Below are 143371 nucleotides of genomic sequence, written 5' to 3' on the forward strand. Positions count from 1 at the left end.
CCCCAGAGCAGCTCATGATGGAAGGGGCGTAATTCCAAAAATATCAGTTCCTGCTCCTACAGCAGAATCCTCTGCACTTGGTGATGAAGTTTCCATGAACTTCAGCAGTGATGAGGTGTCAGTCCTGGGACTGCAGGATCCAAATGGACCACCCAAATAAAATAGTTTCAGATCCTTCCTTCCATCAGTCAGGCCAGGCACATTCAGTCAGAGTCTCTGTATCACCCTGAGCTCCATCTTGAGCCAATTTTTGGGGGGAGGAGAAATATCCTGTGACTAGAAGGGCTCAAGGCATGCTATCTCTGGATGAGCTGGACATTTTTAGATTCACCTAACTCACCCCAGATAGTTCTTCTTTTACCCTGAGATAATGGAAGTATCAATTAGCAAACTGTTTTTCCAGAAGGAAAAAAAATTCAGAAGGAGAGACACCATGGAAACCATCTCCCAGTCTGTACTTAAACCATGTGGCTTGGCCACAGCCAAAGGGAAGATTTTGTAGGTGCACTTTGCAGCCACCCAAACCTGGGTCCTATTACCAGTCCCAATCACTTCCTCCAGCCATGGTTGGAAGGCCAAGAGAGGATGGAGCACACTCTGATGGGATTCCAGATCCACCTAAAGCCCCTCTGGGTATGAGAGACTCCTGTTCAGCTGCTGTCCCCATTGCAACCATTGTGTGGCCTTGCAGCATCGTCTCAGCTCTGGGGCCAAGCTCAGCCCCCATCACTGAATCTACTGCCATGAGAGAAAAGAGATTAACCCTGGCCAGGGGCATCTCTCAGACCCTGAAGAGCCAGAGCAGGAGGCAGGAACAGACTTGGCCTTTGCAGCTTTTTCCTCCTGCAGACCCAGAGCCCTTTTTCTAGGCAGGTGCTTCTGCTGCCCAGAGATCCGGGTAGCTCCTCGACACCTGAGCAGCAGAAATCTGCGCTGCTGCACATCCCCCTGGGGACATTCTGGGCAAGGCTGGCACAGGCAGTCCCCCTGTCTGAGCCAGACCTTCTGCTGTGGGTGATGGAGCTGTGGGTGACATGGCTGCAAGCCCCATCTCAGCCAAAAACTGCTGAGCTCTGAGCTCTGACCACTTTACCAAGGTGGACAAAGAGCAGACATCAGCTCCTGCAAACATAGCTCAGGGCAAGAATGTCAAACCACAGCAAGGGCAGAATGTCCCCATCAGCCCAGCACCATCACACTGCTGTCCCATCCTGCGCAGACCCTGCCCCACGGGTGGCAGGAGCAATGGGGACACTTGTGAGCCCGGGTGGCACCAGGGGACAGACAGAGGGACAGCCCAGATCTCCCTGGGAGCTCTTCAGTTGCACCCTGACTTCCAGCTGCAGCTGAGTTCAGAAGCTGGGGCAGACACAGAGTCCTTTATCTGGGGTTGAATTTCAGCGTCCCAAAGTCTGGAGCCCTTGAAGTGCAGGTTTGGTGCTCCTGCCTCTCTGCTTTTACTCCTCTGTTCTGCTGGAGCCAGATTTTCCTTCCCCTGCCCTGCAATCTCACAAGAACATTGTTGCAAAAGAAGCACAGGTCTCGGAGCTATGAACAGTTCTTTATTTGTTGAGGTTTCTTTTTTTCTTTTCTTTTCTTTTCTTTTTTTTCTTTTCTTTTCTTTTCTTTTCTTTTCTTTTCTTTTCTTTCTTTTCTTTTCTTTTCTTTTCTTTTCTTTTCTTTTCTTTTCTTTTCTTTTCTTTTCTTTTCTTTTTTCTTTTCTTTTCTTTTTTTCTTTTCTTTTCTTTTCTTTCCCCTTCCTTTCCTTTTCCTTCTCCCTTTTCTTCTCTTCTCTTCCCTTTTCCCTTTTCCCTTTTCCCTTTTCCCTTTTCCCTTTTCCCTTCCCTTTTCCCTTTCCTTTCCTTTCCTTTCCTTTCCTTTCCTTTCCTTTCCTTTCCTTTCCTTTCCTTTCCTTTCCTTCTTTTTTATTTTTTTTCCCTTCTTCCCCCTTCTTTCTTTCGTTTGAATGAAATTCCTACCAGCCCAAAGAGAGCGAGAGGGAAAGACTCGGCAGTTTAACTCCTCCCATTGAGTGTCTCACGCCCCTGCCCAGCCCTTGAAACCCAATAACCCAGATCATTCAACAATGCCTCCCCTTCCCTGCCTGCATCCTCCCCACACTCCGACCTGGGAGTTCTCTCCCCTCCATCCACCTCAGCCCCGGGGTCCCAACGAGCCGCGGGCAGCTCGGACCCTGCCAGAGGCTGCGGCCAAAGCGAGGATGGACAAATTCTTCTTCTGGGGTGTTCTCCTGGCTTCTTCTGCCCGCATCCAGGCTGCAGAGCCTGGCACTGCTCCCTCCTGCCCACCTCAGTGCCACTGCGAGGAGGATGGCATCGTGCTCTCGGTGGATTGCTCCGAGCTGGGGCTTTCCGAGGTCCCCACCAACCTCAGCCCCCTGACAGCTTACCTGTAAGTACAGCAGCTCCTCGGGGCTTCCTTTGGCCACGCTTTTTCTCTTCAGCCCCTCCGGCAGCTGGAGTTTTCCTCCGGATTGGAAGTTGGTGCCTCGTTTTCCCGAAATTAAATTTTCCGCTGGAAAGGAGAAGCAAACCAAATTAACTACAACAACCAAAAAAAAAAAAAAAAAAAAAAAAAAAAAAAAAAAAAAAAAAAAAAGCTGTTACTGCAGGACCTGCCAAGCTCTGCCAGCTCCCCCTCCTCCCCACACCCCTCTGCAAACGCTGTTTATATTGCCATGTTATGCATGCTTTGCTTCTTGATTACAGTGGATCAGAGGAGCTGATTTGCTGGGTAGATTCTGATTGTCTGAGAACATAATGGAGTATTTATACTGGGCAATTAGTGCAAACTGCTCTGGGATCCTTCTTTCAAACATTTCAATAGCTGTGATAACTCATGGCTTCGGGGGATTTGCATTTGGAGGATTGAGCTGGCCACCAGCAGTGTCCAAGCTGCCTCTTGAAAATTAGTATTAGAGTCTTAGAAGACTTCTGGGGGCTTTGGTAGGGTTTGTTTTGGTTTGGTTTTAATTTAAAAATTCTTAATTAGCTGAATGGTTCCCATCCTTTCTGCTATTAATACTCCAAACAGTTGAACTACCACAGAGACTGATGAGTTCATTTCTAGATCCAGTTATGGTCTCAGTAATTCTGTTTGAGTGGTGATGACAGAGGATGTCCCCAGGGTGAGCAGGGGACTCTGTGGAAGGATCTCAGGGTTTGACCAGGAGAGGAAACATCTCTCTCAGGGAGAGAAGTTGGCCCTGGCATCTGGCATGCTCTGGGGAAGATGCTTGGTCTGTTTATTTGAAGAAAATGCTGCAGCCACCACCTTCAGCTGTGCAGCAGATGGGCTGAGATGGACCTCGGTGTTGGAAGTGAGGGATGCAGCAAAGGTGCTGTGGGCAACTGGTAGCCCCCAGGGTGTGCTGGGGGTGTTGGGGTTGTGCTCATCATGCTGAGAAGGGGTTTGTGTCCAGGAGTGGCACACAGATGGTGCTGCTGGTTTTCTGATGTTCCTGGAAGGTCCTGAAATGCAGTTACTTTGCTGTTGAAGCTGGGCATCCCCAAGCCCTTCAGGAAGGGCTTTGCAAAGCCAGGTTGAAGATGAGCTCTGCTCATCCTGCTTCCCTGCAGAGCACGTTGCTTTGTCTTATGCCAGTGATTGAATGGCCAGAGATATATTGGGTCAGCTGAAAAAAAATAATGTGGCAGGAAAGGACATTTTTCACTGGAGAGCATGAGAGATGAGACAAGTGTGCAGTGCAAGCTGTGTTTCCCTGGGAGAGGGAACCACAGAACCCTTGTTCCCTGAGGTGTGCCCTGTACAGAGCTCTCCCCTCTGCACACCCTGAGGCTACAGCTGCCTCTGAGTGAAAAATCACTCCAGCTCTTGACCATGGGAGGTGGTGAAAACCCTGTGGGCTGCAAGCAAGGGACCCTGCAGAGCTGATGCAACCGCCCTGTCTGCGATCCACTCTACCTCTGCCATCATCTAAAGTGGCTCCAGCTTAAGTGCCTGCCCTTTCCACAGAGCTGTCCCTTGGGCTGAGAGCCAGAGAGCTCCCTGCACGATCCAAGAGACATCTCCGTGGTAAATGATTCTTATTGCCACATCTACCCCAGCCATGGTGACACAGAGCCATGGGCTGTGGACCCCTTGTGCATGGACACGAGCAGGTAGGTGCTAAAGGATGCTAAAGGAACAGCCTCGGGTTGCAGCAGGGGAGACTAAAGTGGAGATTAGGAACAATTTCTCCTGGGAAAGTTTGGCAGGGGTGGAGTCCCCATCCCTGGAGGGGTTTCAAATCCAAGTAGATGTGGTGCTGAGGGACATGGTTCAGTGGTGGCCTGGGTTAACTGATGGACTGGATGGTCTGAAAGGTCTTTTCCAACTCTGAACGATTCCCTGACGTGATGATGTTGTGATTCCATTGATTGGATCGTTCCGTGCTGCCCGCCCGGTGCTGTGGGTGCCTCCTGGTGCTGCCGGCAGAAGTCCAGATTTCTTTGGGGCTCTGGTGGACATATCCCACCCTGGGCACCTGCCTAGGGTCCGTGTCCACCCTGGAGCCAGAGTCGTGCTGTCCCGGCTGTCACACGGTGGCGCCAGTGACAGCTACGGTGCCGGCAGCCCCCGACGGGGCAGGCAGGGGGAACCTCCGGAGTCCGTGGCTCTGGAGTTTTCCTTCTGGACCAATTTGGGGAAAACCAGCACATGTGCTGCCTACCTGTTAAAAGACTACTGGAGAATTCACGAATAGGATGTAGCAGTCCTGGGGAGGCAGGATGAACTGGGAGTTACTGGAGGAGGACTGGGCAACTGGGTTTTCTTCCTACTTCTGTCTTCTTGGGCTACCGTCATCAAGTCTATAAGGTTAGTTAGGTGATAGTAATAAGGTGTGCAGTCAGGGCCATTTTTTCCAAGCAAATCAGCATGAATTTTGTAGAAATATTCGGGAGAAATGGAAGTTCTTCATGGAAATTCATGCTTTCGATCCACATTCAGATACATAAAGAAATGGCTAGATTTTGGTGATGGGTTTTTTGTGATTTTTTTGTTTTTTTGGTTTGGTTTGGTTTTTTTGAGAGCTGCAAGTGCTGATGAGCAAGCCCTGTGATGGGAATGAGGAGAGCGGAGCTGAAAAGCTCCCAGAACTTTCCAGCCCCTTTGCTCCATGTCTTCTAAGCAAACTCCTGGTCCTCCTTTCAGGAAAGAGCAAGATTCCCTTGCGTGTAAAATAAAAGATCCTTGTAATAACCTCTGGTTAGGCACTGCCTCACCACTAATGAGCTCATCTTCATGCCCCATCCTGATGATGCTGTGCCTCTGCCATGCCTGTCTCTCTCCAAAATTCCCTGTCCTTCTTCACACTCACACCTCCTTGAACTTGAACCTGATCACACCCATCCAGACCCAAGTTTTTCCAATGGAGGCATCACTGGGGATGAGGCCAGGGAGATGGGAGAGAAGCAAATCACCTCTCCCGTCAGCACTTCTCCATCAGGCTTGCTGCTGTCCCATGGGCAGCCACTTTGCCTGGAGTTGTCCACATCAAGGGAAAAGATCCCTGATCCCTGCAGTGCTCCAGGGGGCAGCCTGGACTCAGTCAGGGCTCATGCTGGCCCAGCAGCCCCCATCTCTGGAGCAGCACAGATTATCCCTCCTGGCTCATCAAATAATAATTTGATTACAGGACATAATTTTGAACTGCTTCTTAACCTGGTCTTAGAGTCCAGCCATGAAACACCACAAGACAGCACACCGTCTCCTGTTCAGCTACATCCAGAGACCCCGTGACCTGTATCATTCTAAAGCTCTGAGCTGTCCCAAGAGCAGATTTCTCCTTTAGCTGATGTCTCTCCTGACACCCAAACCCCAGGGCTTGCTTGTTCCTGGGCAGCACCATGTGTAGGGTTGTTGCCTTTGGGGCTGGAGCTGACAAGGGCTCTTTGGAGAGGGTAGCAGCATGATGAGAGTGCAAAGGGGAAGGTTCCTGTTCAGCAGGGGAGAGACTGCACCAAGGGGCACAAAGAAAGTTGGGAAAATGGGAAAATGGGCCAGGAGAATTCAGTCCCTGCTGTCCCCATGCCCATCACCCACCACCTGAGAGCCCACATCTTGCTACCAGCCCACATTAAGTGGGACTGTTGGCAGTGCTGGGAAGTTAAGTGATGCTCTCAGTTTTCTCAAACTGCTCCTGTTTCACAAAAAATTATGTTGCCAGGTCCCTCTTAGGGACATGCTGGCATGGCCATCCATGGCTGGTAGGAAATAGGGGGCTCAAAGAAATGGGGAAGCTGTGCTCAGCAGAGAAGATACTCAGTGGTACCCACAGATGGAAGGGTGTCTGCAGTGGTGCTACAGTCATCATTCGGGTCATCTGCCCAGACAGCAAACACAAGCCCTGCACACAGACTGGTTGGAAACTTCACCTCTTGCAGTGCCTTATCCCCAGCCTGGACTAAGAAGATACAGGGAGGAACTGGAAGAGTTGCCCTGAATCATAAAATATACAGGAAGATTCCTCTGGAGATCTCTGATCCACACTCCTGCCCAAAGCAGGTCCAGCATGTGAGGTTGCTCAGGACCTTGCCCAGTATCTTTAGGATTCCCTTTTCCCCATTTTTAACTATCCTAATGTAAAACCTTTTTCTCACTATATAATCGCCATTTCCCATGTTTCAGCTTGTGCCTGTTGCCTCTCATTCCTCCTCTGCACAACTCCAGGATGAGTTTGGCTCCATCTTCTCTGCACCCTCCCAACTTAACGACAGCAGTAGCATTCCTCCATTTCTTCTTCTCTTGTGAAGAATATTTCAGACCTGCTTGTATGAGCAGTCTGGGGGACACAGATGGAGCAGGGAGTCTGGTGATATGGGAGAGGGAAGCATGGAGGTTAAGAGAGGCATGGCAGCAGAAGTGGTCAGGATGATGGACACAAACCGGTAGGACACCAGACATTTGTGGCACCATGGCTCAAAGCTCATCTGGAGGCACCATCTGCTCCTTGCCCAGGGTCCCAGGTCCCACAGCACCATGGGGTGGTCAGGCTCCAGCCCTGCTTTGTGCCACATTCCCAGAAGCATTCGTGATGGCTTTGTCCCTGTCCCAGCCCCTGCAGTGGAGCTCACTGCTGTTGCTCTGTTCTGGAAAGCCATCAAAGACTTGGAGCACAAGACAGGTGCTGAGGTTGCTGAGCTGTTGCTGTCACAGCAGGATTTGGGGGAGTCTGGATGCTCCCAGATATCAGGGGGTACCTCAGGAGCCTGCCCAGATACAAAGCTGCTTGGTCCCCACTGTTTCCATTGAAGTTGAAATGGGATCAGGAACATTCAGGTCTGTTCTCACCTTGCAGAGACACTTTTGAGCCATAGTGAGGAATTTAGCATCCTTGGGGGACTCACATCAGCCATGCTCTTCATGCTCTTCTCTGAGGTCTCCGTTGGGATCAGGTGCCACGTGGGCCCGTGATGGGGTCCTGCAGGGGTGCTGTGACACACAGCAAAGCAGCCACTTCCCTGATATCACATACTGCTGTCACCAGAGCAGGGAAGGAGCCAGTGGAAGATGCCTCTTCCTTGTTATTTGCATTTTCTAAGTACCCACAAAACCCCAGGCGGCTGAGGCAGGAGAGGTTGAAGGTTCTGCCACCTGCAGTGATGCTGAAGGCAACTCTCTCCAGCCCCAAACCCCCTCTGTCTGCCCAAAGCCTGCCCCACCCCAGCCCTCAGATGCTGAGGTAGGAACACTCTCTCCACAGGAATATTCCCAGGAATAGTGAGGTCAGTTGTAGAGCTGACTTGAAGAGCACATTTGGTGGGATGATTTTCCAAACAATAACTCATTTCGTTGAAAAGGAGAAGCTTCATGAAAATGGGTTGGTGTTCATTGGACTGTGAATGTGAGAAATGTAGTAAGTAAGCCACTAGTAAGAGCCACTTCATGGTGGCTTTAAAGTTTTTTTTTTCATTTACATATTTTTGCCTGCTGCTGTTACCTTTACCCATAGGCAATTTAATATTTACATTGCAGGACTCCAAAGCTATCAGAGTAAAGCAACTCAATGTTTCTAAAGCATCATGTATTGATTTTTTTTGTTCTATACTAAACATTGATGTGTTGGCTCTTTGTTCTCAGTTCAAGAAAAAGGAAATGTTGAGGCCTCTGGATTTCCAGTGAGGTGAAATGTTCAGGTTCATGACAGCTCATCAGCTTTCCTCCAGCTTCATCACCTCTCAGCCACAAGCTCTGCTCCCTTTTGCCTCTTGGTAACAAGAGCTGTAAATGCTTTGGGTCCAGCAGCATTTTGCTTTACTCAGTTGCTGCCACCCCAATGTGGGCATGGGTGGGACCCACGGGGTGTTCACAGCCCCCAGCTGCTTCCATTTGCTACAGGTGATGCTGCAGGTGACAAGGTGGAGAGCTGTGGCTTTAGTTACACAGGTCATGTCTGACACTTTCCAAGATTCCTATTCCAAAGGAAGGAGGCATCCTTTGCAGGGCTGTTTGGGACAGCCTGGTGTCTGGGTGGGAGCAGTTGTCCACTTGGTGGACAGGGCTGCAGGAGATGATACAGGACCTGCCCCATCCCAAAGCCAGAGATTCCCAGATCCCTGCAGGAGCGAGACAAGCCATACATGCCCTGCACTTGCTTCCCATACATCCCCGAGCCCGATGCTCCCTGGCAGGGGGGGAGCAGGGCGGGAGCAGGTGTGGGATGAGGAGCGTGGTGGGGAAAGCAGCGCAGTGGAGCTGTTAGAGGAAAGGTGCGCAGGGATGATGAGGCTCTGGGGTTCCGTAGGGTGTAAAGCTGCCAGCAAGCCTTCCCCCCTCCTCCTTCCGCACTCTGCAACCAGGACAGCTAGGACGGGACTGGAGGAGGGGGCTGCAGGCTGAGGGATGGATGCCCCTCTCCTGGTGGCATCTGTGGGGCTGGGCAGCAGCGAGCAGGTGGGCTCGTGTGCTGCTTCCAGCAGGGTGGGATGGGACTGCTGCCCTTCCCCCACGGGCTGCCCCTCACTCCCATCCATCCCACTCGGCCTCGGCAGAGCCCGGCGTTCTGCACCGTCCTGCACTTCCACTCAAACACCTCCCTCCATCCTCCCCCCTCTCCTCCCTGCCCTCCCCCCGGGCTAAACAATATGCCACAGCCTCCCCTTTCTCCCGCCCTTCCTTGAAGAATAAGCTCATAAATCTGCCCGGAGCAATGAAAACACTGAGCTCATGGCCCTTAGATCTGTGCGGGAGGAGCTCGAGCTGGCGATTAAAGGAGTTTAGGGTTTTCTTTGAAAAGTTCTTTGATTCTGGCAGTCTCTGGTGCCAAAAGGCAGCTAGGGAGCTGCAGAAGCCTCTCCCCCTGCTGCACCTGCCTGGGTCAGGGAGCAGCAGAGTGGTGGAGAAGGGAAAGGGCAGCACAGAGCTTCCCAGCTCCCAGTGGGGCTGAAGGATTTCCCCCCCCTCCCCAAGTCCCCCTCAGGGCTGGGGGTGCTGCTGCCTTTGAGCCAGGACACTTGAGCTGGGTGATAAAAAGGTTCACTGCTGGTGAACAAGCTGCTTCCTCAGGTCCTTCAGTGTGGAGCTGGGCTGGGTGTCCACAAACTTGGGCTCCTTGGGCACTCTGAAACGGGTGACCCCTCTCCAGTACCACAGCTTTTGGGAGCCAGGAGAGGCTGTGGGGAGCCAGAGAGGTGCTGGGGACAAGTCTGAGATCAGCACAGTGGTGGTAAGGGCTAGGGAGCAGCTTGAGGTCTTAGAGAAGGACTTGAGTTTGGTAGGAGCTGAAGAGAGCTCACCAAGAGCCATCATGAAGAGGAGAAAGACCAAGGGTGAGCAGACAACTCAAAATAGAGTCAAGCTGCAGCACGGGGAGGCAGGAGCTGTGCCTGTGGTGGGGACCAAGGGGAGGACACAGCAAAGTCCGAGTGGTGCCTCCAGCCTTGAAGGTATCCATCAAGGATCCAGGAAAGGGCAATGCTCACTTCTGAGCTCCATCAGCACAGGCTTTGCTGACAGAGATGCAGCTACAGGTGATGTGTAGAAGGAGAGCAGCTCTCCAGCCTCCTTCCTGCAGGTCCTGCAGCTCTCTGTCTCCATTTGCCTTGTTTGCAGTCCCTCCAGTATCTGTTTAAACCACTGAAGGGTTCAGAAAGGAAAAGCAGTCCCCATGAGAGTGGAGGGAGTCAGACCCACCAGGAAGGGTAGGATCTGCTCAAGGGACCTGCTGTGTCCTCTTGTGAGGAGCCACAGGTTCCACTCCAAAAAGACCCAGGTGAGAAAGGGTATTTGCCAACACTGAATGTCCCTGTGGGGCACTGATTCATAATATTCCCCTTTATTCAAAGGGAAGGTGAAGCCCCAGCACTTACATGTCACCCCTGGGAGCTGTATGTGCCATGGTGGGAGAGGAAAAAAAATGTGATGTTCTCTACCAAGAAAAGTGTGGGAGAGCTGGGGATGCACACAGAAGGACAGGGCTGCTGGGAGGTTGCCCCACACATGTGTTGAAAAGTTTTGTGACGTGGCACTGAGCTGTGCAGACCACTGGCCCCTGGGACATTCCCCACAATTGGTGTCACCTCCCGGTGGGGGCAGTGGGATGGGGAGTCCAGCATCAGGGATCTCAAGGACCTGCACTATCTGAAGTCACAAGTCACCTTCCCAAGGAGGAGATCTGGTGTAGGCAGTGACTCGGGGCTTTAATTGCATCCTGCAACACCCAAGAGGTTTCCAATTAAGGATACTTCTAAACTGCAGTAAAGCAAATTTTCATCTTTGTGTGTGTGAATCCAGCAGGAAAGACATTTGCAATTTTAGACAGAAATGGAACTTGTATCCCAGAGAACATGAGAGGAAATTCTGTTTGCTGGGAATGATTCCGCACCTCTGTTCTGTAGCCAGGCTGAGTTGGGGCTGTTGAGCTGAGAAAAGAGAAGGCTGAGTCCTTAGAGCATCTTCTGATGCCTGGAGGGTCTCCAGTCCTTGTGGAAGGACTTTGGTCAAGGGCATGGATGGATGGGATGAGGGGAAATGGCTTTAAACTGGAAGAGGGGAGATTGAGATGACATTTTAGGAAGAAATTCTTGACTGTGAGGGTGCTGAGCCCCTGGCCCAGGTTTTCCCCAGAAGCTGTGGCTGCCCCGGCCCTGGAGGTGTTGAAGGTTGGATGGGGCTTGGAGCACCCTGGTCTGGGGGAGGTGTCCCTGGCCATGCAGGAGTATTGGAACTGGATGATCTTGCAGGTCCCTTCCCATCCAACCCATTCCATGATTCTATGAATTTTGCTGGACCTCTGCAGTTGCAGAGTCCCCACCAACTTCTCAGTACCTGGGAGCTGGGAAAACCAAAAGCAATGCGAGATTTGGTGACCTCCCAGGCATTTTGAGTCAATCTGATTGGACATGAACACAAAACTTCTGCTGCTGCTGCTTAGCATCTCCCAAAGGAAGAAAGAGTTGTGCTGTAAGGTCCTCTTCTCCCCATGCTTAGGGGCTTGGGATTTGTCAGATACAATCCCAAGGCTCTGTCCCAAGACTGGAAAGCCTCCTGTCCAAGCAGCACATGCCCAGGTGCCAAAGGGCCGAGACAAAACTTTAGGGTCAAGTGTGTTGTATTTGCAGAAAGAATCACAACCAAGGGCCTTGATTATAGGTGTAGGTAAGATTTTTATTGTTGCATTAATTTCCTGTGCCAGAATGTTCCATGGGTTAATGAAGATCCTGTCGCAGGGAATAGATTTACATGTGCTCTGGTGGGTTTTCTTGCTGAGGGCAGGGCCAGCCTTGCTACCCCTGCTGCCTTTCACCGCTCCAACTTGGGACAGGTTCTCCTGCAGGTTGTGTTTGCAGCTGCAGTCCTTGGAAGTGCCTGTTGGTTATGGTATTGTTGTCCTTTCATGTGGTGTAAGACAGCTCCAGATTTATTAGTGACAAAAGCACGAATGCTGGAAGCCCTGATTTATTGAAGAAGGGGAGAGGAAACGTGTTGCAGCCCATGCTGGTTACTGTGGTGGTGCTGAGCTGCTCCTCATTTGGGTGCTCTGGCTTGGGCAGTAATTCCAGGATCATGCTTTTCCATGATTTTCCACCTTGCAGATGCTTTAAGGAAAGATATCCTAGATGAAGGGACATGAAGACTCAGCCCTTTGGGGAACAGGAAGGTGCCTTGTGGAGCTGGAAGATACAGGGAACTAGAGAGCAGCACAAGGAATTTGGGCTGTTTTCTAGCTCTGCCCCAGCCTTATGGTTTTCCACAAGCAAGTCCACTGCTTTTCTTGTGCCTCAGTCTTTCTTACTAATAAACCCTTCTCTCATGTGCTTTGAGATCCACTGATTAAAACTCTGCTAGGTAATATCTGGAGACTCTCAGCACTTTTCTTCCACATGTCTGAACCTCTCAAGCTTAAAAAAAAAAAAACCCTTTTAAAAGTTTATTAAAAAATTCTTGAGCTTTTCATTTGTTCAGCCACAACATGAAGGAACAATACTAAACTTTGGGATTTGCAGCCTGCCTTTCATGTCCACTGACCTCACCCCTCCCTGCTCACGGACGCAGCCACAAGCCAGAGCATCTCCTGAGATTCTCCTCTGGAGCCACATCCAGCACCTGGTTAAAAGCTCATGGGCAGCACTGGCAAACTCTGGGGAGGAAATAAACCCAGCTGGTGAGATGCAGCTTGGCCAGAGCTCCTGTAAACCCCAGCTCTATAGTCTGATCTATTTCCTCCAGGAAGCTACGTTGCTTTTAACATCCTTCTTTCTGGGTGTATGGGGGTAAATAAAAGCTATTCCAGCTCTTTGGCTAAGCCAAAATAGGGGCGAAAGATTGGCTTGTGTTAAACAGATTTTTTTTTCAGGTTTCCCATGCAATTAAAACTAAACCAAACCAAACCAGATTGTGTTTGCTCTGGATATCCCTGAAACGTTTCACTTTGACCTCCCAAAAATTACTTTTAATTTTTGAGTGACTTGAAAATCTTTCAACACTTTTGAAAAAAAAAAGAGATTACAATTAAATATTCCACCATTTTGCCCTCCCCTCCCCCCTTATTTTTTTTCAGGGGAGCATAATTTTTCCCTGGATTTAATTTTGTCTGAAGTACTGTGGGTTCTGAGCTGCTCCTGTCACTTGGTTTTCCTTTTAACCCCGTGTCCACCTTTTCATCTCCCTCTGCATAGACTCATGGGTCTCCTGGGATCATTGTCCTCATCCCAGGGCTGCACTGGCTTTCCAGGGTTACCACAGAGTGGCTGGGAGAGGGGAGGAAAGAATCCACAAAGGCTCCTTTTGGCTTCAGAGAGCTCCTCTGGCTCTTTCTGACGAACTCCAGCTACTGCCAAGGCACCTTGGAAACACCTTTGAAACGTCTCCAGCATGTTGGGCACCGTGACTGGGCTGGAGGGGAAATCCACATTCCCTTTGAAGTCTGGATACTTGAGCAGTCTTGGAATTATAGGGCTGTAATATACAGGAATGTGTGGGGCTGTAATTGTGACTTAGATCCTTGGATGAAAGGTGCTATGTACATACAAAAGGTATTATTATTATTGCTATTATTATTACTATTATTATTACTATTATTATTATAGGACTGCAATATGTGGATTGGAGATGAAAGTAGCACCAAAAGATCCTGAAATACAAGATGTGTCCTAAGGAAATTTCAGCTTGGAATTAGGTCTTGTCTACATGGGGGAAGCAGAGCCCTGCACTGACAGCTTTTCTGGGAGCAGTCCTGTATGCAGGAATTATTCCCAAATACAAGTCCCTCAGACTCTCAGAAGGGTATCTCAAGGAGGAGCTATTCCAGAGTAGTTTTTGCAGTAAAAAAAAAAAAAAATAATTCCATCAGATATGTTATTCTTTCTGAGGCACCCTGACTTCTTCCAGGCAGGCTGGAGCCATCACAGAAGCAGCTTCTGGTGCTGGAGCCATCTGGTGTTCACAGGGGCTGTGGCTCTGTGCAGCCTCTGCCATCAGCTTGCAGATTTTCCTTGCCCTTTTCTGCCCTCATTTCCCAGGAACCAGGGACTGCTCTGAAGCCAGGTGCTGTCCCAGGCTCTGCAAAACATCAGGTTGAAGCCCAGCATGCAGCTCCAGCTGCCTCTCCTGGGGAAGGTGGGTGGATGATTTCATCTCCTCTGATATCCATCAGCTGTGAAAGCCCCAAAATCAGCTCGAGTTTTTCCACTGACTTCAAAGATTTTGGTAAAAGGTTTTGGCTCCCCTGCTTCAGGGGCTGTCACCCATGGGAGGGTAGAGCCAGGTCTGCACTCAGCTGGACTTGCTGAAGAGCTGAACCAAAAGCAGGGGGACATGGAAAGGGAAAGGAATGTTTTGCTAGGACTGGACCCCTAACTTGAAAGAGGATTTCTCCTTTCCTGAGCAGCAATTTTGGCTCTGCCTGACACAGGCAAAATCTGCTGTGGCCCTGGGGGTGAACTGAGGAGCTCCCTGTTGGACCTGGTCCATTGAGCAGATTGAGCTGATGGTACCAAACACCCTGAGACTCTTTCCAAGCATCCAGGCTTCCATTCTCCTGCAATGCTGCATGAACCAGCAGGCAGTTTCAAGTCTGAAAGAGCTTTCATTTCAGCTCTGAGCTGGAAGTGGGATGGTTGAATAATTCTGCCCACAAGGAGAGTGCACACACAGGATTTTCAGTCACCTCACGCCTCTCCTGCCAGTTCTGTGGCATCTTCTCCTGGACAGACTCTTCCCATAAAGGTGTGGGATGTTCAGGATATAGGTGCATGCTTGTAGCCAAATAGCTGCATTCTGAAAGCTCTCCAGGGTACCACGAGAGACTTTGGCAAAGGAGCTTCCTGCTCACCTGCTGCTGTTTCTGGCAGAGGCTGAAAGGGGGAATTCAAAATTCCTGCAAGGAAAGGCCCACAGATTCTTAGTGGTCTTGGAAGGAGCAGAGGAAGGTGCCACACAGAGACACTTCAACTCCAGAATTGGATTGAGAGCTTTAGAAAAAAATCTTTTTGAGGAGTTGTCCAGAAGATCATGCTGGCTGCTGCATTCACATCAAACCAGACCTCACCAGCAGAGCAGAGGCTGGCTGGGGAGTTGAGCTTTGACACTGGGACTGGGGCACAGCCATGCAGCTGAGCACTGTCAAGGAAAACTCTTTCCTAAGTAAAGATGGGCAGATTTTCAACAGCCCTGAACTACCAAAACTGCCCCCGGAGCAGGGGATCATCCCAGACATCTTGAATATCCAGACAGAAAAACAATTCCCCTGATAAGATGGGTGCCAAAAACCTGTAAACCACAGACACATGCCTAGTGAGGGGTCTGCACCAGTTGCCGTGCCCCAGTTTGACAGTTTGAGGAACTCTGAGCATCCCTGGCTGCTCAGGTCCCTCCTTGGCTCTGGAGCTCAGGTTTCCCCATGCTCTTGGCTGTCACCCTCCTTCTTCATCCACTTCTTTTCTTGTCAGTTTGTCCTGTGGCCAAAATCCGATGACCAAGACATCCCATGAATGCTGGCTTCCTGGGAATTTTTCTATCCTTGTGGTCAAGTAGAGCCCCTGCCTTGTTACTTCCTGTACCTTGTGAACTCAGGAGTAGGAGCAGAAAATCTCCCTGGACCACAGGGAGCACAGACCAAAGCTGCATCCCATTGGGGGAGGTGGCTTGGGTCTGTCCACAGCACTTTATCAATTGCTGAACTCCTAGGAGTTGGGTCTGGTTCCTTGGCAGGATGCTCCATCTCCCCAGCTCTGGCCCATGTTTCCCCAGTCCCTCTGGTGAGTGGAACATCTTTGCCAGTGGGGATTTCACCACCACCTCAGGAGGACTCAGTGTGAGCCAGGGCCAGGCAGCCCAGCAGCACTATGTGCTGGAGACAGGAAGGCTCTGGTTACTCACTTGACAACAAAAGAAAGGCTTTTCTTGGTGCACAGGGACCACTCGCCCCAGAATGAGACCAGGCAAGAGCTGGGACAGTTTTGTGGCTTCCTGGTGACACCACTGAGACTGCTGCAGCCTGTGAAAAGCTGCCAGCTATTCAGGCTAGCAGATATGCCTCTGCCACCATCCAACCCTTGGCATCTCTGAACTGCAGCCGGTCCCCCCCTGAGGAGCTCCCAGCCCCTGCCAGGCCATGGCCCAAATTCCTGCAGGCAACTTGTAGCCCTTCGAAGGCAGGGAGCTTGGCAAGGGATGTGGCTGGGGTTCATCTCTTACCTTGGGCTGTGGACTTCAGCCAAGAAGCCAAGCTGCTACAAACACAGGCAGAAGTTCTCCTCCTCTGCTGTCATAAATGCTCAGAGATTCTTCCTTCATAAATCACACACTCTCTGGGGAGGCATGGTTCCAATGCTTACAAGCCACAGAGACCCAAGATTTTCTGGTTTATGGTAGGGAGGATGCTGGCAGGATCAGTAGTTCCCTGGGAAAGGGTTCAGAAAGGAGTGGGTTGTATCCCTTATCCCAGTGCTGGTACCACGAGAAAAGTCTGTCCACATCAGGAGGATCTTCTCCTGTATCCCCATAACCAAGTTGATCCCTTGGACTGGACCCTCAGTTTCTGCTGGCTGAGAATTTCATGGCTGCTGTCTCTGAAACTTCTTCATTAAAAGGCCAGAAGTCCAAAAGGCACTTTTCAAAGCTTTCAGCCATAATCTTTCATTTTTGGTAGTTGTTGGGCTGAGCAGAGATAATTTTCAGCCAAAAATGTCTGAAAAACACCAGCAACTTTCAATTCTGATAAAAATGCTGTTCTCCATTTGACCCTCACAGCAACAGGACTGACTGCATTGTTGTAACTGGTATAGACACACAATAAACCCTATGGGCTGCTATGAAGAAAATTAACTCCAACCCAGCCAGAAATACTTCACACCTCCATCAATTTGGCCAACTCCAGCATCCTCCTGTTTGCATCCCTCTCTGGCAGGTTTTGGGAGGCTGGTGTGGAGGTCAAGGCTCTGTTCCAACTCCTGTTGCCACTGCATGGATTCATAACCACAGGCAGATTAGGATCATACTTTGTTTAATCTCACTGTTGGTCTTGATCTGCTAGACCGTCGTGGAGATCGTTGAAGCTGTTGTGGGCAGGATTCTGCTAAATCTTGATAAATCACTCCAGTCTTGATAAACCAACCCAATTTACTGCCTTGTATCCAGTTATTTCTGTAATGTTGTTCATCAGATGTGTGACCTACTGCCTGACCATGTTACTCAGTGTTTTTTGGAGGCAGGAAGGCAACAGTTCTACCCTGTAACTCCAGTCCCACGATCTTGCCCACAGTCCCACACAACTGGTTACAGCCCAAGCCTTCCAGGGCAGGGCTCATCCAACACCATGATTTTTCTACAGATCCAGATACCAATCAGTAGTTCTTATCACAGTCTTTTGCCTGGCAGGTGTGAGGGAACGTCTGGGAAGTTTTGGGTCTGAGGTCAGAGTTGGTGACATCAGGAGATTTCAAAGCTGCCTTGGGCTCTCCCATCTGCTCTTGTTCTCTGCTGGAGTTTAAGTTGCACCAGACCCACTACGTTCATTGGATCCAGAAAGCTTTTTGTTAACCCATGACTGGAGCTAGCTACAGACTCCAATCCCTTTTAGCACATGAAGAAGTCCTGTGTCTGTACTGGAGCTTTGTTGCCCTCTTACAACCCTGCTTTTTTCAAAGTTGATAATTTCTTCTTGGTCAGGTTCCAAGCCCAGGTCTTGGACAAACCATGAACCTCCAGGGCTGGGAGCATAGACCTGCAGCAAACTCCACATTGCTTTGTTGTGAGATGAAAACCTTCAGGAGAGAGACCACCAGCAGTTATGTTGCATACACCCAAGCCACATCATCACATAGACCTAAGAGGAGACCTGTCTTTGCCCTGGAGTAGGCTGATATTCCTTTGTTAGAAGCTTCAGGTGCTCCGAAGCTCAATGAAAAGCACACTGAACGTTTTCAGAACAGCTGAGATCAGCTTTGTCATAGCTAGGGCTGATGGAGGATCAGACCACACTTGGCAGGTCTCATTGAGAGCCACAAGATATCTGTCAGAAAGCTTTTCCCAGAGAAGAATCAGATTTTGGCAAAGGTCCTGTAAAGCCATGCCAGGTGCTTCCACTGCCTGCCCAGGGAACAGAGATCAGGGAAGCCAACTGCTTAGCATGCTCCTCAAATACAGATCCCAATCCCTTGGGAAAGGGATCTCCATGGAGGTCAGGGCTGGGTGGTGGCTACAGAATTCTTCACAGTGGCCAGGGCAGAAGGAGCTCATGGGGAGACAAGCTCCAGGGAAGAGCAGAGAGCTCTCCTTTAGCTCATCCAGCTGCGTAGTTCCTGGTACATCCACCTTCCCTTGGAAAGCTGCTCCCAGGGGTTCCCAGCCCTGCACACAGGAGGTGGGAACACAGCTCCCCTTGTCCCGTGGTTCCAGAAGGGTGGCCTTGAGATCCTCCTCAATCTGGATCCTGCCATGCTCCCTGCACTTCCTGGGCTTTCATCATTCCAGGGAGGGGCTTTCCCTGTGCACAATGAATTCCTTAAATGGTGCCCACCCTGAGTTCCCTGAGGAAGGGGCTTTTTCCTGCAGGTGGATCCCAGCAGCACGGGGCTCTCAGGTGCTGTCATCTGGGGATAGTGCTGACTCTGAGCTCTTGCTCATGCTGGTGCAACTTGTCTGGGCAGGACAGATGCTGCTTTGGTGCCTGAGCAGAGGGAGTGCCCCTGAGTCACCAATGGGGCATCTCATCTCCAGACATGGCTCATGCACTTCGTTGCCTTTCTTCCAGGAAAACAGGCCACCAGTTGTGGTGGTGCTGGGGTCACCCCTTCACCAATCCATACCTGAACGGGGCCAGAGCTGGGCTGTCACTCAGGGATTCCCACTGGAGCAGCTTGCAGAGCCAGCAGGGAAAGGTCCCCACATCCTGCAGATCCCAGGGAACAGAAGTGGCTGGTGGGGAATCCTCTCTCCTTTCTGTGGAGCCACATCTGGGTCAGTTCCCTGCCTGGAGCCATGGGGAGGAAAAAGTGACCAGCAGGAGCAGCCTGCTCTTGCAGCAGGGAGGGTCCTTGATGCCTCTCTCCAGCTGAGAACCCCTGCAGATCCTCCCTTGCTGGCAGTGCCAATATCCCATGCACTGGATGGGTGATGGTCAGGAGACCCAGACCATATGTATGTGGCTTTATACATGTGAGGACACATTGCCACAGTCCCAGTAAGGAGGTCCCAGTCCCTTCTCTGGATCAGGATATGGATTAGGCCATTAGGACCAGGGTCCTGCTTCCCAGCCCTCTCCCACATCTTGCCCTCCAGCAGGACCAGGGAAGGGCAGGGTGGGATCCATGTCTGCTGCTGGAGCCACCAGCACTGAGAAGATCTGAGTACAGCCAGCACTGAGCCTCAGGGATGTGGCAGCAGAGGTGGGAGATTTCAACAAGCTCTGGATTTCCCAGTCTGTGAGAGCACCAGGGACCGTGGGACCTGCCCATGGCACCTGACCATCACCAGGATAACCCCCCCCCCTGTTTGAAAACACCTGGAAATTAATGAGCCTTTCCATTAAGTGTCACAATGAAACAATTAATTATTACCAACCTGTGTGTTCTCTGCATTCCTCTGGCTCTGCTGCGTTTTACAAGAATGTGGGGACTGATCTGAACGAATGAACCCATCTCACCAGCATTGTCTGTGGTGATTTACTAATCCCAGGTGCTGTTCTCCAACTCTGGCATTTACCTGCTTTCTAATCCTCCACATCCACCAACTTCCAGGTACTGCAGCCAAGTGGATTTGCACTGGATCACATTTGTCAAAAAAAGGGAATTAAAAAAACTCTGCTGGAGGGTCACAGCACAGCATGGGATGTCAAAACCTGAGCTTGCAAGCTTCCACCAAGTGTGAGCAGTCAAACTGATTTCTCCTCTCAAAAGCTTCTGTTTTCCTCCAAAACTTTTAGTAACTCAGTGCTATCTGTGAGTCTCCTCAATTGTCTCTCTTCCATCCCTCTGGGAATAAGTTCCCAGAGTGGCACCATTGTGGATGCAGTGGGATGGACACAGGTGCTATGCCAGTGTCAGCACTTGCAGACAGAGAGGGGCAGACCTGGATTAGCTCGTGAATGCCACAGTCCTGCTGGTCTGGAGAAGAATTTACTGTAGGGAAGGTGGATCAACCACCTGGCCAGGGCAGAGGGCTGTGTCCCTTGAACAGCTTTGGTTCCTCTTCCTGGAGGGCACCATGCCCAGGACAGAGCCAGGTCACCTATTAACAATGTGCAATCCAGTGGAAACAGAATGCACAGAATGGTTTGGGTGGGAAGGGACCTTAAAACTCATCCAGTCCCAACCCCCTGCCATGGTCAGGGACACCTCCCCCAGCCCAGGGTGCCCCATCCAACCTTCAACACTGCCAGGGATGGGGCAGCCACAGCTTCTGGGGGCAACCTGGGCAACCAGGGGCTCAGCATCCTCACACCAATTTCTTCTCTCATTCCACTCTGCACCCATCCTACAGAGCTGGGACCTGCCTGCCTGGCATGCTCCACAGTAAGGGCAGTGGGAGCCCTGGAAACACGGATGTGGGGGGTGTCCCAGGTCAGGGATGTCAGGGATGCAGAGCTGTACCACAGGGGCTTCAGGACACTGGGAGCCTCCAGACTGGGTGGATCTGCTTCAACATTTCCATCTCATTCCCTGCCTCATCCCCATCTATGATGTCATGGCCTAGATTTCTTGATCTCTGCTGGATGAAGGATTTCCATGAGATTTTCAGTGGCTCTCCAGGAGTTACCTAACGTGGGTAGCTCCCAAACCAAAGAAATGCTGTTTGTGAGTTTCCTTGGAATCCAGAATTTCTTGGATTTGACACCAGGAGGGTCAACAACCTAGATTAGAGGAAGAGGAATATTTTATCAAACGTCTCTTCATGTGGATTCATGAGACAGTGAAATAACTCAAAGCATCAAGGATGTAGTTTATTGTGGTGATCTGAGCAGAAATTGTGAAAGGCTCCCCACAAAATCAACAGTTACATTTTTAGATGGGAGTGAAGTTTGTAGGTGTTTTGTCTAGACTGTCTCTCCTTTTGATGGAGTTGGAGACTCCCAACAATGAAAATCTGGCTGGGCTTTAAAGACTTCCTTTGATTTTTCCAGAAGGGACGGTAATCCCAGCGCAGTCTGGTTCTTTGTAATTTACTGCAACTGAGAGTGAAATCATTGATAGACCTCAACATGTCTGTCCAGACAGCTGTACGGATAAATTAAAGAAGAATGTTATGGAAATTGTGCAACCAGGATAAAATATACCCAGTCATTCAGACAGGAGAAGCCTAACCATCATCTATGAGTTTAGTTTATTTTCTCTACTTACCCATTACCTTAAAGTGAAGAGGCAACAATGAATAACTCTTTTGTTTCCAACAGGATAAGAAGTTCTTTCCAAAACATGGATAAAATCTGAGGCTTTCAGTCAGAAATCACAGTAGTCAACAAGTCTAAAGTCTACAAGTCAAGAAAAGCTGAGTTGCTTGGTTTATGGCAGGAGGGTAGGTGAAGGGTAGAGGGAGCGTTGTTTTAACTAAGGTCATTAGTAAGAGGGAAAAAAAAAAGCAAAGAAAAAAAAAAAAAAGCTGTTCTGATTCCCTGAAGGTAGGAAATGTAAACTTACACCAAAAATGGAAGCTAAAGAAAGAGCTTGTGCAATTAAAGATGCGGGGGCATCACTAGTTCTACAACCTTGATATTTTGCAGAATTCAGCATATATAATACTTTCCCGGATGTCCCCAGGCATCACAGGCCAGCCAAAAAGAATATGGTGAGAAGCTTTTAATCCCTGGATGACCTACTGTGTCAGAAATGTGGCTTGCTCAGACCTTGAGCCAAACAGCACCTCATGGGCTCACAGCTGCCTCCCAGCCAAAGTAAGCAATCCTATGGCTGCACATCCAGCTCTGGGTTCCCTGACACAAGAAGGACATGGAGCTGTTGGGGAGAGTCCAGAGGAGGCCACAGAAGATGATCTGAGGGCCCAGAGCACTTCTGCTATGAAGTCAGGATGAGTTGGGGTTCAGCCTGGAGAAGAGAAGGTCATGGGGAGACCTTAGAGCACCTTCCAGGGCCTGAAGGGGCTCCAGGAAAGATGGGGAGGGACTTGGGACAAGGGCCTGGAGGGCTGGGACAAGTTTTACCCTGAAAGAGAGGAGATTTAGATTTAATATTAAGAAGAAATTCTTGGCTGTGAGGGTGCTGAGCCCCTGGCCCAGGTTGCCCAGAGAAGCTGTGGCTGCCCCATCCCTGGCAGTGTTGAAAGCTCCAGGTTGGATGGGGCTGGGAGCAACCTGGTCTAGGACCTTGAAGGTCCCTTCCCACCCAAGCCGTTCCATGGAATCTGTGTTGTTTGGGTACTTTGATTTTGTTGTGGGCTATGAGCTATGAGCAGGCAAAATCATCTTTAGGGTGCCTGAGGAACCTAAGCAGATTATGTTGACAGATCCCAGGACTTGCTTGTGCTGTAAATACAAAACCTGATTTCCCCATCTTCCCAAAAGGATAAAATGCAAGATGGTGAAATGAAAGAGAACAATCAGAAAATACAGTGGGTTAATGGTGGCTGAATCTTGCAGCCAGGATGCTGTAACCTCCTCAGTGTTTCCATCCAGGATGGGCAAGAGTGGCTCTGCTGCAGGTAGCTCATCACCAGCAGCTGATTCTCTTGAATTCAACCACTGTCTGCTACTAAAAATAGCTCTTGCATGGAGGAAGCTGAGGTTCCAAGATCTTTGACTGAGCTGCCACTATTCCTCCAGCAGAATGAGAAACATCTGCTTCAACAATGAGCTGCTGGGAAGGGTCTGGATGTGTTATGAATGGGACAATTATAAAAACTTGTTTAAAACTATCAAGTATTTCCTCAGCAACTGGGGTGTGATTTATCTCCACCTACAATGCATACCTAAAAAAGGCTGCATGAATCATACACTGAAAACCACTCTGAGTGGAACTATAAAGGGAATCCAAAGTCTAGCAGAGATGCAGACATGGGCATTGCAGGCATCTATACTGAGGTGGTGAGACTCAAACATCCCCCCCTTTAATAAATCTGGGAATGAGGAGATCATTTTGTGAAGTCTTTAATTAATTGGTAATAAAAACTAATGAAGCTAAGGAAGCACTGAAGCCTGGTAGCTGTCTTTGGCGTGGCCAAGTCTGTCATTTCTCTAAATTCATTTCCATTGCCTATGGGGAGTCAACGTAGCCCAGGAATTCAATGGAAGACTTTTCAGAATTTCACCTCTCTAATTTGGTATATGAGTTTGTGACAACTCATATATTCTGGGACTGATTTTATAAGCTGCTCAGGTCGGTTCATGCCCTGTGAAAAAAATAATGCTGTTGTCCAAGAGTATTATTATAAAGGAATCCAGTAAATCTCTAAAAAAACATAATTAAAAATTTTGAGAGGTAATTGCAGCATTAGATAGGCCAAAGGGCATGACCAAATACTCAAAGTGTCTGCCTCTGGTCCAAAAGATCATCTTTGTTTTATTTTCTGAGGATCCTCTTGCCAAACTTCAGATGTCTCTGAGTTCTCTGCAATGTAATTTCCTAGATCAAGAGTGATGAACTTCTTACAACTCTCTTACCTGATTTCCCAAACACTGATGTTTGATGGAAATGAGCCACCCTGTTGCACACAAAAAACAAAATGTGAGGGTATCTGTGGTGAAGCTGAGGGCTGTACAAACCCTCTGGCTGGCTTTCAGAGATGTTCTCCAAGTGTTTTCATGCTGGCTCTGACAATGGATAAAGGAAACCAAATCTGGATCTCAGGGCTGGCACAGTCACCTGCCCAAAGGGAGGGCAGAGGGGAGCAGCTTTGTGTCCAATTGTGCCCACAGAGCCAAGTATTGTATTAGAGTGAAAAATCCTTGTTTTCTAACTCAGACAAGGCTGGTGTAATGCCAGCAACCTTTCCTCCTGAGATCATGCCTGGGATGACACTAGTTCTGATGACACGTTGATGGACACGAAAATCAGAAATTAATCAAATTACCCCCTCATTCCAAAATGTTTGAAGGTTCTGCAAGGAGAGCCAGTGCTTTGTCCCCCTTCACATAACTGGGAAAGGAGATGAGTGAGCCAGACAAAATTCAACAGCTAATTCCTTTCGCAATGTAACAGCAGCCACTAATAATAATGGGAGCTATTTCAGAAGAAGCAGGCAATGTGGCAGGACAAAAGATGGCAGAGCTATGCAAACACTAGGACTTCACCATAAATTGAAATCATTGTATTTGTTGTTCTCTGAGAAGAAGCTGTGTGTGCTTCCCTGAAAGCCATTTTTAATGTTGACAAATCTGGGAACAAAAGGATAAGACAAATTACAAAAATTGACAGAACCAGATGATACACACTTTCTGATGATATCCAAAATGGAGATTTCTGACCGACAAACAATTTTGCTTCACTCATTTCTTAAACCAGTTCTGCTGTCTGGTAAGGGGAAAAATGTAACACCAACCTTTGAAAAACCTTCAAGGGCAGTCCAGGAAATTACAGACCCATAAGCTCATCAGGTGGAATGAAGCTAGAAGTAAGGAACAGAATTAGTAGATAAAGTGGTAGAGAGGAGATGATGTAGGAGATAAAAAGAGCAGGGTCTGAGAAGAGGACGATCCAGTGACGAGGAATTCATTGAAGATATCAGGAGTCATCTGCTCCAAGAGAAATTATTTCTTGAGTTTCCAGAAAGTCCCTAAGATAAGCCCCATCAAACTCTTTTAAAGAAATTCAGAAATGGACCAATGACTGCTTAGGAGAAGGAAAATGAAAGAAGACTCTGTTGGCTTTTTCAGAGGAGAAGTTGTGGGGGGCTGAGGACCAGGGCAATGTCACAGAAACCTGGGCCTCTGCCAGAGGACAGAACTTTGCCAGGAAAACACAACAGGTAGGATTTGGTTTTGAGAAACCCAGGGACAAGCTCCTGCTTGTGTGCACACACACCAGTGGGCTGCATGGATGTTGTGACTGGATGAGAAAGAGTTGATGGAGTGCAGGCAGATTGATGGAAGTGTCATCTTTTTCCTCAGGGCAATAAAAAAGAAGTGTTTTGTCTTCAAAAAGGGGATGGAAGCTGCACCACATCTAATCTGTCAAGCTACATGGTAGGTCCATTGAAGGGACAACCAGAGGTCAGGGCTACCTCATTTCCAAACTTCAATGCTTTCATTGTTGGTGCTGGTCTCAGAGGCTCAGGATCCAGAGAAAGAGGAAGCACAGATGTGATGCCCACGAATTAGTTCTTTGCCTTGAATCCCTGCTTCTTTTGATTACTCCAGCAGGTCCTGCTTTTCTGCCCCAGCCAGTTTCACGTGCATTTGACTTGGGAGCTTAGGAAAATGCTCCTTTTGCCAGGCTTTTCCTTCTGCCTCTGCCCAGAACAGTTCCCACGCTATGAACCGTGTCTGTGGAAAAATTCCACCTTGGGAAGGGTTTTATGCCTGTTGTGGGTGCAATGTGCTCTCACTAGTTAGGAACTGCTGCTGAAATGATTTTAAAACCATGGCCACTGAACCTGACACAGAGGAGGTGATATGTCAACTGCTGATAACACTTCCCTTCCCTTGCATTGCCAAAATATCAGTAACTTTACAGGGACCGTGTCACCTGCTTACTTCTTCACATCCTGGGTCAGAGAGAGCCAGGTCCCTCTGAAAGAGTTTAGTCAAGGTCAGTTTGAAGTGCTCAGTATATTTCATGCTGGGATGCTCAAAACCTGAGCCAGTGCACTAACGGGTATTGTTGCTTTCTTATGAAATTCTTATGAAAATGGATTGAGATGCCTACAAGGAAGTCAAAGTGCCAAAACTCTGGCTCCAAAACCTGCAGCTTCTGGCAGGGGTTTCCCAGGCAAGTGTTGCGTGCTGGCTTCTGCACAAGGAGCTGCTCAGTGGGAGGCATAAGATTCTGGTTCAGGGTTGTGTTTTTTTTAATAGAAAAATGGTTTTTGTCCTCAAATTGAACATTTCCTTCAGAACATAGTGATGTGTGCCAGAAAATCTTAAGTTTGCACTGGGAAAGCTGTATGGTGATGAATTGAATGGCCTCTTCCAATCCTCAGTCAAAGCAAACTGGCTGGGGCAAACAAAACTTTATTTGACTTCCCAGGGACAGGGAAATGCCAGATGGGAGGCACCTGCTTGGACATTTAGCTCAGATAATCCTGCTAACACTTTTCCCAGTGGGAGTCCCAGGGTGACTCTGGTGTGATAAAGACATTCATGCTGGAAATTTGGTTTTCATGTGGAAAACGGAAATTTAAGGAAAAAAAATATATTGTCTATCAAACTTTGCTTTTGTTCTGCAAAATATATTGGGAATATTTCAGGCAGCCTTTATCAGTCTTTCACCAAGTCCTTTCTGATTCCTGGCTGGTGGTCTGTGTAGGCAGAGATGAACAAACTGTAGGGAACAAGAAAAAAAATCCCAGAAGAAAATACTCCAGGCTGTTCTCAAAAGTTGAAAACCAGGAGCATTTGTTCTCAGCTAAAGGCAATGTTTTGTCTGAACTGATTTCCAGCTATTCCATCTATTTAACTGCATATGAATAATGTATTCCAATAGACTCTGTGGAAACACAGAATTGTAATATAATTTTTTTTGTAGCCTTTGACTCCACAAATAACTGGAAAACCTGACGCTGATTTGCCAGGCCTTGTGTTGTCACTCCCTGAGTGCACTCTGCAAAGTAAACCCCCAGGTCTTTGCAAGAGGTGAAGTTCAGTTTCCTTGTTTTCTGGGGCTCTCAAGGGACCAGTGAAGAGATCATTTGAGTGTCCTATGGAGAGAAAGTGGCACAGATGGACTCAGCATGGTCATTCAAAGCTCCCTCCCCAACTCACCAGCTTGTGCACTACAGACCACAGTAGCTGTGGGCACACATTCCATGTGGTAGGACCCAGACATTTTGCTCCACATGCATCATCTCTAAACCCTGATCAATGTTTCCCTGTGACCATAGAATCATAGAAAGGAAGGGACCTCAAAAGATCACCTGGTCCAACCCCCCTGCCAGAGAAGGGTCACGTGCAGGACATCACACAGGGACACATCTGGGTGGGCTTTGAATGTCTCCAGAGAAGGAGACTCCAGAACCTCCCTGGGCAGCCTGGGCCAGGTCTCTGTCACCCTCACAGTGAAAAAATTCTTCCTAATATTTATATGGAACTGGCATATTATATGGCAGTTATATATATGGTTATAAACTGCCAGTTTGTAACCATTACCCCTTGTCCTGTTGTTGGTCACCCCTGGGAAAAGCTTGACTCCATCCTCTTGGCAATTACCCCTTACATATTTAAAAACATTGATGAGCTCACCCCTCATTCTCCTCTTCTTCAAACTGAAGAGCCCCAGGTCCTTCAGCCTTTCCTTACCAGGAGGTGTTCCACTCCCTCAATCATCTTGGTCACTCTGCCCTGGACTCTCTCCAGCAGTTCCCCATCCTTCTGGAACTGAGTGGCCCAGAACTGGACACAATATTCCATATGTGGCCTCAATAGTGCAGATTAGAGAAGAAGGATTTGGACAACATTGTAGGCTGCAGTTTGCTTCCAGGCCAGCTGCACTCCCTCCCTGAAAAGCTCCACACAGGGATCCCCAGTCCTCCCACAGCACTGAGCAGGAAAGGTGATGGGCACCCACTATCAGAACAGTCTCTTGGAGATCTCCTCCCCAGCCAGCTCTCCTTGGCCATTTCCCTGGTTTATTCTTCTGTCTTTTCATGCCTCAGATGTTACTCAAGCCCACTCATTGTTCTCCCTTTTGTGCCTGGGCAGACAGAGAGGCTCCCCAGACAATAGACCAAGGCCTGGGAAACAGAGGTGGAAGATTTGCTGCCATTAGGTAATTGGCTGGAGGATTTTGAACATTTCTTTGCTTCTGCCTCCATTGTCAGGCTCTGTCTGCAAAGAGAAGTAGGGAGAGTGTGTTGTGCTTTCCAGAGGAAAAGATTTGCCTTCCGAGCACCAGCTCCACTCCCAGACCCCAGCCAGGACATGGACCTTTGGGCTCTGACTGTTTGCTCCCTTTGGGTGCAGCCTTGCATCACCTTCTGAGACATTTCTGCCAAATTTCTCAACCAAGTCTGGCTGGTGATGTGCACACACACACACCCCCTATTCAGTGCATAAGAATGTCCCAACCCTTTTTCATGCATTCCAACATAATATAAAAACATTCTCCGTAGAATAAAAATGTCTCCATGATGCCTTGGACAGTGCATTAGAACCTGGACAGGCACCATCACGTGCCAGGTCACAGAAACACATGGGTTACACCAGGGGAAAGTCAATGCATAAGGTGAAGACTTCAGAGGTGTGTGGGGGTGAGAAGGGATCCATTTTCAGCTGGAAGAAGCACTTTAAAGCTTGCAACTGCCCGCCTGAGGTTTATGCAATCCCTTCTTGATGTGGGTGTAGCAGATCCAGACTAGGAACTGCTGGACTGGCTCTGCTGACACTTCATAGAGTCATCAAATCCTAGGATGGTTTTGGTTGGAAAAGACCTTTCAGACCATCCAGTCCAACCCTTCCCTCATCCCTGTCCAGGCCACCCCAAACCCATGTCCCTCATCCCAACATCCCCAGGGCTCTGAAACCCCTCCAGGGATGATGGGGACTCCAGCCCTGCCCTGGGCAGCCCTGGGCCAGGCCCTGACAACCCTTTCCAGGGAGAAATTCTTCCCCAGCTCCAGCCTAAACCTTCCCTGGCACAACTTGAGTTGTGCCAAAAGTTCCTCTTGTCCCATCCCTTGTTCCCTGGGAGCAGAGCCCGACCCCCCCTGGCTCCAACCTCCTCTCAGGGGGTTGCAGAGAGCCACAAGGTCTCCCCTCAGCCTCCTCTGCTCCAGGATCAATGCCACCAGGGCCCTCAGCTGCTCCTGGGCAGAGTTGAGCTCCAGACCCTTCCCCAGCTCCATTGCCCTTCTCTGGACACACTCCAGACCCTCAATGTCCTTCCTGGGGAGTGGAGGTCCCAAAAGTGACCTCAGGGTTCAAGGTGCAGCCTCAGCGGTGCTGACCTCAGGGGGATGATCCTTGCCCTGCTTCTGCTGCCCACACTGCTGCTGACACAAGCCAGGGCATTGGTGGCCTTCTTGGCCACCAGGGCACACACAGGATCCCCTTCATCCACTGTTAACCAGCACCCACAGCTCCTTTCCCTCTGGGCACTTTTCATCCTGGCTCCTGGACAGGACGTGTCCCATCTCACCCAAGTGGCATCATCATCTGTTCTGCTGGGAAAGGTCATCTTGTCAGGATCCACAATAAGTTAAGGTTTCCATGTTGCTGAGAGTCTTGACTGCTTCAGGCAGCTGCTACATCTTTAGTAAATGGTTGTTTTCAGCCAGTATGGGTCCACTGCACATCCAAATCACCTTAGGATAACAGAGGGCGTCAGCAAAACAAAAACATAACACAAATCCAAGAACAAATAAATCCCGTTGCCTCAGCAGCTGCACATCCTGCTCTTGTTGTCTCTCCATGTCTCTGGGTTGCTGAGTTTTTCAGTTATCTGAGGTGATGTCCTTAAACACAGCTAGGTCATGGTGTAACTGAGCTGGTTAGAAAACTAAACAAAAGTGTGGATTACCCAAAAAAAGGATGACAGGAACATTTGCCAGTTTGGTTTGAACGTCCTTCCTGGCCTGATTTTTTTACTGGCAAAACTAGAGGGTGGAAAAAAAAAAATTGTAATCAATGCAAAGCAATTCTTTCCAGACTTCTGCTTCATGAGAATCAACAAAACCTGAATTTGTAGAATGGTGTCAGAAATGGAAAATATGACCCTTGCCCAACACCCAGCTCAGAGCTGGGTGCTGCCCCAGAGCTTCTGTCTAGGAGCTGCAAGCAGAGGTGCTGGGGGGGGGCTCTGTAGGCTACCCCTGGGTTGCTGGATGGGACTCCTACTCCAGTGAAAGCAATGAGCACTGGGAATACCAGGACACATCCAGAATCATGGAATTGCTTTAAGATGGAGTCCAACCATTAGCCTGGGTCCAAGTGCTAAACCATGCCAGTTGCCATCATGTTTGTAAGAGCTGTATCCAGCAGGACAAGACAGCTTCTCCCTGCCTTGTCACAAGTGATTCCCCTGTTTATGGTGAAGGTTGATGTTAATAGAGCAGATCAGTTTTTTCCTGAGGCAACGGGATTTATTTGTTCTTGGATTTGTGTTATGTTTTTGTTTTGCTGACGCCCTCTGTTATCCTAAGGTGATTTGTATCAATATGCAGAGTCACTTCATGCATGTTTTTGCTGTCTTACAGATTCAGCAAAGTTTATAGGTGAGTGGGCCTGGAAGGGGAAGAGCAATGCAAGATTTCCTGGCCTGACAGGGGGGTTTAAACTCAATGATTTTTCCAGGTCCCTTCCAACCCCAGCATCCTCTGATTCTATGACTGCCTGCAGACTTTCCTCTGGCAAGTAGACCTGTTGCATCCAGGAGATGGAGCACAGGCAGGAAGATTGACATTTTGCCTTTTTAGAAAAGTTGCCCTCATTTTCTGATCCAAGTTTCATCTCTTCCCCATGGCCTGGTGACTTCTGAAGCCAGCTCCTTGTGCTTCTCAGCTGTGCCTTCTCCACGTGGCTCTATACTATCCCTCTATCTGCCCTTTCCCCTGTCGTTGGTGCATCCCACAATTTCCCTTTCCCTTTGCTTTAGAAGGACAGACCTGCCCCTGGCAAACCCTCTGGGCCCTGGGGTGATGTGCAGGGACAGCCCTGACCTGGCAGATGTTTTCTGAAAGGCAAACTGGCCTTGTCTGAGTCTTTATTATTGAAACACTGTGGAGATCTTGGGTAGGGCCTTCACATGAGGGATGAGCTAAGATCTATTTTCAGGCATGGAGAGGTGGGAGTAGAAACACATTCTGCTCTTGTCTATTGCCGTGATATGGGATTGAAGCAGAGCTGGTGCCTCCGATATGGTGTAATGCAAATGAGCTTCTTGCTGCTTTGATCTCTTTATCTTCCCTTCTCCTTTTCTTTATGCAGACTATCTTTAGCCTAGTTTTCAACCTGCAGGCTTTTAAGAAGAATTTCAGCTGGCTCTATGGCTCCAAGTACCATTCTATCATCAGCCCCGATTTTACCTCGAGCGGTTCAGGCTTTTTATGGTGACCCCAGAGATTTCCAGATAAAGAGGAAAAGAGATAATGAGAACCTCTATGAATCACTCTAGTATAATCTGAAGAATTTCTAAACCCATCATTTATTGCCTTTGGGCTTCTTTCCTAAAGGTGGTATAGTTGTGCATGTTACACTGGGTGCTAATAAGAGTTGCCACAAGATAAGTAGAGACATGGCTCATCTCCTAGTGACTTCAGAGAGCCATATTTTGTTTAACTCCTTGCAAAAACTGGTCTGGTGTTGGGCCTTTCCGGAATAGGGATGGAAATTTTTTTCTGGTGTGTACATCTCCTCCAGAAATCAGACTGCTGGACTGGGAGGCCTTGATGTTGTAATTGTGCAATGAATTAATCAAGAGGACACCAGGCCATTACCTTCTCCTCACAATCATAAAAATTCCTGCTCAAGTGCATGAGTGTAAAAAAGTCATTTTCACAGTCCATGTGTGCAGCACCAACTGCAGTGGTTGGAATGGGACTAGGTTCAGTCACACTGGAAAGAGAACCTGTGGACATCCTGAACATCTTAAAAACTGCAAAGACTTTTTTGCTGCACACAGTGTAGGAATTTGGGGCTTGAGAAGATGGTCACCACTTGGAATTCTTAGTAGCTTCCTGCAGGCTCCAAACCTGAGGACAGAAGTCAGATTTGCTCTTTTGAGGTGACCTCATGTCCCTTACAAAAGAGAAGCACAATATCCATTTCCCTAAATGCTCCAAATCCTGGCCGGAGGCTTGGGCAAATGTCTGTCTTAACCCCCAAGCTGTCACCACATCCATGGGACCTCACCGAAGGTATGACAGACCGCCAGGAGTCCATAGAGTGCCCCAACTCTGACACCCTGAAGGTCGCCCCTGGAACCATGGTCTGATTTGGCAGGAGCCTTCTAGATGTTGCTTGAAGGCAGCTCCATCCCCCTGCTCTCATGGCACAGGCATCTTGTCATGCTGAGTGACATGGAGGGCACCTCAGTGGACAGGAGCTGTTGACCAGAACCTTCTGACCCTTTGGAGTGAGGGGAGAGTGAGGGCTGGGGAATGTCTTCTCCCAGCCATAGCCAGGAATTGCTCTTTTCTGTAGGAAATCTCTTACCCCTGTGATGGCTCCTAGCACCCACTCACTGCCACTTGGGCACTTTTGCAGATTGGAGCCAGCTGCACCTGGTTCTGGCTAGGGGCTTGGCTTCAGCCAAGACCATAATCAGTGGAGAAATTCACCTTCCAACCCTCCAATGGAGCAGCCACAACCTCCTTGTGTCACCCCAGTGTGGCTTCACCCTGCTCTGCTTTAACATCTGCTGACTTCTGCTGGTGTTCATTGTCTGTAGAGTCCATCTCTGGGGAAACTGCAAATCAGGCGCTCTGGGCGTGACAAGAGAGGTTTTGTGAGAAGCTTTGAGAAATGATGAATTTGTGTGAGACATCCTCAACCCCACTGTCCGAAGAGGTATGTCTTGGGCAATTTTTTAAGCCTGTCTTGGGGAAATATCACAGAGTGCCCTTCATGCAGACCCACATATTGTAGCATAAAAAAAATTTCCCTTTTGACCAAAGAGCCCACACTTCTACAAGGTCCCCACGAGTGCCTTCACCAGAGCTGCCCAGAGTCCCCTGGGCAGTGCTGGGCTCTGCTGCTCTGTTGCCTGCCCAGCCATGGCTCCATGTCTTCAGTGCCCTGCCCAGCCATGGCTCCATGTTTCAGAGCATCAGCACCAAAGCCTGCATCCCCCCTGCCTCAGCAGTGTGTACCAAAGACAAATCCCTTTCATCTTTAGATCTCAGGTCACCCCTGAACTCGGACAACATGGTAACCATCCCATAGCCCTGGTAGAGAGCACAGCAGGACAGTCCTACAGGGCACCCAGAGCATGCTGTGTGTCACATCATTTTTTGGTCAGGAAGATCAGCTATCAGTGGAATAATCAAAGGTTGTTCATATGAAAGAAGGCGACATCAAAGCAAACAATTTAAGGAACCCCTTGAGGGCCAGAGGAGTTGTAAGGTCTGAGGCTGAATCACATGAGCTCAGTTTCCATGACCCTGTGTCTCAGTTTTTCCTGCAGGTACAAGTTAGAAATGCTTATGATTAAATGTTTAGAATTAGTTGGGGAAGGGGGGGGGGCTTGTGCTGTTAAATCACACTAATTATAGCCAGGATGGCTTTGGTGCAGTGCCATTTGAAAGCACAGGTAATTTCAACACCGATGCAAGAAGCCTTAAAAGAAGGAATCTCCATAGGTAAATGGGGGTTATACCAGAGCAGAGTTTCAGTTCTCCAGGTAGGAGATTCCTTCACTTCACTAGCATATTTCAGATCACAGCCATGCCAAAAAATTATTTCACAGCCAAAGGTTTCCTGCTTTTATGTGATGGCTTTGAAAAGACATCACATCAGATGGTCCACAGGCCACAGACATCCTAAGATGCCATCACAGCCCCACCCATGGAAAAGAGGAAGATGGAGCTGTGGGACAGGGAAGGGCAGGTGCTTGTACAGTGCAGAACATGCAGGGTGCCGATGGACCTCAACGGCAAGAATTGGATTCCTCTGCTGGTACCTACACTGCCAGCCTGGGTGAAGCTGCAGTACCCCCATTTCCTCTCTTTCCTTTCTAATTACTTGCAGAGTTTACCAGGCTTTGGGATCTAAATTCTTTTCTTTGTGCTTTTCTATAATGCCTACTGTGGGTACAGTCCCCATCTTTGTGGTGGCATTTCCGAGTGCCAATGACAATAGTCATGCTTAGGTATGAGTGATCCAGCACTTGTTCTATTCCCCTGGATGCAAGTCAGGGGAGAGAGCTGGTTCAGAAAGTCAAAGTCTGACAGAGCTGAGAAAGGTCAGAGGGAGTCTCTAATCCATTTATTCTGTGAATCCCTAATTCCTCTGCCAGATGTTTGGGGCTTTGAGCAACCTGGTCTAGTGGGAGGTGTCCTGGGCATGGCAGGGTGTTTGGAACAAGCCTGATCTTTAATGTCCTTTCCAACCCAAACCAGTCCTGGGATTCTATGATTTTATAGTGTTAGAAAACCAAAACAAAACCAACAAGATGTAAATACCGCTGGGTTCCTTTTAAATGCATCTGGCTGAAGTAACCACCCCCAAACACCTGAAGAGATAAATAATTTCTCTGATTACTCTGAGAGGAAGTGTTTCTCTTGCGAGCATGAGGATGTACACAGCACAATGAAACCTTACTAAATGGAAAAGCACGAGCTTGGGAAAACACAGCAACAAGTCAACAACATCTTTACATGACTAATAAGTCAAAATATTTACTCCTCCAACACTTCAGGCAAGAATCCTATGCCTCATCTTTCACACAAGCATGGACAGCCTGTGGGAGAAACATCTCGTCCTTTTGTGGCCAGCAAAATCCCTGGGTCCAAGGCTGTGCTCAGGAAGTTCATTTTTAAAGCTCTTGGAGGAACTCCTGGTTCCTTCACACCATCTGTCCTTGCCCCATCCCCTCCATGCTCTCCCATACCATAGCAAGTCCAGGAACTCCCCCACACCAACCCTGGTGTGATTGTCCCCTGCTAGAGAGGAGCTGTGGGTTCCTGGGGGATGTCCTGCCAGAGACTTAACAGGAAAGCTGAGCCCCTGCTACCTCATTTGTCTGACTGCTCATTAGCTCAGAGATCACCACCAGGGTTTTGCACTATGGGCCCCCACTTCTTTGTAAAGTGTGCAGAGCTTGCAGCTCTCTGCTGCAAACACGCAGAGCACCCAAACCATCAGTGAGTTGAAATAAAATGACCCAAAGTGTTTCCCATGAAACAGCCTTGGAAATGAGGGCTGGATTTTGATTCACTGCCCCAAGAGATGCTCTGAGAGAGCCCCTTCCCTCTGGCTTCTCCATGGCCAAGGGCTCCAAGAAGGTGAGAGAGAGGGCAGTGGGGCACGTAGAGAAAAATTGTGCAAGATGGAGTGGTAGGAAGATGGGTAACTGTCCCTTGCCTTTGGAAGATTTCTTCAGAAACCAGTGTATTTTGTCTCTCTTCAGTATATGGATCAATGGGACCATCTCATGCCCAGAGGTGGGGGACAAGTGACTGTCCCCTCCATGCCTAGGAAAGGGCCGGGAACCCAAAATGCAGCTCACTGAGGTTTGAAAAGTGTCTCCTGCAGTGAGCTAGGAGTGTTCCTGCTCTGTCAGCAGAAGGCTACTTAGGGAATATTGCCTTGGAGTTTGAAGGATATCTGGATGTTTTCATATCTGAGATTTGTTCAGAGCCTTTCATTTTATGTTATTTTTCGTTATTTTTACATTGTTTCACAACATGTCAAAGCATCAGACTGATTCATTGCAACACAAACAGGAGACACTTTGATGTAGGAAAAAAAAGATATTTTAATGGGTGTTCAGTAGCAACTGCCTTTAGGGATTTAAAAATAAAAATAGAACAGCACAAGATAATATTTAACCCTTCTATTGTATCCTGGGATCATCCAAATATAGAATGCTTCCTTGCACACAGAACAATACCCAATAATACATTTATTTTTTCATTGATTCTGAAAACAGAATTTTGAATTCTCAATTGATCTTTGGGGGATGGTTCCTTTTCTTTGGGAGAGGAGAAATTTATAAAGAGAAAAACAAACTTTTCCAGGAGTATCTTCAAATAGAGTCCATGAAAACTGCACAGTTTTGCCACAAGACATCTCCAGAGAAAGGCAGAACAAAGACCCTGCCAGGTGTCACCTTCCTTCACCAATGCCCAACAGACCTGGTCAGAAAGTGGGTAGGGATTTTTGTGGAAAATGTTGCAAAATGAAGAAGCCCACAGCCTCAAAATCTTTAAGCCTACAACTAACAGCCCTCAGGAATTTTTCTGAGTGAAGAATACAAAGGAATTTAATTCTTTAATTTAAAAAAAAAAAAAACAAAACAAAAAACAAAAACAAAAACAAAACCAAAAACAAACCACCTCCAAGATCATCCAGTCCAACATCAACTCAGGACTGCCCAGGCCATCAGTGCCCCATGTCCCTCATCCCCACATCTCCAGGGCTCTGAAACCCCTCCAGGGATGATGGGGACTCCAGCCCTGCCCTGGCAGCCTGGGCCAGGCCCTGACAACCCTTTCCAGGGAGAAATTCTTCCCCAGCTCCAGCCTAAACCTTCCCTGGCACAACTTGAGTTGTGCCAAAAGTTCCTCTTGTCCCATCCCTTGTTCCCTGGGAGCAGAGCCCGACCCCCCCTGGCTCCAACCTCCTCTCAGGGGGGTTGCAGAGAGCCACAAGGTCTCCCCTCAGCCTTCTCTGCTCCAGGATCAACATCCCAGCTGGAAAAGCTCCCCGTGGTGACTGGCATGACTGGTGGTCACAGAAAGATAGTTTTTGGCTCAAGGCCATACTGTCCTAACCCAGCATCACTGGCTTCCTGTTCACTCTCCAAAAACTGTGAAACACAAGTGCTGTCTGTGTGTTGGGAAATGTCCCAACTTGTTCTAGAACCTGTAGAACTCTGGCAGCCCATCCTGAAGAAGCAAGTGTCTATCCAGTGTCCTAGAGCAGGTCCAAAGGAGGGCAACTAAGCTGGTGAAGGGACTTAAGCACATATTCTATGAATAGAGGCTGAGGGAGCTGGGGCTGTTCAGCCTGGAAAAGAGGAGGCTCCGAGGAGACCTCATCACTCTCTACAACTACCTGAAAGGAGGTTGGAGCCAAGTGGGGGTTGGTCTCTTTTCCCAGGCAACTCTCAGCAAGACAAGAGGACACAGTCTCAAGTTGTGCCAGGGGAGGTTTAGGTTGGATATTAGAAAGAACTTCTTTACCGAGAGGGTGATCAGGGTTTGGAATGGGCTGCCCCGGGAAGTAGTGGATTCTCCATCCCTGGAGATATTTAAAAAGAGACTGGATGTGGCACTGAGTGCCATGGGCTGGGACCACGGGGGGAGTGGATCAAGGGTTGGACTTGATGATCTCTGAGGTCCCTTCCAACCCAGTCGATTCTATGATTCTATGATTCTATCTCTGGTTGCTGCTCTCCATCCCTTTGCAGGCAGAGCCTGGGCAGTGCTAAGATGCTGAAATGTTCTTTGCAGGTGCCTCTCATCTCTGTCACTAACAGAGAGGGGACACAAGCGGTCATTGGGGCTTATCCTGTGCAAACTCCTATGTGGCTGACCCAGAGATTTCTGTCTGTCTTCCCCTCCAGAGATCTGAGCATGAACAACATCAGCCAGCTGCAGCCCAGCACTCTCCACCACCTGCGTTTCCTGGAGGAGCTGTTGAGTATGGTGCAAGGTTGGGGTGGGGACACACACAGAGGGTAACACTGGCAGTGACCCCCAGGGCTGTCACTTGTGTCCAGAGGATGCCATGGGAGAGGAGACTCCCATGGTGGGAGAGGGTGTGTTTGCTACTCTGTCTTAGGGAGCTGACTGAGGACAACTTTAGGCTGAGATGGAGCATGTGCCAAAATCCAAAATAAAAGAGGATTCAGTCCATTATGGATCACTGACCTTGGGAGTGATCTGCACTCTTCTGCATGCAGGGTCCCCTGAAGAGGAGTCACAGGAGTTCCTGGGCACTTTGTATTTCAGTTGGCAATTAGCCCATATGCCTCAAATCTGCCCATCATGCCCCAAAATGTTCTGTGGTCTGAGCTGGCACACTCACACAGCAGCAGTCCCAGTCCCTGGGGACTGACATGTGGCTGTGTTTCAGTGATGGACTGGCCTCAGTTCTGAAAGTATGAAAATTAACCACCAGCATTAGAAACCATGGGAATCCCTTGGGAGCCCCCAAAATGTGAGCTAGGGGTTGGCAGAATGCTGAGCTTGTCCCTTTCTGAATGGACAAATTGCACCTCTATGGTCTTATTCCACCTGACCATGAGAAATACCTCCAGGTGTTATTCTCATGCTGTTGCTCTTTTCAACACAACAATTTCTTCAAAACTCAGTTATAACGTTGCATGAAATACTAATATCCATGTTGCACTTGATGTATGTGTTGGAAAGTCACTGTATATAGAACACCCACCATATCTGTCTTAATGCTCAGTCTAAGTGACACACTTTACTGAGTCAGTTCCTGCATCCATGACATCAGCATTTCAAAATGGCATTTCCCAGAATGTCAGAATTTCCTACAGATCAGGTGTTTGCACTCTTCTGCAGGGAGGCATTGGCATCTCCCAGAAATCTTCACCCCCATGTTCTGCAGGGGAGTGACCCTAAATCATCAGCATCCATCAGCAATGTAATAATGCTGTGCACAAGTTGTGGTGTTGAGCTGACCCAAACCTTACTGCCAGGACCCTCTGCTGTCCTCAGGCATCACTGGCACCAGCAGAATTCCCTCTTTGTGCATTGAGGAAAATGTTTGCAGAGGAGTGTAGATACCTGGACACATGCAAAGGCAAATGTGGCTTTCTGAACATTCAGTCTTGACTGAAGAGACCCGGACAGTGGTGATCATTATTCCATGGCAGGTTAAATCTCATCAGTACCAAATCTTAATATAGATTTTGAAACCCAAATGGTCTTACAACCCCTCTTGTTTGCATCTGTTTGTAGCTTTTATTAATTACACTTGTAAGGACCCCAGCTCCCCAACCCCCCCCCACCTCCTTTGCTACTTACAGATTGAGCTTTTCCTTCTTGAGCTCAGGTTACCCACAGAAGGTGTTTTTTTCCAAGGCATCCATCTTGCAGCCTTTCTGTTTTGCCAGTATCTGTGTTAAGTGTGGAGACCCAAAGCATTCACTGGAGGTACTACAGCTTTTCACACAGACCATACTCTGTGGATACAATTAGTAGTTGTCTTGCTACAAGCAATCCTTTCCTGATTACACATCATGTACAAACACAACAGTCTCAAGCAGTAATGAATAAATATTCATAGCCTCCAAAAGAGTTGGACTTTCCCACAGCCAAAAATGAAAGAGATGAAGAGGAAAAATTTATACAGGAAAATCTGAAAAATAATTGGTAGTTCTTAGAGAAAGCTCCTGGTAGTTCCCCTCTTCTGCTGTGCTGCTGGCCAATCTTCTCGTTAAATCTGATCCCAGTAGCTCAGGGTCGTGGTGGCTTGGAGGTGAGCTGGTGTTTCACACCTTTTACAAATCCTCCTCTTTCTCTACCCCTATTTTAGAGCCACCTCAGGCTCCTCAGGAGGGTAAAGTTTCCTGCTCAGCAGAGCTCAAGGCTCAGGTTGTTCATGAGCTCCAACCAAGGAACAGCAATTATGGGAAGGGGAAAGAAAGTTCCAGAATGTGTAGATGAAGCTTGTGTCCCATGGACACTAACAAATGTGCTTTGTTGGACACCCTGCAGGCTGCTAGATCCACCTGAGCCCTGAGCTGGTTCCTCTGCACCCATCTGTGGGGGGTGCTGGCATGCGAGGAGCAGGGTGGGTCACCCGAGCCCCCCATGGTGTCCAGCCAGTCCCTGTCCCACAAGACATTTCTCCATGGGCTCAGCTGCCCTCTGGAGACCAAATCTGGCCATGTCCCCAGGGATGGGAGGCCATGCTGTCCTTAAGGCACAAATGAGGACACCAGGACCACTCCAACTCAAAGTGCTCACTCACTGTGTGGTCTCAGTGAAGTGATTTTTTCCTGCCACTGCCTCTGTTTACCCATCCATTAGTGACAAGAATGGGGCCTCTGAGGTGTGCTGGGAACTGTTTATCATGGGTTCTGCCTGGGAGCTGCTCAGGAAGGTGTTGCAGATGCAATTAGCACTCCTGCTTGGAGGTTGCCAAGAGAAGAGCTTCTCCAGTTTCAGCCAGCTTTGAAGAAGTGCCCCCACTGAGGACTTGATGGAGAGGCCATCAGCCCCTGCTCTTCTCTGTCACCCTCAGCAGCTCCACCAGCGAAACAGAGACAGGAGAGGCAGCACTGGGAGCAGGCACAGTCCCAGTTTGGGTCAAACCCCCAGTGATAGCAGTGTTCAGACCTGGGCATCACCCAGGCAGCCCCATGTTTAGTGTTCCTCCCCTTTATTTCTTTCTTTTGTCTTGTCTTGGTTTTTGATTTTTGTTTTGTGTGTGTTTGGGGGTTTTTGGGGGTGGTTTTTTTGTGTTTTGGTGGTTTTTTTGTTTTGTTTTGTTGGGGGGCTTGGCTTTTTTGTCTTTCTTTCTTTCTTTCTTTCTTTCTTTCTTTCTTTCTTTCTTTCTTTCTTTCTTTCTTTCTTTCTTTCTTCTTCTTTCTTTCTTTCTTTCTTTTCTTTCTTTCTTTCTTTCTTTCTTTCTTTCTTTCTTTCTTTCTTTCTTTTCTTTCTTTCTTTCTTTCTTTCCTTCCTTCCTTCCTTCCTTCCTTCCTTCCTTCCTTCCTTCCTTCCTTTCTTCCTTTCTTTCCCCCCTCTCTCTTTCTCTCTTTTTGGCAGCAGGAAGATTGTTTAAAGTCGCTAATAAATTCCAGTTAATGAAGCCTGAAAAGCCAGAGCTGGGAGCCAAGAGAAATAAGAGCAATCAGTAGAGAAGGAATAGAAAGAGGATCTTGAAAGCCAGGCCGTGGGAATAATAACATGTTGAAATGTGTTCACCGGCAAGGGCTTTGTTACCACGCTTTGAATCCAAAACACCAAGTGCTTGGTGCCAAGAAGAGAAACTGCAGCCAAAGGCAGGTGTTCATTGCCATTCACCTCTTGCTTCAGGGCACAGCGGCAAAGATCAGACCCCTTCCCAGCCACTGGCTCTTTCACCTGCCTCTCCTCATTCCCAGAGGCAGAGGGACTCACCGGCACGGGGAGTGCTGTGCCCCAGCAAGCTCAGCATCCATCCAGGCTCAGGACCACACCATGGCCTCCCCCCTGCTCTCCTTCCCGGGCCAGCTCAAGGGCCTGGAAGCCAAGAGGCAGCATAAAACCACAGCAAAATCAAATGCAAGTATGTGTGCTGGGAATGTGAGGACAGGAGCCCTCTTCTCCTCTCCGCCAGGGAAGAAATCCCCTTCTCCCTCTTCTCCACTCCAATGTGGGTGCAAAGAGCAGTGGAGCTCTGGTGGGTTATGGACACCCAGCTGTGTGTCCCTGCCTGGTGCGGAACACCCCCTCACCATCCTCATCAGATCTCAGACATCTGAAACAGCGATTCTGGGGAACAATTTTTTTTTTTTTGTCCAGCACATGGTCTCACTCCAAGGCAATCACACTCTTGAAAGGGGCATCACTGCAGCACTGCTGGCTTTCAGGCATGACTCCTCCTGGGTCTGCTGGCATTTCTGGGAAATGTTCAGGTGTGCTTGCACCATGATGAAAAGTTTTTCCTGAAGTATGTCTGGTGTAGGATACTCCCTGAGAGAGCAACTTTGGTGGGTTTCTACAACACAGCAGGCTGTCAAGGTCTCCAGTGGAGAGACAAATTACATGTGGGACCATGACTTTTTTTGCCGTACTGAGATTTGGAGGCAGCATCACTGCTCTCTTGGTAGACACCTTGCCTGATACATTTATAAATAGCTGCAGGGAAGGAGCTGCAGCTTTGACAGTCTGGACACTGTAGCACGCCCAGGATGCTGCTGAGCTCCTGTGTCTGAGAAGCCACCAGGATGCAAAATAACCAGCAACAAGGGGACTAGCCCTAATTCATCCAGATCTTTCTGTCCTGGTTGACATGCGTCCCTTGGCAGAGGAGGGCACTGGTCATCAATAGAGGGAGCAGGCAAAAGCACAGGGGAGAGCTAGAGGTTAATTCCTCTGATGAGGCCTTCCAAAGGTCATCCCTGAGCAAGCTGATGCAGTCAAATGTTGGCATAGGTGCAGGTGGGGACAGCAGGGGAAGGGCCTCACAGGGGTCCCCAGTCATGCACATTGAGAAATTAAGCCAATTTATTTCAGGAGCCCAGTCAAACTCAAAATGTTTTGAAATTTTAGAGCTTTCAGTTCTTTTTCTATTTCTCCAATCCAAAGATGGCATTCAGCAATTGCAAAACCCTTTCAGGTGAGGATAGATAGCTCCAGTTTTCCTGAAAATTGCCTCCCAGATTACTGCATCTGTGCTGGGGTACCCCAAGTGAGGCAACCAAAGCAGAGCAAAAAGTCAAAACTGCTCTGAAGATTTTGGAGGGGGGGGGAACAAATCTCCCCTGAAATCCTTGACAGTTTGTAATATAAGGGGATGGAGGGAAGATTAGTGACCTGTATTGGGTTGTTCATTAAGCAGTTGTGTCTTATTAAATCTTATTGGCAGATGAATCCAAACCAGCTTACAGATGAACATTTGTGTGGGTTGAAAACTGCCTTGAGGACCATAAACAAAAGCAATGAATGCCATCAATCTATCGAGTTGGAACAGGCCACTCGGCGGGGGGTACAGAGCAGGGCTAGAAACAGGGCTGCAAAGCCTCCTCCCCAGGGATGAAGTACAGCACTAAAGGCCACGTTGGAGGCACCTCCAGGTGATACCAGCCTAGGACCAGCTGCAGATTCCTGTGGGGGAAGGGAGAGTCCAAGCTTGTCTCTTTCCTCCAATGTTCCATGTTTTCACATGCACGACTTAATTGGCTTTGCTCCTGGTTTGGCAGCAGCAGGAGAACAAACTCAAGCCTAGCACAGAACCCCTGGTCCCCTGAGCACCCAGGGAGGGCACAGCCCTGGCATGATGACACTGCTCAGGCAGTCATCTGGGCACAAGTTCTGCCTTGTGACAGTGTTAGTGCTTGAGAAACCAAGCAGAGCAGGAAGATCAAAGGGTTAGGCTGACATACTCAAAAAAAAACCCAAAAAAACCAACACCTCACAAGAGGAAAATTCCACTGGTATATGGACACACGTGTCCTGCCAATGGGCAACGTTCCTGCCTCTTAATATGGATGACGATAAGAGCATCACTGTGTTGCCTGAGCACATGGCATGAGCTATCATGCCCAACAAACAGCCTCTGGGTGTGCCAGGGAAATTGTAGCATGACCAAGGAGCCCAAGATCCAGGAGGGGCTGGAAACCTGTGGTAACTGAACTGTAGCAACCATGAGGTGGTAAACCATGAGTTTGTTCCAACTTGGAGTGCATTGGGAATGCAGATCAAAGCCTAGAGGGAATGTTTCAAGAAATCATGGAAGTGGGAAAGGGGGGGGGGGAGCAGAATCTAAAATCCACTGAACACGCAAACTTTCCAAAGTCAGCCAACTTCAGCTCCCACCTTTCCCTTCCATCTGATCCTTCTCTTCCATCAGTCACTTCAAATCCAGAGCTTTCCCTTTCTCCAGACTTATCTCATGGTGACAGCAGGGTATACACCTGGACAGGTCTGCCTGTCCTAAAAAAAGTCATGAGCGGCCTAGAGCATGGATGTGTGCTGTGAGACAGATATTCATCCCTGCAAGAGCAGCTTCTCCTCTTCCTCCATGGCCTTAAACTCAAGGGAATGCCACTTCTCAGGCCTTCTTGAGGGATTATTACTTCAGTCTTTTCAACAGAAGAAGTGAATTAAGAACTGTTTGAGAGGAAGTGAGACTGGAAGCATCACTTCAAATGTTATTACACCCTTTTAAACAGAAGGAAGGGACCATTCCAGTGGATTTCCTGTGGGATCTGGCTTCTGCAGATACATCCAATGGGAGATATCTGGAGAGTTTGAGGGATAGGGGCAGAGGGAAGCAACCACTGGGAAAATTGCCAACAGGGACAGAGGAATGGTCACACACAGGGGTTCTTTTGTGTCTTGAGTCTCTCACATGAACAGGACCTAAAAAGATGGAAGAAGGCATCTCTTCCCAGTGGCCACTCCTCCTGCTGGACAGGACATACCAAAAGATCTGCCCATTCCCAAGCTACTCTGGGAGGGACAGAGCAGCCACTCTGACTTGCCTGGGACACCTGGTACCACTGGTATCACCATGCCCTGACCCACATAGCAGTACTCCACAGCCCAAACCCAGACCCTGGCTGCACCTTCTGGCCATGTAGCCCTCCAGGAAAGCAAAACCTTGGCCTGTGTGCTCAGACACAATGTCCCAGGCTCTGTATGCACACAGGTGAGCAGAGCCCATCTGGGACCTTAACAACCCTGGTAATGGCCCTGGGAGGTGGACTGAGTGCAGTGGTTTTGGCTGGTACCTCCCTTTGTGCCTTCTCTTTCACTTGGTGTGGAGCTCTACACCTTGGGCAGAAGAGCTGAGCTGTCCTGGCAGAAGGGAGGAGGGAAAGGAGAAAGAGGCAGAGGCCAGAGGTGAGCCAGGGACACAGTTTCAGCATGGCAGGGCCAAGGACAGAGCAGCAGCAAGGAGGCATGGCTGCCTCTCCTGAGACTGGAGGATGCTTTCTGCCTCTAAATTCCCCCAGAGATGGTGCCCAGGGAAATCAGGGCATCTCCTGCAGATTTTTTTTTCCCCCTTCATGTTCTGTTTTGCCCATGGTGCTGAGACACCACGAGCTGGATCAGGAACTGTCCCACTAGCACATGGGGCTCCCTGTCACCCTGTGCTGAGATCAGGAGCCCCAGCTTGGGCTCCAGCCAAGCTCCAGGCTTCTCTCCTGCCAATCCTGGAGGTCCCAGATGCATTTAGGGACCTGGCAAACACTCAAACACACCCAGGAAGGTGAAGAGAAAGGTGCAGAGCTGCCAGAAAGCACCTGAAGAGCACATTTAACCCTGAACACCGCTGGCAGTGAAGGCGTGGGGCAGGCAGGGGCTCCAGGAAGGTGAGGACAGGCAGCCCCCCGGTGGGATGATGCTGATTGCCGAGCAGGAACACCCCTCCTCCAGGCAGCACTCCTGTCCCCCGGACAACACTCCCTCCCTCCCATGTGGAAATCAGCAATCAAAAGGAGCAATTACCCCAAATCACAGCCCCCGAGTGACAAATAGCCCAACCTGCCAGGCGGGACCGAAGGGCTGCAGGTTACAACCTGCTCACACACATTAAAGAGACGACCCTGTGCTGTTTATACTGTCAGAAGCCTAATTATGGGAGCAATTTTCTCTAGATTCCCGAGGGGAGAGACATGGAGGGAGAGAGCTCGGGCACCCACACACTGCTGCTCCTCTGCCACCAGTGAGCGTGGGCCCCCAAAACACCTCCAGTCCTCCTCAGGAGTTCTGCAGAGTCCTCACTGCTCCCTGCTTTCTGCCTGGATTACACCTGTCTCCTTCCCAGACAAAACCTCGTAAAAAGAAATGAGCTTTATCAATGCTAAATGAATTCAAGAGCATCTATGCCTGGTTTGGACTTCCTGGGAGAGTGGAGAGGAGCCTGGTCACAAATGATCTTCTCAATAGTCCACTCCAAGTCAAATGGACAACACTTCTTATCCTGTGACCCTGGAGGAGTCCAACTTGGACCACTTGGGTATCAGAAAGTAAAGCACAAATGCAGTAGTGTTTTGAGGTCTTAATCAGGTTCTTAACTTGTCTTCATGATTTCTGGCTGATGGGCACTGCGACTTGGTCCATGTTTGTCCTCATGAGAAACAGGAGGATGAGAAGATTCTCCTTAGGTCAAGCCTAAGTGGGACTCATGAGTCCTGGACTTTACTCCTAGCTCTAGCACAGGATCCCACCATGGTGTCTCAGGACCTCAGTCCTCAGCAGTGAAAGTGATGGTAGCAGTGATGCAGTTTCCAATGTCAGTGAAAAATCCAAACACTTGTTAATTTCCCAGCCTGCTCTGGGCCTTGATGAAATTTGAGCACTCTGGTGCTATACAGTGGTGAATCCCACAATTTTCCTTGGAAAAATTCTTTCAGATAGTTTTGAAGCCTGTCCCCTCCTCTATGCTGTCCATCCCCTTGGTCCCACTTTCTTTTCCAATGCTGCTCTTCCTTTTGTCTTCTTCTCCCATCCCTTCACATTCATCTTCATTCCTGAGCCTTCCCAGGCTGGTTTGTCACTATCCCTTTGGAAAAGGGAAAGACTCCTATGGCTTTCTCCAGCCATAACTCTTCCAAGGACCACTAGAGTGATTTTGGAAATCATACTCAGATAAGCTGGCTCTACTGGGGCACCTTCCTGCTATTCACAGCCTCCAGCCCCTTCCCTGGTCCGCCCTCTTGGCAGAGATTCCAAACTCTGGTGTGTGGAAGGGGCTGTGCTCACACAGCTCAAAGCAGGGAGTAGAAGCAAAGTGGCATCAAGCTTTGTTGGACAGGACAAAAGAGAATCTGCATGAGGCAGAAACAAGCCACATTCAGGCCAAAGGGACAGCTAAGGGTCCCTGATTTTGGGTAGTCCTCCCAGGACCATGTATGCGTAGAAAACAGCTGTCCCCTGCTTCCCCCTGTCTGCCAGGGGCAGGAAGGGTCTGTAGGGTGGGCAGTGCCCTCTGGGGTAATTTCTGTGGCGTGGAGTCCTCCGTCGGCATCCAGGGAATGGCTTGAGACACAAGCTGTCCCTGGGTACTGAAGACACTGGATTTGGGTCTGGCAGAAGTCATAAGCTCTTCTTTTCTTTGCCTGTTCCCCAAGATCCTGTGTGAGGGAGGATGATACATGAGGGCTGCCCAGGCTCATGGTGGTGGCTCAGCTTGCAGGAATTGCTGAGCCCTTGCAGAGCAGGGACTGTCATGACATGGATGCTGACACATCACTGGGTCTTCTTTTCACTGCAGACGCCTCTCTGGAAACAAAATCTCCAGGATCCCAGGGGAAGCTTTCTCTGGCCTCTATAGCCTGAAGATTCTGTAAGTAACTCCCTCCCCTGCATTGCCACCCCACCAACCCCAGCCTCACCACCCAGGCCATGCACAGGGACTGGCAGAGGGACAAATTCCAGGCCATGTGGTGCCATTGTTCAACCCATGCTGGTTAACATCCCCCAGGATGAGTGGGGAGCTGTGTCCCACCCCAAGGACCCTGCACTGCTTCCTCAATTCTGCTACAGGAAACTATGAGCAGGCCACCTGCAGAAGGTTCATGATTTGTATAAAAATGTGGTGTCCTCCTAGATGTGGTGTCCAGACCCCAAACTGACCCCCATCTGCTCTGCTGCAGAGTCTCAAGGTTGGGTTGGATCAATCCAAAGGTCCAGATAGCTGCATGCTGGCAGGCACCATGGAAAGCTCTTGTGGCCATCCTGTCCTTTGCTGCAAACTTCTGCATGGCCCAGGAGGCTGCTGCAGGGAGTGACCTTCCCCTGGGAAGGATGGGATCCTTGGGTAGTCTTGTGGCCATGCTGCCCATGGGGGTGATAGGGACATGCAGTTGGATCCAGGAGCATTACAGCTGCCTGCCAATTGCCAGTCCTGCTCAACAAAGTCCTCCTTGTCACTATGGACAAATCACCCACTAAGTGACAAAGCTTTCCAGCAAATTCCTTCCCACTGTGGGCTGAGGTCACTGTTGGTGCAGTCCCACTGCTCCTTGACTCTGTGATGGTCCCACAGGGTCCGTGAAGGGTGCTGAGGTGGGAGTCCCCTTCTCCCTTTCAGGAACCATCTTAAAAGTTTCCTGCAATAAACATTTCATCCCCAAGGGGATGTTTTGAACTCAGCCACAGTGTGGAATTGTTGTAGCTGGTCCAGTTTCTACAGAGCAAACAGGTACAAACCTGCTCCCAGGATTAGAGAGTATAGGGCTGTTTACTATGTCTTCTGAAGATGTAAAGTATGAATCCTGCCCTAAATCTCAGAGCTTATAGATTTATCCATCCCCTGCATTAGGCAACAAATCAAAGGAACTGAGGAAAAACCACAGCTCTCCCACCCAATTTCAACAAGAGGAACTTTCTACTTCGGCAACGCGGGAGCTTTTAAAGCCTCTTTTGATCAGTTTCTATTTGTGTCAGGCCCAGGTAACTTCTGATGCAGGGTTACAAGAGCTCTGCCTCCCTTTCAGAGCCAGCCTGGTCCCCCATGGGTTGCAGGATGAGGTCTGAGGTCTCCCTGTCCCTGCCGCTCATCCGCGATGGGCACCTTCAGAGCTGCACCAACGGCAGCACCCGGGCAGAAGTTCACAAGCACTGGGGTAAGGAGAGGCTTGAAGGATCAGAGCCTTTCCAGATGGGAAATACTTGCAGAGAGAAGCCTTCCCCAAGCTGGTGTCTTCCTGTCTCAGGAGCTGCCTTGCTTTGGGGGGGGGGGGGGGGTGGCACAGGGTGGGCACTTGGCTTTCACCCCAGCCCCTCTGCCCGCAGCCTTCCCTTCAAATTACTCCAACCCCTTTCCCATGGAGTTGAGCAGAGGACAAGCCAGCTTGAAAGTCAGGGGAGGAAGGGTTGATGTTCACATCCAGGCCATGCCATAGACCTCTTATTTAAAGATGTTCCTGCTTTCAAAAAGCAGGGACACTGCCAGCCCTCAGTTCACTGGGAGCATTTCACTTCCCAAAGGCTCTGATGTTTTCCTGGCTCATTTGAAGGAGTGTGTTGGGCTGTCATGTGGAACATCCTCTCATTGCTTTCTGCAATGACCCTTGGAGCTCCACAGGAACAAGGTCCCTGGCAGATACAGCTGCACCATCATTCACCCTCAGCTATTTCTCTGGCACAGTGACAGTGACACCAGCAGAGAGGGGCATGAAATAGATGGGCTGCTCCCTGGGAGTCTGGGGGGAACAGGACTAGGAATTCTTACAGGACAGATCTTAGGAGCACAGGCTTAGTAACACTGGAGAGGTTCTTGGCAAGGATGGGGACTGTCACTGATTTCCTGTACTGGGAAAAAAATAAGGAAAAGCAAAAGGTACTGAAGGAGGCTGGTGAGGGCCACCATATATTTCCTTCAGGATCTTCAGATCACTGCAGCAGTGGTGTCTCCCCAGGGACCAAGGGACAAGCAGTGTCCTTCCTGGCACTGTCCTGCTGCAGAGCCACCTCCCCTCTGACCACCCCGGAACAGTTGGAGTGCAGGGAGCCTTCCACAGCAGCACCACAACCTCCCTGACCATGCAGTAAAGTCCCCAGAACCTCCTGTCAGGAAGGGTGATAATATTGCCATTTTACTGGCTGGAAAAAACAAGGCAGGAACTGATCTTGGAAGCAGGGTTGCTCCTTCCCAGCAACCATGCATCTTCCCTTGGAATCTGGTTGTGCTCAGGGGTGGAGAACAGAGCCTGAAGAGAGAGAGACCCTGGGGCTCTCATCCTGCTCAATGCTTCCTGGCAGTGACCAAAAATCCTTGTCCTCATCCCAAGCCATGCACCACTTCCCTCTTCCAGCTCTGCTCTTCCTCACCTCCCTGATGAGCTGGCTGCTCTCTGCATGACCTACAGACACTCTGAAACTGAGGAGACGAAATTCTACCCAGAAAACTGTAGGAGGCATATTGGGCTTCTGGGAAACTGCTGGGATTTGTTGGATGCTCTCATTTTGAATACTGCGGGTGCTAAACATATATTGGGTGTGGGTAACCAACATCAGGGAGGCCCCCAGCCTGCACCCAGCCCCCCAGTGTGATCCTGCTGCTCCTCTGGATGCTGGCAGGCTTTGGCCAGGCCACTGTCCCATCTGGGAACTGAGCTGCAGGACATGGAGGAGCAGGAGAGCAGCCAGAGGACAAGAGGCAGAAGGGTGAGGAAATGCCAGATCCTCACCTGTGGGGAGACGTGAAGAGAAATTACAGGGGTGGAAGGAGAAGATAATTGAGATAATTGGGTCTGGAAGAGAAAAGGCTCAGGAGGCAGTGTGGGAAGGTCAGGCAGGGAGATGTGGAAGTGCTCGCACACCACTGCTCACTGCTGGGGCAGGGCTGGGCTGGGCAGGATGGCTCTGAAGTGGCCCCTCTGCCCATGCCCTCCTCCTGCATCTCCTGCCCACAGCTGCTCCCTGGGCAGCACAAGTGGTCCAAGTGTCCTGGTGTCCCCCGGGATGCTCCCAGCCCCAGACACTCTGGCAGCTGCAGATCCCTGCTCCAGCAACTCCTCCTTTTCCTCTGATCGCTCTTTTGTGCTCCACTCCCACCATCCTGCCATTCCCAAAACACTTTCTCTCTTCTCCTTCCTGTCTCATCTCCTCACCCCCTTCTCTGCCTGCACACGGGACAAGTGCAGGACACCAAGAGCTCCCTGAGCTTCCCTCCTGCTGCACCCAGAGAGAGTTCTCCCAGGCTGCATGTTGAAAGGCTGCTGGGACCCCTCTGAGATGAGGAGCACCCATCTCATGGAGGGCCATGGGCTTGGTGTGAACGCTGGGTGCCCTGGCAATCCCTGATCATCAGCCTTGGTTCTGCTTCCATGCTTCTGAAAGGGAAACCTAAGCCCCAGGGATTGATCCCCCGGGGATCTGCAGCCCCCTGGACTGGGAAAGCTCACCCGGGGGGACACTGCCATGCCATGCCCAACACTGGGGGTCCTGCTCCTGCATGTGTCCCCTTCTCGGGAGATATTCAAAGCCCACCCGGGTGCAGTCCTGTGCAATGTGCTCCAAGGGATCTTGTTTTAGGGAGAGAGTTGCACCAGCTGATCCCCTGAAGTCCCTTCCATCTCTGAGGATTCCGTGACTCCATGATTGGGATTTCTTTCTGCAGCCCAGGTGTGATGGAGATACAAGACACTGGGTCCTGCAGCTCAGTGCAGTAGAACGATTCACAGTAGTTAAACATCCAGATGATGTGCAGCTGAACACAGGGTGATAAAGTGCTGCTGGTGTTTTAGTGGGACACCCATTGGATCTGTGCCTCCATGAAATACAAGCTTCGTGTTCAGAATTCATCAGTGGAGGTATCTGCAGTCAATAGTAAAGCAAAACCCACTCTTATATTTCTGCTGGATCGTGATGCTTTCCATCCAGTTAGTAACACAGACTGAGAGACTTTCCAGATCACCACCAGTATGGGCTGGTTCCAGGATGGAGCCATTTTGGCACAGCCAGACAATGTTTTAGGAAGATGCTTCAGAGACCTCTGAAAGCCCTGGGGTGCTGGGCAGTGCTCTGGTTCACAGCAGCAGGACAGCAAGAGAAATTCTCAGATTTCAGATGCTGGGTCTGGGACAAGAAGCAGTGCTTCTTCCCAAGGCGTGTGGTTACTTTAATAACTCCGTTTCAGAGCATAAAGAGTAGCCACAAAATAGCTGCAAATAGAGTTTGATTATTTTCTAGGGACAGGGCCATACTGGTATTAAACAAAAAGTTCTTCATTCAGCCTCAGGCTTAAGAAAGAGCCATCTCTGCTCCCTGGGAGCTCAAGTTTGAGCAGGAAAAAGTCATGCTGCATCTACCACTGGATATCTCAGCATGACTTTTCTTCAGTCTGATATTAAAGACAACACTGCCAGGCCTCTGGTGACTGCAGTCAATGCTTACATGTCATGTTAAACCATTCTTGCACATTATATTTTTTCATTAAAAATCCCCTCAACCACTGCATACTGCAGGATTTTGGCAAGAGGTAGAATAATTGTCCCCAGGCCTGTGTGATGATGTAGCTGATGTATGCACTACAAGGAGCACATCCTCATCTTTGTAGCATCTGCTTCCTGGGGCTCCTCTCTACTGAGGTGCCCAGGAGCTGCTGCCAAAAGAGGATGGTAAAAGGTTTCAGAGGATAGCAGGGCACCTGGAGAGCTGGGACAGGGTCACAGGGCCCTCTGTGTAAGTGGTGGCATTTCTCCTTTTGGGCTGCTGGTCTTGTACAAGATAGAGGAGGATGGTAACTGAGGACAGCACCCACAGCAAGAGTCCTGGGCTCCAGGTCAGCTCCAAGGATGGCTGAAATATTCTGAACTTGTGTGAACAGCATGGCCAAGAGGGATAAACCTTTGCAAAGCAGTCTAGCCTCATGTCCCTGAAAGCCTTGGGCATGCCCCTGTCCCCTCATGTTCCCCCAGAAAAGGAAGCTGTGTGCTTGGAGGATGCTGCAGGGATCTGCATGAGGACCCTTGGTGTGCTGAGGAGAGACTGACCAGGGAGCAGACATGGGCTGTGAAGCTGGACCACAAGATCCCAACAACCCTGAGATCCCAGATCCCACTGACCTCAGCCTTTCTCCAGAAGCAACTCTCTTTTCTCCTGCCTCTCCATCATCTCCTGTCTCCAGTTCAACCAAAATTCCTGGTCTTCGCTGGCTTTCCTACTCCAAGCTGCTGCTTTGCAGTAGCCTGGAGACAACCTTAGAGCTTGTCCTCTTGTGCACAGGGAACACTCTCACCACCCACCCAGCCCTGTGCCCACTCTGCTTCATGAAGTTTCTCTATTTCTAAGTGCAACTTTCTGTCTCCAAGCTGCTGCATTAATGACTTCAGTCCCACTGGGCAGTTGTAGTAAAATGAGGTAACCAGGTGCCACTAATTGCCAGGGAGTGAGCATGAGCTTGTGTCAAGCCCACCTGTGCCTGATTAGGGTTGGCCCCCTGGTCCTGCTCATGCGCAGTGGGGGCCCACCCTAATTAGGCACAGGTGGGCTTGACACAAGCTCATGCTCACTCCCTGGCAATTAGTGGCACCTGGTTGCCTCATTTCACTACAGGCAGTTCTGGGTGATGCAGCACCAGACCTTCTGAGCAAGCTGAGGACATCACTGAACAGTGCAAGCAAAGACCATTCAGGCCAGCAAGTGCTCAAAACCAGGTCTGGATAGAGCACAGTCACCTGGGGCTGGCACTGCTCAGGTGTCCATAGTGGAACTTACAGAGGCAGACAGGGATGAGCAGCAGTCCGACTGGGACCAGCATCAACCACAGCTCTGAAGAGGTCATCTTTTATTTGCAGGAGGGTGAGGATTGTTTGTTGGCAGATGTCATGCCTGAATGGCCAGAAAATTGCTGGGATCCAGTCACATCACATCAGGATCCTTGCACGAGGCAGTCCCAGCTTCCTTACAGCCCTCAGAGGTGCAGGCCTGTGCATGATAAAATGTCCCTATCTTGGGAGGCTGAAGTGACTCAGCCAGTACAGGCAAAGGACTGTTACTGCTTGAGGCAACTGTGCCTGGAGCCTGTGCATGGGGATTAAAGACATTCCAACCCCTGCACGTTCCTCTTCCCTCCCCATGGAAGCGTCTCTTGGATGTGCTACACCATTCCCTTGGTCTCAAAGCACAGGCTCTGAGTTATCAAAGAGTTAGGATCTGTCTGGGGATTCCTGAAATGTCCCAGGCCACCTGCAAACCTGCCATCCTGGGCAACAATGGCTTCTTTTTGGGTGGTGTTTTTTTTGATGTGTGTTCTCCAGCCTGGCTAGTCAGTGCCTGTCCTGGACCACATGAGATGCTGCAATTGCAGCTCAGGAGGGAAGGGAAGGAGCAACCAGGGGAGGGGTGGCCACTGGGGAGGGTGGCATGAGCAGCCAGGAGATGTGGCAGGAGCAAAGCCACCCTTGTCAGCAGAGGTAAGGCCTGGGTAGCCCTGGGGCACCGTGTGGGTGGGAGCAGCTGCTGCAGCACTGGGTCAACAGAGCTGGGGATGGGCAGCACTCAGGCTGCTGCCTGCACAGGCAGGATGTGGGCAACACAGGGGCTGCAGGCTTCACATGAGCTGGTTGAGGCTTGCTGAGGATGGGTGCAGTGGGATGGGTGCTCCAGGGTCAGATGCACCCGAGCACTGCCCCCAGAACTCGGGGGGGATCCAGGCTGGGGCTGTGGTTGTGCTTGAAGGCTTTCTGTGGAGTCTGGTGTAGGATTCCTTCTCTACTGTGAGTGTTGCTGCTGCTGCTGCTGCTGTGGCATCTCCTGCCAAGGAAAGTGAGAGGTCTGCCACTGCTGCTTTGAGCAGAGCATCTGCTGAGGGACACATGTGCCAGGTGGGGATGCAATGTGAAGCTGGGAGGGATGGAGGGATGGATGGGATGCTGGAGCTCCAGTCAGGGCACTTGGAGGTGAGGGGCATCCAGGCAGCTGCACCAAGTCTGGAAGGATGGGGAAGTTTCCAGTTTCCCAGAGACTAATTAAGCAGCATATTCTTCCATTCTGGAAAAGTTCCAAGACAGGGGAAACACGGACTAAGGAGTTGATTTTGCAAGGGAAGGACCTTGGCAGAGTAGACAAGCCAGCTTAAGAAGTTGGTTTCTGATGTTCTGGCAATGCAGCATGGTACTGCTGAGCATCAGCCTCCATGGGCAGGGTGTGGGCTCACAGTGCTGCAGAGCAGAACCCCTGGGAGGGATGCACTTCCAAAGTCTCTTCCCAGAGGGATGTATCCATCAGCTGAGAAGCCTTCAGAGCTCCAGAAACTGCTGCTCTGCATCAGCATGGTCACTCTACACATCCTGGAGGGAATCTGGGGAGGCCACATCTTTCTCTGGCCCATGCTTGGGGGCTTGCTCAAGGCCCAGTGCATGAAGAAATCAATGTATTCCCCTGGGGCACAAGGCTGTGTTGGACAGCCTGGCTCTTCACTTGTTCTCTTCCAAGTCCCTTCACACCTGCTTCCCTGGGTGTAGCCCTGCATGGTTTCTGCACAAGCCTATCTCTATGGCCACTTTCCAGGTGGTTTTTTGGGAGTGAAGCAGCGAGAGGAGGCAGAACCAAGAATCTGGCTCTTCTTCCAGTAACTCTGGGATTCACTCCGAGGGCAGGGACAGGACCATCTGCACAGGCACGTCTGTGGAGGAATTCCCAAGTTGTTCCCCATCCTTTCTAAAACATGAACTTCTCCGAAAAAACTGGGAAAGCACCAGGCCCCCTGACAGCCCAAGATATACATGAAAGTTGTTAACTGTAAGACCCTGGCACTTCAGAAATAAAGCATGAAAGTGGTCACTACCCCCAGCTCCTAACCTGTCTCCCTGGGGACACCCCTGTCACCAGAGGTAAGATCTCTGATCCTGCTGTGATCCTGCATTCCCACAGGATTCAGCTGCGCATGTCTGCGGCAGCTGGTCCCAACTCCATCCATGCCTGTCACCTATCCCTTGTCACAGTGCTGTCAACCTGGGACAGATCATCTGCATCTATAGGCACAATCTGTCCTCAATAGCCCTGGGCCATCTCCTACAGAACCTGCTAGTCCTGCCTTCAGATATAAAGATGTCTTTCCTACCTTACTGCAGCAGCTGCTTGTCCTTAAAGGACACAAGTCCATCCTCATTCACCTCTTCTGATTAAGGAACCTCAGTTGACTCATTGTTCCTTTAGTTCATCACCATACCCTTGATCCCTCTCACTTTTTAAATGAAGCAAGTTGGCTACAGGACCCAGTGTCTTGTATCTCCTTCACACCTGGGCTGCAGAAAGAAATCCCAATCATGGAGTCACGGAATCCTCAGAGATGGAAGGGACTTCAGGGGATCAGCTGGTGCAACTCTCCCCCTAAAACAAGATCCCTTGGAGCACATTGCACAGGACTGCACCCGGGTGGGCTTTGAATATCTCCCGAGAAGGGGACACATGCAGGAGCAGGACCCCCAGTGTTGGGCATGGCATGGCAGTGTCCCCCCGGGTGAGCTTTCCCAGTCCAGGGGGCTGCAGATCCCCGGGGGATCAATCCCTGGGGCTTAGGTTTCCCTTTCAGAAGCATGGAAGCAGAACCAAGGCTGATGATCAGGGATTGCCAGGGCACCCAGCGTTCACACCAAGCCCATGGCCCTCCATGAGATGGGTGCTCCTCATCTCAGAGGGGTCCCAGCAGCCTTTCAACATGCAGCCTGGGAGAACTCTCTCTGGGTGCAGCAGGAGGGAAGCTCAGGGAGCTCTTGGTGTCCCTGCACTTGTCCCGTGTGCAGGCAGAGAAGAGGGTGAGGAGATGAGACAGGAAGGAGAAGAGAGAAAGTGTTTTGGGAATGGCAGGATGGTGGGAGTGGAGCACAAAAGAGCGATCAGAGGAAAAGGAGGAGTTGCTGGAGCAGGGATCTGCAGCTGCCAGAGTGTCTGGGGCTGGGAGCATCCCGGGGGACACCAGGACACTTGGACCACTTGTGCTGCCCAGGGAGCAGCTGTGGGCAGGAGATGCAGGAGGAGGGCATGGGCAGAGGGGCCACTTCAGAGCCATCCTGCCCAGCCCAGCCCTGCCCCAGCAGTGAGCAGTGGTGTGCGAGCACTTCCACATCTCCCTGCCTGACCTTCCCACACTGCCTCCTGAGCCTTTTCTCTTCCAGACCCAATTATCTCAATTATCTTCTCCTTCCACCCCTGTAATTTCTCTTCACGTCTCCCCACAGGTGAGGATCTGGCATTTCCTCACCCTTCTGCCTCTTGTCCTCTGGCTGCTCTCCTGCTCCTCCATGTCCTGCAGCTCAGTTCCCAGATGGACAGTGGCCTGGCCAAAGCCTGCCAGCATCCAGAGGAGCAGCAGGATCACACTGGGGGCTGGGTGCAGGCTGGGGGCCTCCCTGATTTTTTTTTTATATCCCACACATTGCATTTTTTGTCCTGCATTGCATTTTAGAAATGTAAAGCTCAAATCGTGGTAGATGATGTCTGAGCTTTCATCTCTATTCTCATGTTCCTTTATCCTGCAGAGTGCAAATCTGGATTGCTTTGGCACAATTCATTTTTCTCTAGCTACACTGACAGTTGCTTGTTTTCCTGTTTTTCTTCTGTGCTTGTACAAATAATTTAAAAGTGAGTCCCTGTTTTCTTTCAGAAATCTAAGAATTGTGTGGCCTAGAGCTCTCCTTTTCAAACATTGTCTCTATAATTATCCTTTTCTAATTTTTCTTTCGTGACACAACTCTAAGTTCTCTGCAGTAAAGAAGTCACAACAGTGGAAAAGTTTCTTGTTTACATCCTTACTCATTTGGTTGCCTCTCTCTCTTCAAGCCATGCTCTGTCCCTTGGACACTGGCAGGAATTACAGCAGCCCTCTAGGAACCATTTTCCCTTTCGTGTCATTTCCAACCACTCCTTGAAGATTTTGAAAATAAAATCTGAGATGTGTAAAACATCTTTAGAAAAGCTGAGGCTCTGGGATGTGCCTCTTATCCCAGGGAGCAGGTGCCTGTGATGTCCCATTTCTGGGAGGAACGAGTAGGTTGAGGACAGAGGATGCTTCAGAGTGAAACCTCAACCTTTCCAGAGGTGTAGAGATTTTAAAACCAGTAAGTTCACATGCATGGTGGTCCAGGAGGTCAGTGAGGCTCCTCATGGCTAACAGTGCCTTCTCACCCATCGTGTTTGCAACTTTCCCACGGGCTGAATAAGCAAACTGCTCACAGGGATAAATCCAGGACAGCTCAGGTGAAAGGGCTGAGGGGTGCAGGTGTACAGTGGGGGAACCCCTCAGAGATCACATCCACACAATCATCCCCCCCTGCAGCACCAAACCCACCCCTGGATTCTCTGCTGGAGGATCCTTGCCCACAGCTTGCTTGCTGGCATCACCCAAGCTTGCAGAACAGTCCTGGGTGGCCAACATGGTGCTTTCCAACCCCTCTACCCTTCCAACAGGAGTCTAGAACAGCATCAGCAACAAGGAGCAACATCCTCCATTTTGGGTCAGGCACTATTTTCCTTTCATTTTTTTTTTTTCTTTAACAAAGTTTTCTTTTTTTTCTTTTTTTTCTTTTTTTTCTTTTTTTTTTCCTGATTATAGGATGCTGCAGAACAATCAACTGAGTCGCATCCCTGCAGAGGCACTGAGGGATCTTCCAAACCTCCAATCTCTGTGAGTCATTAAAAATCCATGTGGCGAGCTGCACAGTCCTTCAGGGGTTCTGGGCCTCCCAGCATTGGAGTCATTAGTTCCTTTGTCAAAGATGTTCTGCCCCTTCTTTCTTTTCTTTTCCAATTAAAGCAAAGATTGCTGTCACTTGGAGTAGAAGGGAGGGGAGGGCAGTGTACAAGGAAGGAATGCTGTCTTGGAAAAGAGCGTTGGATGTTAAAATTTCAGTTCTCCATGTGTGCACCATGATGAAAAGGCACCAATGCCAAAGCATCTTCCAAAGATTGGGGGAAATACCCACCCAAAAGGGGCTCTGTCCCCTCCCTTGTGGACCACAGCGGGGAAGGGACCTGCCAGGGAGCACAGAGGACGCTCATTCATCAGCATCCAACTTTGGCTGTTTTATCCAGATAGAGGGTAGCTATGTCAGAGTAGATTTAAAACACTTCTAGTGATTCAGTCATGAGAAAAATGCTCAGAGGGCTGGAGCACCTCCCCTGTGAAACCAGGCTGAGGAAGATGGGGTTCAACCTGGAGAGGAGGAGGCTCCCAGGTGACTTTATAGTGACTTTCCAATATGTGAAGGTATTGGAAAGTGGGGAAGGGCTTTTGACATGGGAGTGTAGTGAGAGGACAAGGGGAAATGGTTTAAAACTTGAAGAGGGAAAATTGAGATATTAGGAGGAAATTCTTTACTCTGAGTGTGCTGAGCCCCTGTCCCAGGTTTCCCCCAGAAGCTGTGGCTGCCCCATCCCTGGCAGTGTTGAAGGCTGAACGGGGCTTGGAGCACCCTGGGCTCATGGGAGGTGTCCCTGCCCATGGCAGGGGGTTGGATCTTGAATATCTTCCAAGTCCCTTCCAATCCTAACCATTCTATGGTTCTATGATAAGAAGCTGAGGATGTGATCCTGCTTTTCCTTTAAGGTTACTGTATCCAAAGCAGGTTTGTGCTACTGCATTCCCTAAAAATCACATCACATAAATATTTGCAGTTTTCCTGCATATGGACCCACTTGCAATCAGATCCCGGTAGTGCTGCTGAATTTAGGGAAGGTCTGTTTGGGAATCACCCAGATGGTGTGGACAGCACTCCCGAAATGCTTGTGAGAACATTCTGAATTTGGCTGAACTACTGAAAAACTAACCTTAACCCTAACACTTAACTTCAGCCCTACTCTTACTGTGTCTGTTTATCACAGAAATGTTGGCTAGAAGCAGTTCCTGGGGGTCTCTGGGCCAGCCCCTTTCCTGGAGCAGGACCCTCACCAGTTGGTGGGGCAGTTGCAGCTTTTTCTGACTGTGTCTGGAAACCCTCCCAGCACAGAGCTTACTTCTTGCTGGTGCCCTGACCCGTGGCTGTTCTTCCTGGGGAAAAAGCTTTTCCTCCAGTTCAACCTAAAATTCCTGGAGAGCTATTTTATTCTGGGCATTACTCTTGATCACTTGGAACCACCTAGAATATCTCGGCTCCATCATCTTCATCTGGGGGGCACCTGCAGATCTCTCAGCTTCTTCTCTGCTGGGTGAAACCACCCCAGCTCCTTCCACCTCTCCTTGTGGGGCAAGTGCCCTGGGACTCTGCCTTGTTTGCCAATGAGAATCCATCTGGTTTCTCTTCATCCTTCTTACACTGGGCAGCCCCAAACTGGGCACAGTTCTCCATGTGTGGCCCTCCTAGCACCAAGTAGGAGTTTCTGTAAACAACAATTTAAATATTAATTTGCAATGGGAGTGTTGGCTGTGCAGGATATGAATGTTGTTTCTGCCAGGAGACATTTGAAACATCTGTTGCTGAAACATGGTTGGCACAAGGTAGTGGCTATTATAAGTGTGTTGACATCACCACCAGTGCCAGACTCGAATCCCCCCCTCTCCAGGGATTAAGAGATTAGGTTTTTTCCCAAGTGATTCCCTTTCAAGGGGAATGTGACATGGGAAGTCACTGCAATTGTTCTCTGAGACAGTTATCCTCCAGCATGTGAAGAAAAAGATGGTGATTTGCACTTTCTCCTCTTTATACAGAAACTATACAACAGGGAAACCTTGGGCACCATGAAAGCCAGAACATTTGCCCTGCGCTGGGCAAATGGGGACATTTCTGAAGATGTACAGTGTACCCCAGGGGACTGTCCCACTGCTGTGACAGTGAATTCAGCCTGAGTGTTCATCCTGTGCTGGTCCCCCAAGGGTTGTTTGCAAAGTCTTGTAATTCTCTGTCCAGCTCATGTTGAGATGCTCTTCCACAGACACCTTTTCCTTCTCCCTTCATCCAGACAGGGAAATGCTCCATGGAGAGAAATGAGACCTGACTTGAAAAATAAGAGTGTGGACAGCTCTGCTCTGGAGCCAGTCTGAGAGAAGTGCCTGAAGGGACTCCAGGAAATCTGGGGAGGGACTTTGGACAAGGGCCTGGAGGGATGGGAAAAGGCAGAATGGTTTTGAACTGAAAGAGGGAAGATTTAGATTGGTGATTTAGCAGGTGGGCAGGGGATTTGGACCAGGTGATCTTTTGAGGTCCCTTCCAACCCATAAGTTTCTATGATTCTATGTCACTCTGCTTGGTTTTTACTGGTGCTGCCATCACTTCTCCAAATGCAGTTTCTAACCTCAGGGCAAGACCCTCCACTGCAGAGCTTCATTTTTTTATCTCTTTCAAATATCTAAGTAATTTTCCACAAGTTTATGAGACTCTTGCGCAGTTGTTGCCAGAAAATGATCCATCCTGGAACACCCCTAGCTCACCCAACCAGCATGGTTTCCAAGCATTACTGTTCAGGCTAGCTGAGACCCCATGTACTTGTGCTGCCCAGAGACTGTTTTCCGTTTGGCAGGGAAAGTGGCTTTATGGAACATCCTGACAGTTCATGAGTTACTGGACTCGTGTGACACTTTGTGGAATATTAACTACCTGCTTTGCAAGTTGGAGGCACATGGTAAGCAAGCAGGACAGCTGGAGGAGGGGGTAAAGACAGGAACCAGCATGAGTGTGGTCACAGTACCAGCTAGGAACCTTGCAGCAATTTTAGGAGTCTCTAGCAGCAGGAGCTCACCATGCCCAAAGGAGAAGAAAATCCATGCAGAAAGAAATTCCAATGAATATTGTCACTCACAGAACAGAAAGAGAGTTATTCCTTTTATTTATCGGGGAATAATGTACAGGTAGGCAGGGGTCTCCTGTCCAGAATGATCAGGAAGTCAGTGGCACAGTCAGAGAATGAACCCTGCTCTCTGGAGTACCCCAGGAAGCTTTGTACCCCAGTGGAGCCCTCCTGCATCCCTCCCCATCCCCCCCCCCCGTGTGCCTTCCCACACAGAGGGGTTTGTGGCAGCTGGAACAAAGAATTCCACTTCCAGGGAAGGAAGCAGCAGCTCCAGGGCCTGGGTCCTGCTCTCACATCTGGCTTTAGAAGTCTGGAAACAAGGAAAGAGAAGCACTGGCCCTGTGTCACAGAGAGTGTTGACAAAGCTTTCCTTCTGTGAGCCTCTGCCATCTCTTCCCTTCCCATCTGGGTATCTTGAGGATCTATCTGCAGGCCAGGAGCCTTCTCAGAGCTGCCATCCCACGGGCTTCATGCGTGCAGGGTTCTCATGGCAGATGTGGTGTCACCCACAAAGGACATATTGGGCAGGAACCAGCAACAGGAGGACAAGAGTCTTAACTCACCTAGAAGAGGTTCTCAGGAAGCCTTAGTTACTGAAGCTTCAGTCCTTCCCAGGCCACTCAGCATGCCAAAAAAACTGACTTTAGATTCAGTGTAGGTGAGATGGGAGGGTGCTCCCCTGTGGATGGTCTCCAAGAGGTTGTTCCCATTGCCCAGGCTGCTCTCCCTTTTCTAACCAAAGAAGATGCAGTCCTGAGTTTTGGCAAATATTTCAAATGCACTAACAGGGCCTTCTCCTGCAAATTAACACAGGTTCTGGGAAGCCTGGCAGACCAGCTGGGAGTTTCCAGTCATTCACCCTCACTCTGTGCCAAGGGCACTCGTAGGTCTAGGACACCCATTTCCGTCACTTCATGTCCTGACCCAAAGCTTGGCTGCTCCAGCTTGGCTTACAGTGGATCCCTGGGTGTTCCTCATCAGGGACTTCATGTGGTTGGGGCCACTCCTCTGGAGTGACATCCACCTGGGGTTCCAGAGGTGTCCATGACTCACTCTGGCCCATGGATGCCAACCAGCCCAGGAGGCAAGTGTCAAACCCACCCAAAATGCTCCCCATCCCTGTCAGACAACCCACACCCCTCATCACAGGTCCTGTGAAGCTGCAGCCATGCCAGGGGGCCAGAATCAGACCTGCCCTGCTCCCAGTCAGCTACAGGATGTGGAGGCATCACTGCCTGGAGCCCAAGCTGTCAGGAAGGAGACCTTGGCAGAGCTCTCTGGATGAATAAAAAAAAGGAATTTGGATTTCAAAAGAAGATAATACAAAGCTCTGGAGACTCAGCCTCCTACCAAGTGTGAGGGAGCTGCTTCCCAGAAGGCTTGCTTTATCTGGGAAGCATTTGGGAAGCCCCGTGGGGAGGATTAGAGAGAACACGCACCCCTGATGGCAGCTCTCGGAGTGCCAGGGCTTTACGTAATGCTGGGATCCAGTTGTGATCCCCTGGCAGAGGATCTGCTTACCAGTGGTTTATAGGTGCAGTAACAAAACACCTTAATGTGTATTCTGGAAGAGTCGTGTGTCAGTCTAATTAACGACTTTGTGGTTTGTGAGCACTTAACTGAAGCAGATGGGCACTATGACTGTTCCTCTGCCAGGCAGAAGGAGTCCAAGGTATTTCAAAGTGAGCAGGTGCTATAAATTATAATTACCAGGCTTGCAGAGGTAGAAAAAGCAAAGAGAAACCTGATGGATTAAGAGATCAAGATAAAGTCTTGGGTTTTCTTTTTCAAATACTTATGGAAAGTGATTCGAATGGCTGACTCTTTCTGGAGCTTCTGACAGCTCAGCACTTGGGGAAGGTGCTCAGTGTGTGCCTGGGTGGGTGCTGGTTACAGAGGGGGAAGGAGGGATAAGTGCCAGAAGAGTGTCAGAGCTTTTCCAGCATGGTCAGCCAGATGGTGGCCTCAGGACAGGCATCACAGCTTCTCTACCCTGGCTTTGAGGCTCCAGGAACTTCAGACTTCCGAGCTGCCCAGTGCAGCTTTTCCAAGGTTACCACTGGAGTTCAGGTCCATAGTGCCAGCCTGTGTTCCCAGTGAGGTGATGGGTTTCTGCTCTACATTTCCCTGATGTTTCCTTCTCCACACAGGGGAGGAACTACACTCATAGCTAATTGCTGGGATTTGGGGAGACTTTGGCCAGGACAGGAGCATTAGGGCACAGCAGCATAAGCACAAAGCTCCCAGAGTCACATTTTTCCATGCTGGACCATGGCTGAGAGAGTTCCCTGGGAGGCAGTTCTGGAGGACATAGGAGCCCAGGAAGGATGAGCATACTTTAAGGAGGTAATTTTAGAGGTGCAGGAGCTGACCATCCCAAAGTCATGGAAAGCAAGCTGACAAGGAAGGAGATCAGCCTGGCTGAACAGAGAGCTTTGGCTGAAACTCAGAAACATGAAGAAAGTTTATGTTCTTTGGAAGAGAGGACAGGCAGCTTCTGAGGATTACAGAGATACAGTGAAGATGTGTAGAGAGAAAATTAGAAGGGCCCAACTGGAATGAAACCTGGCCACTGTGGTGAAAAATAACAATAAATGTTTCTATAAATCAACAAGAGGAGGGATAGAGAGAATTTCCATCCTTTTTTAGATGCAGAGGGAAACACAGTGACCAAGGATCAAGAAAAGGCTGAGGCACTTAATACTTTCTTTGCCTCGGCCTTGAATAGCAGGACCAGTTGTCCCCTGGGCACACAGCCTGTCTCCCCATGTGGTTTATGGGGTGTTTCCCAGTAGTCCCAGTCCTTTAAGAGCACTAACATTTTTACTGCAATGATAAAGCAATAATACATTTTCAAAAGCCATTGTCATTTGGAAAAAATGCTTGAAAGAAAACGCATCACCTTTTACAGGAGCAAAAACTCTGATATGTTCCCTGTATCCTTTGTAGGACCCAACAAACAGCTTCACTCATCACTGCCCCTTGTAACTCTCAAAGAGCAGCCATGGGATCAGTTCTGGTGGCATTTGGTATTCCAACAGAGGAACCTGGGCCAGGTTTGGAGCTGGGATGTTGAGTGGCTGGGTCCAAGAGGCTGATGTCTTCGTGCCTCTGCTATGACTGGAGTGCTAGATCCTTCCCTCATGGTGGGTGATCCTCGGATACCACCAGGAAGGAAACCAAATTCTTCTGAATCATCCTCCATGGCCTCACCACACAACCTTCCTTCTCTTCTGCTATGCCAAAGTCTTCCTCAGGCAAACCAGGTGGTTTTGTCTTCTCTGACCATAGCCATCCTGATACCAATCATCTCAGCTACTCAGCAGTGCAAAATGAGCAGCATCTCCAGAGAGTGAATCACCCGCTCTTGTCTCAGAACCCTGCCTGGGGGGATGAATCACTCTCTGGAGGACTCTGGTTTTCTCTTCTAGCTATGAAAGGACTCTGTGGGAATAAGGTTGGGTGAAGTGTGTCTTTTGTACCCCTGAAGAGCAAAGAAATGCCCCTCTTGCCCGCACTTTTAGCTGGCAAAGCCAGATCCCCAAGCTAACACACAACATCAGAGCATGGGCACCAAAGCAGAACTGAACACCATGGTCCCAGCTCACACTTGTGTAGCCCTCAGAGAAAGCTCTCAGAGGACATCATCTTGCCCAAAAATTCAAGTTCAAGGATCAGGTCACCCACTAACCAGAGAGGGATTTCTCTGCACTCTGGAGATGGAGAGATTTCAGTTTATAAGCACTGTTTTGGGGGCAAGTCAGGAATGAGAAAGGCTTCTGACATGGGAACTGGCTATCATCACATATAGGGCTTTTTCCTGTCATAGGGGAACACAGCTGGTCTGATTAGAGCCTTTTCTGCTTAGGAGTAAAAAGGAATGAAATGCAATGTGATATCCCATTACAATGACCTCAATAGCTTTGTTTGAGAGGAAGATTTAGAGACCACACACAAACTGTTGAATTTCAAGGAGCAGTTCTCTTTAGCAGTGCCCCAATAAATCCCTACCTCCATTACTCCCTTGCTTTGATCACAACAATAAGATATTTTGAGCTTTATGTAAAGGAAATGCTGGTATGGCTCATGAGTATCCATGCTGTAAAGAATCCCTGGATTCATCTCCCAGGAAGAGGAGAGTTGTGTTGCTTATCAGGCTAATAGCTAAAAGTTTACTGAACTTCAGTTATGGTAACACTGTGTGGCAGAACTGGAAAATAATACAGAAAAAAAGGTGTCTGCATAGATCTCCCCTCAAGAATGGTCAGCAGGGACAGAAACTCTGCTCCTGACTGCATTGGCTGCCTTGCCTGTGGACAAAGCATGTGAAAAGCAGCTCTGAAATTACAGCTTCTAAAATTCCTTCCTAGAATGTGTAGAGGGGAGACTCTTCAGTGCCCAGTGGCCATCACGCCCATGATGATCCTCTGAGTCAATGCCTTTCTTGAAGGCTTCACTTTCTAATTTTCCCCTTCATTGAGCTTCTGGTTGGCAGCAGCTGGCAGGGGGTGGTGATGAGTGACCCCCTTGTCATGCCCCAGCACCTCCAGGATTCACCAGCTGGGCTCACAAGTGGTCATAGCACAGGTTGGCTTGGGCTGTATTTGCCTGGCAGCAATTGTACCTACTCAGCTTGCTCTGTACTTACCTCCAAACTTTTCTGGTTTGGCTTCTGGCAACCTCATGCAGCAATCAGGAGCTCCATTTGGACAAACATTCAAGAGATCATTCACACCAGGCTGAAACTGGGAGTGACCCTTTCCCTGCCCACCCTACAGTGACGGCAGTGCCCACCTCCCTCTAAGCAAAGGTCCCTAAGAACAGGGTCTGACAAAAAGAGAAACTTCATTCCACCTCTCCTGGGTACTGCCAGCTCCCAGATCAGGCTGGAAAAGCTTTCAGGAAGAGGCCTTCTCTCATGCTGCCCTCCCAGTGCCCAGAACATTATAGACACTGAAGAAACAATAATAAGCTCAGCTCACACTCTCAAGCCACAAACACACTCTTGCATCTGAGTCAAGTAGTGGGTTCCAGTGTGTTTTTGCATTGACCTTTCTCAGGGGGACTCATGAGCCTTAAATCACTTGGTGCTCCCTGGTATGGACCCACTGAGGAAGGTGGGCAACAGGTCCCAGAGGGTACACAGCAGACACAGCACATGGCAGGAAGATAGGTCCCAGATGTTACACACAGTAGATGCGTCAGTGCAAAAGGACCCCAGATGTTACATGCATTGAATGTGTAAGCACTCCTGATGAACCACAGAGCAGCCTCAGGTGAACTGGAGATACAAAGGCAAGCAAGAAATAAATTGTATGTTTAATCTGGCACCCATTTTAGCCAAATGATGTGATAGACATAAGCAAAATTTTAGGAGCAGGAGGAGCGAGCCCTGTGCATGGCAGGAGCTATCAATATCTTCAGGTATCTTCAGCAACAGGAGCTCAGTATCATGATCTGTGTGGTCCCTTCTAGCCCAGGCCATAGATGGTGCAAGCAGTCTTTATCCCAATAGATCCCAGCAGTGCCAGCCACTCTTTGAAGGAGGCAGCTGCATAACATCTGTCCAGCTGTGGGTCACTGGTGTTCACTGAGAAGTGATGCACCACATGCATGACCATCAAGGCTCTCAGCAAAGGCCTTTCCCCAGAAGTCTATGAGCTATAAGAATGAGGATTATTTACTTTGTAAAACAAACCTGGTTACAATGGATGGACATGAGGGGTCCTATGGGTGCTCACCCAGCACAAGGAGGCACCCAAACACACCAGGGCCCATAAACAAGAGGAGGCCTCCACCTGAGTGTCCATCAAAACATAGCCACCACCAATCCAGCAATCACTGAGTCAAACACTGCTGTGTGGACACCTGGAGCCCTATCTTCAGGTCAGCTCATCAGTGGAGAGTGGATGGAGTAAGGCAGACATGAACCCAGATGTGGCAGTCCTGGACAAGGACCTCGGGGCAGATCTGGTCTGGATTTGGTCCTCATGCATTCAAGGTGTGAGCTGAATTTTATGTCCCAGTACATGCTTGGCCCTGGGAACCTCTCAAGGCAACATGGCCTGTTCAGAGCTCCCCTCCCCAAGAGCAGGACGGGAGCTCCATCTGTCCCCAAGAGATTCCCTCCCTGCTCTTTTCCAGCTGCTTTTTTCCAGACATTGTGTTTCCCAGTAAGGATGCAGGACCCAAATTGCATGCTGGACCTTGAGCCTGCTTAGCCTGCTTAGCCTGCTTAGCTTTTTGTGCCTTCTCTACCTCCCTGTGTCTTTCACCCTGGGCCAAAGGGGCAACGCTGGGCAGACAGGGAAGAGGCTGCTGAGGGAATCAGTGCAGCACTGGGGAGCAGCTGCCCAAGAGTCAGCAGTTCCTGTAGCTGCTCAGAGATTTTGGCAATCCTTCTCCTACGGTTCTGACCTTAGGGGTTTTGGAGGTGTCTGCAGCTGTGGATAACAAAGCCCTCTTGTCTGTACCCTAGGCACTTTGTGTAGAGTCTGGGTATGGCTCTGATTTCATTTCCTGAGCATCCCTCATGGAGGCTTCTCAGATGTACGTATCCAAGTCAGGACTGAAGACTCATTGGAGTCCAAATGGAGACCAGCAAACTTTTCCACTAGGTCCTGTTCCACAGCCAAATTGGGAAATGTTTACATCTTGAACTCTCATTCACTGCCTGAGATGGTTTTCATGAGAGTTTTTAGCCTGGAAATGGAGGTAAAGAACTCTTGTGAGTCTTGCTTGAGGGCTTTGAGCTCTTGTGTGGCAGGGGCAAAGATCCCAGGTATTGGAGCAGGGCTCCAGGGCAAGGCTTTATCTGTACAGTAACGTGTCAGACCCACTGGTACGACCCCCAGCAGGGACATCTTCAATCAGACCAGGCTGCTCAGAGCCCCAGCAAGCCTGACCAGGGATGTCTCCAGGAACAGGGAACCTTTCTGGGCAACCTGGCCTCGTGCTTCACTATCCCCACTATAAGAAATTCTTTCTAATGTCTAGCCTGAATCTGCTCTCTTTCCATTTAAAAGCATCACCCCTCGTCCTCTCACTACAGGCCCTACTGAAAATCTGTCCCCATCTTTCTGATTGCCCTCCATTAAGTATTGAAAGACAACAGCAAGGGCTCCCTGGAACCTTCTCTTCCCCAGGCTGAACAACTCCAACTCTCTCAGCCTTTCCTCCTAGGAGAGGTGCTCCAGCCTTTGGATCATTTTCATGGTCTTCTCTGGACCCACCCCAACAGCTCAATTCTCCCATTCTCTCTGCAGTTTGGTATCACCAGAAGGACATGGTTGTCAGAGGAGAAATTTTACCCAGTTCCTCACCTTCCAGGTTAGCACTGCCATCCCCGACTGCCTTCTTCTACCCCACTTGGTATCAGTTGATGGAAGAAGACCTTGCTCCTCACCTGGGTCATTTGGGCAGGATCATGGACCCAGAACCTCCTGCCTCTGTGTATCTGGGCCCCATTGGGTGCTGTGCCTGGCAAGGAGAGCAGCAGTGGTGGAGCTGGCTTGCAGCCTGGTGTGGCAGAGGGGGAGATTTTACCTTCCAGCAGGGTGGATTGCAGGGCACCAGGCTCCCTCCCTGCACCTTCAGCTCCTTGCACACTGAGTGCCCAGGCTGCTTGAGGCCAGGTTCTGACTCAGTGCATCTGGGAGTTTTGCCTGAAAAAAGGAACCCAGGTCTTGGCCCCAGTCGTGAGCAAGTTATCAGAGAAGTTGAGCTGCAGTGACATCATCTCCTTCTTATGTTACTACAAGGAACTTAGATCTATTATGGGATAGGAGGTAACTCAATTGAGCCTTTCAAGATAAACTCAGACAGGAAGAGAGACATGAGTGCCCGGGGGCACCAATTAGACATTTCTGGTGAGATCATCTCTGTTCAGCCAAAACACACAGTGCTGGGGACTTGGAAGACAACAAGCACCTCACTCCTTGAGAGGGGTGGGCAACCAGCTCCTCCTCCCACTGTTGCCAGGTCAGTCCCAATACCTTCCAAGATCACAGCTTTCTCTCCAGACTGTCCTTTCTTTATGCTGTTGGCAGATAATCAAGATGCAGAGGAGCTCCCTGGCTTGAAGAAGGAACAGCCCAGCCCAGTACCACCCAATGCTGCATAAGATACAACATAGAATTGTTTAGATTGGAAAACACCTTTAAGATCAGAGTGTCCAACCCTTCCCTCATGCCTGCCCAGGCCACCCCCACCCCATGTCCCTCATCCCCACATCTCCAGGGCTCTGAAACCCCTCCAGGGATGATGGGGACTCCAGCCCTGCCCTGGGCAGCCTGGGCCAGGCCCTGACAACCCTTTCCAGGGAGAAATTCTTCCCCAGCTCCAGCCTAAACCTTCCCTGGCACAACTTGAGTTGTGCCAAAAGTTCCTCTTGTCCCATCCTTTGTTCCTTGGGAGCAGAGCCCGACCCCCCCTGGCTCCAACCTCCTCTCAGGGGTTGCAGAGAGCCAGAAGGTCTCCCCTCAGCCTCCTCTGCTCCAGGATCAACACCCCAGCTCCCTCAGCTGCTCCTCTTATCTTTGGTGGCAAGTTTTTGTTATCCAGGGATATAGTAGCCCAATATATTGCAAAAAATGCTGGTGTGCTGGTGGATAGGGTGGAGATTGAGGTTCCACTGTCCTGCTGTGATTGGGCAGTGGAGAAAAATCAGGAATTCTGTCCTGCAGAGTGCTTAGTGCAGAGTTTGTCCAAGGCATCCAGACAGACATGACAGACAGTATTGGCTCCACTGTGTGAGGAAGAAAAGCAGTAAAAGCTGAGGTATTTCCTGACAGGATGGCACTGCTCAGGGAATAAAGATGACACAGACAATGCCTCCGACCAAAAGTCAAGGGACTTCTGATGTTCTTCTCAGGCAATTTCTTCTCTCGCCATCCTTGTAGTCCCTAAACAAGAAATTGAGCAAAATCTGAGCTGATTCCAGGCTCTTTCAGATTTTTTAACTAAGTGTCATTCTGGAGTCGTCTAAATGCCTTACATCTATCAGCAGTAGATGCAGATCTAAACCCAGAAGCAGATGATAATTTTCATTTGCTATTGTTCTTGAATGTCCCACTTAACATCAGCTCCTTCTTCCCGCATCTCTCGGGACGATGCTCCGCAGTGCCTTCCTTGAGCCTGTGAAGTCACTTGGAAATCCAGTCCACAGAAACACCAGGAGAGCAACTCTGTGATCTTCTCTCCAGATCTACAACACTGCTTTACAGGAGGCATGAGATGAAGTCCCACTTCTATGCCATCCAGCAGCTCTTAAAAGAAGTATCTTCCCCTGTAAGCAACAAATGGGTTAATGCTTGCAAGGAAAACCAACTGAGTGATTTGGTGAAATAAAGTCTTAAAAATCTCCATGGAAGGTGAGGAGCCAGCCCCAGCCTGCACTGTCCCATTTACCCACTAATCAGCCCAATTATCTCAGGTATAAATCATAACACAAACCACTTGCGGAGCCAGAGTCACACACGGAAGAAAGGAGAGAACTGTTGGGTTGGTTTTTGTTTAGTATAATTGATATAATTACTAACAACTCTGTGCCAAGAACTTCAGCTTTTCTGCTTCCAGAAGAGAGTGGAGAGCTGTCTGAAAGCCATAGCAATTAGCAATCCCCACATGCACAGTTTTTATTAGAAGGAATACACCTCTATTCCAGAAAGACCCAGCAGGTCCCTGAGGAGCAGTTAAACAACCCAGAGATTTTTTGGCCCCAGGAGCACAGCCATCACTCAGTCCCTGCTCCCTCTTCACTTGGTGGCGATGCAGAGGCACATCAGGAATCCTGACCCTTGTGCTGCCTGTGAAATGCCTTCCCCAGGATGTGTTCTTGCTCCGAATGTCAAATTCAGAGGCTCCAGATCCAGGCTTTCGTCCAGTCAGGCTGCTGTAGCTGAGGTTGCTCAGGACCTTGTCCAGCTCGTTGCAACCCGGAGAAATTCTCCCTTTCCCTCCAGTGAGGAATCTGCCTGGGGTCTGGTTTTCACACCCTGGAGCAGATGAAGGCAGCAGTTATGTGGCTGTTCTCCAGGCAGTGTCCCATGGACAATGACCCCGCTCATCCCAACACCCCTCATTGCCATCAGGCAGACCCTGCAAGAGGGGACAGAAGACTTGGGGTTCATTTGAGTCTTGCAGAGCTGATCCCTCAATGCCAGCAGGGTGTGGAGGCATGGAACAGAGCCTGGCTGGGACCTGCAGCGTGTCCACAGCCAGTGGGCACCCCAGAGAGTTAACAAACTCCTTGGATGAAGCTCAATTATTGTCCCTGTGCTAACCAAAGGGATCTGTAAAGGCAGGGAGGTGTCCATGAGTGTAAAAAAATTCACAAAGGACGCATGCTACCTCACTGGCACTTTTCTCATACTCATGAACCCTAGATTTTTTAAAAATGCCTTTCCTGAGCATATGTGGAACAGCCATGGAGCAAACCCATCAGCACTAAAGCACCATCACACCCAGGACAAACTCCATCTCAGCTCACATCTCTGCCTTCACCCAGTGCTTCATGATGATTGTGGGACATAAAATGAAGCAGCATGGGGTCCACCTCACTCCCAGCCCTCTCTTGGTCAGTTCAGTCTGGTGTACCAGTCCTTGGCTCTGCTTTACCATCTCAATTTCTGAAAGTTTAATTTGGTTTTGGAAAATGATAACTATCGTCAGTGGATATTTTCATTGTCTGGTCTTTAATTAATTAAAATTGAAACAGAGCATTCCCATTAAAACAATTTTCATTAAACATATAGGGATTTGGATGAAGAATGTCTCTGAGAAACGCAAACAGTACTTCTGCTTTTTTTAAAACAGACTACAGTGCCAAAAACTAACAGAATTCTTATGCTGAAAAGGGAATGGGAAAATTAAGAAAAGACTAATATTTCCCACACAAGCTTTAATTTTGGTCAAAAAATTCTTGCTTGTCCCAAAACATTCTGATGAAATTTTTCTAATAGAGTCTTTAATCTTGTTCTGAGATGCCGCAGGGTTTGCTTTTCTACTCTTTATTCTTTGGATTTGTCTTCATTTGTCTCTCATTTGATGCTACGCTCTGATTTGTCTGTAGTCCTGGTGACAGAAGGTGAATTGAGGCAGACCTTGCAACATGCCCACTCTCTTCAAGAGGAAAATATGCACTGTCTTGTGCCAGCCCTCTGAGCAAAGGTGGAAAAAACACCATGGGAACTGAGCTGAGTTTTGGGTGTGATGAGCTTTTGTCATCCTCAGCTGAATCAGTAGAGCTGACTGGAAAACTCCCAGCTGAGCAGCCTTGCACTAGAAAATGCCCTTTGCAGCAATGCATGTGTCCTGCAGTTTGGAAAAAACACAACATAGGGATTAAATCCATCATAGGCATCATTTCAGAATTATGCTGTATCAAGAGCTGTCCTCTGTATTTCAGCTGCAGTAGTTGAGGAAGATCCCAGGAAGGTGAACTTGGGAATATTGTCTGAGCTATTTGGACAAGGGTCTGGTGCCAGGGGCAGCAGTGTCTGGGTGTCTGCTTGACTGTGCAACTTTCATATGGTCAAAAATAGTAATTTTTATAGCATATTCCTTGATGGAGGATTGTCTATTTGAGGGCTGGGCCATGACAGTTTCATTAACTTCCTTCTCTCATGATTTAATAAGAGACAAATTGCTTTCTCTAGGTAATTTGCATTCAGAGATCTTTCTTTTAGATAGCTTGGAAAAGTCAAATAAGATATGTTGGCCATGAATGGAAATCAGAACTTGCTTTCTCCCTGGTATAATTGGTTCCTGGTATTTCATCCAAATTTGAAATCTTTTCCTCTTATATTTTGGATTCTAAAATGTACAGATAACACATTGTATTCTGCTCGCCATTGTTGAAATAAGAGATTTTAAGAGAGATGGGTCTCACACATAGTTTTTAAGCTTTTTTTTTTCTTTGCCATAATAAGCTTAATAATTTTTGGCTCCTCATTCTGTTGCGGAACAAAAACAAGTCTTAAAAATCAAAGTTTCTCACCAAATTAAACCTCAGATTCAACTGCCTCAAGGTTTCCATGATGATTTAAAAAAAAAAAAAAAACCAATTGGCAAATCAAGGAGAAAGAAAGGCCTGAACATGTGGGGTACAGAGAGCGCAGGCTTAATTGCTGCCTCATGACATATGGTCTGACTCTCTCATTGTGCTTTTGCAGGTAGATCTGGCAGTTCAGATCAAAGACAGTACCCTGAGCAGGGTTGCCACATATTTCACATTTCCAGACAAATCCTTTTCTTCTGGAATGGAGTTTTGGCCCCACACTTGGCTGTCCTGCACATCCTGCCACAGTGGGTCTGAGCAGTCTGTGGGGTGCCCCAGTTAGGGCTATGCCTCTGCAGATCCATGGCCCCAGGGCCTGCAGCTTTGATGCTCATTTTCAAGAGGGGTGACTGCAAGCCACAGGTGGAGACTGCCCAGCTGGTGGGTTACTGGGAAACAACCTCTTCACTTAAAAAGCTGCCATCAGCTGGAAGCACTAAATGAGCATCAAGCAGGGATCACCCTTGGTGGTGGTCAAACCTCTCCAAGCAGAGGCAGGAGCCTTGCATTGAGACCTCCTTATGCTAATCACTATTTACAGCCTCACCCAATCTCCCTGCCCATCAAGCCATCAGCATCAAAACTCCCTTTGCATGCACTATGGGCAATGTCAGCTCTATCTCTGACTTCTCCCCACCCTTTTTCTTTCCCACTTAGACGCCTGGATGCAAACCTCATCTCTGTGGTGCCTGAGAAGAGCTTTGAGGGGCTGCTCTCCCTGCGTCACCTGTGGCTGGATGATAATGCTCTGACGGAGATCCCTGTCCAAGCTCTCAACCACCTCCCAGCACTTCAAGCCATGACCTTGGCTCTCAACCAGATCTGGCACATCCCTGATTATGCCTTCCAGAACCTCAGCAGCCTCGTGGTGCTGTAAGCTTTCTCTGCTTCTTATTCCCTCTTATTCAGCCTCTTATTCACAGCTGGAACAAGGTGCTGAGTGTGCCTGGCCAGAGATCCTCCTGGGGAAGAACTGGGGGTCACTCCCCAAGAGCAGCTCCTTGCAGACAGAGGTCTTGTTCATCAGAGTCAAGGAATCCCCAATGTTTGATATGAAATGCTAAAATGGCCTCTGTCTGTTTTTATCATGGTTTTCTCACTTTTTACTGCAGAGCCAAAAATCTTCCCAATATAATTAAAAAAGAAAGCTTTCCATCTAAAAAAAAAAAACAAAAAAAGACAAACAAAAAAAAAGTCCTGTATCTGTAAACAGAAAGATTTTTTCCCCTGATGATTTAAGTAACAAAAAAGCTTCTCATTTCTATTGCTACCTCCAATCCTGTACTACAGGAATTTCTACCAACATGGAAAAATAAATGGAACAGCTTGCAGCCAGGTCAAAAAAGCAATTTTATTTTTTGTCTTGGAAAGCATACCAAGAAAACCTTTGGACCAATATGATATATTTTGACCAAAAGGTCTAACTTCAACACTGTGTCCAAGCCTGTGAGTGCTTAGCATGACTGTGCTATAGATGCAGATCCATTCTCCTTTGCTGTGATCACAACTCCCCAGAGCACGTTGTTGTCCTGTGCGCATTACAAACACCTTTCTGACAGCATTCAGAGCAATGCAGAGAACAGTGCTGCTCTCGGGAGATCCATGGGCCAGTAGAGAAACATTTACCCCATGGGCAGTGAGAGACACTGAAGCACTCTGCAGCCTGTGATCAGAAAACAGAGTTATCTTTGGCAATGAGTCCTTTTTGTCAACAGAGGCTGAATAGTATGTAGCTATCAAAAGGAATTCTACCCATGCAAATCAGGTAATCATCACTTTTTTGGTGTTGACAGCAAGTTCAGGTGTGATTGCCAACTACTTTAGAGCTCTTGTATCTCCTTAGAATCACAGAACCCCAGACTGGTTTGGCTTGGAACAACCCTGAAAGCTCATTTAGTTCATCCTCCCTGCCATGGGCAGGGACAGGGACACCTCCCACAGCCCAGGGTGCTCCAAGTTTCAACACTGCCAGGGATGGGGCAGCCACAGCTTCTGGGGGCAACCTGGGCCCAGGGCTCAGCACCTTCACACCAAACAATTTCTTTCCAATATCTCAATTTCACTTCTTTCAGTGTGAAACCATCCCCCCTCACCCCATCCCTTGTCCCAAGTCCCTCCCCAGCTTTCCTGGAGCCCCTTCAGGCACTGGAAGATGCTCTAAGGTCTCCCCATTGCAGGGTCTCCTCTTCTCCAGCCTGAACACCCCCAACTCTCTCCCCCTGGCTCCAGAGCTGCTCCAGCCCTCTGAAAATCTTTATGATCCCCATCTGGATATGAAATGCCACCTTTCAGTTTGGTAATATGAATTGATACCAGGGGATTAAGTAACCTCAGCATGTGGTGCCTTAGTGAAAGTTTAGTGATTATTTTGCTTACAAAATTTCAAGTGTTTACAAAGCCATCTCGCATAGAAAGTGCTTGGGCAAAGCAAAGTCCAGCATTCTATTAATCACCAACTTCAGCTTCTTAGAAAAAGCATAAGTACTTTTTTTAGGAGAAATATTAAAATCAATTTGAGAAATGTCAAATAAGTAGTTTTCACCCACAATACTGCTCATTCTACAAGGCATCCCATGACAATTGCAATGCAACCACTTCATTCAGCTTTAATGGCTAGCACGGCGGGTGAGCTGACATTTGGAGTCTTATTTCAGTCTCAAAAGCATGCTGCTTTCATTCTGGCTTATTCCATACTTTGGGTGAGAAGAAATTCCTTTATTAAACAGGCAAGCTCAAGAAATAAAAGTCATTGACCGTTAGGTCACAAGGGAGAGAATAATATCCCACCACAGACAATTGGAAGGGAACATGTGTGTGATCCTGCCAGGCAGTGTGGGACACGATGCTGAATTTTTGTGGGATCACAAGTGTTTGGCAGAACTGGCCCCATAGATCTCTCCCATGCTTCCATGAACACCCTTGTCAGCAAGCAGCTAGTGGAAAGTATCCCAACACCCTTCCTGTGGCATGGTTTCCTGCTTCAGACTCACCCACCAAACACTTCCAAAATCCACCCTGCCTGGGCAGGGGAAGCTTCGGGGAGATTTTCCTCACCAGGATACAGATGGTCCATATATGCATTCCTCTCCAATTGGCTGCATTTGCATGGAGATGGAGAAGATCTGGCTGCTAACATGAACATTTAGGGAACTTTTAGCCTGAGAGGTATTAAAATGAGCACCTGGCGGAGAAGAGCCAAGTGAAAGTGCAGAGGAGCTCAGGGGAATCTCTCACAGAATCACAGACTCATCAGAGTTTGAAGGGACCTCTGAAGACCATTTAGTCCAACTCCCTGCTAGAGCAGGATTGCCCAGAGCACATTCCCCAGGATGGCATCCAGGCAGGTTTTGAAAATCTCCAGAGGAGACTCCACAACCCCGCTGGGCAGCCTGGGCCAGGGCTTGGTCACCTTCCCAGTAAGGAAGTTTTTCCTCAAGGAACCTCCAGTGTTCCAGCTTGTGCCCATTGTCCTGTCACTGCAGAAGAGCCTGGCTCAATCCTCCTGACACTCACCCTTTAGGTATTTATAGACATTGATAAGATCTCCTCTCAGTCTTCTACTCTCCAGGCTAAACAGTCTTAGGGGTCTTTCAATCCTTCTTCACAAAAGAGATGCTCCAGTCCCCAGTCATTTTTGTTTCCCTTCTCTGGACTCTCTCTTGCAGTTCCCTGTCTCTCTTGAACTGGGAAGCCCAGAACTGGGCACAGTTCTCCAGATGTGGCCTCACTGGTGCAGAACAGAGGGGCAGGATGAGCTCCCTCAACCTGCTGGCCACACTGTCCCTCCTGCATCCCAGGATACCATTGGAGTTCTTGGTCACAAGGGCACATTGCTGGTTAACTTCTACCTACCAGGACTCCAAGATCCTTCTCCTCAGGGCTGCTGTCCCTACCCCAACCTGGTGCACAGGGTTATTCTCTCCTGCACAGCCTGGTTAATACCCATGGCCATGGCTAGCCAGGGCTGAGGACATGGTCTCCCCAGGGGCAGGGATGTGCCTTTCCTTCCTCCACAAACATTGGGCCTTTGGAAAGAAGTGGATGATCATCTGCATTGATCCAAGCATCAACATCAGCATACACAGTCCTCAATCTGGAACGAGTTAAGGGGTTCATTTTGGCTAATAAATTACACCTCTGTCGAGGAATGCCCTGATTGTATTCCCATGTATTGTTGCTTGAGGGCTCTAACCAGGACTGCAGGGTGTCCAGTGAGCAGAACCTCATGGGAATCATCCATTGGGAGATCTGTGACCCTCAGGAATTGGCACCATCTCTTCCTCAGTTTTATAACAAGGGCTCCATATGCTGTGGTGTTGGCACCACGCTGCTGATGGCAGAAGGAAGGTGGCTTGTCTGATCTGTTCCCTGATGGGAACAGGATACTGAAGATGTTACCTATGAGTTTGATCTATTCAGCACAGAATGTCTTAGCATCTACAAGCAGAAATAGTCCAGATTTTTTTTTCACCTAGTGATTTTTATGAAGCACAGGGGGTTTTTTGCAAAAAGCATCTTCTCTCTTGGGCATAAAAGAGTTTTCATCTAGAAATGAGCATCTGAAACCCCCATGCTGCTGATAAAGTGGATGACAGCAGTGCTCATTGGTGTCCCTCATCTCTGCTGGCTGAATTCAGCAAAAAGTCCAAAGATGAATCACAGCACCTCTTCAGCCCCAGACCCCAGAGCGTTTCACTGGTCCTGCAGCAAAATCTCACAGGGACAAATCTGGGAACTGCAGCCAAAAACTTCCCCAGCACCACAGTTGTGACCTTGCTGCCACATCTCTGCAATGAGCTGCAGGTCCCTTCTTTCTTGGTGGCAGAAAAGGGGCTGAAACCAATCTCAGCAGAGATATGTGTGTGGATGGGACACAAAGTCACAGTGACACAGACCAGGCAGTAGAGAGGTTTGCTCTGCAGCCCTGTAATGATAGACCTGGCTGGAGAAATTCTTCAGGTACTTTTACTTTCCTCACACCTCAGCCTTAGCTCCTGGAAACCCCACTGAGTCAGACATTCCTGCAGTGCTGAACCATCCCACTGTCAAAAGAACAGCATTTGCTGCCTCACACTGAGTGAGCTTGGAACCAGTGAGTGAACTTGTCCCCAAAATGTAAAAAAAAAAAATTGATGCTCCACTCCTCTGGCCCTGAGCCTTGTCTACCTGCACGCAGGTCTTTCCAAATCAAGGATTGGTTTTGAACAAGGAAGTTCTTTTCATACCACTGCCACTGGACCTCACAGTGGTTATGCCTCCGGTTTCAGTAACAGACTGTTCTCCAGGATCTTTTAATCTGCTGGAAGAATACATGGAAAAGAGGGTGAAATGAAAATGAGAAAATCTACTAGGAGCACTGCAGGGATGATTTGGAAAATGTCCTTTATGCCAAATTTGTCATTAGAAATTGCTGGCAAGGACAGAATATCTTCCTTCTAGAAACTGTTGTGGATTTTTTCTTAGGCACAAAGGAATTTTGTAAGGTTGGTTTATTTTCTGATGTGCTCTTAAGGTCTCATCATCTGAGACATCAACCAAGACAAAGCATCTCTCTGTAGCCTCTCAGGGGGGTTGTGGCCGTTTGGTATTCTGCAGCCACTGTTTCTTCTGTCTTTTATTAGTTTATTAGTCTTCTATTAGTTTATTCCGCCTTTCAGCAAGGCATGGCCTGGGTTCCTCTGCCCCACCACACGATGTGGCAGCCCTTGTGCTGCTGCAGGAGCACATGGGGTGAATTTTCTGCTCTCCTGCCAGAGGTCAACCCTGAAAATTGCTTTTGTGAAGAGGCCACTGCTTTCTTATGGAGATGCATAAGTGGAAAACAGTCTGCATGCCAGCCCACAAAAAAGCAATGACTGGCTTCTCTTGGGCAAACCTACTTTCATGGATGACTGTCCCAAACCAGCCTCACTCCATAGTACTGACCTGCACAGGCAGATAGATATAAAGTCTTACTCATTGTGCTGAGGACAGCAGTGGGTACCAGCTCCAGTAAAGACTTTTCATAGTTTTGCATCACAGGAGGGTTTTTTATAGCCCAGAGACAAGTATCTTGAGTTGCTGTCACCCCAACTGTAATTTACAGGGCAGAATATAACATCATGTGGGCTGAGCTCAAATTAACAAACACCGGAGATGTTGCAATTCCACTTGTTAAAATTTGTTTACCCAGGGAGGGAAAAAAAAAAGGCAGCATAGAAGAAAGGAATGTCTTTTCAAGTGTTTACCTCCCAGCTCTCTTGTTTCTATTATTGCCATGTGGTTGGGTAACAACTCTAGAGTTCAACTTGAAGAGTAATTTTTTTTTTTTTTTTACAACTCTCTTTTTTGGTTGTTTCTAATTTTCTCACCAACTAAGAACATCCTTTTAATGCTTTTCATTAGTCTGCCTCCAAACAAAGCACTTTAGGACCAAAAATAAACACAGCAGGTGACTTCTTTTATCTTCTGTCTCCTTGCCTGACCTGAGTGACAGTAGTCAGGTCAGACACCTCAGACAAAGTGTCCTGTTGTACCACTCAAAAAAAATCTCCAAGGATTTCTTACCCAGCCTCTAGCATTTCTTTTCCCCCGTGCTGTCCCCTTGCAGGAGACAGAGGTGTGGGGCAAGGAGTTCCTGGGGTACCTCTTGCTGCAATGAGAAACTCCAGATCCCAACCACTGCTCAGAGGGACCCAAATTATTGGCACCAGCTAGCACTGGAAATGACAAGTGAAGGGAAGCATGATCTGAAGCTATCCCACAAAATTTGATGTAGAAAACCACCTGGATGTGAATTTGTTTTCTTGTGATGAAAAGAAATTTATCCTTTAAGATTCTGCTTTTGATCTCCTCTTCTATTCTCTTCTAAGAGCATCTGTGAAACTAAGGTTTCTTGCAGGCAACTTCCTTTCCTTTTTTCTGTTCACACAAAGGAGCAAACATATTTTACCATTCATCTTTCCCCTCCCTTCCCCTTCCAATGAAATGTTGGTACATTCTCATCCCAACAACATCCCTCTTGGGCTGCTTTCTGTTTTGCCCCCACCAAACTGCCCTGGAGCCTGGCTGCTCCTCCCCTCCCAGCTCCCTCCTGTTTTACCCAAGAATATTTGGCAGTGGAAGCTTCCTGTTCTCAGCCAAACAGGTCTCACTTGAACCCAGCTGGAGTGAGAGATTTTTCAAGCCGAGACAGATTTAGATCAAGCAGCGAAACCTGAAAAAGTGATTGATCCACCTGCCAATGTGGAGCCTTCCCCGGGCTCCGGGGAGGAGGACAAAGGCTGCAGAAGGCAGAAGAGAACCCCAGAGGCAAGTGGCGTGACATCAGATTAACCACATGGTGTGCTCTGTGTTAAAGGACTCTGGAACTGAACTGAGGAGGAAACCAACTCTGGTAGAGAGCAAAGAGGCCAAGATTCTGCCCAGAGGACTTTAGCTCCTCAGGGACATTTCTCTCCACAGACCACCAAGCACAGGCTGGTCAAGATGCAGGCTGGCATCTCAGCAGTGGGTTGTGTTCTCCTGTTTTACAGCAGATTGTCCTCAGGCTGCTCCTGAACCTCAGGCTGTCCTTGTGTTATTCCACAGGGAGATGCGCAATGAGCCGTGCAGCTCCCACCAGCTATAAATGAAGTAATTTGGCAAAAACACTAAGACGTGTACACACACACACACGTACACAGGGTTTGGCAACTGGAAAGAAAGAAATCAGGAACTAAGGTCCTGGGTTAGCTAAAAAACCATGACATGGGAGTAAAAGGCCCATGGAAACAGGAAGCCCAGCAGGCAGGACTCCAGGGAACTCACCACCAATGGAGCTTCCAAGAGAAAAATTCCCAAGCAAGCAGTGCCTGTACTGTACTCCAGCATCACTATTAAGACTGGGAGGTCCAGAGGTCCACCAGATCCACATTTGTGACATGTAGCACCAGGATGAAGGGGTATAGTGAAGAAATTGCTGCCTTGGTGTATAGAGTGTTCATCAGCCTGTCCCCTGTGCTTCAGCCAGACACTGAAACACTCACTGCAATCCAAGATAATCCAGGAACTGTCAGAAATATTTTGTTTTTCTTTTTTTTTTTTTTTTTAAGATAATAAACTGTGACTAACAGGATGATTTTTAATTCAAAGCCTTCTAGCTGCTACTATGGCTCTGAGGAGTACAGGTATGGCTGTTCATGGTGCCCATGAACAATTGTTGAAGCAATCTGGGACTCTGTTGGGTTGGGCCGAATGTAAGTTGAGATCTTGGGTGTTTCTTGCTCTTGCCTCTTGCTTAAGCACATTTCTCCAAAGTCCCCTGGGAGCGGTGAAAGTGGAGGTCTTAGGGAAACTCTTATGGCAGCCTGGATTTCCTGGGAAATATGGGAGCTCTGGAGCTACTCTGCAAGCACTGTTGCCCCTGGAGCTTGTCCTATGGGGAAAGAGAAAGGATGTTGTAATACTGTAGTGTAACAAGGCAAACCAGGTGCCACTAACTGCCAGGTAGTGGGCATGAGCTTGTGTTAAGCCCACCTGTGCTCCTTTTATTGGCCCTCTGGTTCTGCTCATGTGCAGTGGGCCCCCCCCCCCCTAACCAAGCACAGGTGGGCTTAACACAAGCTCACGCCCACTACCTGGCAATTAGTGGCACCTGGTTGCCTCGTTACACTACATAATACCCACTCATCATCCAGTTCAGTCTATGTTCAGTTGGTAGGATGGCTCAATGAGTAGGATAAGGTCGGCTTGCCCTTCCCCTGACCATCTCTGTTTGTCCACAGGCACCTGCACAACAAACCGGATCCAGGCCTGGGAGCCAAGGGCTTTGATGGGCTGCACAGCCTGGAAACCCTGTGAGTCCCCTCTTTTCTTTTCTGACCCTAAAGATCTGCTGAGTGCAGCACAGGGAAGGCTGATGGCTCTGGCTCAGCCCACAGCATCTTCACCCCTCACCACGTTTCTGAGGGCAGCAGCAGGGCTGGCCCCAGGCACCAGCTCAGCAAGTAGATGTCCAGGTCCTGGTGGCAGCCCAGACATTCTCCTGCATCTGTGCCCACTGCTCTGTTGTGGCTGCTGCTGGCGGGGGGGGGGGGGGAGGGGAGTGGAGGGGTGTCTGGATGTGTGGGTGGGAGTGGCCATGGAGGAGGCTCTGAGGCTCTGAACACAAATCCTAGTCCTGGTGATACCCAGAGAGCTCCCTGGTATGCAATGCTCAGGGGATGCCCTACACCTTCTCAATCATTATGCACATGGTTCGCCACAAGCCTCCCAAACTCTTGACTCCACTCAATGGAGGATATGGCCCTCTCCTCCTCTTGGCCTGGCCACTTGTCACCTCCAGACCAGCAAGTATTTTGAGGCGCTGATGTCTGAGGGACACACTGCTCCCCAGGTGGAGCCATACACCTCATGTCATTTTCAGCCCCTCATCTGCCCTGTGCCCAAGGCTGCCCAAGCTTTGTGGCAAAAAAAGCAGCCAAGATTTGGCTGCACCAACCCGCTGAGCTGCTAAACATGCATCTCCCTACCACCTCCCCAGCTCCTGTGCATGTGGGAGACTCTGACAGTCTCTGCACAACCCCTTTAACTCAAATTATTATTACATTCTGTTGACAGCATTTAGCAGATTTTCTTGGCTGTGGGAAGCCAAACTGTGGCTTCTCAGTTACCCCGTGGGCATTACCTCCTGGAAGGCAGCAGGATGGGTAAGGATTGGTGAAGACAGGAACTTCTCCGGGGTTCCTTAAAATGAGTATTTGTGGCCAAATGTTTGATTACAAGCCAGGGCACATCTGTTGAAGAACTATAGAATTTGAAAGGAAAAATAAATCATTTTGGGCTTTTCAGAGAAATTTTAGGTGCAGAAACCTCAGTTTCCCTAAGGGAAATATTTGTTCTCATATTCAGCTCGACAGGGAAATTGTTATTTTTATCAAATGCACCCAAAACTTCAAGAGAAGCAGCACCCACTGCTCCATGCAGGTCCCAGCAAATAGGCACAACTACACTGGACACCAGCCCCAAGAATTGTCATTTCTGCAGAAAACAGATCCCAGCGGGAGCATCTCTGGGCTTGGAGAGGACCTGGCCTGTCTACTTTAGGAGGGCAGCAAATCTAGAAAGAGGTGAAGTGAAGCCAGATGAATGACTTCATGTTGTCCTGCTACTGGGCACAAGTCAGCTCTTCCAGGTCCATGGCAATAGCAGCTCTGTGTTTTCCATATGGGTGAGGGTAGATGTACAAACACTCACCAAGTCTCAACCACTCCAACACCAGCATGGAGCTGGAGAAAGTGTTTCAAAGAAATTTTTCTCTCTCAGGGCAAGATCTGGCTCTTCACCAGCCCCCCCAGCCTCCTCTTTCTGGGCAGGCAGGTTGGAAGCAAGTCAGAGCTCGTCTGGCAGATTCCCAATAGGGTTTCAAAAACAGCCTTGAAACTGAGTGCAAGTCCCTCCACAAGTTCCCAGTAGATTGAGAGAGACACAGAGCAAACCTGTAGGGCTGTGGAAAGAAAACCCAAGTGTGGCTGAGCCATGACACCATGGTTAGGTGGTCAAAGTGGGTGATACTTGGAGTTTTTTAGCCTGAGTAGGAGGTGCTGTGGCCCTGACTGCTGAGTGCCACACACATGGGCTTGGAGAAGTCCCCAGGACCCCATGGGCAGCAGTGGCTCTTGCAGGGTCCTGGGTCCATAGCTTGGGAGGGGCTGGTACTGCCCAGAAGCACCTGACCTGGTTAAATGCACATTTTCCCATCACAAAATCTCCAGATACCCCAAACACCTGCTCAGGGATGGATTTATTGCTGCTGAGGCAAAGGGGAAAAATGCAAAACAAAAGCTGTGGCTGTCCCAGAGGTCCTCTCCATGGGCATGGTGACCCTCCTGCATACAGAGAGCACAAGCTGAATGGAAAAGAGGGGCCAGGGCTTCTCCCTGCCCTGACACAGGCAACCAGAAAGACCCTGACATTGGCAGAGAGTGAAACCATCTCCGCAGTGTCCTGGCTCCCAACGACAGCAGTGCTCAGAAGGCTCCTGGAGCCGAGGCAGGGATTGCAAACCCACAGCTGCTCCTGGGACCAGCCCAAAACACTGAAGATCTCCAGGCTACAGCCAAAATAACAGTGATCTGCCCCAACAGTGCAGCTTGTTCTGATTGTTCAGGCATCCCCAGCCTGTCTCTGATGCAGACGGGATGGGGAAGCAGCACCCAGAGCCTCGCAGCCCTCACCCATCCCCTGAGGTGACCCCACTGCTTCCTAACTCTCCAATTTCTCCCTCCCCACCCACATCCCTGCCAGATTCTTGCTCATCAGACAAAGGAGATAAATCACTTGGAAAGAGCAAATCTCTGCTCATTTAAAAACCTTTTAATTTTTTTATTTTTTTTTTTTAATAGCGCTAATAAATTAAATACGTCTCCCAGAAGGGCTAAATCCCAAACCCTCTGGCTTCAGGCATTTTATCTGCTTAATCTCGCCCCACAGGAAGTGCCCTCACCACAGGCTTTCCCAGCATGCTGCCCCATTATCTCAGTAATCAGCCGAGTCTGGAAATGTAAAGGAGAGCTGGAACCTACCGACTCTTCTAGAGAGTTGGATTTTCTAGGGGAGGAAAAAAAAAAAAAATAAAAAAAATAAAGTGCGTGTTGGGCAATGAAAGCAGGAAGAAGGAAATGGGAAATATCTCCACCACAGCTCATATGAGGGTTGTTTAACCCTTTTAGGACCAGGAAGGCTTTACCTTTCTCCTCAAGTGTTATTTGGCTCCATCAGCACGTTGAATGTGAAAGATTTTGTTCAGTCTCGTGATGATAATTCCAACCTGTGCAGTTCCTGAAGCAGCTGATGGTTTGACCTTCCTGCAGAGGAAGCTGTGGGAGCGTTTTCCCTATGGATATGCTGATCTCTCCCGCAGGGAGCCGGGGCCGATCACCAGCAGCTCCTGCACCTTGGGAGGTAGGAAGTGGCTGCAGCTTCCTCCCCGCAGTAGGAAATGCTCTGCTGGAGTTCATCCTTTCCCAGCTTCCCTTTTCCCTTTGCCTGGCAAAGCTCAGCAGCCTTCTCCTTGCCTCCCCTGCCTGCGTCACCAGCTCCGTGGTTTTTTGTCTGCGCATCCTCGGCTCCGCGCTGCTCCGCGCTGTGCTCAGCTCCTTCCGTGCCTTGTAAAGGATCCATGCGTGGCAGCGCCTCTGCTCCCAGGACCCCCATGAGATCCGTTCTCAAGGGCTTATTTCGACCTCGCTAAATAAATTAAATGGAATTGAAAACATATTTAATCTGGTACCTCCGTCAGTTAGAGAACAGACAGAAATCCTGGTTGGAACAGACACATTCCGGGCACTGCTGTGCTTGTAGATGGAGAAACAGAGCTGTGTGAGGCAGAGTTGGCTGCTGGAGGAATGAAAGGACAGACAGGTCCCCACAGCCCAGCAAGAGACTTTCAGTGCCACAGAAACCCTGTAAATGCTGCAGTTCAGTGGAAGTGAGAAGTTTCCGGGCCAGACTGTCAGAACGAATCCTTGCACAGAGGTCTTTGCTTGCTCCTTGCAGAAATCGGGCACCATTAGTACCTGACAGCCATGTGAAGACCCATGACTGATCCTTTGGACACCCACAAATCCTGCTGCATTCTGTAACAGCCTGGCTTCTCCTTATAATTTGCCCAAATGAGACTTTGTGGGAGATCATTAGCTTCCCAAATGAAAATACTGACCCTAGCAGATGATTCCTGTGATAGGGCCGTTTCTCTCTCCTGTGCACACTTGAGCATCCCCCTCTTGCATGTCTTCGTTTAGGGTTGGGTCACCAGCTCCATGCTGGCTGGAGTCAGATGTGTGGTCCAAGTTCTTTCACACCCCCCTCCCCTCCTTTCACCCACTCCAGACACTTGATGCATCTTTTCATCCCTGTGGTGGTGGGGAAGAACACACACTCCCTGCACATGTTAGTGGCTGCCAGAAGAGCAGGGTTTATGCTGGTGCTAAACCACAGAAATGCTGCACCTGATGGTACAGTTGCTTTTCATACTCCAGAGTTATCAGGCAGCTCTTCCCAGCTCAAGCTCAAGCCATGACCTCGATTCAAGGCATCTGAGTGAAGCTGCCTGGTTGGTTCAGGGCAAGAGGTCGAACTAAATGGTCACAAAGCCCTCCTTGGGCTTTCAGACTATGAATTAAATCATTTCCAGTGCATGATTTGGCCATGACTAGCAGCAGCAGTAGTTACATTTACTGGCAGCTCAATTAGATGCACAATTAGGACAGGTGGAAATGCAGGTCCCTCTCAGAGGCTTCACAAAGTCTCCCTCCAGGCCCCCCCAGGAACACCTCAAACTGCCCTGGAACTGAAATAGTAAGGAAATGTCCCATTCCCAGCTTCTAATCTCGTGGCATCTTCAAGTTTATTAGCTGCAAATTTGTGGTGTTTTGTGGCTTATGGAAGAATTTATAGCACTATATAAATTTTTTTGGGCTTCCTGTGTGGAACCACTAATAGTCCCTAACAGGCAGAAAATTGACCTGAGACTCTTTCCCCTCCTTCTCTCCTTTTGGCCCAACTGAAGATATTAATAGTTCCAGGCTGTATGTTGTCAGCTTCAAATCACTCTGGCAGTTAAAGCCCAAAATAACTGAGCCTTTGATGTCAATTTACTTTTTATTGCTAAATAAACAACAGGGTTTGTTAAGATCTTCCAAAAATGAAGCTATAGGCCCACTCTAGAAATAACAGCAATGGAAAGCCAGCCAGTTCATTGTGTTTTGGGCAGACCAAGTGAAATTTAAAAGGTTTTCATTTTAAAAAGAAGAATAGACAAGGCTCCTTTCACCATCCCACTGTGATGCCCGGAGCTGGTAACTTGGACCCCAATTAAGGAAAGTGATTTTTCTTTAATAGTCATTTATCTTGCAAATTATTTCTGAACCGATTGGCTGGTGTGGGTTTTTTTGCTTCCAAAAGCCCTTGAAAACAGGCAAACTGTCTTCTGGATGCCATGCCACTGTTTCTTTTTTGTTATGAGGCTTCATTATTGTTTTGGTGTAGCTATGGCCATGGTGCATTGACATCCTTCCATCAGGTGATGCTGGCATAGGGTCCACTTTCCTAAGTGTGCCCCAAAGGGCAGCACCCCACAGCCAGAAGACCCCAGACACAGCAAACAAAACTAGGGGCAGACCCCAGGGCTGGGGCAACTTAGACCCCAGCAGAGAGAGGCTCAGCTCCCAAGAGGCCCCCCCCAGCCCACGTACCACAACATTGCAGTGGGGAAAGTGTTGCCTGTTGGCAAGTTTGGCTTTTGCAGCTTTCTCCACATTGTCCCAAAGTTAGAAGCAATGGGAAAGTGTTGCAGCATAGAGCTGGGACCACCAAATCATTGCCTGAGTGGCTCAGATGAGTCAGGGAGAGATGGAGACACTTGGGGGCATTTTCTGCAGCATGTCCAGTTTCAGTATCCACCCAGCTCCTGGAAAGGGTTTGGAGGTGATGTACAGTTCACTGACATGCTCAGTGGAGAGATTTTGGTTGCCACTGAAGTCAAAGCACAAAATCCTCCCTAGCCCTCTGAGCCCAGACTCCTTCCCATCTGCCTTGACTCTATGCTGGAAAAGAAGCTCTGGAATCCCACCACTGGGACAAATTCATCATGGGAGGACAGGAGGAGAGGACTGATGTCTGGGATGGATGTAGCTCTGCTGATGTCACCCACTGAAAGACCCGAGGACTAAATAACACTAAATGAGCAAAAAACTTTACCCCTGGGTGAAGGGGCTCTTTCTGGGTCATTGAACCAGAGCCTGACTCAAATTCTGGGAAGAAAGGAGACAGGAGAAGAAAGCCAACCTTGTGTCCTGGTTTGGGTTTGGCTCTGGGGAGAGTTGTCCCACGGCAGGGAAGAGATGACACCTGAGGATCATCTCTGGGTTCTTCCAGCCTCCTCCAAAATCAAGAGTTGCTGCAGTCATTACTCAGAGGAGCTGTTAAGGAGCAGAATTTGTTTTGCAGGAGGGAGGCTCAGGTCCCCCAGACCAGGAGCCAGCTGCCAGGATATCCCAACAGGAACCACGGTGGGCACATTGTCCCTCTGGAACAGACCAGGGCTGCTGGCAGGCAGGCTGGAGCAGCAGCAGAGCTACACCTGGTTGCATTTCCACTTTCCAACAAGCCCAGGATGTGCCAGCATTAGAGATGGGAGCTGCAGAACACAATGGCCTTTGTATCTGTCAAGTACAGGGGGGAGGGGGGCACTGAGGTGCTGCCAGGGCTGGGAAAGGTGTGTGTTCACTCAGGAAAAACTGGTCCTGTAGATACTTGCACATGCATGGAGGTCCAAACAAAATGTTCATGTGCTGATGAAAGACCAGCCTGTCTGGAAGAGACACAGGCTGGAAAGGAAATGCATTTTTAGAGAAAGACAGGAGCAAATATTACAGCACACTGAGTTATTTCTTATAAATACTATTGGTTACAGATCTAATAAGATTGTTTCTTCTGTTAGTGAGCCAAGCCTCCTCTCTTGAGCAATATTTTCCAACTGCCAGCTTCTCACAGACATGTTGAGTATTGCTGGGGAGAATCTCAACCTGGAGCCATGGCAGAGCTGCCCCCAGTGTCAGTGCCACAAAGGCAAGGAGCTGAGTGTCACCTGGGGATGGGGTTCCCAGTGCCTCTCCCCAGGGTGGTCCCTTAGCACCTGCAGGTTCATTCCAGCCCCTCAGCCTGTCCAGAGGGAAGGGGCACACATCCACCCTCCCCTGACCTCTGCCACTTCCTGTGCTGCCCTGAAACCTCAATGTAGGCTTGGAAAATTACATCTGGGCGAGACTCTTAAAGGCATTAAGCACAGGTAGCGATTAAGCACTGTAGGCACAGACAGATGTTTGGGAGCATCACCACTGCCCTCTGATTTTATTCAGTTCATCCATCTGAAGGTTAATGGGATTTGACTGATGCTTTCAGAAGGCCCAGCAGTGTCCTGGCTGCACTTCTAACCACTCATTCTCTCTCTGGAAATCCACTCCAGTTTCTCCTAGAGCTACCCGGCCTCCCTCACATAGCAGAGGCTGTATAATGTGAGGGACTCAGTCCTGAGAGCAATGGACCTCCAAGAGCTGCCACCAGTGGCTAAGTGCATCCAAGCCTCTACTTACACCTTGCAAAGACTGAGACAACACATGAGCAGTTATGTGTTGGGTTATTCATTCTCAAACAGATCATTTTGGGCTCAAGGAGAGAAATCACTGCTATGCTGGAACCCAGGGACTGAGTGTGTCAGGGCAAGCTCTTCAGGAGACACAGAGCTCTTATTTCTAACAAACATGAGCTGGTGTGTGAAGGGGACACATCAGTCCTGTTTCACCTCTGAGCCCTGAGGACACACACAGAAGCTTCACGTGTGCAGCTTGGACACAAAATAGAGGCAAAGCTTGGGGTCTTATCACCAAACTTGTGATCCCTTCATGCTGATCACTGGCAAATGTTGGACCATCATCTGAAACTTTTCCTGACCTTGAGAGGCAGATCCTACAGGAGCAGGATTCATTTGCTCAAATCCATTCACATAGTGCAGGCTCCCTCTGTAACCAGAGAGAGAAAACAGCCCTTGGCATGGGGACATAAACCCACAGCAGGACGTGCCCCATCCTTTGGCTGCAAACGGAATCTGGCTACAGGGTCTGTTATGCACCTTGTCAGAGCTCCACAAGACAAAATCCACCCAAGAGAACCTCATTCTGTATTTTTCTTTGATTTTGTCCCTCATCCTGCAATTCCCTGTGAGGTTTTCTCTAGGATATGAGTCATAGAAGCCTGGAGACTTGTAAGGCTCAAGGGAAGACCAATGTGGAGCCTGTCTGGGTTCCTTTACTGTGTAAATACCTACAGGGCAGAGCCAAGATAGTCTGTAGAGTAATTCCTGAGCAGGGTCCCTGGGAAAGGAGAAGGCTGTGCAAGAGGGGGGAGGCAAGAGAGATCATACTGTAATTACACCATGCCTGGGCCCAGAGGATGAGAATTACAAGGTAATTGGGCAGCAGCTCATTGCTGTGTAAATGCATGGTTATTTCTGTTCCGTAAACCACAATCCGGGTTACATGGTAATTACTTTGAGGTCCATTAAATGTAATTATACAGTAATCTCCAGGAGCCAGTAATTACCCTCATGTTCCAAAGTATCTACCACTTAAAACTCAGTGAGGTTCATGCAGGTAGGAATCAGGCTCATGGTTTGCAGACCTCAGTGTTCGGTAACACCGGGGTCAGGTGTTACCTTTTCAGCTGGAAGTGACACAGGAGAGCCTTGGGAATGGCAGAAGAGGATTGGCACACATCTGGAGCTCAGCCAGTCTGATGGGCACCTTCCCATCAGACAGGACTGGTACCTTTGCAGTTCTGTTCCTCCCAGGAGCCAGCAGTGCCCACAGGATGAATAAATTATTTTCTGGAGATGCCAGCCTATCCTTGGAGAACAAATACAGCTCATGAAGTTTCATTCAGGCTTGGATGTCTCTTCTTATTGCCCAATCGGGACCAATAAACTCTCCACTTGTCATTATGACCAACATATTATATTTTACTTAATGTATTACACTGAAAATTAACCTTAATGCTCATCAGTGTCAATACCTCTTGCACAGAACCTCCACCTCTGGCTCACAGTCTCCAATGTGAAGTTCTCCCCAGCCATCAGAAGACATAGACCTTCCCATAGCCTGATCTTCCCACTGATTCCCATCCCAGCATGTCCCAGTGGAGGGGTGGTCCAGAGCCCCAGGGCAATGGTCCCTGATCGCCACAGGGTGAGCAGCCCAGGGAAGCCCTTTCATGGGGCCCACACAACTGAAGCTGCTCTTGTATTTCTTGTCCTTCATAAAATCTCATTTTGACCTGAAATGGCAGGGAAAAAATGAGTCACAGCCAAAGAAAGTCCCTGGGGGTGCTGGGACACTCTGGAGATGTGCACTATCCAGCTCCTGGCATGGATGGACTAGGGGGGAAGGAGCCCAAGGGGCAGCAGCCATGGCTTGGGCTGGTTCTGGCCTGACAGTGCTCCTAGCCAGGAATATTCCTGCTGCAGGAATGTGCGAGATTTTGTTTCCAGGCAGTGGCTGGATCAGCAGGAAGGAAAACCCTGTCTCCCATGCTTAACAACCAAGTTTCCATGCCTTCAAAGCACAATACACTTGGCTGAGTTTCCTACAGAAACCTTAATGAATGTTTTTCTCTTCTCTGTCTTTCAGGGATCTAAACTACAATGAGCTGCTGGAATTCCCTGGGGCTATCAGGACACTGGGCCGACTGCAGGAGCTGTGAGATTTTCTATTTATTGCTTTTCAAAAAGCATTCTCTTACAGTGTGATCAGTAAAACTGTGTGTGCTCTGACTTCAGGAGAGCCCTCAGTCCAAACCTTTTTTCTGTCTTTCCAAACCCTCACTGCCATGCATGTAAAAGCAGTTTATCCCCTGGATTTCTATCAGCTCCAATCATCAAACTCCATGGCTGGTGGAGGGGAGTGGGATATCCCCAGCAGGCTTGAGGCAGGTTCCTCCTGCAGTTCTTCATTCCCCTCTTACAGCTGAGGGACTTGAATTACATCTGATGTCCAGATATTTCTCATGTCCATTTCTCAGCTTGGATCCACAGCCATGGAGTTATCTGGATTATTGTGAGGCCATGGCTTCTCCATGCCCTGTGCCTCCTATTTGATCTCTCTTAGGACATAACAGGGTATTACAAAGGTTGATGACTGGTTTAGTGACCAGCTTTCCCTCCTCTAACTGGTCAGGCTGAGAAGCACTGAAAATGGGAAATCATTCCACTTAGCTTCTATGAAGCTAGAAGCCCCAAGATAGGGGTCAAATCAAGTTGATGTTCCTATGGACCCTAAAACTCTGTCACACAGGTGACAGGCTGGGGTAGGACAAAAGCAGAGGTTTTGGTGTAAAAACCTGACACGACTTTTTTTTCTCTTACTCGAAGAATTCCCAGACTTCTCTGATCAGACCAGTAATGGATATTACTCTGACTTCCAACATGAGAGTAGAGTAAGGTCATTAATCCACTTTGGGATGGCTTTTGAAATGCCCATCACTAAGGAAGAGGCAAATTTCAAGAAGCTATCCAGCCAATCACTCAGGCAGACTATTCTGCAACTAAACAGCCTGAGCATCACTCAGACTTTGGTCTTGGTCCTGGACACAAGATCCCGTGGCTGCCTTTGAGGGACAGGAGATCACATTGTGGCCACAGAGCTCTCCTCTGCTGCAAAAGTTTGCTGATAGCAAGTTTTTCAAGCTTAAGCAAGACTATCACAGCTAAATCTACAAATACTTTAAGGTCACACAGGCCAATAATTCATGGTAGGCTGCACCCTGAGTAGCAGCTGTGGAGCTATAATGGAGATCATCCATAAAAACTGCAACTCCCTACACGTATGTGATTTTTTTTGTGGTTTTTTTGGTTTGTTCCTATTTTCTGACTGTAAAGAATTAAACCTTAAGCCCTTGTGTCTTTGGTGGGTTAATCAGAGTGACCTATAGAGCACTAACACATACACAGAGTAAATACAGCAGAATTTGGGGCTTGGTCCAAGAACAGACTTGGCTCAATTGCTGGGATGGTGCTACAGCTGGGAAAAGAGCCTCCACCTCCAATTTGTGTGTGTTTTTGAAGTCTCCGTGCCTTTTAAAGTGTGGAGGAAAGGTGTTTCCAAGTCTTTTTCATCCATTGATATCAAGGTATTTGTTTCTCCCAACAGTGGTTTCCATAACAACAACATCAAAGCTATTCCAGAGAATGCATTCGTTGGGAATCCCCTCCTCCAAACAATGTAAGAAAATTAAATGAGTTTTCCTGAATTCTTATATCCCACAGAAAGGGGCATTTCCAAATGTCTTGGGCTGGAATGTCTGACAGTTGTCATCATAATCACAATTTGACTTCTGTTGTCCATGGAGCAGACAGAATAAAAAACAGAATATTCAGATCTCCATCGAATCTGCTCTTTCACAGCTGGTAGGGGGAAAATGCTGCTTGGCGATGATTCAACTCCTAATAAAGCTGCTTGGATAAGAGTTCAGTTCTCCCCACTGACTCTGACAAGTAGGAAAAATGGCAGTGCTGTGGCTATGTAGGTCAGGGTGTCATCAAGTAACCCAGCAAGGTTGCAGGACTGTAGCAAGGCTAAGGGGGGGGGGGGGGTGGGTCTGCATATTTCTACCCTGCCTGGTTCAGCAGGGGCTATTTCAGAGCATCAGAAGATGTCAGGTGGGCCACTGTTCAGCCAAAACAGGCTAGTGGGAGAGCCTAGGGTTTTCTGGAAAACAACAATTACTCATAGAATAGCCAGCACCTCGTACATAGTTTACTACTAGTTGCTCCAAGACCCGTGACCTGTAATAGCATCTTCTCTTCATGCCCAGCAGAGTCTGACTGGTTCATCATTTCCTTTGCAGCCACTTTTATGACAATCCTATCCAGTTCGTTGGACAGTCTGCTTTCCAGTACTTGCCAAAGCTCCACACTCTGTAAGTTCACCACACACGTCCTCAGAGAGGTAACACATCCAAGCTCCCAACACATCCCTGTGGACACCTTGGTGGTCTTCTCCTTTCCTCTTTTCCAGACCCTTGTGCCCATAGAAGACCGTGTTGCCACTCCTCTGGACAGTCCCAAAGGGACTGAGCCAAGGAGTAGATACTGCAGATGTTTTCTACTGGGGAAGAATAATTTTAAGAATGCTATTTCGGAGAGAGCAATTCATTCCTCCTGCCCACTCAGCTGACTGGCACTGGGCTTTTCTAGGGTCTCCACAGCTGCATCAGCACCAGCAAAGACTTTGCTCACAAGTGCCACAACTTTTTCTGCGTGTTGCTCAAACCAACCCTGAACTATTTATTGCCTAGTTGCCCAGACACAAGGACACTGGAGACATATGCTTTTCTCCATGAGATGAAGGAGTGGAGGAACACGTGTTCCATAATGTGCCATTCCACAAATAATCTCAGAGGGCAGCCACTGGTCCCAGTACTTTCTTCACACACATGGCCCTAAGCCTGCTCCAAGGCCACCACCACGTAGTGGGCACCATCTGGACCACAGCAGCTGCTTTCTGGCTTCTCAGCTAATCTGTTGTGGCACTAAAATACTGAGGCAGAGGCAACCTCAAACTATTTATAAGCTTCACCCAGTCTCTCACTGCAGGAACACACGCTCAGGGAAATAAAATAGATCCTGCCAGCACTTATGCATGCTTTAGATCCAAATGCATAGGCTTGGGCAGGCTGGGGTGGGATACCCTGCTTACATTCCCCATGGTAATCACTTGGGTTTTTTTATTTTATTTGCATAGAGATCACACCAAGACTGTTAGTGATTGGGGGAGGGTCCAACCTTGCCAAATCTCCTTGCACCCCTCTCCAGCTCCTGCATCCTCACTCTGTGAGCCACCTGCTCCACCCCCTGGCCAGCAGTGGCCAGAGGGCCACCTTGAAACCTGGGTTCTCTGAGGAACACATCTGAGTGTGAGGAAGCAGCTTTGCCATCATGGCTGATGGGGCTGGGACCTTGGGCCCCTGCACCTCCTTCCAGGTCCCTCTGTCCACCTCACTTCACCCTCATTTCTCTGCAGGTCGCTCAATGGTGCAACGGACATCAGAGAATTCCCGAACCTTAAAGGCACCACCAGCCTAGAAGTTTTGTGAGTGGCAACTCTCTCCTTTTTACCCTTCTGTTTGTGCTCTTCCTCCTTCAAGGTGGTCCAGGCTGTTTCAGACAGGACAGCTTTCACAATGCTGTGCAGTTGGTTGTCTTCAGCTCTGCCTCTCCCTGGTCACTCACCTCTCTTTCGTTTCACCCCTGTGGCTCTGAAAGCAGCTTTCCCTTCTGTGAGTTGCTTTTTTTTTTCTTTTCTTTTCTTTTCTTTTTTTTTTCTTTTTTAAGTGTGCACCGATCTTTTTTTTTTTTTTTTTTTCTCCCTTTTCTTCCTTCCCTTCTGCATCTGTGAAGGAACAAACCTTTGGGTGCAGTGCTCCAGTGCAGGGGTTTGGGCCCACCCTTCTACCAGCACACCCAAGAGAGCAGGAGCTGGGAAAACATGCTGTCACTGGACACCCACTGTTCTCCACTCTAGGGCATGAGTCCACAAGCTGTGCCCAGACTGGGAGCCCAGCTAAGCCTCAGTCCAGGAGTGTGACCTGGCCATTCCTTGCCTCAGGGACACACCATCCATCCCACATCCATGGGTTTCTGAGTCAGTCGTGGCTCTGGACAGATCATCAGCCTGGAAAATGGGGAACTGGAATTGCAGAGCATGCCATAGAGGACACTGCCACCTGCCCTTTACATGGCCAAGGAGAGGAATGAATTCAGTATTCAGCAGTGTCCCAGAATTTCTGATAGGCACAGTCACCTTCACCAGCTCCAGCAGCAGTGCCCATTTCCAAGCCAGATTTTATTTGTCTCCGGGTATTACGTTATCCCATTACTGTCTCTGCTGCCACTACCCGGGGCTGATAACTGGGCTTGTGGGTCACAGAGTCCCTGTGATGGCTCACAAGGTTCCTTCTCTCTCTTCCACCTCTCTAGGACCCTGACCCGAGTGGGCATCCAGTTACTCCCCAGAGGGATGTGCCAGCAGCTGCCCAGTCTCCGAGTCCTGTGAGTAACACATTCCTCTTCTTTCTGAGCTGGTCAAAAGTTCCATCAGACACTGGGCTTTCTTCTTGTCTAGCTCAGGGAGGGGACCAGCTACGCAAGATGACCTTCTTGTGTTCCCGCACTTTCTCAGGAATCACACCCCTCATTCCTGAGATCCCCAACTTCGTCTGCAGCAAAAGACATCCTCAGGAAATGAGTCACGAGCCAGATTTATAGGAGTTTTCAGCCTTAGGGTGAGCAAGAGGCTTGCCTCTCATCAGTCTTTGTACAAGCAAAATGAAAATGAAAACGTTTCTTCCAGGAAAACAACAGGAGTGAATTCTGATTCACAGAAATTGGGAACAAGAGAAAAAAAAAAAAAAGAATGCAGTAACGTAGTTTGTAACTTTGCAGATCACTTTTGGAGCATTTTGGCTCCAGCTGCCCCTGTAGGGAAGATCTCTCATCTTTAGACATCCGGATCAGTTCAGTGGACATCTTGCCACTGAAGTGTAGCCTTTGGAGTGGCCCAGGCTGTAGGGTTCCAAGTGCTCTGTCCATGTTCTCCAGTTATCAGACTTTAAACCTTTGCAGCAGATCCTATTGCTCATGCCTGCCCCTTCCTCAGGGAGAGTTTTATGGGGACACCACACCTTGTTCCTCTTTCCCAGTTAAATTTACTGATATTAACTGAATTACTTTCAGAGTTTGGAGAGAGAGTATGTGGGCTAATGGTGGTGCATGTTTACATCTCTCTTGCCTTTAAAAGTTTTGGCCTCCTGTCCCTGCAGTGCTCATGGCTGCTCTTGCTGCTTTCCCCCTCTTGGCAGGTTGAGGTTACAACTGTGATGCATCTGAGCACAGAGGACACAGTTAACATTGTGTTTCTGACCTTCTCCTGCTCCCACCATGCTGCAGATTTTCTGCTGTGGGAGCCACCCCAGGAGTCTGAGGCTGAGCTCAGGGTGGACTTGCCCAGCCTTACCTTGGCATCAACCTGGTTGCACCCTGCTGCTTTCATCCAGAGCTTCTCCTCAGGGCATAGATTTGTCTTTCCTCACAAGGAGAAACAGATGAAACTTCTCTGAGCAGAGTGAAAGTACTTTGATGCCACCAGTGCCACCCTGCTGTGCCCACAACACAGCAGCAGTGACTGGGGCTGCTCTGCTGGTAGATCTGGTTACCCCTGCTCTGGAGGAACCAGAAATAATTCCTGGGGCTGTGTTCTCCTTCTGTCATTTTCTAGCTAAGTCATCCTGACAGAGGTCCAATAGGAAAAGTGGCACAGGGACCAGGGAAAAGTGGCCAATACCATAGCTCTGACTGATGCCATGGCTCTGTACTGGGTAACAGTTTCCAGAGCCAAGCACAAAACTTTGGCTTGCTTTTCCCTTCCTCTTCCACCACAGAAAACTAGTAGAGAGGAAGTTGGTGAAAAATATGAATCATTGAAATGTTTTAGCATCACCTTATTGACAGCAATATGAAAACTGAGTTAGTGGGGAAGCCACATACAAAACTTTACTCTGGGGCAAATTTCTCTTAAACAACAGCCTCTGCTGTGGAGAGAAAGAGCTGATTTTAAGCATGAATCCTTACCCAGCCCGTTTCAGTTTTAGTAGATTTACATTAAACTGGATCAGGGTATGTTTTCCTCTGCCTACCAAGTCACTCCGCCCTGGGTGCTGGCATGACACTGGGCCATAAAGCAGTAGGAATGGGAGTTTGCCTGGAATTTCTTCAAGTGACAGCACATGAAAGAACGGGGACCAGAGCTGTTTACAGTCTGTAATGTCCTGTACCACATCCCTGCCAGTGCCACCTTCCCCAGCTCTGGAGAGAAGTCAGAAAAGGCTGAATGGAGGTGATGGAGCCCAGCAGTCAAGTTTGCTGTGCTGGAAAGGAGGCAAAGCCAAAACCTTCCTGGCTGGCCAAAACCTTCCCAGGCTCGGCAAGAACATCAGCAGCTTTGGTCAGCTCCCTCATGCCCAAGAGCGGGACAGGAGCTCTGACACAAACACCTCCCTGCTTTGCCCACAGGAAAGCAAAGCTGTGCGTGGCAGCATCTGACACAGAGACATTTCACAGCTGAGTTGGGGCTGGGGAGGAAAAGCTCATCACAGCTGTAGAGACAGCTCTGTCAGTCCACAGATGGTGCTGGAGAGAGCTGGGTTGGGGCTGGATGGGCAGGTAAACCCTAAAGGAATCCTTGTCTTGCACAAAGATGCTCAGAGCAAGCATCAGGAATGGCCGAGAGGAGATCCTCTTGCCAGGGGTTTGGTTTCTGCAGCTGAGCAGGTAGCAGCCAGGTCAATCCCTTTCCAGCAGTATTTGCTTCCCAAGAGAAGGCTCAGGGGCACTCACTTTTGCTCTCCTAACATTTCTGTATTGATCCTTCCCTTGCAGAGAGCTGTCACACAACCAAATCCAAGATCTGCCCAGTTTCCACCGGTGTCAGCGGTTGGAGGAGCTGTGAGTAGAGAGATTCCCCGGCTCTGGGGGGAAAGGGCTCTTTTGGGAAGAGAGGCAATTCCCACACACAAAACTCAATTGTCAGCAAATGCTAGAAAGCTGTCCTGACCCTAGGCTACAAGTGGACCAAAGCTCCACTCTTTGCCTGTGCAAAGACAGAATAAAAATAAATCCCCTGTACACAGGAATTTAACTAACTCAGCGGTTGAAGCCACAGCAAACAGAAGTAGTACATGACCGTGCTGAATTTTACTTCAGTAACTCAAGTCTCAGCACGAGCTAATCAAGAAATGGGTTTATCTACACCATAAATTTCTTCTGTTTCAAGGTGGGATCCCATGCCATGGGCACAAAGCATTTCTTATCCACACTGCTCAGGACTAGTCCCTCCGTAGGGGACTGATGCTTTCTTCAGGTGTTGCACTGGAGCTGGGTCTCCTCTGGGCCCTGGAAGACTCCTCTGGTTCCCTGAGACAGAGTTATTCCCAGTAAATTCCAAGTGTGTGGAGATCTGGCCCTACACTTCAAATCTAGCAGAAGTTCTTGGCCTTTTGGAGAAAAAAATAGAAAGAAAAATAAAACAGATATGTGGGAACAGCATCCCCACAAAAATAAACTGGAGAGATTGTCCCTGGTCTCTGTAACACCCTGACCTAGATGGCCAGACCAGTTCATGCAACCTTAGCAAAACCAGACATGAGGACACTTCAAAATCATGTGAAAATGAGTTACATTGCCCCTGCTGCCTCTTCAGGAGCTCTGAGGACAGAGTCAGAACTGGATGTGTTTTTATCTAAAGTACTCCCAGGAAAAGCTTTTTCCTGTTCATCCTGTTTTCCCCTTGCAATAAGAGTGGGTCTGCCAAGCTCCAGTGACAGCTTCCACGATGACAGTTTGTGTCTGCTGCCATGGGACAGAGATCCCTACACGGTATGAATGCTGTCTCCAGCTCCTTTCTCAAACTAGCTCCTGGTTGGTTTTTTTTTTTTTTTTTTGTTTGTTCATTTTTTTTTTTCAGTGGTCTCCAGCACAACAGCATCCATGAAATCAGAGCAGACACTTTTGTGCAGCTGCTGGCCCTGCGCTCCATGTAAGTCCTGCCTGGCAGAGGGTATGCTGAGGTTATTGCAGATGTGGAGCTTCCCCATCTCACTCCCTCTACTCCCAGGCTTTGCTGTCATGTCCCCGTTCCACTTCCTTTTACAAGGGAACAGGACACAAACTCAGGTCTGTCTAACCAACCTCATCTCCTTTTCTGCTGTGGTGACCCACCTGGTGGGTGAGGGGAAGGCTGTGGATGGAGTCTGCCTGCACTTCAGCAAAGCCTTTGACAGCATCTCCCATAGCATTCTCCTGGATAAGCTGTCAGCCCAAGGCTCAGCCAGCCAGCACTCCGTGCTGGGTTAGGAACTGGATGGAGGGCCACAGAATGGGTGCTGAACGGGGCTGAATCCAATTGGTGTCCCCCAGGGATCAGTGCTGGGCTCAGTTTTGTTTGATATCTTCATTGGTGATTCAGATGAGGGGATTGAGTCCACCATTAGGAAATCTACAGCTTTCCACGAGTCCCAGGGGAGTGTGGATCAGGTGGAAGGCAGGAGGGACCTGGACAGACTGGAGAGTTGGGCTGATCCCAATGGGATGAGGTTCAACATCAGAACCCCATGGGGAGCTCCAGGCTGGGCACAGAGTGGCAGAAAGGGAGCTCGGAGTCTGGATTGCCAGGAAGCTGAACAGGAGCCAGCAGTGTGCCCAGGTGGCCAAGAAGACCAATGGCATCCTGGGCTGGCTCAGGAACAGCGTGGCCAGCAGGTCCAGGGAAGGGATTCTGCCCCTGTACTCAGCTCTGGTGAGGCCACAGCTTGAGTCCTGTGTCCAGTTCTGGGCCCCTCAGCTCAGGAAAGAGATTGAGGTGCTGGAGCAGGTCCAGAGAAGAGCAAGGAGGCTGTGAAGGGACCCAGCACAAGTCCTGTGAGGAAGGGCTGAGGAAGCTGGGGGAGGCTGGAGAAGAGGAGGCTCAGGGGAGACCTCATCACTCTCTCCAACTCCCTGAAAGGAGGTTGGAGCCAGGGGGAGGTTGGTCCCTTTTCCCAGGCAACTCTCAGCAAGACAAGAGGGCCCGGTCTCAAGTTGTGCCAGGGGAGGTTTAGGTTGGAGATTAGAAAGAATTTCTTTATGGAGAGGGTGATCAGACATTGGAACGGGCTGCCCAGGGAAGTAGTGGAGTCTGCATCCCTGGAAATATTTAAAAAGAGCCTGGTTGTTGCACTGAGTGGGAACCATGGGGGGAGTGGATCAAGCGTTGCACTTGAGGATCTCAGAGGCCCTTTCCAAGCTAGATGATTCTGTGATTCTGTGTGATTCTGTATATATAAACCTTCCCCTGGCTTTACCTGCATGCAGACACCCCCTGTAAATAAACTTCTTACCTGCCAGGCAGGTGGACACCCCACACCACAGGTTCTAACACAGCTGTGGCACAGCCGCCATCAGAGATGTGCACCCCCCCAAATGCCCACACAGACAAAAACTAGTGGTGAGGATCTCCAGTGTGCACAAACTCCAGCACCCCTTTTCTCACGCATCCTTGTCCTGCGCCATGCACTTCCACAACGTCCATGCAGAGTATCCCACTTGATTTGGGATGTTTAGAAGCCAGTGTGACATAGACCCAAATGTGTTTCCCTTCAGGGAGCTGGAATGAGACAGAACTTGATACTGACCAAGGGGCTTGCATCAAACCCCTTAAACCAGGCCAGTGTCAGCACCTTCACTGCCTTGTTTTGCACACCTCTTAATGCCATGTCCTTGCCTTGCAGAGACCTGAGCTGGAATTACATCCAGTTTATCCACCCTGAAGCCTTTGTGACGCTCCACTCCCTCACTAAGCTGTAAGTTGCAGTGATTTTTCTTTGACAGTAGGATTTGGGGATTTGGAGGGAGCACTCCAGGCAGGCAGCATTGCTCTCCCAGCCTCTGCTGGGTTGAGATTCCACCAGCAAAACCCTGACAGCAGTCTCCTATCTGCTTTCCCTTCACCAGGGACTTGACTGATAACCAGCTGGTCACGCTGCCTCTGGATGGTTTGGGTGGCCTGACCCATCTGAAGCTCCAAGGCAACCCAGCTCTCTCTGAGCCCTTCACCAAGGAGAGCTTCCCCAAAATGAGGTACTGGTGGTGTTGGTTCTTTCACTCCTGGCCTTCAGCACAGCCTGGATTTGCTCTGAGCAATCAGCCTCCTGCTTTCCTTGTTTATCTCCTGCTTTCCTCCATCCTTTCAGGCCAATAGGTTGAGGAAGCTTCTGCTCCTGCTCACACTCCTCATCTTTTAAAGCCTTCCAAGGAAAGTGGTGATGCACTCCTACCCCAAACATACACACAAAGTGGAAAGCATGGAGTGGACCCAGCTCAGGGCTCTTCTCAATGGAAAACATTCCCAGAAGCCAGTCCTAGCTAGTGACACCCAGCTTTTCTTCTGTAAACTCTAGTTGTGTGGCTGTGTCTTGTCTGCTATGGATTAATGAGGAGCTTGAAGGGGTCAAACTGAACAAGATGAAGCTACAAAGGGCTCTGAGCACAGTGCTGCACCACAGGCTCTGCTTCTCCTGACCCTCCCTTAGTAGTGAGCTTCCAGCATGGGACCTTCCCTCAGGATGAGGGGCTTGTGGTCCAACTGATGTAAATTTATCTAAGGTGAAGCCAACGTTTGCTTGGGCCACCCAAGAGGTTCCCTTGGAGCTAAGTGTGCCTGAGCTGATGCTCGCACTCCTCCTGCCAGGGGTTCCCAGCTTCTCAGATTTGTACCCCCAGTGCTGGGGTCACAGACCACTGCACCAACACTGGGCTCGAAAGCTCAGCTCCAATGAAAGGTTTGGAGCTGACTATCTTCTGCTTTTCTTCGGCAGTGGTGTCTGCAGGGCTTTCTCTTCTGACTGGCAAGACTCCCTGGAGCTGGGATTTGTCGCATGATGGGTTAGCAGGGGATCCTAGAAGATCCTGGAGGGCTTTCTACACCCAATATTGCAATTCCTTGTGCTCTTCCAGGGACATTCCTCCTCTAAACTAATTCTGCTGACATCTGTGGAACTGATTTGGATTTGTACCCCTGAGATTGTTTGCAGGAAGGGTTCATTTAGCCAGGCCAGGTGATTGATCCAATAAAATCTCAAAATTTGGGGGTACTGCCATTAAGTAGTCATATTCTTGGGACGTATGTCTGGAGGAATCCTCTGTTCCAAGCCATCATAGGAGGATCTGTGCGTCCCTACCACCTTTCAATAATAGGATTTAATTTGGAGCTTATAACAGGAAGCAAGCTTGTATACAGAGTTTCCATAGCCTGCTGGGCTAAGCCAGAAATATTTGGGTACTTAAAACAAAAGCATATTTTTAGGATATAGAGTTTAACCATATTTACTGATCTTGTCAGTAGACCTTAATTGTCTGGAAAACCTGAGGTCCCTTTGCCTTCATCAGCAGTCATCCTGACTTCCAGCAAAGAAACCAGAGTTTTCTGTCTTTAAAAAAAATGCAGTTGCTGACTGATAGGCTGGTGTTTCATCCAGATGATGCTCATCTGCTTTTTAATTAACTTTGCAGTGCATGCTGTAAACAACTAACAATACTCCTTTCAAGTAGAAATCAGACAAATTCCAATCACTTGCTAGACTTGAGAGACCTGAGATTTCCCTGCCAGGCCGGAACCACACTCATGGAACTGGAGTCTGGAGATGCCTCTCTCACCTTCAGAAAGAAGCAAAGGAGAACTTGCACTCGCTGAAGCTCTTGGGGACCTTTCCACCTTGAACAAAAGAAAGGATGCCCAGGAAAAAAATGGCCCTGGGGTAAAAAACAAAGATTCCACATATATGTGGCATATTACCAGAGGGTGTGGAAAAGAGGCTCATTCAGCTTTGGGAGAATAAATAAAGGTTGTTAGGAATTACCCTGGTTTGGCCAGAGAGGTAGGAGATGCTCCATCCCTGGAACTCTGAGAAACCTGATCTGGTTTCTCAGCCAACCCCTCACTGCAGGGGGGAAGGACTAGATGAGCTTCAAAGGCCCCTTTCAACCCAAACCATTCTGTGATTCAGGGTCTTCAGTGCAGTTTCCATACCTGGGGTTTGGCACCATCCTCCTGCCAGACAGTCAAGGGTGGGCAGTGCAGGGACATCTTGGGGCAACTTAGGTCCACATTGTGTCGTACACGGAGTCCTTCACCAGAGCCAAGTCCTGTTTTGTTCCAACCATCACCTGATGGATCGGCTCTTGTCACATGTAGAAATGAAGCAAAAAGGTGCAAAGCACCAGAAAGCCAGGTCGTGGAGGTGAAGCCCCTGAAACTTCTGCTTTCCTCCTTTTCAGAGTCCTCGAAGTACCTTATGCCTACCAGTGCTGTGCCTATGGAAGCTGCAGCAGATTCTTCAAGGTGTCCAACCAATGGGAGGCAGAAGATATGAGCCCTGAAGAAGATGATCCTCGCAAGAGAACCATAGAATTTTTTCCAGGTCATGCTGATAATCACTGTAAGTAAACTAGGTGATCAGTCCATGGCAGGGCCATGCTGTGAGCTTCTATATGATCCAGCATTAGCAACACTGGTCCCAGCACCAGTCATGGAGCTGTCCCTGTCTCAGGCACCACTGAAGGCAGCCTGATCCTCCTCCAGCTCTGGTGGCAGGTTGTGTGGATGGGCTGCAATTTGTGTCACTGCATGGGAGACAGAGCTGATCTGGTGCATCCAAACCTTCTCCATCTAACAGAAAGATCTGGCAGTCCTCAGCAGCTTGAAGATATTTTCTGGTTTGGCCTTGCTGACTCTACAAGGAGGATGCTCAAGGTGCCTGAGGTTACATGAAGCAGCTTCTGGGCTTTATCATTGGACTCCTGGGCACTACAGAGCCTTTGGCAAGACATGAGTTAACCCTGGGGTTAACCTTGATAAGAGACTGAATGCAGAGAACTGGCATGTGCAGTAATTTGTGTCAGTTCTCCTTCTGTACTTATGCCTTTGATCCTATAGCAAAGTCCAGTATTAGGTATGAACAGAAGGACACACTGGGGGTTCTGGTTTGCTCAGACAGGGGTGAGTCCCTGCTGGGAGAAGTGGCTCCACACCTCCAGCTGAGCAGCACTTTCTGTTCCACAGGCAATTGATTCTGTGCTCCAAAATGCACTTCTGCAAAGACCTCCATGACATCTGCTGCATGAGGCCAGCAGAGGCATGCGCCAGGAAAAACTACAGCACCCAGTCTCACAGAACAGCAGCACCTCTGGGTGGAAAGCTTGTGTGAGCCCAGCTCAGCACCTCCATCAGCTTGTAGAGCTGACTAATCAACTTTTGCAGCCACCCAGCAAACTGTTGCGGGTCCTCAGAGCTACACTTTTCCTGCTTCTGTCATTCAAGAAGGCAACTTGAGTCCCCCAGAAAGCACCTGGCCCCTTTCAGTCACCCATGCCCTAAGTCCCAGGGAGTCCCCCAGGTGGGGACTGCCCTGCCTAAGGCAGGCAATACAAAAGAAGCAGCATCCAGATCAATGTTTTTTCCTCTGTCCCTTCTCCAGCAAGTCTCTTCCTCCCACATTGGTGTTGGCACAGCCAGCTGGGAACTGTTTTCCATAGAAAGGGCACTACAAGAAAAATCATTTCTTTCCAGAAGGCTTCAGAAAGTGGAGACAATTTAGCAAAATTCAAATAAATAAGGGACACTTTGAAAACAGTGCAGCCTGCCTTGCTAGAACACAACAGATATTTTCTTTTCTCTGCCGTTCCCAGGCTGGAAAAAAAACTGATTTCCAGCAGGGTGAGGTACATTCTCTGCTTTGCATCTGACTGTGCTGGCCAAGGATTGCTTTGCAATTCACAGCTGGCTCAGTAGTGGAGGCAAAACAAAAGGTCACTCATTCTCTTCATGCAGATGGTTAACCTACACTTAAAAGCAGCCTCTGAGCATCCTGTCCTTTTGAAAAGAGAAAGGATGGGGACAAATTTTGCTTCAACATTACTGTGGGCTGGGTGGCAGAAAGTGCAAATCCTTGTGTTGGTTTAGAATCATGACTGCATATCAGAGCCTCTGCATCCTCTGGATGGAAAAGACACTGGAGATTTACAAGACTATAAAATACAAGGAGGAGATATTTTTCCAGCCCACTGTGAGTGTTTTCTTGCCAGGCTCTAAAGCAGCAGTAACATTCCAACTCTTACACAGACAGATTTTAAAAATTGCATTTTTTTCCCAAAGTTTGAAGAAACCAAGAAAACCACAATGCTTGTCAGGAGACACTAAAGATATCACATTGTTTGTCATCACTCTTTAATAATCCCAGTCATATTTGCAAACACAGGCATGGAGTGTATCTCACATGGTGCACCATTTCTCAACAGGTTAGGCAACTAAATCCCTCTTTTCCATACTCTTAGCTGTATCTTCAGCCCCGTGGGAGCTCACATTCCTGGCCAGTGTCTGTGCTGTGCACACCATGCCACCAGCATCAGCCCGTATCACCCCAGGGAGAGTTCATCATAGAGCCGCAGATCCAGCTCCCTGGCTATTGGCCTGGGAGCCCAAAAACATCCTATCCCCCACTCCCAGAAAAACCTCTGGGAGTTTCTACTGGGAGCAAAAGGCTGTGCTGGTGTCATGGATGGGCTGGTGCAAAAGGGACAGGAGCTGTGCCCACTGTGCCCCAGCTCTGGGAATCAGCAGTAGTTTGAGAAGGGTGACAAGGACCAAAGCATGAAATGTGTCTTGGATTTGATTAAGAGGATGTCGTTCTCCTTGGTGAAGGCAGAGAGCTACAGGTCATCAAAAACAGAGCTGAGGTTTCAGCCCCTTTCTCTCTCATCAGCTTCTCCTTCAGCCAGAGGGTCTATTCCTGATCCTCAGAGAGCACAAGCCTGGCTCATGGGGCAGCCACCAGGATGATGGAGATGCTGGCCCAGCAGGCTCTGAGGACACCTCAGTCCTGCCTGGAAGCAAAGCCAAGACTGGAAAACTCCAAGAGCGAGGCACCACAGTCTCAAGAATCACAGGACATAAAATAAAGCACCAAATGTTAGGTTCTCTTGACTTTTTGTTTCTTAGCCTTTTGGTGGTGGTTGCTGACAAAGAATTTGTGCTGTGAGGAGAGGCTCATGGCTCTCTGAACAAAGGTCCAAAGCTGATGAACTAACTTTGGACAAGGTGTGCCCAGAAAGTTTCCATTCAAAAGATGCATTTGGAGGCTTTGTGTCCTGTAACCACACGAGGGAGGCTGTTGCTTTATTTTTAATAACACATGCTGGGAGAAGGGATCTGGAGTCACACAACTCTGGGATCTGGGGCTATATTTTAAATATTGAGGGTAACCTAAAAACAAGTAGTTTGGCTATACTGCAACACAGCTACGTTTATAAAACCTTCTCCCTCTATAGCAGTGACTGCAGGGGACAAAGTGGACAGCAGCAACTACTTTGAACTTGTGGTCTGGGAATTGGCTGGGAAGGTCTGTGTTGAGGGCAGACAGAGTGAGAAAAGCTCCTAGCCCAGCTGGCCTTGCTCCTTCTTCTCTGAGCACCTTTTCTTGTTTTCTCCCCAGATGAACTGGATGCAGATGACCTCCAGCTGGGCCTTGAGGAATCAAAGATGCACCCCACTATTCAGTGCACACCAAGCCCTGGTGAGCTGCCAGGGAAACTCTTGGAACACAGCTGGGACCCTTTGGGCTTCTTTAAGTCTCACAGCTCCCACAACCATTCCTGCAGCACCTCCTGGAAGTGCAAATTAGAAACTTGAATGTTTGGGCTTTGGCCAAACAGGGAACAAGGGAGGAACTTCCTGGTCCTAAGAAGTTTTAGCTGCCCTCCTATAGGGAGAGGACAAGGTCATGGTATCCCTGACCAGGAGTCACAGGTATTATCAATTCCTCCATCCACCAACCTGCACTCAGTCACACTCTGGCTCTCAAGAAATTCCTGTTCCCCTGCAAGACTTAGACCTTGCTTTATCCCAGCCAGACAAGAATATTGCATGACATGACCTTGTCCTTGATCTCCTGATACTTGGAGCTCTGCAAACTGAAGGGCGACTTCAATCTGTTTCCTGAGAAAAGGAGTGAAGGGAAGTGCTGGACTGCACTCAGCCACTTCCCTTTCATCAAAAACATGCCAAGGGGACACTGGAAGATGAAGAAGCTGCCTTCTGATTTTGACCCTGTTCTCATCTCACACAAGCACAGCTGGAGGCTGGAGAGGTCTGGCTTTGTCCAGCCAGCTGCAGAACACTGGCAGGAAAGGAGCTTTTGCCACTTTTCCCATTAAGTTTGCTGCAAAAGAGACAAGAAAGAAACAAGATTTAGTAGAGGGCATGGCCTGGGGACAGACATGTTGGCTCTGAGGAAAGTCAGCCAAAGGCCTCCCCCCCACACTTTGAGCTGAACAAATATTTTTTTTTTCCAGTTTCCTCATTTCCTTTCTATCTACTGACTAAAACTTGGCCTGTCCTATTTCTGTATTTGCTGAGGACTTACCCTGAGCCCCTTACTGTAACTAACAAACCCCTCCCCGCTTATTGTACTCCCTCTCTGCTCTTTCTTCAACAAGCAACATCCACCACCAGTCTCCCTTTCACCCACTGCATGACCTTCCCTCCTTCTGCCCATGCCCATCCTCCACCATTCTTTCTCCTGATATCCTCCCACATTCTCCCAGCCCAGGTCCCTCTGTCCCTCCCTGCCACCCCAGATCCCTCTGCGTCTGCTGTTTCTCTCCCCTGCTCTAACACTGGGTCTCATCTTGGGCTTCTCCTTCATGGAGAGATGATTCCTGCAAAATACTAAGACACAGCTCAGCCAAGGTCTTGAGTGTGGCAGAGCTGGGCAGTGTTAGAGCTGGGTGCAGAATCCTGCAATCTCTCACATCTTCACACCATGAACTCCAAGTTCCCAGGGTGTACCATAAGAAGGAGCAGATAATTGCCCAGATTCCAACTTGTCAGGAGGGTTTGTGGGGTCAGAGTCCTGCAGACATGTTGAGCGTTATGGTCATGAGTTGGACAAAGTTTCACCCTGAACTCGGATTCTGATCCACTGAACAGTGTAGGGCAGGTGGGACATAGCCAAAAGGTTTTACCGTGCATACGGTCATGGGGTGGCAGTGCCAGACCCTGACAATATTTTAGTTTAGACTTTAGGAGCTCTGGTGAGTTTGATATCTCTACCATTTTGAGTATGAGCTCTCCCTGCACCTCACTTCTGCCCTGGACAGGATCTGGGAGAAGGCCCTGGTTAGCATGCCAGAGGCATCCTGGTGTAGAGACAGGAGCCCAGGGGAGCTGAGACAGAGCCAGGAGTGCAGAAAATGTTGAATTCTCCCTTTTGAGCCCTGAGGGTCTGGTGGAGCCAGGAGAGAGCTGGGCACTGCTCCAAGCAGCACCATTAGAGCAGAGAGGGACATTCTTGGTATAACTTTGTGTTTGTTTTCTTCCAGGTCCCTTCAAGCCTTGTGATAACTTGTTTGAGAGCTGGGTCATCCGCCTGGGAGTCTGGGTCATCGTTCTGGTCTCAGTGCTATGCAATGGGCTGGTTATTCTGGCTATCTTTGCCTCTTCCAGCTACCTCTCCCCAGTTAAGTTCATCATTGGCTCCATAGCTGGAGCCAATATGCTGACAGGCACCTACTGCACCATGCTGGCCCTGGCGGATGCCCTGACTTATGGACACTTTGCCAAATACGGTGCCAGGTGGGAGAGGGGCACAGGCTGCAGGGTGACGGGGTTCCTCTCTGTGTTAGCCTCTGAGGCTGCCATCTTCCTGCTGACCCTGGCTGCCCTCCAGTGCAGCCTTTCCTTCTCCTGTGTGCAAAGCTACGGGAAGTCACCCTCCTTAGGCAAGGTCAAGGCTGCTGCCTTCTGCTGCCTGCTGCTGTCTTCTGGGGCTGCCACTCTGCCTCTCTTCTCCATCGGGGAATATGGAGCATCCCCTCTGTGCCTTCCGTATCCTATCCCAGGTGGGAAACCTGCCACTCTGGGCTTCACTGTAGCCTTGGTGATGACAAACATGCTCTGTTTCCTGACTGTCATGAGCACCTACATCCGATTCTACTGCAGCCTGCTGAAGGGGGAGTTCAGTGCTGTCTGGGACTGTGCCATGGTCAAGCATGTGGCCTGGCTGATCTTCACCAACTGCCTCCTCTACTGCCCGGTGGCCTTCCTCACCTTCTCCTCCACACTCAATCTCTTCCTCATCACCCCCGAGGTCATCAAATCTGTCCTCCTTGTGGTCCTGCCCCTGCCTGCCTGCCTCAACCCCTTGCTCTACCTGCTTTTCAACCCCCACTTCAGAGATGACCTCCGCCTGCTGAGGCAGAAGGGGCAGGACAAGGGGAGATACCCCCAGTCCTGTGGGGGTGATGACATGGAGCAAAGCTCCTATGACTCCACCCAGGCTCTGGTGAGCTTCTCTGACATCGACCACATATTTGAGACACCAGAGTCCCTGGGAGTACACCCCATCCTCGACAGCTACAGTTTCCCCTCCATGACACTTGTCCCCTGCCAGCAAAGCGGGGGAACCAGAAGGAAGGAGAGGGGTTTTTCTGAGCATTGTCCCTGCCTGAATGACAGCGAGGTGCTGATCACTTCCAAGACTCAAGATCCAGCTGGCAGCAGCCTCCGGATATCCTTCTTCCCCTCCCCACCCACACCTCCTTACACATCCCACTTATAAACCCCCTCTGAGTAGCTGAACAGCCCCACAGTACACACTGAGGGCAAACTCCAGTGCTGGGTGGCCAGCAAGGTGACAACAGGCTGCTCCATGTAAAGCACCAGTACAACCCATCTACCCTCACCCCCCATCATATCTGCCTGGGCAACCAGCACCTCTCTGCGAGCTGCCACGCACCCGGAAGGGCGCTGACTGAGGCCCAGATACTCAGGGCTGGCCATGGGAGGAGAGAAACCCCCTGTGGGAGTGTTTCCCTGCTTAGGGTCTGCCTGGGAGAGAGCCCCACCAGCTCAGGAGATGGGTCAGGGAGACCCTCATCATCACAAGCTGGCAGGAGCCTGAAACAAAGCCAAGGCAGAGACATCTCAGACAGCCAAAACCATTGCTCTGTGGCAGAAATACAAGGAAATGGGCAGCAGCACACTCTATGGACACCCATAGAGAACTCGGGTCTTGTCCTTTAGGGTCCTCCACAGGTCCCACAGAAATGGAATGGTCCCACTGGAAATGGGCTTGTGTCTGGCCCACACCATTGACTGCAAGAGCAAAGTGGGATAGAAGCAGTGTATCCATGTGTGCACCTGAGGTTTGGGTCACCTCCATTTTGGGAGGCTTCACTCCATCCACTGGGAGCCTCATGGGTTAGAGAGGACCCCCACTTTCAAATTATACCACGAGCTAGAGATGCTCAGCCCCTCCTTCCATCTGGTCCAGCATGACTAACAAAGGGTCTTTGAAGCCCAAGACAGCCAAATCCAAACCCATGCCTGGAGAAAGGTACATGCTTTGCTTTAAGTCACTCTGTAGTGCCTCTTCAGGATGCCCAAGGGAACACCAGGCTCCTTCCACCTTCATGGCTCCCTCCACCTCTGCATGCTGCGCACCCTGGGCGCTCCAGGTACAGCCACTGGGCTTCTGGTCAGGGCACTGGAAATGGGGTCTGGCTCCCTCACTGCCCCCAAAGAAGCTGGGAGTTCTTGAGTACGTGTCCTCCATGCAGAATAGCTGGTTTATGGGCTGCATTTTCCCTTCCCTGTTTTAAGGGCAGCTCGTGTAGAAGGAGGGAATAGAAATCAGCCTTGTGGGATGGTGCCATCAGGAGGACACAGGCTACTGGGAACAGTCTCAAATTTGCTCCTTGCAGCTCAGATATCTCCCAAATCCATCCTCTCCATCACAAATCCTCCCACTGACACCCAACACAGCAGGAAGCCTGCAGACAGAGCTCAGGCCCTGGGCAAAGCTGACATTACTGCAGCTAAGTCATTCAATTCTTGTGAGATAATAAATGAGCCTCATTGCTGATCAGTGGCTGACTTCTGTCCTCTTGCATGTGAAAAGCACCTCGTGGGTTTACTCAGTGCCCGGCAGCATCTCAGCCAAGCCAGGCTGCTGCTGGGATGTGGTCTGCATGGTATGAATATCTCAGCACTTGGAAGTACTCAGACCCAATGATGGCAATGTTCTAATTTACAACCATTCACTTCCTATATAGACGGCACTTCAACATTGGGACAGTGAAAGAAACAGAAAATAGAATGGCTTTTTAAATTACAGCATCCTGGCCTGATTCTCCTCATAGAATTTTGCTCATAGCCCTCATTCTTTTCTTTCTTTGAGACACGGCTGTAAAAAATCTTGCATCCACTGTCCAAAGTCAGATCTGATGAGGAGCACATGACAAGGTCCAGAACATGCAGCGCTTCAGGTAACAGCTAAAAGGTGCCAGTACTGCTACAATAAGACTAAAAGGAATAAAGTCTGTGATAGGAAGTGTCCCCTCTCGGCTCTTGTCTTAGTAGAAAGCAATTAAGACATTTAATCAACATTCTGGAATAATCTTTGGATTTACAACTTCATTATTGATTGCACAGTTGTCAGGGTTTAACACTGGCCAAATGACAGCTGCTCTATATTAATCCCCCTCTACCCCCTGATAAAGAAAGGAGAGAGAATAAGGGAGAGAGATTTATGAGTTGGAAACTAAACTACACAGTTTAATGAAACAGTAATGATAAATAGTCCCTTCCAACCCTCACCGATCTATGATTTTATGAAAATGGGTTACTGAAGAAGAGGTTAACTATGGGACAGAAAGTGGAAATGTGTACCAGTGCCAGCAACTCCAGTACATGCTAAGAGAGCGTGAGGGCTCCTCAGGGAGGGCAAGAGACTTCCTATTGCTGATGCCGGGAAATGGAAACTTGGGGAAGGGGTGAGGGAAAGAGGAGAGTCCCTGCAAACCCTGCAGTGCAGATAAAAGGTGCTGATCCCACAGCCACCTCACCCTGGGGATGGGCGCACTCCTATGCCACACGTACTCCCAGGTACAGACCTCAAACCAGTGAAAAATATCAGATCCAGACTGGATAAAGTGCTGAGAAGACCACATGGGACACAGACATTGCCCCGCCTTGATGGCTGGTGACTGAAGAAGGGGCATCGACCCCTGCTTGGGTGCTGCATAAAAAATTCCAGGGGTCTGAATTGGTCGGCGGGCCCTGGCCAAAAAAATGCAAAGAGTGACCACTAAGGACTTTTGCTGGCCACAACCCTTACATGCCACCCTCCCCACAGCGCAACCAAAATTTGGCCTAAAACTTTTTATTTTAACAAAGAACTCAAATATACCACTCCTCGGCGGCCACTCTCCCACTGTTGCTCAATAGGGCTCTCAAAACTCCGAACAAACGGGACTGGTCAAAGAATAATAATAAATAAATCACTCTACAGATAGAGCATTTACAGTTGGGTTATAGATTCCTAAACAAGCCTAGTTCTGTATGCACAGACATTGCATACAATTTTCCACAGCTTTCTTTTTGAAGAGAACTATTCCCTTAGCCGTTATTTCAAATCTATGGACTGAGAGAGGCTTCTATTTTAAAGCTCTCACACACTCTGAATCTACAATTTTTTGGTAGAAGATAAAATCCAATTATGTAGAGCTTCAACCACAAGTCATAAAAGAGACCTGTGCAATTAGAAAGCATTCTTCTACACAAAGAGCTAAGTGACATCCACAAGTGAACCAAATGTCCTCTACTGAAGGAGACAACATGTGACCTTGAAACAAGACCTTCTGCAAAGGGAAAATGCTGAGGCTTCATTGGGAATACACTCGAACTGCTCTGCTGGGTTGTTTTTTTTTTGCTGGCCCTAACCCTCACAGGCACCACTAACAATCGGGCTACGCATTTACATTTTTCTAAAAACCAGAAATATACCACCACTTTGCAGCCACTCTCCCACTCTTGCTCCAAAGGGCTCCAAAAACTCTGAACAAACGGCCTTGCAAAAAAAAAAAAAATGCAAAACGTGATCAAGAAAACTTTTGCTGGCACAAACCCTCACATGCAGCCTTACCCAGAGCTCCTCCCAGGAGTTGATGGAGTCCACCACTATCCATCATGATCACACAGACCAGCAGGTCAAGCAATTCCAGGCCTCCTCCACAGGAGGTTTCTGCCCCACAGATTTCTTTTCTCAGGTAGGGAGAGGTGGAAGAGCAGGGTGCCTGGAAACAGGTGTTTGCCAGGGCTGTAACCTCTCAAAGGGCATTTACTACAGAGAAACACATCTAAAGCATATGAGCTGCTGAGGCAGATCTCCATGTTCAGGATCATAGAATCATAGAATTGGCTGGGTTGGAAGGGACCTCAGAGATAGTCAAGTCCAACCCTTGATCCACTCCCGCTGCTGTTCCCAGCCCATGGCACGCAGTGCCACATCCAGTCTCTTTTTAAGTATCTCCAGACACGGAGAATCCACTACTTCCCTGGGCAGCCCATTCCAATGCCTGATCACCCTCTCCAGAAAGAAATTCTTTCTCATCTCCAACCTAAACCTCCCCTGGCACAACTTGAGACCCTGCCCTCTTGTCTTGCTGACAGTTGCCTGGGAAAAGAGACCAACCCCCGCCCCCCCCCCCCCCCCCGGCTCCAACCTCCTTTCAGGGAGCTGTAGAGAGCGATGAGGTCTCCCCTGAGCCTCCTCTTCTCCAGCCTGAACACCCCCAGCCTCCCCTCATAGGGCCTGTGCTCGAGAGCACTGGGCAGAATGCAGGTAAGCCTTACAAAGGGGAAAATACATAGAGAAATGAAGGGGTTTTTCCTTAACAAACCATAGTAAAACCAGTAGTGCCCAAGAGCTCCAGGATCACACGTCCTCTGAAAAAGCGTATTCAGACAATTTTTACTTTGTTGCTTTTACTAATAGAAACACCATGCAAAGCACTGTTGGCACCCCTGACAATGCGCATGGCGCCACCTGCCTTTTACACAAGTTAGTTACTCCAGGTAGTGGAATCACTATTACGTTCATGGTAATACTAAGATGCTCCTGTGTTCAGCAGCTAAAGAGGGCTCAGAGACAGTCAAATAATGTAAGGAAATCTTTGACAAGGGAATGAACATTCAGGTCTGGCTTATTGCTGCATAGCATCATCAAGGCAGTGATGACCATATGGTACTTTAATTAATCCAGGACTGTGAACACATTCCTATCACAGGTACTTCAGTTCTACTAAGAACTGGATAAAAAAAAAATTCATAAAAATAAGTAATCCATATAATAGCTCTGTCTTCAAGTACTGATTTTGCTACAAGGCAGAGTTTCACACCATTCCCCAAACTAAAAATTCCAAGGAGCCATTCTTATTTTTAACAGTTTTGTTTAATAAAAAGGGGGGAAAAAATGTGAAAATGCACATTTAAATGCATCTAAAACCGTGTTCGGTAAATACAGAGAAGCCAAAAAGGAGCCACTCTAGAAAATGATAAACAGGAATCTAGCCTTCTCTAGATTTTTGTTTCCAGTGCTTTGGAGCATCCTAAAGCATATTATTATGGCTTCTAATTAGTACTTTCACTGAACATATGTGTATTTATGTGTGCACACAAAATATTTTTATATCTGCACATTTGAAACAACTCAGCTGAAATCACAGATTTTATTTTCATATCCATCTTTAGCTGAACAATTTTATAATTTTATTGCATTTTAACAATATATTAGCTACAGAGCATTTTAGTAACAAAAAATTAAAGAGCTTAATTAAACATTAGATAAGCACAAATACTAAATAAGCTACTTGAAAGAAAATCCAGAATCTGACTTAACATCAAACAAAAAAAAAGAAGTCAGGTCTGATTGGATTTATATTAAAAAAAAAGGAATGCATTTAACTGTTTCTCAGCATTAATACAGTACTGGTTGAAAATGTACCAGTGAACCTTAATCATACAGAGTACTTCCATATTTCTGAAGCTAGCTTTCACCCCCTCCTCCAAAAAAGATACTGACTTATCCAGACATTTCTCCATGATTTACTTAATTTTCTTTCAAATTGCTATTAAGAGAATAATCCCAATCCTAGAAATATAACTACCTTTGCATATTGTTGACCGTTAGATACATTTCCTGGAGTATTTTATTTATTCGTGGAATATTATTGATTTATTCCTGGAGTATTCTATTTCACTTTGTATATTGCTGACTATAAGGTACATTTCCTGGAGTATTTTAATGTATTTTAGAGTATGATACCGTAGAAATAAAATGACTTTTAATTTTCGTAAGGCTGCTTAACTGAATGAACAAAGAAAAGGTAATACTTAAATCTTACATGTACTAATGCAAAATTTTTATTGTTTGGGATCTCTGGCATTATTCTTCCTAGTAGACAAGGTCAGACCAGCTTTGTACTCAAAAATATACATGCACAATATAAAATATACATGCTACACAATATCAAGGACAGAAGTAAAGCAGTATGAACGGCGGTTTATTGACCAGATTTCAAGAGATCTCTATATTAATTCGAAAAACTAAAGATTTAACCACCAGTGCGTACCACTGTTGGTAAAGTTTGGTAATCCACAGTTGTAACCTCTCGAGTAGGCATAATGGAGACTGAACAGAGTAAGGAAACTGATGCTAAAACCCCCTTGGGATGCATTTTAAAACATTGGAAAGAACTTGGTGAAATCCCAGGGGAAAAATAAGAAAAAAGACACTTGTGAAATATTGTCAGGATTGGTGGCCGTCGTATAAATTAAATGAGGGGGAAAGATGGCCACCGGAGGGAAGTTTAAATTATAATACCATCCACCAACTTATGTTTTCTCCATAGAAGAGGAAAGTGGGATGAAGTGATATATGCAGACATGTTTTTCTCTTTAAGAGATAACCCGGACTGGAAAAGGATTGTGTAACAAATGTATCACCCCAAGAGCTCTTGGTTTTAGTCCTAGAAAGGGATCAAAAGAACAGCGAAGTGAAGGAACGCTGTTGTGATGCTTGCAGTACAGGGAAGCGATGCCTTAAGTCGAAAGAAAAAGGCAGTGATGCGGAAAGTACCATTAGCCTCCAAGAATATCAGCCTCTTGTGCTAGGATGTGGAGTACCACTGCCAAGGTTACAACAAGAAAGCAGCAGTAGCTCCGCAGAGTTGGAAAGTGAGAAAAGGAAGGAGTTGGAATGTGTTTCGCAAAAGTTGAAGGGGAGAGACAAAGACGAAGAGAAAGCCCCAAAGGAGACAGGGAAAAAGGTGAAGAAGAAAGAACAGAGCAGACACCGAAAACCTGAGAGATAATCCCGGAGAAGGAACCAGCCATTCATATTATACAAGGGCAACCGAGCGAAAGGAAAAGGAAAGGTAGGCAGAAATAGCGAGAAGAAAGAGCAAAATTGGAATTAGAGAAAGCGAGATTAGAAGCAAAGATAGCTAAGGTAGAAGCGAAAGCTGAGGCGGAGAGAGCAAGACTTGAAGAAGGGAAAGCTAGGATAGAGGCGAAAGCTGAGGCATACAGGGTAAAACTAGAAGCGGAGAAAGCAAGACTTGAGGCAGAAAAAGCTGAAGCAGAAAGGGTAAAAGCTCAGACCGGAGAGAGAGAGCAAGATTAGAAACAGAGAAAGCTAAGGCTGAGGCAGAGAGGGCGAAACTAGAAGCAGAGACAGCTAAAGCAGACAGGGCAAAAATGAAGCTGAAAAAGGCCAAACAAAACTGTTTAGAGACAGAGTTTTCAGTCTTTACACAGCAAAGGTATTTATTTTCCGATCCGGGGAACTCCCAGCTTGGGCCGGACAAAGAGTTCCAAGGGTTAAAGGAAAAGGGCTTAGCGTATTTATAGAGTAAAAGAGGGAGGTTACAACATTACTACATTCTCAGTTCAGTTCTTGCTGACTTCATTATATTGTTACAAGGCGATATCAGACCCAAGCTATAATTTTCTTATCCGTTGATAGTGATATCTTTATGTTCTCCTTGTGCGGATGTTCACATCCTTTGCTGTCCAGCTGGCGCCTGAATAAGAACAAGACTTGTTCTTATGAACAAGACTTGTTTCAAGAAAAGAGTTACAAAAGAAAAGACTTATACTCAATTATTTCCAAGCTAGAAGTTAATCCCGTTAGGACCTTGTATTGGTTACATTGTTCTAGCAGGCAAACAACATGTCTCAGCTGCTTTGTCTGGGAAAGTGAAATGTCTCAGCTGTTTTGTATGGGAAAAAGCAGCTTCTTTTTTGTTAGCTTCTTTCTCAGTTAAACCCTGAATTCTTAGTAATTATGAATACAAATTCATTAGCATATTACAAGTCTTAATTCTACATAAAGGAAATTCACACAAACAGCTTGGCCTGATCCACTCTCTTCTTCACCACAAATGAAAATCCTCACACAATTGTTTGGGATCTCTGGCATTACTCTTCCTAGTAGACAGGGTCAGACCAGCTTTGTACTGAAAAGTATACATGCTATACTACACAATATCAAGGATAGAAGTAAAGCAGTATGAACGGCGGTTTATTGACCAGATTTCAAGAGATCTCTATATTCATTGGAAAAACTAAAGATTTAACAACCACCACAAATGAAAACCCTCACACAATTTCTACCCAAAAGGATTGCAAGCCCTACACACCTCAGAAAATGAAAGATTTCATAAACTTTTAACGAGCTCTTAAATAAAATTGTGAATACATTCGCTAATCCTAAAGAAATTAAATTCTGGTTACCTGCTATTGGGCCTGCTGACAACAATTAACAAACACAACAAAAACCATCTTCCATTTCAAATAGAATTGTCTGTTTTCTTATGTTACCCATTTTTGTCTTTGAAAAGTGACCTCTTGAAGTAAGTTACTGACTTTAGCTGTATTCTGAGTAGAAAATTCCTAGACTTTTTTCTAACTTTATTTATAAATAAGTATATATTTCTTGCCAAAAACGTGTGGAAATGACAAATCTTTCTATTTAGAACCCTTTTCTCCTAAACAAAAAGGGACCAGCAATTGGAGTAGGGATGAATTCCACCAGCAACAGAAAGTTAATTTCTATTTATGATCCTTCAAGCAGACACCACAGAGGAAATCTGCTAAGACTTCTTGCATTAGTGTAATAGCCTCCAACTCTCTAAAATATCAAGACACATGGAAGAAGAGAAGATAATCGTAAATAGTTTTAATAGACTGTTGACTAAACTATTTTTAAAACTGAAAGACACATGTTCTTTTGAAAAGGTTCATGAGCATGGAATAAGCTAGGCAGAGAAGGCTCATGGAGTCAAAATGCACTATACCACATAGACTTGCTGAACACTATATATATAGAGGTATGTATTTGCTACGTGACATTTAAACCAAACTGCCAGAGTCATGATATTTAAAAGCACTTGAGAACAAACTCTGCACTATGGAAATTTTTATTCCTATTGATTCCCAGAGCTAAAATTTCACCCTCAGCATGTATAGAATGGGTAGCGAGTAAATGAATAGTGTTAGTGGGGAGGATGTATACAAATTATTTTTCCTGTTGCCTTCATTTATAGTATTGAAAGTGTAACTCATTTATAGACTCATTTTAATCTTATAAATTCCTGCAATTTCCGGTAAGAAAGCAGATTTACTTGCCAAATTGTTATATCCTAATTAAATGCAGGTCATCAAAATATCAGTGCTTAATTTTGAAAGCTTTGGTGGCCTTAGCAGGTAGTCCTTTTGCTTTACATTTATGAAGAACCAGCAAAACAATATAATGAACGGCAAGATACTAAAAAGGGAGATTCTCTTTTGTACTTTGCAATCACAAGCTACAAAAAAATTATTAGAGTTAACACTGGTTTACAACACATGTCTGATATTTTTCTCAGATTTGCTTAGAATGTGCACTGGTTTTATTCCTTTGCCTGTTTCTCTATTATAAAAGTTCTAGGCAGCTGCTCTGCAGAAGAAATTCCCTCAGATGCAATAGAATTATTCAAGAGGAAAAGTTATTAATAGTAAAGGATCCATTACCACTTTATGATCTTCACTGGAGACTTTATTGGTGTAGTGCAGAACTTCCAACTCCATGTCTCTCTTAATCACAAGACTTAAAGAAAAGTCGAACAGATATAAAGTTAAGTTGCATCATTGTTTCAGAATGTGAAATAAAAAAACCAAACAAACAGAAAATAATATACATCACTTGTAGCAAACAAGATCAATGACTTTCAGTGTTCATTATAGCACAGTTTCGTTTGCATTGTTCCACCATTAGCAAAACAATCCTACGAAGAGAGAGGTCTCAAGCCCTTCAAACATCAGCCTGTACTATTTTAGAATTAATAAAAAAGTGGCCCAACCAACATTTTCTTCAAGTCATTCTACAATACCCTAGGGAAAAAAATTCAAGTATTTCTGCATTTGTCACGGTTTAAACACTACTTCAAACAGAACATTACTATTAGTATACTTGATTTACTTTTCAAACACACTTTGAAACTAGTTTACATAATCAAATTCCCAGAACTCTATAATTTCTATTCAGCATATTCCCAACTTCCACGTATGTGCAACACTTCAAAAAGCAGGGTGGGATGGCAAGTGTGAAGAATACTATTTCTGTTTCGTATTATAAAAAAAAACATAAAACCAAGAATTAATAATGAAAGGCAGAACCCACAGCAGCAGCAATTACAGCCATTCTTTTTCACATGCTTCTTAATAAAAAAAAAGAACAAACCAAAAGACGAACATCCCCCAAAACCCATCCTGTTCTTCATGTCTTATACTCAATTTATATATCTAATTTTGAGTCCATACTCTATTCTGGACACTTGCACTGCTTGCTACAATGTATTTCAAATAAAAGCTGCTATTTAGTGTGACATGAAGAGAGAAGCAGAGATAATTCCATACTTTCGATTAAAAAATCACCTACTCCTTGCACTGCTACACATACTGATTTTCTAGTATTTCTCATATCCGTCTGGAAGGCAGCTGTGAAGTACATATGTAGTTTTTATAAGGAACAAACCTACTTCTAATGAATCATATGGAAATACTGTATTTTCCAGCTCCACTTCAGAGTTTGCAGACGTTAGCAAGTTTTTACGTGAAACTACCATAGCTGTTACATTTTGAAACTGTCAACAAGACACTTCTTTTTTACTTTTAAAGGCTCCTACTCTCATCTCTTTAGAAAACTCTACTACATTTCTGTTCCTTTAGTTTGTTTTAGTGGAATGATAAACATGTTTCTCAACCGTCATTGTCTCTGATGTTGGCAAAATTATTTCCCTGTCCTGGTTTGGGCCAGGATGAAGGCGATTTTCGGTCTTGTACTTTTGCTTTTAGCTATGTCTCTTGTAAGCAGTTGCACTTCCTGAAATTAACAGCAAGTTTCTCAGGCGAAGTGTGCTTCTTAGACTGATAACACTCGATGTTTATAGTTACTGTTGGAGACTGGTATGCAGAGCTAAGGACACTTCTCAGGTCTGAGGAAAACTTTTACCTTCCAGAAGGAAGAAAGAAGTCCCACCTGCAGCCCTCCTCTGGGGAGAAACGGACAACATAGATGCCAGGATTGACCAGAGTATTCTATCCCATATAGGTTATACTCAGTATAAATTTGAGGGATCACGAGGGCCAAGCCAGATTTCCTGTTTCCTGCCTTTCTTGCTTCCCTTCCTTCACCCGGCATCCTGGAAGAATTCTGTCCGTTTGTCTGCCTGTGCTCCTGATCCGTGCCAGCCCACAGCTGTGTGTTCCTGCCTCCAGTTCCTGACTGCTGCCGACTCCAGGAGTCCAGCCTCTACTTTCCCAGTGCTGCCCTGCAGCCTCGGTGGTGATGTGAGAGTTAGTGGGGGAAAAGGGAGGAGAATGCTGTCTACAATGGTATCGTTGATAAAGTTCCCACCAGTATATTGGAGTGGCATAGAGGCATGTATTTCAGCACATTCCCACTGTAAAAATAACACTCTCCCAAGTCATGTTTAAAGCACTGCTTTTCGAACACTTTTTTGTTCATCACTCAATGACGATCTTGTAGGTGATGAGACGTCCACAGGTTCCATTAAGTTTTTTTTACCCTACTTCCAAGATAAATCTGAGAAGAAAGTCTCACCTTTGTTAACAAATCTGAACTTCAATGTTCTATTAAACAAAACACTTTTACGAGCAACACACTTCCACACACATTTTTTACTATTTCATCAACAACAAACTATTTCCAGGCTCCAGCTAGGACAATTACAAAAATGTACAGATACATCATGTAGCAAACATACTTCTCAGATTAATAGACTAAGACTTATAGGAAAGTAGAAGTACTCTGTCAAGATTAACCTGTAATTCTTTTTCTTTTTTTTTACCAGTATAAAAACGTTTTCCTCACTCTCTTCTTTTTCCTTTTTCCCCATCACAGAATTACCAGAATGTTAGGCGTTGCAAGAGGCCTCGTAAGATTATCCATTTCACCCCCCCCCGGTAGAGCAGGTTAACATAGAGAAAGTTGCACAGGATGGGATCCAGGTCTCAGGAACTGAGACTCCACAACCTCTCTGGGCAGCCTGTTCTGATGCTGTTAAATTTACAGTAAAGGACTCCGTGTTCACAGTTTACTTGAACCTTCTGTGCTCCAGTTTGTGACATATAAACTGTATGCATATATCCCAAGTTTTTCTAAGCTCCTTCTTTACCTAATGTCTAATGTGTGCACTTGGAAAAAACACATCCTTACAGATCTACTTCCAAGTTTGAGTTCTATCTACATTCCTCAGGTATTCGCATGATAAAGGCTGTATAAACTCGTAAATTCAGAAATCGATTCTATAGATATGATAGCTTCTTAGCAGCAACAGAAACTATGTATTTACTTCTTTTGTCTGTTTCTTCTCTGGGGATATGAAAACTTGGAAAACCAAATATTCTGTTGGAATTCGGAGTAAATCCCAGTGAGGCAAATGTGCACACTTACGTTCACTGTGCAAGTATATGATCTTGAAATATATGAGACTAAACCAGATAACTAATTTTAAGACTGCAGAAATCAGAGTAATGGTTTGTCCAAGACATGTTTATTAACCCCCCTGATATAAATCCCCCTGATAGGCTTTTCAAGTGTGAGTGCTTTGACCTGTGGGCAGTCTATTTCCATTTTATAGGGATATCTCTCCCTTACAGCTGACAAGAGTCGTCTCCATAGGCTGGTGGTTCCAACCTTTTCCCAAAATGCCCAATGAATACCGGCATCTTTGGCCAGGGATCCCAGCTGACTGGCTTCTGTCTGAGTTAATGTTATGGCAGCAGCCCCTTCATTCCAGCATCGGAGTAACCGAGTGAGAAATGGTTCACCTGAAGAACGGCAAAGTCCTTTCTCAGAGTACGCAAGTCTCTCATGGAATAGGGCTGAGCAGATTCCGAGTCCTCCTCAGCTGACTTTGCTTTTCGAGTCTGCTTTTAGAGTCTGCTCTATGAGGAGAGGCAGTATCCTCTGTCTCCTCTATTACCTGTCCCTCTTGTTCAGACTTTGAAGGACTAAGGCTAATTTCTCATTTCTATTGTTTTGCTTTTCTCTTAGTCATAGAGTCAACAAGTAGCTGTGTGGGCTGAGGGAGAGAGGCTGTGGTGTCTGCAGCAGTAGCAGCAGGGCTCATTTTCTGAACACCAGTAGTGTCTGTGGGGATAGAGACAACAGCTGTAGCAGAAACACTGGTGATGCTCGCTGGCTGTATCAGAGTTGTGCCTGTGCGTGAGGGGGCGCAGGAGTGGTGGCAGCAGAGGCAGAAATAGCAGTGCTCTCTTTACGAGGTGTGCTCATTCCCCTAATTGTAGCTGTCTTACTCCTCACCAATATATGAGAATACATATGCACATCTGACAAACATTGACAACAACAAAACCATAATAAATATAATAGTTTTGACTAGCTTCCAGTGAACTTACCCCAAGAGTGGGAAAATTCCTCAAGTTAAAGCTGAAAATGTAATTACCATCAGTTTTTAATCCTTGTATGAAACACCACTGCACTGTATATTAGTATTGCAGACCGTATCACAACTACTTTTTTCATCAGCACTTACCCAAAATAAAACACATATGAACACTAATCCCTGCTAAAAAAGACACAAAACACATACCCTGAGTATCACAGGTATGGCACAACTTGTTTAATCTCCAACCCTGTGAAATTTCTAAATGGGCTTCACACTAAGCAAAACCATATTAGTATCTTCCTACTGGAGTAGGAATTTAAACTATTCAGGCATATTAGCCAAAATTCGAACTGGGCTTGACCTAATTAGCTCAGACCCCACGTTGGATGCCAATAAATTTGTCAAGGTTTAACACTGGCCCGGCAATTAAACCGAGGGACCCACGCTCTCTATTAATCCCCCCCCTCTCATATAGGGGAATGGAAGAAAGTAAGGGAGAGAGACATGAGTTGGAAACTAAACTACAGAAATTTAATGAAACAATAATGGTAAAAAGGAAAAATTACTAAATATATACAATTATGCAGGAAAATTGATACCATGTTCATTTCCCCCTTTCCCTAGTATTCTCATGTATCAAGCAAAGCTGCAGGGAAGCTCTGGGAAAATCCAGGCTGGAATCCTGCAGTCGACTGGCGGCAGCAGTGAGCTGGAGGCAGGAATATACAGACATAGGCAGGCACGGATCAGGACTACAGGCAGAAGAAGAACGGACAGAATCCTACCAGGATACCAAAGCAAAAAGGGATACAAGCAAAGAAGGAAGGCTCTGACAGTCGTGATCCCTCAAATTTTTACTGAGTATAACATGTATGGGATCAAATACTGCGATCAATTTTGGCCATCTACCTAGTCCATTCCTCTCTAAAGGAGGGCTGAAGGTGTGACCTCTTTACTCCTTTCCTCCTTCCGGCAGGCAAAATTCTTCCAAAAATTGAGCAGTGCCCTTGTTTCTGCATACCAGTCTCTAGCAGTAAATACAAACACCAAGCTTACTGTTATTTTCAGCAAGGGTAGTTACATACAGGAAACTTAGCTGAAAGGAAATGTACAAGACAGAAAATTACCTTTATCCTAGCCCAAACCAGGACAAAGTTGTCATAGCTTCTTATCTCTCTCCCATCACGCATTTCAGAAAACATGGTGTTGGAAGCCATTAGGACAGTGTTGAGAAATAAAAAACAAAAAAACCTTATAATAAAAAACCTTATAAATACCTTAGCGCTTTTAAAAACACTCCAGGGACAAAGGAACACCATGCCTGGCCACGGCTTTCTGAGGTGTGCTCTGTTTCAGCCACCTATAAGGTTTAGATCAGCTGCCTTGCAAAACAGGATTTAGGTGCCTTAGGAATGGAAGGGCACCCTCCTTAACTATTGCATCCGACGTTCATGTAAGAGAGAAAGCAAGAACAAAACTCATCTCAATTTCTGTGTAGTTTGAAGGTGGCATAGCTTGATATCTTGATATCTCTCATTCACCATTTATTTCAGAAACATTATTTTGAAAGCTGAGGAGTAAAAACTCTAAGGTAATTTATTGCTTTAAATGAAACTTTCGGGAAAAATGCCGCAGAGGTGTCGACTATTCGAGGTTTCTGGTACTAAAGCAAACCCGTAGACTGGTTGTTGCCGGTGTTGTGGGAAGAGAACGGGCAGAGGTGTCATTCCTTGTAATTCACCTGCAGTTTTATTCAGTACTGACGCAGAGGACTCGAAACCTGGACCAGCTTTTAAACGCCAACCAAGCCACTGCGACCGCACAGCACAGGATTCATTTTTCAACTCCTGAGGCTTCGGATCCCTCTTGTCAACAATGCCAGCCCTCTGAAGCTGCAGGAGGATGGAAAAAACAAACAAACAAAAATACCAAACGAAAAAACCTACCCATAGAAAAGCACGAACCGCGTCCTCCCACACCACCTGATTCCAGCCCACCCCAGCCCCCGTCCCTCCTCCCGAGAGGTTTGTGGTGGATGCTCAGGGGTGTCCATCCCAGCCCAGCCGTTTCTTATCCGCTGCTGCCACAACAAAAGCGGTTTCCCCCTTAACGGGGATTATTCTTAGCCTGCACAAATGCATCATCAAGCACGTCCACACCAAAATATTAATACTTTTGCCGGCAAAAAAGCAGGCCAATTTGCCTTAGGAAGCCTTTGCCCAAAGTAGTTGTTTCCCTAAAAATTTCGTCTAATTCCCCCTCTCTACTTCGGTCAAATTCCTCTGGAGACCACACAGCCCTAGGCTCAGGGTTCCAGACCTATTCTGTGGGATGCTGGCAGTAGGGAAGGATGTTTGAGTTTGAGGCACTGAGTCCTCTCTGTGTCACAAGCTCCAGGCACTCCACGAGACTCCTGTGTCTAGGAGTAAGACTCCTGTGTCTAGGAGTGAGACTCCTGACCAGCTTACCAAGAAATATTTAGCAGTTTAATGTGAACATAGCTTTGCCCTGATACTCTTCTTTCCAGAAAGATGTGAAGATGACATATCCAAGCATTCAGAGAGCTTTTCCCCAGCATTCTTCCCCCTGGGATCATCACTCAACAGCACCTTCCTGTCACACCTCCTGTTTTGCACAAGAGCGTGGGAAAAGATAAAAGCAAATGAGATATTTCCAGGGAAAACTGAATTAAGTCATTCCCTCCTAGCTCCTCAGGGTCACCTTGTTTTGCAACATGAGGCAGCTGCTTCTTGTGCAAGGAGTCAAGAATGTTGCCTCATCATAAAGCCTAAAACTCCCAGCACTATCCAAATATGAAATTTAAATAATTTTACTTTCTGGAACACATTTCTGTCTCACGTATACTGTGCAGCCTCCATCTTCTACACATTCCAAAAAATAATGCACATTGTTTTTGGGTTTTTTCATTTGATGGAGGACCTGTTAGCCCAGAGCATTTAAGCACATGGATCACTTAGCTCAGAGCCTAGGAAAACCCTCAGAGAGCCTATTTCCATACTGAAGTGAAGACTATGGACCTGCTCTATGTGCTACACCACTAGGTGGCAGCAAACCACCACTTTCTGTTGCCAAGGCATTTACTAGTCAGGAGGAAGGAGCGAGTAGGACAGCGTGCAAGCACTGAACCAAAAAAATCTAGGTGAGAAATCCTGCAATATATTCCTTTTACTGAGCCAAGCCAAGAGAGAGGGCTGTGCCACACCTAGCACCCTTGAGCCACACAACCCCCCTCTTCCTTCAGCTGGGATGGGTGTTTTAGGGCTCAGCTAAATTACAGGCTGGCTTGTAATGTCACCATGCTTGTCTCAAAGACCAGAGGTGACGTTCTCCCGTCTGTCCCTGTCTGCCGCTTGAGCAGGAGGAGGTGGCTGCAGCTCCACTGAAGGCAGTTTTGTCACTCCAGAGGGATACAGGCAGCCTCCAAAAGTCCAGCAGGAACAAAATGCGGTTTCTGGTTTTGCTGAGCAGCAGAATTAGCAGCACATTAAAGAACAAACCCTTTTGCTTCCGTAGTGACAAGTTTGGTCATGCATTAGTTGAGACCTGCTCCATTTCCACGGGAGCCCCACAAGAATCAGAGACTCATTAACATTAGAAAATACCTCTGAGATCAAGTCCAGCCAAAGGCTTTCCTTGCCAGCCAAACAGATTTCTCTCAGTTATAGCGAATTATTTTACAGGGTTATCTGGATGATATTTCAAAATGCAAAACATTCATTAATCAGGAATAATTCATAATTAACAACTGTTATTTAAAATAGCAGGGCAGTAATAATCCCTGTGTGGATATTTTTGATTTGCAAATGCCAAGCTTTTAATTAAAAGAGAAGCATCATCAGTCAATTCTTTTTAAAAACGAGCACTCCAGGCTTTGGCTGGCAGGTGGCCTAGGCAGAAAAGGGCAAGGGCTTGCATGAAGCAGGGAGAATTTTTGAGTTTAAAGGATGTGATGTGAAAGAAACCTCCATGTTGGGAACCTGACAGGGTTTCTTAACACAGGGAACTCAATCACTAGTCACAACATGTTTTGTTTGTCTTGGAAGCACTGCTTTTGCTGCCTTTCCTATTTATTTGAAAAAGAAAAAAAGACAAATTTTGCCTTAGCCAGGCAATGAGATGAAGCAGATCCCCCCCCTGCAGAAAGGCTGTGCTGCCAGGGAGGATGAATGCCCTTTCAGTCACTCCCTTCAAAAAATGAAACCCTCACTGAACAGCAGGATGCAGGGAACCACACTAAGGCACCCTGCCTTAGTAATTTCACAGGTAGCACCAGCCTCCTTGGTGCTCACCACAACATTTCAAGCCCTGACTAAGTCCTTAACACCTACTATTCATCAGTCCTATAATGTTATCCCTATATAACAACCAAAGCCTAAATTTTTATCTGCAGCATGTGTCCCTCCATCACCACCCGTCTGCCTCCAAGCTGTTACGTCCTGGTGCAGACATGTAACAGGCTTGCAAACAGCTTCTACAGGCAGGAGGCAGATAAAGCCTATCTTGAGGATGGTCAACACTCATTCCATCTTGTTTGCCTGGAACAGAGCTGCAGAGCTCTCACCAGAGCCTGCAAATAGGTTATTGGTTAGCTAATCAATAGGCTCGATCCATTGCAGACACTTCCAGAAACCTGCCTAAGCAGAGCCATTAGTATTAGGTTTCTGGTACCTCTATTCCCATTTAAATTACTCTTGATGGAGCAGCTGCAGGCTGGGTCTCATCAGCATGAAAAGTTTGTAGCAGAAAGGTGGCAGCTCTGGAAGGTTTGTTGTGCAGGTGAACAGCAGTGTCCTGCACTAAAAGGTAATAGAGGGCTTTTGCACAAAGAATTCCCACCTGAAATCCTAGAAATCATATTAGACTGCATTAGCTACACATGATAAATATTGATGCTGTTGCTAAGGGGAAGGAGGGCGGGGGTTCAATGTTAATGGACTGATGTTACTTTGCAGAAAACACTCCAGGGAGCAAAAGGGACAAAAATGGTGCTGGCAGAGAGAGCTGAGAGGGCCTCCTCTGGCTCTTGGGCAGGTCTATTATGGTTGGCCTTGGGAATGTGAACAGTTTGGTAAGTGTGTGGGTCCTTCCTCCTACTCCAGTGGAGGATAACACCAATCCAAAGGGTGGTTTTTGCATGGAGAGAAAGCCTGGGGAGATGAAAAAGCTGAGCTCCACACAGCCACAGAGGAACTGATGGAAGCACGACATTGTCGAAAAGACCACGAGACACCTTGGGAATTTATTCTTGTTTCCCGGAGCTGCAGATGTCCTGCCCCATGCAGCTCTGCATCCCCTGCCCTGCATGGGCCCTGTGTGGAAGCGGCTCCACACAAAATAAGATGCCAGCCAAGCACTGAAGCAACCCCAGGGGTGTCCGGTGCTCTCCTAGGAACTTGCTGTGCCTGTTCTGCCTCCTCCATCTGCAGAAACCCCACATTGGTGCCCTCTGTTTGACTGCAGCACCCGAAAGCCTAAGGAGCTCTTCATGGATTGGTTATATCAGAAGATGATGCTGATAATCTGTGGCTGGGATTCCCCTCCCTCCTCTCCAGGCCTTTACCAACTCCCTGATGGTTTCCAAATTTCCAGTGAAGGAGGTGTTACAGAGGCCAAGTTTCCCCAGCTGATTATTATTCTCAACAGAACAAGATCCAGACAGCAAATTGCTTTCTTGATCCTGTGAAGGGAATCGATCCTTACAAGCTTAGTGCATCCGAAGTGTTTATTGCCAGCTGACCTTGGGGAAGGATGCTGATGGTGGGGCCAGGGTTAGGTGACCCTGCCCTGGTGCTCCTGGGCTCCCCGAGCTCCACTGCTGCACAAGTGTGAAGGGTGGGATTACCTGCTGGGTTTTGGAGGCTTGGAGGCACCATCCTGGGTGTCTGATCTTCTCCTGGGATATTAACATGAGAATCTTCTCTGCAGACTGCACACTGTTGGTGTGAATGTGAATTAAAAGGTGGTGGTGTTCAACAGAGCACAAGAGGGGCCTCAGGGTGACCCTGAACAGTGGGGATTTCTTGATCAGGAGCTTGGGGAATCCTAAGCAGCACAGAGTGTGTAGGACTGAAAAGGTTTTATGAAATCATGAAGGTTGGAAAAGACCTCCAAGATTATTGAGTCCAACGATAATACAACTCTCATCTTAAACCAGCTCCTGAAGCACCACATCCCAGTGCTTCCTGAACACCTCCAGGGATGTTGACTCCACCAGCTCCCTGGCTGCCCATTCCATTGCCTCATAACTCTCAATAAAGAATTTTCTCCTAGTATCCAACCTAAACCTCTCCTGTGCCACAACTCAATGCTTTTCTTGGTGCTTCAATCTTCACATCTTGGGCTTTATGGCCCTAAAGAGCTGCCCACATTGGAATGGGTGTCCCTGCCTGCATTCTCCAGAGACCAATTCTTCATCTCACCTCAGGGCTGTGTTAGACCTGACACGATGAAACTCCTTCAGATCAAAGAAACCAAACTTAGATGGGGCTGGGGAGGGGTGAGCTTTTTGTTTTTTCACGATTCCCAGCTCTGCACAGCAAAGCTCACCCTGAGATGAAGAAACTTGAGATGAGAAGCACACACAACCCAAATCTGGGTCAGAAAGAAAGTGATTACTTGTTAATGATGAAGACTGAGAGGACGCTGTCCCAGCCCTGCAATTCTAGCAGTAAGACCCACCCGTTGAGAGCCTCTGCCACAAACTTGTAAGAAAAAAAAGAAAAAACGACAAAAAAGAGACCGTTCTTCAGAGAGAATCACAGTCATAAAGCTGCAGGACACACACACAGCTGCCACTCACCTGTTACTGCCTGAGTTTATGAAGGCACTAAAGCTGGGGGAGAGGGGGCTCTCCAGCACCCATGTCCCTGGAACAATCAGTGCCCATCCCGGAGGTGGGGAGTGAAGGTGTTAAAGAAGTCATCAGCAAAAGGCACAAAGTGGACGCAAACGTCCCAGGAACACAGCTAATGGGGGGGGGGTGGGGTGTCCCATCCTTGCACACAGATCTCACCAATTGCAGCCCCAAAGGGATGAGTGGTTTGTGCCAGGATTCACCCAGCTCCAGGTGGTCAGGAAATGAAATAATTTTCCAGCCTGCACACAGCTCAGGGGTGACTGTGAGCATCCCTTGCTGCCTGCACTGAATTTTCCTTTTTCCTTTGTGCTTTGCTTCTCCAGCATCTCTCCCCTCATTGATTATCAAGCTGGAGGGGACAAGAGTCATAAATTCATTTGATCTTTTTTATAGTATTCATCTGTCAGACTCCCCTGAATCAATTCCCATCTGCACCAAAATATTTCTCCCAGGAAAAAAAAAAAAAAAAAAAAAAAAAGAGAGAGAAAAGAATGTGGAGCAATGGCCCTGGTGTCACAGGGACTGAGATTTGGGGTTGCTGGGTTGTTTTCTGTTGCTCCCACACAAGCAAGTTACTGTCACCACACCCACAACCCCCACCTATGACAGAACAGAAAGAATTGGGATTTTTTTTTTTTTTTTTTTTTTTTTTTTTTTTTTTTTCCTGACTTAAGTGTGTAGAGCACGAGATCATGGGGGTTTCCCCCAAACTCCTGGAACCCCACAGCTTGGCTTTTTGGTGCTGGCTCTGCTTTCCCTGTACTAGAAACAAGAGCCCAGGACCCCCCAGTTGGGCTTCCAGGACCCAGCCCCCACTGTTTGTCTCTTCCCCTCCCTAAGGAGTTCAACCCTGGTGCTGCTGGAATTGCACTATGGATTACTTGAAATATTAACACCCAAAAATAAAAATATAAAAAAGTGGTTGCTGATACTAGAGACTTGAAAAATCCATTAAGGGATTTATTTTGTAGTTTTTATTTTACCCAATCCCTTGGGGGGTTTGAAAGCTCATCTGCATGTTACTGCTCCAAATGGGAAACCAGAATAAATGCGTATTTGAAGTAATAAAAGCCTTTTCATACTAAATCTGAGTACAAATTAACAATTACTAGTGCTGTCTAATGCCTTTCTGCCTCAACATTTTCATTTAACAGCGATTCTTTTTTCTTCAACGCTCTAGTTGTTTGGGTTTTTTTTCCTCCAAGATACTTATTGTTAGGTTCGGGAGGGGAGTGTTTTCTTCTGGGGTTTCTGGGTTTTCTTTCTTTCCAATTTAAGAGCAAGAAGCAAAGATTTTATTTGCTGTTCAGGGAAAAAGGAAAAAAAATAAAAAAATAAAAAATAAAAAATAAAAAAGGAAGGGGGTGACCACTCAGACTCTGGTATGGGGCCCTCCCCATTCTGGGTGCCAAGGATGGGTGGGATGATGCTGCACCCTCTGCCAGCATCCTTGGTTTTGGGTGCTGGTGGACACCATGCCCTATTGACAGGCATCACCAAGCTCATACACAGGGGAGAAAAAGGTCCTCAAAGTCGTGGGCTGAGGATCTCAAAGCACTGATGGAAAATGAGCAAAGGAATTTGCAGGTGAGTGAACGGAGGGCACAGGAACAGGAGGTTTCCCCCAAGCCCTGTATGTTCTGCATCTTCACCCACCACTAAGTTTATGAGGATGTACAGAAGGCAGCTGGGATGGGCGGAATTGCTTTTGGTTAGTGCTCTGGTAAGACACAGGGCTGGGGGAGCTGGGAATGTTTCTGCAGCAGAGGAGAAGGAGAATCCATGGGAAATATCTAAAACTACTAAAAGGGATGCGCTCTAATTTCCAACTGGCCCCTCCGGTAGTCTGTGGATGCCTGCATGTCATGGGTGGGCTTGGGATGCTGAGAAAGAGCCATGACCCAGATCTCCTTCAGGACTGCCATCACCAGCATCATTCTTGTGTGTAAAGAGAGAAAAAGAGGGATCCTAATGAAACCCCAATTTCTGAATTTCTTTCAGTCATCTGAACTTCGAGAGGGTCACCAAATGCGTCTTTAAAGAAAGAAATCTCTTTGCATATTTTTCATAACTTAGCAGGAGACACTTTTTGGTTTGGTCGCCCCCCCTTCCCCCAGGATCTGTATCTGTCTTCTCTTTCATCTGGTTCCTCACATCATCAGGAAAGCAAAGCATCAAGAAGGCACCAGCAGAAATTCTCATTGGTGGCAGCACTTCAGGCTTTTGGCTTGGGATCACTCTGGGAGCCTCAGGTTTCTGCCCCAGCAGCTGGAGTCAGAGCAAAGTACAGCTCAAGCAGGGGTCACATAAGGAAATTTTGGGGCATCTCCTTGGCAATAGAGTTTGGTTTAGTGGTTATTAATACCAAGCCCCTTTGACACGCTGGAGAAGCAGCTGGACCCAGTGGCCAGGACACTCACCAGTATCTCAGGAGACCCAAAGTCTTCTACCTCTGCTACTTGTTCCTTAAATTGCCTCGGGCTTGCTTGCTCTAGCTGCGCCCAGGAGATGGGGCCAGCGGGATGCTTCCCCCAGCTCTAAAGCACTTTAAGATCTCAGACAGAAGCAGAAGGGCTCCACCAGCCCCTTGCCGGGGGGTTCTGTTGGGTTATTTGGCTGGTTTAAATGCAGTTCCTATTAGCTACCTCACCAGGGAGCTCAATGTGCTCTTAGCGAGGCTGCAGCACGCTTTGAAATTCAATTCATAGCAATCAGCAGTAGCAGCTCCTCCGAGGGCAAACGGAGAAACACAAGAACGTCGTCTCAGTTAATAACAATGTAACATGTGGCGAGGTTTCTTTCCCTCTGCCTCCCTTCAAACAGACCAACAGACATTTGGAGCTGCCTCGAAGTAATTCAGTAGAAAGGCTGCTATGATTTCAATCTCCCATCCACCCCGTTACCATCCAGCAATGCTTCTTGTCATCAGCCAACGGCATTTCAAATATTTACAGCCCTGTGTTTTCCCTGGGGAAGGATCAGAATAAATCATGGTTGCTCACGATAAATCAAAAATTAATCTCCCAAAAGCACCCAGCCTTTCCGATCCCTACAATAACAACCAGCAGAATTCATCAAGTAAATAGGTCCTGGCGTGTGCCTGGCATTGTCTGGGGGTGGAATGGGTGGGGTTGGAGGGCAGACAGCCTAAACACCAAGGATAAACGTTGGGGCACAGCTGTAGATCCTGTGCCCATGAAGCTCTTAGAGGGACCATCAGCAGAGAAAGAGGCATGAGGAGAGAAATCAGAAAGTCCTTCACATGATAATGGTAATTTTTTTCCTTATATTTCCTTAAAAATTAAACGTACTCATCCTATTGGCATATCTTAATAATGCCCAATTTATACTGTTAGTATTTTTTTGGATATTATTCTCTTACCAACCCCTCTTCCCCCATTGCACTAGATGTGTACACAGAAGGTTACTACAAAGTCCTCCAGCAAGAAGCCTCAGGGTGGGCTCAGCTCCCAGGGGCAGGGGGCAGCACCCAGACTTTGGGGTGCAATGGACTCCTCTGAAGTCAGCAAAATCAACTATCCCAACTCCTGCATGAAGCACCAACCCTTGGGGCAAGAAGAGGAGAGGAGGTCCCTGCTCCTAGAAACAGGAGATGGGAGGCACAGGGGTGACCAAGGCTCTCCAGAGGTAGCCTGTCCCACAGATGGATCTCTGCTAAGGGTTGTCACTGTGAGTTCCAGGAGAGGCACTGGGTGAGAAGAACTCTGCCCTTAGCGGAGCCCTGAGTAGTTCCTGGATGCTTTGATGTAACGCACATGTGCAAGCAACACGAGGTTGGGAGCAAGGAGTTTTGATGAAATTCTCTCAAAATTATTTTTTTTTCCCAAGGTAGGAAGCTCCTGCAGCCACAGGACCAGCTGGACAATTGCTGGGACTAGGTCAAACCACCCAGGGAGCTGCTGCATGCTCACCCTTCCCACCTCACTACTCGAACTCTACAATCCTCACAGGGATCAACCTGCATCCCTGTGGATTGCTGCTCCTTAAAAACCTGATTTATCTGAATAACAAAAATAGCTCTTTCCCCCTCCTATTTCACAGCTATTATTTCTGCTTTTCCTGTAGTGAAGGAAAAATTCCCTTTTGATTTTTTTTTTCTACCTCCCCCTGCAAAAAATTAAGACCAAACTCCTCTGTACTAATTGCTCTCAGTAGACTCACTGGATGCACCTCCTCTTTCTGTTGAAGCTCAGGATCGGGATGTTCAGTCAACCTTCTAAAAGGAAGAGACAGATGAAGAGATTAGAGGCATTTATAGGGATGACCTCAGCTGTGCAGAGGCAGTGCAAATATTTAACCAGAAACGGTGGCTGGGATGTGTGCTGACCACCTTCCCCCCCCCGCCCAGTACACAGGGGACAGTTCTGAGACTCAAGCTTGTTTTGGTTCGGTTGTTTTTTGGTTTTTTTGGGTTTGTTGGTTTGTTTTTTTTTCTGTTGTTCAAGCTCCTCCTCACTTCTGGAGCCTCTGAAGTGCAGAAAGGCTGCAGATTTCTGGGGGATGTTACAAATCCATGTACACAAACGTTAGTTTTTAAGAAACATGATGTCTCAGGTGTGGTGGCAGCAAGGCTGGCTTAACCCAGCTACCAAATTACCCTGGGAAGTGCCAGGGTGCATTGGTTTGACTGACAAGCAAACAGACTGAACCAGGTCAGCAAATTCGTTATGTGCCTTAGCAGTTCCCTTAGTGGAATCCATGAGAGTTCCTTAACAATAAATTAATTTCTGCACTAATTAAATAGTGCACACACACCAGGGGACAGGAGGAATCTCCTGCCTCTCCAGTACAGGCCCATTTCCAGTGACCTGCACTGGGATGACAGCAGAATCTCAGGGACCAGCTGGGACCTCAGGGGGGGAGCTCTCAAGGGGACATACTGCTGCTGCAAGGCTGCCTGGGGAAGAAGATTGAGGAGCCCAGGGTCTGGCCAGAGATCGGCTTCAGGAGAAGAGACCTCTCCTGAGCTCCCAGACTCATACTTTCTCCCAGTGCATTATTTCATTGTGTCCACAGACATTGCACTCTAAGTTCTCTCTTCTTTCCATTTTCTCTCCATTTTACCAGTATAAATCAAACCTGCTAATTCTCCAACTGTGCCCGGAAACCACTCCTAGCTCATATCTCTACCAGGAGCCCTGCCAACCCCCTACCATGGGGACAGTCCTCACAGGGACCTCTTCCACCTCACAGGGACCCCTGGCCCTTTGTGATCACTTGGCAGGCAGTGGGATGCAAGCTCAGGGACTGCAGAGAGGAGGTGATGGCAACAGGTTCTCTCTGGTTAAACACCCATCAACACAACCCCCAGACTACCCTGGTTTAAATCAGGTTTAATCGCTGTCACCTAGCCAAGTGCTACCCAAGCAGGCAGGCTTCACATCTCCTGCTTTCCTCCTCAGTGCTGAACCTCAAGGCAGCAAAGTTTTTATTTATAAAGTTATTGTCAGGTTTTAACAGGATTTTTACAAAATTTGCCAACTGTGTACACATGTGGGGGTGTGTTGACTTGAGTAGGTTTTTTTTTTTTCTTGTTGTGAGTTCCATGGGTGAGAGATGACTCCATTGAAAAGAAAAAGCCTCCTGCCATCTCCTTTACACCCATTTTTCCATCTCCTCCTCTCCCAATCCAGCAATCAATCATCCTTTCTTGGTGCATCCCTCTACCATGTAATTATCTACCCAGGATATTTTATGGCTTGGCTACCCAGCTGTGTTGTTATTTATCTTGCTCCACACAACAACCAACACCCATGTGTTTCAGCTAATTGCTCTTCCAAGACATCCCTTCTCCTGGGGATACTGGAGACACTGGTTTGCCCTGGGGACCTTGCCCATGGCCACATCTTGAGGCTCAGGTAGAGCAGGAGGAGTTCATCCCAAGTTCAAACCCAGCTCCAAGTACCAGGACACCCCAGGTGCCCTGGGGATGCACCCAGCATCAAGAGCCAAACACATTTGCAGCAGAACAAGAGCCTCAGTGCTCCCTACCCTGTTCCAGCAAGGACACAAATGCTCAAAGCCTTCACACTGACAAAGTAATCCATTTTCACCCCATTTTCCTCGGAAATGGGCCAGAGTCTTGGCCAGTGGTGCATGGAGCCTGCCAGCAGTGCTGGGGTTGTGGTGTTACTTTTGATTTACAGTTGGATTTTCTCCTTACCACATTCTCAGTTTATGTGGCATTTGCTCCACTTCTATTTGTCTCTCCTTTACAGATGGAATATGCCAGGAGAGAGAAAAATGGGCTTCAGAGCTTAGTTGCAGAAGAAGCATCTCATAAAATCATAGAATCATAGAATCCTAGGGGTTGGAAGGGACCTCGAAAGATCATCTAGTCCAACCCCCCTGCCAGAGCAGGGCCATCTAGAGCACCTCGCATAGGAACGTGTCCAGGTGGGTTTTGAATGTCTCCAGTGAAGGAGACTCCACGACCCCCCTGGGCAGCCTGTTCCAGGGCTCTGTCACCCCTACAGGAAAAAAATTTTTCCGGATATTCAACTTGAACCTCCTGTGCTCCAATTTACACCCATTACCCCTTGTCCTATCACTGGTCACCACTGAGAAGAGCCTAGCTCCATCTCCCTGACACTCACCCCTTACATATTTGAAAACATTGATGAGGTCACCCCTCAGTCTCCTTTTCTCCAAACTAAAGAGACCCAGCTCCCTCAGCCTTTCCTCATAAGGGAGATGTTCCACTCCCTTAATCATCTTAGTAGCTCTGCGCTGGACTCTTTCAAGCACTTCCCTGTCCTTCTTGAACTGAGGGGCCCAGAACTGGACACAATACTCCAGGTGCGGCCTCACCAATGCAGAATAGAGGGGGAGGAGAACCTCTCTTGACCTACTAACCACACCCTTTCTAATGCACCCCAGGATGCCATTGGCCTTCTTGGCCACAAGGGCACATTGCTGGCTCATGGTCATCTTCTTGTCAACCAGGACCCCCAGGTCTCTTTCACCTACACTGCTCTCCAGCAGGTCAGCCCCCAACCTATACTGGGACATCGTGTTGTTCTTCCCCAAATGCAAAACTCTACACTTCCCCTTCTTGAATTTCATCATGTTTCTCCTTGCCCAACTCTCCAGCCTGTCTAAGTCTCTCTGAATGGCAGCACAGCCTTCTGGTGTGTCAGCCACTCCTCCCAGCTTAGTGTCATCAGCAAACTTGCTGAGGGTACATTCTATACCCTCATCCAAGTCGTTGATGAAGATATTGAACAACACCGGTCCCAGTACCGACCCCTGAGGGACTCCACTAGTCACACACCTCCAACCAGATTCTGCCCCATTGACTACAACTCTCTGACTCCTTCCTTTCAACCAGTTCCTGATCCACCTCACTACCTGATCACCAAACCCATACTTGATCAACTTATCTACAAGGATGCTGTGAGAGACGGTGTTAAATTCTTTACTGAAATCAAGATAAACCACATCTACCGCTCTTCCATCATCTATCCACCTAGTAATTTCCTCATAGAAGGCTATGAGGTTAGTCAAACATGATTTATACCTTGATAAAACCATGCTGACTGCTCTTGATGACTCCCATGTCCTTGATATGCCTGGAGATAGTGACAAGAACAAGTTGTTCCATCACCTTTCCAGGGATGGAGGTGAGGCTGACCGGTCTATAGTTACCCGGGTCCTCCTTCTTGCCCTTCTTGTAGACTGGAGTGACATTTGCTATCCTCCAGTCCTCAGGCACCTCTCCTGTTACCCATGACTTACTGAAGATGATGGAGAGTGGCCTAGCAATGACCTCCGCCAGCTCCCTCAGCACCCTTGGATGCATTCCATCTGGACCCATCGACTTATGGATGTCCAGATTACTCAGCTGATCCCTAACCCAATCCTCATCTACTATGTCAAACTCCTCATCTATCTTGACTACTTCTGGGGCTAAATGAATCTGGGGCTCATGCGGAAACCCTGCAGGAGTAAAGACAGAGGCAAAGAAGGCGTTAAGCACCTCTGCCTTCTTTATATCCTCTGTCACCAGGGCTCCCAGCTCATTCCTTAGTGGGCCAATATTGCCTCTAGTGTTAGTTTTGCTAGCTATGGATTTGAAAAAGCCCTTTCTATTATCCTTAACCTGACTTGCAAGGTTAAGTTCCAAGGAGGCCTTAGCTTTCCTAATTGCCTCCCTACATCCTCTGACAACATTCCTCCCAAGTGACCAGCCCCCCCTTCCATGATCTGTAGATTTTCCTTTTCCACTTATGTTTTCCCAGCAGTTCCTTTTTTAACCATGCTGGTCTCCTAGGTCCCTTACTAGATTTCCTAACCATAGGGACGCTCTGAACCTGTGCTTGCAAATAGTGGTCCTTGAATATTGACCATCTATCTTGAGTCCCTTTATCTCTTAACGCCCTGTCCCATGGGATTTCTCTTAACAGTTGATTGAGGAGGCCAAAGTTTGCCCTGTGGAAGTCCAGGGTTCTGGTCCTACTGGGTATTCTGTTCCTTCCACACAGGATCCTGAACTCTACCATCTCATGATCACTGCAGCCAAGGCTGCCATTGACCACCACTGCTTCGACAAGGCCCTCCTTGTTGGTTAGTACAAGATCCAACAGCGCTCCTCTTCTAGTCGGCTTGTCCACCATTTGCATTAAGAAGTTATCATCAATGCACTGGAGGAACCTCCTAGACTGTGAAAGGCTGGCTGTGTGAGTCAACCAGCAGATATCGGGGTAGTTAAAATCTCCCATGAGGACTAGGGACTGAAGTTGTGAGGCTGCTTTCAGCTGCCTGTAGAAGGCCTCATCAACCTCCTCGCCTTGATCAGGAGGTCTGTAGTAGACCCCCACAACTGTATCACCCACACCAGCCTGCCCCTTAATTCTTACCCACAAACTTTCAACTTGCCCCTCACCAGCCCCTGCACAAAACTCAACACATTCTAGTTGCTCTCTCACATAAAGAGCAACTCCACCACCTCGCTTCCCCGCCCTATCTTTACGAAGAAGCACATAACCATCCATGGCCACATTCCAGTCATGTGACCTATCCCACCATGTCTCTGTTATCGCTACCAGATCATAACCCTTAGCCCGTACACTGACCTCTAATTCTTCTTGCTTATTCCCCATGCTGCGTGCATTAGCATACAGACATTTCAGGAAATGAACAGAGCACACTGGTGGGACTAAATCCTCCCTAGACCACCTGCCTTCGGGCCCTGGTTTGTTCTTCTTGTGTTTGTCCCTAACAGACCCAGTTTTCTCCCCTTCCCCCTTCACATCTGATTTAAAGCTGTCTCAATGAGCCCTGCTAAGTCCTGCCCCAAAAGCCTCTTCCCCCTCTGGGACAGGTGCATCCCACCTGCCACCACCAGGCCAGGTGTCTCATTTAGCATTCCGTGATCAAAAAAACCAAAACTCTGTCTTTGGCACCAGTCTCTTAGCCACTCATTGACCTGTAAACTCTTCCTATATACCTCCCCACCCATTCTTACAGGAGGGATGGAGGCAAACACTACTTGCGCTCCAGCCCCCTTAACTAGCCGTCCCAGGGCCCTGAAGTCACTCTTCATTGCCCTTACATTTCTTGTGATAATTTCATCACTGCCAACCTGAAAAATCAGCAGTGGATAGTAATCAGAGGAACCCACAAGATTAGGGAGTTTCCTTTTAACATCTCTAATCCGAGCCCCAGGGAGGCAACAGACCTCCCTGTGGGATGGGTCCGGTCGACAGATGGGCCCTTCTGTCCCCCTCAGAAGGGAGTCACCCACCACCACTACTCTCCTTTCCTTCTTGATTGAAGAAGTCCTAAGGACACGGGGTGACTGACGAGTCCTAGGTGTTTCACTAGGTAAGTCTACCTCTGTAACTACGTTTTCCTGTCCCTGAATTTCCAAGGCCTCATACCTATTCTTCAAGGGCAATTGGGAGGGAGGAGGGGGTTGGGAGGACTTTTTCATGCCCTTCTGTGGCCAGACCTCCTTCCATTAATTCATATCTTTTAAGTCCTCTCCTTCTGTCTGGTGACAGGAGGGGGGGGGGATCCATCACTTCCTCAACCTCTCCCATCTGCCCCTGCCTCAGGGTGTGATTCCACCAGTCTATTTCCCTCTCACATTCTCTAATGGTTCTCAGTCTCTCCACCTCCTCTGTCATTTTAACCACCTGCCTGAGGAGATCATTTACTTGCTCACACCGCACACATGCGCTGTCACTGGTTCCCTTTGATACCAGTGCCAGGCACAGGCATTCACAGCAGCCAGAGACCTGTACGGCTGCGTGCCTGCTTGGGAGCTCCGTCTGAGTCCCCACATTCTTTTTCACTATGGTTTTTGGCCGCGTTGTGACCATGATGTATCTAGCTACTAGTTGCTCCCTGCCTGCCCTCGCGCCTGCCCTCTGGAAGCTACCTGCATCTCTGCTCTGCGCTGCCGCGTGCTTACTCCTGCTTACTTTGCCTGCGCCAACTGCCTCGCTAACTGCCGCCTCAATTTCCTGTTCGCCCCGCTCCGGGTCGCTGGCGCTCCAGGCAGATGTTTTAAATCCCTCGTGGCCTGGCTCGGTGCCGTCCCCTTACCAGCTGATTGGTCTCCGCAGAAACCCTTCAACGGAAAGGTTAAACAGCACGCTGCCGGTAGCCGTTTTGGATCTCAAATCCATTGAACCCAGGCTCCAGCAGCCAATGCCACTGCCAGACTTTCTCCTCTAAACCACGGCAAGTTGTTTATAATTATGCAAAGTGGCTCTTTACCACAACTACTACCAAGAATATATATTAAAAAAAAACAAAACAAAAACCCCGACAAATTATGAAATGAAAAAAAATTGTTAGACTGCACTTCCCTGCCAAAACAAAGCCTGCTTTTGGCTTAGACTTTGGTCTTCTCACTCACACAGACAAATCTGCCTCTTCCCTGGAGGAAAAAGGAAACTCAGGCCCCATTGAGATGTCACTTCCATTTACTGGGATGGTTTTTTACCGTCACCCAGGGAGAGGCTGAGCCAGGGGAAGGATGTTCTCCCTTGCACTCCCTTGGCTGTCACTGGAGACGGAAGCAGAGAAGGGGGGGATTATGAACCATCCACCATCAAGGAGCTAAAATTGGTGCCTTCCTGACATAAAGAAACCTGCGGCTGCAACACAATTATTCTTCCAAATTTAGGTATTTATCCTGTAGCAATTTTCCATAATTACACTGAGAGTACGAGATAGCCCCACATCAGCCACCATAGGAGCAGTCTCTGGCAGCTAATGTTCTCCCTTCCCTGCTCCTTTCCCCCCCAGCTTTCTGATTATTTCCATGACTTTTTGACAGAGATCCCAAACTGGGAAAGTTGAATCTGAATCTCTCCAAGATAAGGATCCTTTCAGCCACCAGCTGCTGGGTTACCAGAGGCACCTCCAGCCTCCCTGGGATGGGTACAGCACCAAGCAGCCACTTTTGTCTTTAGCAGTCAGTAGCAGCAGCCACACAAGGTGATGCGATTGGGTGTTAATCACTGCCAGCCCACTGAATTCAAGGAAAAACAGGAATTTATCCCACCTGGGGTCCAGCTCCCGGTGGCACAAGTTTGTTCTTGGCCATGAGGCACAACAATCTGGGCACAGCACTTCCACTAGAAACTCAGATTTCTCAGCTGGCTTCTGATGGATTCAATTTTAAAATGCCTTGCTTTCTTTGAAGCCTCACTGGGGACTTCCCCAGAAGGCTCATCTAATATTTTCTGTCTCGACTTTCAACTCAATGAAAATTTTCATGGAATTTGTCCTCCTTGGGAAAAAGCAGCAGCCTGTTTTTCATTAGAATGACAAACAAAATAATAAAAGTTTGAATTTCCAGATTAAAGGTTTCATTTTTCAGGTGTCAATCAGCTGCCAGCTTCTCATTTTGAAATTTTTCAGGCTGATGCTGAAAGCAGAATGCATCAAGTGAAAACTGAAGCCCCCAGACCATGCAGAGACCTTGGGAGTCTTCTACAACCTGCACAAGTCTTCCTCTGGTTCCACTTTGCTCTCCATGTCATGATGCAGAAATCTTCTCCTGCAGCCCCAGTAACAGCACTCCTACACCCCAAACATCCCTTCTGGGCTGCAAATCTCTCCTGGAAAGAGTCCACATGGCTTTTGCTTTCAGCCTGCACCCATTATTGAGGAATTTGGCTGCATTTGACCTCTGTGGAGCATCCCACAATGCACCATGTGTGCAGCTCTGCTCCAGGGCTCCCTTTTTGATGACAAAGTCCTAAAAACTTCCAATGGTGCTGCCAACTCATCTGTTCTCCTACTTCTTAATTGGAAAGCTAGACTTTCTTCTCCCCCCCTCCAACTCTTCCTCTGGGAAAGCCATCTGGAGAAATCTGGTGAGAGATGAAGAAGAAATGCAGGGGACAGATGTGATCTTGTCTTGAACATGTTCCCAGGGAGGCTTCTTCATGCTTATTTTTGATCAGGCCAGTGGGTAGCTAGACAGCAGGTTGGAGAATGTAAATAACCTCCTTTGGCTGAGTTTAAATTAAATTCACTTTGCTGAATTTACCTCTGCACACAAGCCCAGGAGAAGGCACATCCATGGAATCAACAGGACAGAACCTCACCCTGCTTCTGTCTCCTGCCCACCCAGTGAAAATGTCCACCAGCCAAAAAAAAAACCAATTCAGGACCCCTGAGGAGCTCTGTTCTGAGCTGGGGCTTGTGGTTTGTGCAGGGAGGTAACCAGCACACTTCCAGGCATTTGTTCAACATTTCAAGTGCAGATCAATAGGAGTTTCCATTTTCCCTTGTGTCTGCCCTGGGTCTGAAGGGGAAGGGGGACCACAGGGTGCCCCCCAAAAGTCTGTCCCTTACCCTCACAAAGGAAATTTGTGGGACTTGGGGAGGAGGAAGCAGCACAGGATTCTTATTTCTGGTTGGACCCACAAAAGCAATCATCCGAAACATGTCCTGAATGTGCCCTCTGGTTCACGAAGGTTTAATCAGCCCCAATACTGCAGGGATCATTTGGGTGAGCAGACCACACACTTCTTATTGCAATGGGCTCTGACAGTGTGACACAATGGAAGCAAATAACACAGCAGAGCCTGGGGGATGTGGTAATGGAAGTTCTGTCACCCTACCTCTTCCTCTGACCCCAGCAGCTCAGCAGATAATTGGGTATCTACAGTTAGGGAAATAATTGAGATTAGAAGTGAGTGGGATGCTGAGGACAGCGTGCCCTGGGTACAGAGCAATGCCTACATCTTGGAATTTGGTTGGGGACATCACTCAGTGAGCAGATTTTCATTCTGGCAAGGTGTAAAGGAATCAGCCCCTTGGCTCAGACAAGACCTGCAGGATGCTTGCACAGGCTTCTGTGGGGAAAAAAAAAACAAAAAACAAAACAAAACAAAAAAACAACAGAAACAACAACAACAAAAACAAACAAACAAAAAAACAACAAAAAAACAACCCATGAACAAAAAAGTCTTGCATGGTGAGCAAATGGCAGATGGAAGAAGGTTTGTAATCCTTCAGGGCTCCACCAAAACATTGCCAGGGTCATTTCAAAGCCTGGGGCAGCACCCGGAGGCCCATCTAGGGTGGGGAGTTTGGTCTGTGCTCTCCCCAGGCTGATAGAGATCTGCAGATTTACACCAGGGAGAGACAAATCCAGCTCCTGCTGCTAAGAAATCACCCAACAGCCCCAGCCCTAGTTCCATGCAGGGGATTTGTTCAGCCCCTAGTCAGGAAGGTGCTTGGAGCTGCTGAGCAGGAGCTGGGGCAGAGGGACCAGGCTGGTGGCAATTACTATTCATGCAGGTGAGGATACTTTATTCCCATGTCAATGGCAGAGATGTTGAGAAAGTTGTACAGAAGGTGCATACATAACCAACTGCCTCATTATAATAAC

General features: G+C 48.1%; 1 protein-coding gene across 1 annotated transcript; it reads left to right on the forward strand.

Moving 5' to 3' along the window:
• Positions 1-2221: 2221 nt before the first annotated feature.
• On the forward strand, positions 2222-109534 carry LGR6 (leucine rich repeat containing G protein-coupled receptor 6). Its single transcript, XM_008499531.2, has 18 exons — positions 2222-2412; positions 37290-37361; positions 46628-46699; positions 57416-57487; positions 73301-73516; positions 81388-81459; positions 90844-90912; positions 92362-92433; positions 93059-93130; positions 94234-94302; positions 95190-95261; positions 97647-97712; positions 98731-98802; positions 100532-100603; positions 100755-100880; positions 103077-103237; positions 106289-106369; positions 108177-109534. The coding sequence occupies exons 1-18, from the start codon at positions 2222-2224 to the stop codon at positions 109412-109414; spliced, it is 2865 nt and encodes a 954-aa protein (XP_008497753.2). The 3' UTR covers positions 109415-109534.
• Positions 109535-143371: the final 33837 nt, after the last annotated feature.

This window comes from Calypte anna, chromosome 26 (genome assembly GCF_003957555.1).
Source record: "Calypte anna isolate BGI_N300 chromosome 26, bCalAnn1_v1.p, whole genome shotgun sequence".
NCBI classification, from domain to species: Eukaryota; Metazoa; Chordata; class Aves; order Apodiformes; family Trochilidae; genus Calypte; species Calypte anna.

What these genes read in the sequence shown, in the direction of transcription:
- LGR6 (XM_008499531.2), top strand. Translation starts at nt 2,222, where the DNA reads ATGGACAAATTCTTCTTCTGGGGTGTTCTCCTGGCTTCTTCTGCCCGC. An exon ending in CTGGGCCGACTGCAGGAGCT is followed by an intron (nt 90,913 to 92,361) that starts GTGAGATTTTCT and finishes TTCTCCCAACAG; the next exon opens with TGGTTTCCATAACAACAACA. An exon ending in TCAGTGCACACCAAGCCCTG is followed by an intron (nt 106,370 to 108,176) that starts GTGAGCTGCCAG and finishes GTTTTCTTCCAG; the next exon opens with GTCCCTTCAAGCCTTGTGAT.